General features: G+C 41.2%; 2 protein-coding genes and 1 long non-coding RNA gene across 14 annotated transcripts; 2 read left to right on the forward strand and 1 right to left on the reverse strand.

Annotated features, from left to right (window-relative positions):
* Positions 1–10,709: 10,709 nt before the first annotated feature.
* LOC120398708 (putative uncharacterized protein DDB_G0271606) lies at positions 10,710–96,301 on the reverse strand. Of its 10 annotated transcripts, none has more exons than XM_039526281.1 (8): positions 96,184–96,301; positions 75,655–75,735; positions 73,176–73,564; positions 72,495–73,073; positions 57,602–57,738; positions 51,085–51,242; positions 44,322–44,434; positions 35,989–39,385 (listed from the first exon to the last, which is right to left on the reverse strand). In XM_039526281.1, the coding sequence occupies exons 1-8, from the start codon at positions 96,278–96,280 to the stop codon at positions 38,822–38,824; spliced, it is 2,118 nt and encodes a 705-aa protein (XP_039382215.1). In that variant the 5' UTR covers positions 96,281–96,301; the 3' UTR covers positions 35,989–38,821. The 10 variants fall into 10 exon arrangements, with proteins under 10 accessions (XP_039382221.1, XP_039382215.1, XP_039382217.1 ...); XM_039526286.1 differs by adding an exon at positions 44,126–44,198 and having other exon boundaries at positions 39,234–39,385; positions 72,495–73,564; XM_039526287.1 differs by lacking the exon at positions 35,989–39,385 and adding an exon at positions 10,710–12,233 and having other exon boundaries at positions 72,495–73,564.
* Positions 15,571–21,516, forward strand: TMEM200C (transmembrane protein 200C). Its single transcript, XM_039526289.1, is given in 4 exon segments — positions 15,571–16,025; positions 18,035–18,139; positions 18,825–19,675; positions 19,678–21,516. Coding segments are annotated over 2 exon segments (1,575 nt in total). The 5' UTR covers positions 15,571–16,025; positions 18,035–18,139; positions 18,825–18,867; the 3' UTR covers positions 20,445–21,516.
* Positions 96,302–96,744: 443 nt separating the features above from the next.
* On the forward strand, positions 96,745–117,163 carry LOC120398711. 3 transcript variants are annotated; one of them, XR_005594648.1, is made up of 4 exons: positions 96,745–96,872; positions 97,696–97,780; positions 99,744–99,892; positions 116,927–117,163. It is a non-coding gene; the product is annotated as an uncharacterized LOC120398711 (long non-coding RNA). The 3 variants fall into 3 exon arrangements; XR_005594647.1 differs by lacking the exon at positions 97,696–97,780 and having other exon boundaries at positions 96,749–96,872; XR_005594646.1 differs by lacking the exons at positions 96,745–96,872; positions 97,696–97,780 and adding an exon at positions 98,812–98,902.
* The last annotated feature ends 4,733 nt before the right edge of the window (positions 117,164–121,896 follow it).

A 121,896-nucleotide genomic window follows, 5' to 3' on the forward strand; every position in this document is an offset into this window, starting at 1 on the left:
AATGACTTGCCCCAGGTCAGAGAGGAAATCTGTGGCAAAGCCAGGACTTGAACCCAAATCTCCTGAATCTCCTATCCATAAGATTTTCAATGCCATTTGTCCTGTAAACTAACAATGTAGGCTGAAGTCACTGTAAAAAACACGCGGCAAAACCAGTTTCTGTAAAGAGGCTCCACACATCTCTGAATTCAAAAATGGATTATTTCCTCTATAGCTACACAGCCTGTGACAAATGACCAGACTGACTGATTGCTCATTTTGAGTCAAGCATAAAATCTGAGCCCTATTTTGTTACATAGGAACAGTTTAATGAAACATACAGAGCATTCAGCAGCTAAAAAATAGGATTGTCAATGTTAGAATCACCAACCAATAGTAAAGAAACTGAGAGGCAGAGATGCAAACTACCACATTGCCCCTTTATCCAGTCTTGTGCACATATTTCAACCACTAGCCCATTTGTAGATCGATAGGAGGTTAACTGTGGGCCAGATGTCAATTAATTTCCAAAAGTAAGATCATACTCTATTAAAAGAGCAGTGTCAAACTTGTTATGATTTTTTAAAAGTGGCCTACCTTGGCAGTGTACCCCTTATTCAAGATCTGACCTTCAGGATTTGTTCCATGTCATGTATTTTTTCAGATAGATCCATCTAGCCTCTGAAAGTATGTTTAGCTCCCTGGTGAGCAATATTATGTTAGACTCACAATTTTAAAATAAATGAGTGCACTAATTACTACTGTAGTGTGTTTATTGTGCATCATCTCAAGTAAACACCCACAAGGAGGGCAAAAGTTCAAGAGATAATTCCACAGCCAAGACAGCAGTTACGTTCCAATCACCCTTTTGGGATGGGTGAGTTTTGGACTCCCATCACAGACAAACAAATCATGTGAACTGTGTAAGGGAAATCATCCTTCTAACTTGCAGATGGTCCACGGTCAGCAAGGAAATCTCATGTATTTAGGGCAATCTGTGGGGGATGGTACATCTGTTCAAAGGCCCATTGGCTCTATGCTACTCCTCAGGCCATTTCTCCCCCCTCATAGCAATGCAGTTCCCTAACCCTAACCGGATACACAGACAGGTCTTTTTCCACCCTCCCCGCTTTCCAGCCCTTGCATTTGAAAGCCTGCAGTAAAACTCCATTTACATAACACTGCCAGGGTCAGCACTTACACAAGGAATTCCACAGATCTGGAGAAATTTCTGTACCCAGGCCACTCCTTTTCCTTCCTGCCATGGGCCCTAAAATTGTAGAGCCCCAGAACTATAGTCAAGACTTCAGCAAGAACATAAGAACGGCCGTACTGGGTCAGACTAAAGGCCCATCTAGCCCAGTATCCTGTCTACCGACAGTGGCCAATGCCAGGTGCCCCAGAGGGAGTGAACCTAACAGGTAATGATCAAGTGATCTCTCTCCTGCCATCCATCTCCACTCTCTGACAAACAGAAGCTAGGGACACCATTCCTTACCCATCCAAGCTTGCAGGGAGGGGAGATGCAATGCTTAGATTCAATCCCTCTTCTGCAATACATTGGACCATTTTTGTGAGTTTCCTGCTATCTCCTATGTTTTTGAAAAGTAAGTAGCAAATGTGGTTGTAGATACATATGCAGAAAATGGAAGGCTTATAATGAAGAAGGGTAAGGGGCTGCAGGAAGAGAATGAATAATAATATATATAAAAATAATAATTGGAGATACACCTATCTCCTAGAACTGGAAGGGACCTTGAAAGGTCATTGAGTCCAGCCCCCTGCCTTCATTAGCAGGACCAAGCACTGATTTTTGCCCCAGATCCCTAAGTGGCCCCCTCAAGGATTAAATTTACAACCCTGGGTTTAGCAGGCCAATGCTCAAACCACTGAACTATCCCTCCCCCAATAGATTATCTTGTGATCAAGGCAAGTGAATGTCACCCAACTGGATTCTGTTATAATGCACATACACAAGGGGACCAAATTAAGGTTGCATGAGCAACCTTAATTCTGGCATTTCCTAATTTTTGAGTGCTTGATTTTGCAACCTTAATGCTCTTTTAACAGAGGTTTTTGGATGTAATAGATAATATATTCTTCCTCAGCAGCCCTCGATCTCCCACCAAGCCAATGACTCATAGTCTCTTTAAATCTCACCTTAAAACCTTCCTTTTCTCTTTACCTAGTGATTGACAATCTCTCTCTCTCTCAAGCATTCTGTGACACTGTGTATTAAAGATGCCATATAATGACAATTATTTTATTGTACTGGGAAATTAAACACCCAGGGAGCACTATTAGAAGAATTCTAGGTGAACTCCCTGATGTTTTAAGAAGGAGCTCTGATACCTCTCATGGTGGATGGCCAGACTAAATGCAACTGCCCAAATCCCAGTTCTAGCAGCTGAATTCCAGTTATGGGTAACTTGGTTAACAATTTTCAGCTACATTCCGTAGCAAATGTGAATTGAAGTTATTAGGACCTGTAATGTATCTTTCTATGCTTTTTTTTTAACCATTCTTTGTAATTTGCAGAATACAAAAATTGCTAGACATTATGCTGAAAAACTAAGCAGGTTTCTGCTCCGCGCTTAACAATTTTTTACTACCAATGTATATAAGATGCTGTGCCCCATGGTCTCCTGTTCTCAGAGTGGAAGGAGCTAAAAGCAGCAGAGCTAGATTGGCTTGAGGGTGGAAGTTGGGAAGTGCCAGCTCCATGACATGCTTCTCCAGTCCCCTGAGTGAGATTCTTCGCTGATGCTCTGAAGAGATCAGGTAGGTTGGGAAAGGGCAGGCTGTGGAGACAGTCACTCCCCACTGAACCCCCCACAACCCCACTGCTAACATCCAAATAAATTAATGCTGACCTAGTTAGCATTAATTTACACAGATTCCTCCATGTGGTGGAGGATTTAGGGCCAACAGATTGACATGCAGCCTTTTGAGCTATACTATGTGTCCTCTAGGTAAAATAAAAGAGTGAAGCAGCTGTTGCAAGGAGTAAAACTAATGGCATCACAGTTTGAGACTCACTCATCTTAAACACAAACTGCCAGATTCTGCTCTCAGTTACACCAGTTGCATGCATCCATTGAAAATGATGAAGTCCCTCCAGATTTACACAGGTGTAACCAAGAGCAAAATTTGCCCAATTTTTTCCCCACACAAACTAGCCAAGAGTTAAAATAAGAAATTCTAAGTGTTTCATTATATATTCCACCAACTCCTAAATCACCATTCTGTGAATGCGAGACACTTCATTTTTATCAGAAACAATAAAATATTTACACAAAGCACAAAAGGTCTGACATCCATCATAGTATCTTGTCACCATAATGCTATGCTGTATGTTTTGTTTGTTCAAATAACGTCTTTGCTTCCTGTTTTTTCTCAGAATAGACATTCACAAGAAAGATATTAGTCATGGCCACTCAAGGTTGGTAAATAAAGCACCCACACAGCTGCTCTTTGCTTTTAATGAATCTGTGTAATGTTTAATGAACTGTTACATGTATTACATTCCCATTTCTGGAACCTTGCCATAGAATTTGTCCTATGTAGCCCTGTTTCATTATTTTATGACCAATTAAATGGGAACTGCAGCTAGTCCACAGATCAGTGGGATCTGGAACAGACCCTGCCCCTCCCATGTGTGAAGACAAGAGGGCAGCTCAACTTGTACTCCATGTTAAAGAGCCCTGTCAAAATACCCCCTACGTATCCTTACCTCAGTCTTTCCCAGACCTGTGCATCGGAGTGGGATAAGCAGTGGCACTGATTATTAAAGTAGTGGTTCATTGACTGTAGCTGATCAGGAATATTTTGATAAACATTTTTTGTTAGAAAACACCAATTTGTTGAAACTGAACGTGTTCACAAGAGATAATTATTTTACACAAATTTCTTGTTTTGAAAAGTTGTGGGGGAAAAGTTTCAAAATTTTCAACTTCTCATTTCCTAACAAAACAATCTTTTTTTTTTACAACTTTTTGTTTTGAAATGTAAGCTTCAAATCATTAAAAAAAGGGAAGAAACATTTCAAAATTATCAAAACCAAATGTTTTCATTTGACCGACATTTAATATTTTTTTCAGATGGTTGGTTTGCAAAAATATTTTGCAATTACATCTTTTCATCCTAATTTGGGATGGAAAAATGTTCCAAATCTCAAAAATTGTCCCAGGATGGGAAAACCATTTCCTGCCCAGCCCTAGCATAGACTTCTATCAAAGTACAGCACATTCAGGAGAAAGCATAAAGAAATCCACAACTATTTCATTGCTGCTCTTCAATTACTGACAAAATTCCTCCCAGCCCAAAAAATGGCTCAGCAGAAAGGTTGTAATGGCATAAAGCTAATGAAACTACAATTTTGTGGAAAGCAGAATGCCCTCACAGCCCACACTGGGGTAGTTTTGTGGGGGGGAGTTCCCTTATAACTAGTGGGCAGGTGGTGAGACTGAAACCTACAACTAGGGCCAGATAAAAATCATGCCAGGCAATTGTCTGTCAAAAACACTGCCCACATGCAATGAGCATAGGGTAGCAATGTTTCCTCCTCCTGCAGGGATGAAAGGGAGCTAACCCCATTATTATAGAGGCAGATGGTCTATGCCAGGAGTCGACAACCTTTCAGAAGCGGTATGCCAAATTCACTGTAATTTAAGGTTTCCCGAGGCTTAACATTTGTAGAAGGTCTCTCTCTGTCTATATTATATCAATAAACTATTTTTGTGTTTAAAGTAAATAAGGTTATATAAATATTTAACAAGCTTCATTTAAAATAAAATTAAAATGCAGATCTTATCAATTTACTGTGATCCCTCCTGGGATTGTTGTCTCGGGTTCCAACCACCAACCCTGCTCAGCCCGCTGCCGGCCTGAGGTCCATCCACTGGTCCTGCTCAGCCCGCTGCCGATCTGGAGTTCCATTTACTCAGCCGGCAGTGGGCTGAGTGGGCCGGTGGCAGGCTGAATAGGGCTGGCGGGGGGGGGCTGAGTGGCTCAGTCCACTGCCAGTCTGGGGTGCCAGTAGCACTCAGCCTGCTGCCAGCCTGGGGTTCCGGCTGCCGGCCCCTTGCCAGTTGGGGTCCCAGCAGCCAGCCCTGCTCAGCCTCCTGCCAGCCTCAATGAGCAGAACCCCAGGCTGGTAGCGGGCAGAGGGGGGGCCGGCGGCCGGGACCCCAGCTGGCAATGGGGCAGCAGCCGGAACCCCAGAGCAGTGCGTGCCATCAAAAATCGGCTTGCGTGCCACCTTTGGTACATGTGCCATAGGTTGCCGACTCCTGGTCTATGCCAAGAGCCCCATCACACTGTGAATTGTATTTATTTTTTCTGCAGTCCTTACACATGCAATATTCCCGCTGACCTCAATGGAAGTTACATCCTTACAAAGACTGTAGGATCAGGAGCCAATCTTGAAATCCTCATTCAACCTTTATTCAGACAAAACTCCCATTGGTGTCAAGATTCAAAAAGGGACTGGACATTTATATGGATAACCATAAGACTATATATAGGAGAGCTATCATAATTAATGGTAAACTTTTTGAAAGGGACTATAAACCCCACGCTTCAGGATTTCTAATTATGAGAGATCACAATGAGACCTGGTGTGTGTGGGGACAGAGAGGGGGGTAGATTATCCCACATCTGCCAACTGTGAGATTCTTGCACCATCTTCTCTAGCACCTGGTACTGGTCACTGTTGGAGACAGGATACTTAACTAGATGGACCTCAGGTGTGATCCAATATGGCAATTCCTATGTTCCTAATGGGAGTTTTCCCCCAGATGAGAACTGAGAGTCTCTCCACTTTGAGAGCTCCTCCCCTCCTATATGTCTGGGCCACAACAGGAAAGGGAAATGCTCCCCACTTCCCTTGGCCATACAAATGTTCAGGGATGTCCTTCTTCAGGGATTTGGCTCAATGGGTTTTGTGTATATGTGTAGAGGGGGGAATATATGGGAGTCTCAGGGCTGCTTTCCATTGTAAGCTTCTCCCAAGTTCCTGGGGTAAACCAGAGGTATTTGCAGTCTGTAGGTTCCCGCTCTGTGCTATGGAATACCCCTGAGGAAGGTTCTGAGACAGTAGTAGTAATCATGGGAGCCTCTGGAGCCTCACTGTCAAGAGGCTGTGGGAGCCAGGTGGCTGTGCAGAGGCACTGGGCTTTTGTACAGATCACCATTACTCCCATCAGTCCCTCAAATCCTGTGACATGGAGAGCTGAACCCCTGCCGCTTCCACTGGGAGGCAAACCCCACCCACTTGGCAGATGAATGAGAGGAAAACATCTTGGGTTTCATTCTCTTATGTGAGGATGATCCAAGTAGGGGACTTGGGGCTCTGAGTAAGGACTGTATAAAGATACTGAATTAGTGGGGATTTTTCCTTATGCTCTGCTTGGCTGATTGTCTTTTAAGTTAAACAGACAGTTCTTAGTGCCTCTGTCATCTTTACATTCCTGGTTATGCATGAGTAATAAATATTCACTGAGAAATGGACTTGTAATAAATGGGGGAGGGAGGGAAGAGAGACCCTTTTTAACCAGGGTAAATGACAAGCTTCATTGCACTCCCAAAGTGTCCAAACAAAAGGAGTATCAAACAGCAGGAAAGGTCCTCACCTCCCTCCATTGAGCAGGGCAATCTATTCACAGATAAATGACAGAAATACAAAACTGATGCTATGTTTGTTTTCTGAGCATGCCCTCCAGCATACTTACTCTCTTTCAACACACAATAAAACTAAATGAAGTAACTGTTTAAAAAATATGGATATAAAACTGACTGAAAATCAAGTAAGCTCTGCATAATGCTATGCAATATGCATTCTCCTTCCACTCACAGAAAATAGTCCTCCTCCTTAGGAACCTGCAAGTCTAAAGGGCCTTCTCAAAACACCTAGATTGTTTTATGAACAGTACGAGGTATGTTTTACATTTGGGGCCAAATCCTGGTTCCTTTATACAAGCAAATATTGCCAGGCAGTCAAAGGGCCAGATGTTGCTCGCAGTATCACTGACAAAACTCTAGAGTAAATTAATTGACTTCAATATAGATATACTGATGCAACTGGGTCATGATCTTCCCCACTGGACTAGTCAGATGATTAGAGCAAGCTGGGTTTGGACCTTAAGTATAAATCATTTTAGTCTGCACAATTTAAAGTCTCTCTTGTTTTTCTCTCCTTAAATTTTAAGGAAGGAAAATAGAAGGAGGAACAGAAGGGATATGCAATGTTTCTACGAATCCCTTTTTAATTATTCTGTTTTTCTCTTTTGTGATAATGTTTCTACATTAGTGAAATAACTACTCCTGGTGATTTCCTGCTGTGAATGTGCCCTAACTTGGGCAAAGATAGTGTTTACTGTATGTCTGTAGAGTTCCATAAATCCCATTCAGATGTATCTATACAGATTAGAAATACAGAGAGCTGTATTTATTTAAATCAAGGTCAGCCATACAACTTGATATCTACAAAGGCTGGGAATTATAAGAATTATACAATACTGGTCATTTGACTAATGCTTCACTAGAAAGGAATTACTCACTGCAGTCGTATTAAAAAACAAATTACAGTCACATGTGTGTATATCGTGAATTCCAAAGAAATAATGGTCACCCCCTTGATATGACGTGTTGTAGAACATCTTCATTGTTTTTAATTAAGTGGCATATAGCTTAATTACAATATTCACTACCTGATTCTGAAAATGATTTCATTATTTATTCATTTTAGCATTTACCAGCTATAGACCATTATTTGGTAAGTATACAAGTTTGATTGTTTGCTATTAGGTTATGAGAAGAACTTTTGTTTATGTTTGTTAGAATTTGGTCACTTAAGATACAGTTTTACACTCCCGCTCAGCCATGCCCTAGGCTACGTCTACACTACCCGCCGTATCGGCGGGTAGCGATCGATTTTTCAGGGATCGATATATCGCGTCTCATCTAGACGCGATATATCGATCCCCGAACGCGCTTCTATCGATTCCGTAACTCCACCGCCCCGAACGGCGGTGGCGTCGTCGACATGGAGAGCCCCGGACATCGATCCCGCGCCGTGAGGACGGGTAAGTTATCGATATAAGATACTTCGACTTCAGCTACGTTATTCACGTAGCTGAAGTTGTGTATCTTATATCGATTTTTCCCCTTAGTGTAGACCAGCCCCTAGATGCACCTGCAACATTCCCCCTATACTGAGGAGGCTGTGAAGGGGTGGCATAGAGCTCTACAAGTCCAGTGATTCCTTAGCTGCCCCAGGAAGGCATATTCCCAGCTCCTTTATGGTGCTGAAATTGGATCATGGATCTGGCCCTGTATTTTGAGCAGCCCTTTGCATGTCTTAAATATCTGGTAATGAAATATGGAGCCTTTGAGCAGTAGGGTGGAATTTATTATCTATCAGTAAACAGAATTAGTATTTACTAAAAAATGTTGCCATGTAATTACTGTTATGTGAGTTTGTGGTCTTGATCCAGTTTCTAGTGGGCGGGTAGGTGCCCACATCACAAAAAAACAACAAAATCAGCACAATAACTGGCAGCCTCAGTAGAATGACTGAGATTCTGAAAAAAAACAAAAATAAAGATCAAAATATTGGGCTGACCAATCTTAATAGCACATGAGTATCATATTTAAACAGTATCCATTTTTATAATGCTAATTTACTCTTTTAAAAACTTAAGAGCACAAACACCTATATAAAAATGCACAAGAACACAACGAACGCTGATCTGACAACACACTTCTTTTAGAGATAAGGAATAAGACAACAGATGCATTGTTAAGCTGATAAGAGCGTACAGTCTACACAGTCTATGCTCTCTGCACAACATGCTTTTATATTGGTTGCACAGATCACCTTTCATTGGTCATTATAATTATTACTATAATTTATTGTATTCTGGTAGTACCTAGACACCCCACTCACGAACTGAGGCCCCACTGTGGTAGGGTGTAAAAGTTCGCAGTTCACCATCTGAGGAACCCCACATTGCCTCATGATGGCCCTACAAGCTGCCCTGCCTCCGCTTCCCTCTTCTAGGGTCCCCAGTAACTCCTCGCAAACTTTCCAAATATAAATAACCTTTTACATGGTTAATTTATTATAGGAGTCCCACAATCATAATCCAGAATTCTCAGCACAGTCCAAACAGTACATTCAGTCCTTCAAGTCCCAATAGTCCATCAGCACACCAAATACAACTCCAGACTCTCACCCCACTTTGACTCTCCAGCATCTCTCACCATGCCTCCCCTAGTCCCTCTAGCCAGGATGCTTCTCTGCCCTGTTTCTTTCTCAGATATAATTCTATCTCTGTCCCAGAGACATCAGCGGGCTCACTCCTCCACTGTTCCCCAGCCTTCAGCCCTCTCTGGCCTTCCAGCTCAGAAAGCCAGCAAGCATCTCCCTCCGTGGATCTTAGCCTTCAGTCCTCTCCAGTCATGGCTGTCTGGCCTGGGGAAGTTTGTAGGTGACCCCTGGCTGCCTTCAGCTTTTGCCCACCTGCTATAGTTCCACTGCTCAACTAGGGGACTCTCACTGCTCCTTCCTTCAGGGGCATCCACTCCCTGAAGTTTTCAGCCAAGCTCAGCTTCTGTTTTGAGTTCTCTCTCTACTTCTCTAAACACCCTCAGCTCTTCTCCCCCCATCTCTGGATTCTACACTCTCCCTTACCTTTGGGCCCGCTCTCATTTATAGATCCCAGGGGCAGCCCTGCCTTCCTCATTACCTCAAACTAGGGCACACCTGGGCCCATTGTCGGTTAAGGGGCCAGCTACCCTGTTACACAAGCACTGATCACAGCCTTTGTCCCACATAGTTTACAATCTAAGTATATGATGAGAGACAATAGGTGCTAGCAATAAACAGGGGAATCATACGGTAACAGTAAAATAATTAAGATTAGTGTAATAAACAATGGTCATAGCACATCAGCCGCCTAGCCAGCCTTTCCCAGCTACACTGCCTTGTGACTACTAACTTGACCAAATTCTTTCACAACTTTACATACAGTTTGTTAAGGAAGATCGCCTCAAGATACAACATTTAGCACTTCATGATTAAGCAGTGTTCTCATTTGCTCATCAAAACCCTTTTGATGTCAGTAGTTATGCTGAGCGATGTGAATAAGGGTCATACACCTCTCCTTGTTGAAAAATTCATGTACGGTGCTCTTAGTGACAGATATTTTTTTATCTAGATCAATAGAATTCTGCAAAGCTGCATTAAATTATCAAACGCAAAAAAATTTCTAGCATCTGTTCTGCTAGGAAAAAAGAGAGCATGTGACATATATGTTACTGTGGCACTCTAATATTCTCCTTCTATGGCAAGAGCTTGGACATCCATGTTAGTTATTTTAACATCTCTTCCATTTTCCAAAACTCAACTGAACATAGTTTGGCATCACCACTTTCATAAGCAAGCACAATCCCACAGACTTCAAAAGATTATTTGTGAGTTTGAAAGATAAAACCAGCTATCCATAATTTATTGATTTTATGAAACACATGTTCATTATAATTTGTTTACATACTGAAGAGTCCCAACCATCCAAATTTGGGCCACAAAAATTATGTTTGGGTAATAATGAATCATTAAACCTAAAGTTAATAAAACAAGAGCACACACAAGCATTCATTAAAAGGGAGCTTTCAATAGTTATTCATTATTATATTTACTTAGATAATGGTATTGGGCCCCAGTTAGAATTGGGGCCCAATCAGAATTGGGCTAGGGGAGGGCATACAAAAAGAAGGGATAAGAATAGTGTTTGGCTAATGTCATTTTAGTTCCAGATTTTGGGGGTGGGGGGTTGTGAGTGTTCAAATAGTCAGGATTATACTGTGTGTGTGTGTGTGCAATGAGTTAATGAGTTAAAATGCACTGAAAAGGGAATTTGCAGTTCTGTTGTTTAGGGCCAACAGATCAAAATGATTAACGTGGCTGGAAAAGTCCCTCCAGCTTTCTATACAAGCTGAGAAGTCAAGTGTAGGACACTTAAAAGAAACTGAATGACACATGCCCTGAATGCTGTTTATAATCCCAGGATGTGACCTTCCTGCTCTATCTGACAACTGACCCAGGAGCTTTTAACAGTCAGTCCTTTTGCTTAAAGCTTTCAGCAGAATGTCAATTTCAGAAATATACAAATTGTGCTAGGTGTCACTACATGCCTCAAAAAATCAGCATCTATTTACAGTGAATTTCAATGAAAACCAAGGGGAGTTAGATCCGTAGCTCCTTCACTCTTATTGCAAAAGCCTGTCCATCTTAAAATGTTAAGTGACTTTACTTTTCAACAGCCAGATTTCATGGCTGTGTGTTTCTTTCATCCTGCTGAGCATTACCAGCAGTATGCATCTGAGCCATAATTTATTTTGAAAGAACAGACATGTAAATTGCCATTAGCTCTCAGTGAATTATACTAAGACTTCCTAGACAATGAAAAGTAAAGTTACTTCTGATTCTAAATACTTCGGATAAGTACTATGAGGGTATAATGTACAAGGAGGGCTTTCACATATATCTTCTGTGAGGATGAACGTATATAACTCACCGATGGTTCTGGTTTGCTCCTTTTGTATTTGAGCTACCAGATCATCATTAGTTTGTGATAATATTCATCATACCACACTCCCCGCCATTATGCACTCTCTGTCTCCCCATTTATCTTAGGCCTTGTCTACATAGGAAGCTTTTTTCAATATATCTTAAGGTGTGAATTTAAACCAGTATAACTCCCATGTCCACACTCTTATTCTGGTAGGGGTACCTCTTTTTTCTTTGTTCTTGTTGTTCATCTTATGTAATTTGGTAAGTGGTTTAAGATAAAGCAAAAAAGCCACTTTTATACTAGAATTAGAGTGTGCACATTGGGTAGGGGGTTATACCATTATAACTATACTGGTATAGCTATGTAACTATAACTGTGAAAACTTTCCAGTGTAGATAAGTCCTTAGATTCCAACAATAATACTCTGAGCTGTTAGTTTATATATCTTTAAAGTGTGTGGACAGAATGGATACAGTCTTATTTTACAGTGCATGTAACAAATATACTATAGATTAAATTTAAAATTAAAGTGAGAATGAGCAATATGACTAGAAGCAACCCAGAGTTTCATCCCAGATAAGTGGCCATCCTTCCTGTACAGCTGGCACTCTGCTAGGGTGGCAGGCCAGGGTTTGCGTTGGGAATGACCCTCCAACAGTCAGGAGGTCCACTCTTAATCTGTGTCGAGAGATTGTAAGGATGAGTTACTATGGGGAAAGCTGAAGCCTGTTCAAAGATTATCTCTTCATTCTATCTTTTTATTTAAACATTCATCTCATACTTAGATTGTAAAGCACTTTAAGGCAGGTACCAACTCTTTAGTATGTCTTTGTACGGTGCCTGGCACAACGAGAGCTTGATCCATGATTGGAGCCCATGTGTGTTACCTCAAAACAAATAAATATACATACACATCTGCGTTAAGTTAAAGGGACACAAAGAAATATAAGGGATATATGAAACATTTCAAAGAGTGAATATCTTTACACATTTCCTGTGCAAAAATTACATGAAAAATGCAATTGCCCTTTGAAGAATTATTGTGCCAAATATCAAGAGAATTACAGTTATTAAAGTATAAATCAGAAGGTCTGCTTTATGTGCAAATTCCAATGCAATCTTAACCATGGAGTCACTGTCAATGCCTCCACACAGTTAGATTATCTGAAATAGTGGGCTTTAGATATCTGAATTAATCCAAATATATTTGATAACCAACCATGTAGTCCCAAGAGCTGTTTTTTTCTTAGATAGGTAAGGTTACAGAATATTTTTTGCTATTTTTTTCTTTATGCTTCTATTTTAGCTATACCTTAGGGGTTTTATTTATTTAGACTTGTACAATAAAATATACCCATACTAAAGGCTCCAGATTTCTTGACAATTAATTAGTCTCACAACATAACAACAACCACCCAGAAGCATTACATAATCATATATGGATAACACATAAATGAGGCCTGCTAGCAGCATTAAGCAATCAGTATAAACATTACACAGACAATTACAAAGTCACTCAGCCAAATAGTAAACCAAATCAATAGAAAAGCTCCCTTCCACCTCCACCCATCACCTCTGGGAGTATAAAAGCAACCTTCCCCAAAGCTCCCTATCAAATAAGAAAATGGAATAGTAAATGTTTGATTAGTTTGCAATAAGTTTCTTAGTAAACAAGAAGGCACAGTAGTTTTACGATATACATCTCAGCATTATAACTTGCTATAAGGAGTCAGGTTTGTGATTATAGGGATGATCTTAATATAATGTGAGATCAAAGTCCAAGTCTTGTGATTATACAGCTAGTCTCTGTCTTTATATTATTGTATCACTTTATCATCTGTATTATATTATTGTTGTTGTTGTCATCATCGTCAAGAGCTTAGCTGCCTTTCTTTTCGCAATGCCTGGACTGGACTACAATGCCCTTTGTTTTGTATGTTTTGAAACCCCTGAGTATCAAGGAGATGGCCTAGTGACTCAAAACTTTTGAAGCTATTTGAGGAAGGTATAAATAAAATGGTTTGTCTTAACAGATATAGAACAAATGACTCAGGTAAGGAAAGGGTCTCTTTTCCCTGTAAAACCTCTGTCTTTCTCTCTCTGTATCTCAGGGGCTCTTCAGGGAGAGTCTGGTGATACTGCATTATTGATGTGATACAGGTCTCCAGTGGAAACAGATGTGATATGTTTGGTTTCCTCTGATATCCTGGGTCGAACACAAAGCAAATTACTGAACGTCAGAAGACTCAGGTTCAATTAAACAGTTCAAAGCGCAGTTTGAAAAGCAGTCCTTGAATACTAAATCTTAGATTTAGGCCCTGTTTCAGAAGGAAAAGTTTGATGTGTACGAGAGAAACTGTGCTCCAAGCCATTTTGACAATACAGCTTTCAGCAGAGATTAAAATGCATATAGGAAATATGCCCCTTCGGGATTTGTTTGTTCTCAGATCAAGCAATGATAGCTGGGGTCAAAGGCATTGAATAGCAAAAACCTGATGAAATGTATATTTAACCTCTCCCTGCAATTCTTCCATTCTGTGTAGAGCCCTATATTTTTAAAATCTCAGTTTCAGATTCAAAACTTTCCTTTTATTGTCCCTTGGAGACTTGTAGTTAGTTGAACACGGGATATTCATGCCTCTCAATAGATCAAGCAGAGGTGGAGGAGAAAGGACTGTTTGATCAAAGGCCAGAATCCTCTTTAGCTTGAATAGGAGTCCAAGGCTACTTTTACAAACAGGCAAGTGCAGTCTCTCCATTCCAGAAACCCTGCAATATAAAACAGCAGTGAAATCCCAATTAGACATCGAGACTTCCACATTCACTAGGCTGTTTTGTTTAACCTGCCTTTCTGGCTAGCGGTAGCCACCAAATAAAGACCAAGTTCTCCTCTGATTTACACCCAATGCAATCACCCATGGGTCTGTTACCTCAACATGGTAGGTGTAAGAGAAACACTTCAGTAAGACACTGTGGGCTGTATTCGGTGGCCTTAAATCACACAGTTTTGTATATCTTCAGTTTAAGAAGTATCTTCCCAAAGACGCTCAAAGCTGAATTTTGTTTCCTGGTATCTATAAAGGCCAGATCTCATATCTTGGCCATCAGTTTGTCGGTTTCTTCCTTTTTTGCATTCTCCCTCTTTTCATCTGTTCCTTGGATCACTCCTTGGATTAAAAAAAGAAATCCTCTTGATCTCCCTGCCTCTGGTGTTTCCCCTTTTCAAACAGAATCATTTCATCTTGAAAACACCATCTCTCTCCTGTTTTGCATGCACTAGGTGAGAGCACAGGAAGGGAGAACGTTACTTGGAGATTATTTCTAGTGAACATAGACAGAAAACCTCCCACTTTTCCCCCTGTTTTCTGCTCAGGGAGGAAGCCCAAAGAATTGAGATGTATCAGGAGTAAGGCGACAAAATCAGCCAGGGTCTCACTCAGCCGGAGACTGAACAAGGGATAGCAGTTGACAAGAGATTGACAGATCAGTAGGGAGAAGAGACTACAGCTCAAACCAGCTGTGCTCAGCCACACTTCAGATTCCCCTCCCCCCCCCAAAATGTTCACAAATCGAGGGAAGCACTTTTTAAAAAATGATGCATTTGGTGCTTCCCTGATTTCTCTCAAAGAGCCAGTGAAATATTTGATGGGAAGAAAGAGAAGGAACTAATGTCTGACTGTATTTAATCTCCCCTGCGACCTCGTGGATCAGACAGGTAGTTCTGCAAAGAAAGCGCAGGAGGCAGAGAGAGATCCAGCTGGGACCCTCCACGGGGCTGGCTGCAGACAATGCCATGGCACCATCCGCTTTGCTTCTGGAGGCCAGGGGAAGGGATCGGGGCAGGCAAGCTCACCTTGTTACTTGCAGGTGGGCATGGAGGAACAGGCGGCAGCCATGGGAGGCCGGGGGAGGGAGGAGAGAGGAGGAGGGAAGGGTGGATGGGGGGACGGTTCCTAAAGAGGCGAGTTAGGAGGGTAATGATTGCCATCCTGCAGCAATTTCCCTGTGTCATGGCTCCTGTTTCCTAGCAACAGCACCGAGTCCGGCCAGCACAGCAGCAGCTGCTGCCTGAGCACCATTCAAGAGCAGCAGAAGCAGGAAGCAGCAACTCCGCCAGGCTGGCAAATCAACTAGCAACAACCGCCACCACAGACAGGAGGAGGAGGAGGCTGCATCTGGCAGGGGGAAACAATAAAACAAGCAGGGAAGGATGAAGGATGGAGAAAGCACAACACTTCTAGGAAACTCCTTGGAATGGCTCTGTCCGGGGGCTCCGAGGGGGCTGACAAGATCCGGTCGATCCCTCCCGCTTTCTCTGCTGGGATTATGAGCAAGGGCGAGATTACGGATCTGGAAGGGTTGTGTCTGCGCTGAGATGTCCACTTGGGCTGGAAAGTTTCTCCATGGTTTCTTGATGGTGCCTGAGCTCCTCGCTGCCAGCTGTGATTCCCCCCGCCCCAGTCTTCCTGGGTAAGTGAGGTTAGACTTGCTGCCATTTTGAGCAATAATTTCGCCCACGATCCCGAGGGGTTTTTTCACCCTAGTCTGGTCGGAGGTGGGGGTGGAGTGGGACGCGGGGAGGTCGATTTTCTCTGCCTTGGAGAAATTCAGAGGCAGCAGTTCAGCATTGAATGGCCCCATTACTTTCCTGGAGGCGACAAAATTAGTCCATCGCGTTGATGTGGTTATAAAACCGGGGGCAGGGTGGGACATTTACAACGGGCTGTTGGCTGGTTGCCAAATCAATTCAAGTCTTTGGTCCTGGTTTCGGTGCCCAGCCGGGTTAGGGACCCTTGCTGGATTTTGCACACGCTCTGAGCCTTCATTAGTAGAAGCAACCAAAAGTTCAAAGTCCTGGCAGACCGCCTGGCGAGCGGTACTCAATCAATAGCTACAGACCTACCTCATTAACAGGCAGCTTCATTGTTAGACATTCTGCCAGCCATGTATATACTGGAAACTGCATCGAAACTACACCCCATGTAAACTGGCAACTTTGCTAACTCCCTTATGTATAAAGAAATACTGCAAAGCATGTCAGCCACAACATTTTAGTCCCTGGTAAACGTTGCAAAACCTATTGCAGCATACTAGAAAGTGTCCTAAGTGATGTCGAGCAAATTATCAATCGCTGCAAATTAACATCCTTCCAAATAATTCATTTCCCCCAGAACTGAGAGTATTCTTCCATTTTCTGCACATACAAATAGATGAAGCAACACAAAATCCTGTATTGGTCAATAACAGATAAACGAGCATCTTAATCTGTTATTAGTGTCCAGGAAACAAAGTGTTAATCCAGCCCCCACCGTGTACGTTTTAAAACCTGTGACTGAGTGAGATTAACAATTCTATTCCGTTTTTGCAGAGCATCCTTAAAATAGTCATGGAGATCCGGGTTAAAACATGACATATCCTCTGGGGATTATTTAAATAGTGCTCACTATGACATAAGTATCAGTTTGTTAATGATTACAGACCACATCCAGTTTATATGGAATGTGATTGTATACCGTGTCTTTCGTCTGTTTGACTTTCGCTGTTTTCTAATAATACAATAATTAATAATGGTTGGTGGTTTAAAAAAACCCACCCTCCCACGCATCCACCCTTGTTTCTGCGTATTGAAAACGAAGTGTCAAGGCAATATTGATTGCAAACGTTGTTCAGGTCTGATTGCCATCTGTTTTTCCATCTTAACTGAGACAGCATCTTGTCTAGTGGTGTAGTGGGGAGTATCAGATCACAAACTAAGCCACCACTTAAAAAGAAATCATGCTCGGATAATTACACTTGTGTACCAAACCATTCTAAAAAAAGCAAATACATGGTCTGACAATAGGAAAGAGGAGGCAAGACTCCATTCATTGTTAAATTACTCTCAGATATATTGTAGATTCTCTCAAAACAGTGCCCTCAGCGATAACACCATTATTTTATGGAAAAATACATTCAGAACAAATGGAACGCAAAACTGTCGACTCTGGGGCTATTTGGGAAAAGGATAGAAACGAAATTTAGAAGCTGGGTGGGGGGAGGGATCACTTTAGATGCTGTTAACCAGCTTTCAAGGCAAGGAATGTAAATTTATGAAGCATGTTGTATTGATAACCGTCATGTTTCCTTCCTGGACATTAGTGTAGACGCTCCCCCAAAATGAGAGAAAAGCCCCTTCTTTAGCTTATCAAAGCTTCCCTGAACGGTTTGCAATATCGTGTGAACTGTTCATACTTAGTTGTCTCCCAGCTATTTGAATACTCAGATGATGAATCCCGACGATCCCATAAATAAAGTAACAATGTTATTTCATATGCCAGTTTCCCGACGCATTCTCTGTTTTTTCATGGTGATTCACTCTTTAATAAGATTTGACATACTATCTTTATATACCAGCTACATTTTAACATGGAGGGGGGGAGGGGCAATCATTGCTGTTACATAACCAGTTACTTTGAACATCATACATGTTTCCAAATCAGGCAGCTGTCCAGATGATGTACCCATACCGTAAGCAGAAGAGGATGGGTTTCTAGATCACTGCAGCTAAAATATGAAGGAAATGATCTGGAAGAAGCTTCCAAAAGGTACTATTATCTGGGTATTCAAATGCTTCCCTTCTGTATTTCCAGTAATTAATTTCCCATTCACTGACACAAAAAGTACATAATCGGTTAAAATCCCTCAGCTATGTTTAAGCAGTGTAATAAAATCAATGACATCCATAAAACAATTCTTATTGCCCGTCTGGTTTTATTTCCAACATATCCAGATCACTAAAAGGCACTGGTTTCTGCGTGATACTTCTGCTAACACCAACCCCCCACACTGTGCAGTGCAACCCTGTGACCCCATTAGAGGAACAGGGCCCAGGAAAGAGCTCAGCAGGTTCTTTAACGACAGGAGCAGGCTGCCCTGCAGACTCATTCTCTACCCAGCACGGATGATCTTCTGTTTGTTTGCACTGGTGACACGACTCTTTCCTTAACTCGTTTGGAATCTACAGAAATCAATTAGCTGTTTGCAAAGAGTGAACTGAGCAACGTCATGGGAGGGACACATGGCTGCTTCTCTTCCCAGGTTACCTAACGTTGCTATCTTGGCTGTCTGGATGCGTAAGAGGGCCCAGCTTGTTAGACTGAGACCCTGCTTGTCAGGACTTTAGCTAAGAATGGATTTCCCTGGCTGTGTTAAAGCCCGGGCATTTTGTGAGGTATCTGCTCCTCCAGCTCTGTCCCCGGCCCTTACCCTCTTCTCTCCCTTTTGCTGCAGGAGCTGGAGCCGCTCTAGGGAGCAGTGCCCTGGGTAGCCAGCCATGATCGCCACTGGAGGCCTCCTGAGGATCTCGGCCAGGAAACAGGACCCCCTGCGACCCCAAAGCCAGCCCCCGCAACGCAAACGCAAAGCCAAAAAGAAGCGCAAGAACGACGTGGTGGTGGTGAAGGGGAAGCTGAAGTTGTGTTCCGTCTCGGGGCTCATCGCCCTCTGCGGCATCCTGGTACTGCTGGTGGGCATCGCCTTGGCCGTGGTGGGCTATTGGCCCAAACCCAGCCCCGTCTACCGGGAGGGCAGCTTCGGGGGGAGCAAACAACTGCCCGCGCAGGGCGGCGCCACCAAAAACCGCTCCAGCCGGGGCCAGCCGGGGGCGCAAGGGGGATCCCACCCGGACACCCCTAGAGCCAACTCCTCCTCCTCCAGCAGCAGCAGCAGCCGAGGGTCCCCCCGCGCCGCGCCGGCCCCTTCCTCGGTGGGTTTCCTCTTCCAGCTCTTCTCGGGCTACCTGCACTCGGACAAGCTCAAGGTGCTGGGCCCCCTCATCATGGGCATCGGCATCTTCCTCTTCATCTGCGCCAACGCGGTGCTGCACGAGAACCGCGACCGCAAGACCAAGATCATCAACCTGCGGGACCTCTACTCCACCGTCATCGACGCGCACAGCCTGCGGGCCAAGGAGGGCGGGGGCCCGGCCGCCGCCCCGCTCAATGGCTTCGTCAGTTACGTGCAGCAGGCCCGGGGGCTGGGCGGCGGCGGGGGGGAAGCCTTGGGCGCCGCGGCCAGGCTGGCCCAGGGCACCTGGCCCCCGGCCCTGGGCGCCCCGCGCCCCGCTGCTCCTCCTTCTCCGCCTCCCCGCCCAGCCTGGCCGAGGCCGTCTACAGCATCTACCGGGAGCGAGCCGCCCTGGCCGGCCGCCCGCTGGGCGCCGCCACCCCTCCCTGCAGCCCCGCCAGCTCCCTGGTGGGCTCCTCGCTCAGCGCCTTCACGCTGCTGCCCCTGGGCCAGGCCGGCGGCGAGAGCTGCGGCTGGCGGCGGCCGCCGGGAGAACTCGGGGCCCGGGCGAGCCCGCGGGGCGAGTTCGAGCTGAGCCGGAGCGAGCTTGGCAGCCCCCTAGGGCCGGGGCGCAGGCACAAGCGGGTACTGCGGCGCCAGAGCACAAGCTGCCTGCCTGACGCCAGGCGGCCCCTCTCCCCTGGCCCCCCTCAGACTCGGGCTAGCAGCAGGGAGCTGGACTCCACCAGCCTTTTAGCCAAGGCTGCTTCTTCCCCCTACTCCAGATCTCTGGATCTGGGCGGCTCGCCTCCCTGCACTCCGCCTGGGGGCAGGAGGGGCTCCCCGGCAGACCCAGCCAGCAGCAATAAGGGCTACACGCACCTGGAGGAGGCAGGCACCTCCTTGGAGTCTATTGCCAACACTCCAGCCCGGAAAACCCAGGACTGTGAGGAGGACCCAAAAGGGGAGCTCGGCCCCCTAGCGGGAGCCAGCGAACAACAAACAGCGCAGCAACCTCAGCAAATTCAGAGACAATATACAAATAAAGAGAAGCTCTTCATGATTTCCAGGTCGCACGCCACGGCAGGGGTGGAGGATGGGGAACTGGAAAGCACGGGCGTTTGAACAAACAGAAAAAGCACCAGGACAACTTGCAAGCCCTCTTCCTCCTTGAGGACGGAACCCGGTCAATATCCAAAGAGCTGCAGTATGTTATCCTGGAATTGCATTCAATAATTGCCCCTAGATGACACCAGGAAACAAACAAACAAAATCTTTCTGTCCGATTGTGATTGTATGTTCCATGCAAACCAAATTGTATTACACACCAGTAGTGCAGCAAGTTCTTCGAAGCAAAAGAATACAATTTTGGACAACATAACTGCGCACTTTATAGTTTTAATTTCTAAGTGCCCCACCCCCTTCCTTGGGTATTCTGATGCTGGTTTGTCACTAACTGTTTCTAAACCACCACCTCCTGTTCTAGCTCCAGAGCAAAGTGGTTTTCCTTCAGCAAAACTGAGCTCTCCCCTTTTGTTTTGGTTAAATCAATTAAGTTGGCAGGGCCTTATGGATGAAGTATCTTCACAAAGAACACCTACAGGCATTTGTTTAAATTCTGGAGAGGTGACAAGGGAGGAGAGTGTGGAGCGGGACAGAGCTCTGATAAGTTAATTGGAACTGTTACAGTCTTAAATTAGAGACCTAAGAAGAGATGATACTTTTATTAAGTATTATCACACATGTACCAATAGCATTAATAAAAGTTTTTTAAAAAAATGTTTAATCATATTAAAACAGTTCTCCCCCCTACAGCGCTTACAGATCAAAGAAAACGTTTGTATCAAACTATTCAGTATTAGAGACAAGGTAGAAAGGAAGAAGGTTTGTTTATGTTGCTTTTCACATGGTAATAGTAATTTAGTAATATTTTCTAAACAAAGATATTCGGGTTCAATCGCTGAGCACACTGCACTTTAGTACAAGCAGCAGATTCTGCCTCTACTTCTAACCCTTGTTTAACTGGAATTTTAGATGGTAAGGAATCAGAGATTTCAAGATTCTAAAGAGAAAAATTGATTAAGGTTTTACCTTCCATTAAAACTAGATTTTTCATGACTAATACATTAATCTCAGAAACAATGACCCATATTTCATAGATCTTTTACTTCCCCAAGAACAGTCACTCTAAGATTAAGGTTTTTTGTTTTTTGTTTTTTTTTTTTACAATTAAGGCTCCAATCTTGCAAACACTTATGCACATGCTTACCTTTAATGGTGCGAATTGTCCTATACTCTGAGGGTCAAATTCTGACCCCATTGAATTATATAGGAGTTTTACCATTGACTTCAATGGAGGCAGGATTTCACCTTGAGAGTGAAATAGCATGTTTCCTGATGGTTGGACTATATATATATAATATATGAATCAAACAACTATTTGGTAACTGGGAATTATTTAACTTTAATGATTATAAGAAGACTGGCATTTGCTTAATTTACTAGAAAAATCTCTTTCAAATCCTAATTTCAGATACCAACAACATTTTCTATTTCAAATATATATTTAATATGCATATGATGTTTCATTATGTTAACTACAGAGTTATTGAAGTTAAACAATATATGTAAGTAGTGCATTGGTTTTCTCTCTCAATTAAAGTTTCCGTAATAGATTAGTATTTAGTACATATCTAATAATTAAATATAGGTACAATATAATAAATATACTGATCAGTACATTTAATTGTGAACAGCAACAATAATTATTAAATATAAGAATGAATAATTTAAAACATATCAGATAAGAGACTGCCATCTTGAGGCTCTACAATTTTCCAATGAGGAAATGAAGTTCCCTTTGGCAACAGAAAGGCACAAGCATCACAACCTCACGTATTGTCAATGGCAACTGAGTAAAGTAAGCATATAAACTTTGTTGAAGCACTGTTCTTGTTAAACTGCTATCTAATGTTGTTTAGCCAGCCAGTGTGGAAGTGACCAAAATATGTTTTAAAACTATGTGCGTAGGCTGGAACACTAATTTGCTTTACAAAAAGATAAACAAACAAACAAACATGACTAGGCCCTGCATAAAGTGGGCAGCTTAATGGTGTTAGAAGGCAATTTAATCCGAATTGATTTCAACATGATTACTTCTGGCTCAACATTAGTCCTAACAGCTAGAAGGAAACTGCTGTTCTGTGCTTTTCCCATGATTTCCAGCAGACATCTATTGAAATATCAGAAGAGAGTCATCAGGCACTGAGACAAGGATGCTAGTTATACACAGTTATGGAGATTTGCCTTGATCCTGTCTGGGAAGGTGCCTATTCAAATCCACATGGGTGCAGAGCAGGAGTCTACCCACCAAACCTCATTGCAGGGTTGGGACCATAGTGGAAAAATGACAGATTTTTTTTTAAATAAACCTGAAAAAATCATATCATATATACTGTTTCTATTCTCATTCAGTAAAAGTTTATCCAGCCATCTAAGCAATATCAATCACTTTTATTTAAAGATAACACAAGATGCGACCCAAACCTTTTATTTGATTAGAAGAAAAGTACTTTTAAATTGCTGGGCTAGAGTTCGGGGGCTTTTTTTCTTTTTGTAGGACAGTGAGAGAGTATTTTATTTCATTGAGATTATTACAAAATTTGTTATCTGTATTTCAGAATCCATTAAATGAGTCAAAATACAGTCAGGAAGCCTTTTTAAATAGCACAACTCAATTTCAAGTATCATACTTTTCAATAAGTACTGTTTTAGACTTCTCCTAGATTGCTGAACATATTGAATAACAGAATGTTTGTATACAGAACTGAGCTTGACCAATGAAATTCCACTTCAGTGGCTAGTAGAGCCGAGTGAATAATTTGTAGCAATTAATCTAATAAACAGATGAAGCCTTTTTTCCAATTTGCAAATTGTCCATGAATCCCTATATTTTTGCAAATTTATTTGCTAATTACAGTTTTTCACAGAATAATTTGTGTAAAGACTTTGCATTCTGTATGTTCAAAACTCAAGCTGAGTGAGTTACTTTTGTATGGAAATGTTGGTCAAAGGTTAGTGTTTCTGTTTTCTGGTTGGATAAGCTTAACTCCTATCAGCAGCAGGTTTCTTGTGTGAATGTTCATACTGTTAATATTAAAGTATCCCTAATGCTGTCAAATTGAGATTGGTTGACAGAGAAGGATAACCTAATCCATTTTAATGGCATTAGACCTGGTGACATAACTCTTTGAGTACCGCCTCTTTTGGACATTCATCTTTCCCTGTTCCTGCCCCATCTGGCACGTAGCTTTTCCCCTTGCCTCCTGGACCTGCCCCTACCCCTATCACTTCTATGAATCAACCTTCACTTGCCCACTCTTTCCCCCCTCAGTTTCTCTTCTCTCTCTTCCCTTTCCCAACCCTCTCCTCTCCTGTCCCCTCCTGGGCACTGAGTTCCTCCTTCCAACCTCTTCCCCACAACCTGCCCCCAACTGGTTCCTCCACATGCCTTTTGGAGGCTTAGGATCTGTACCCATAACACTATCTGTATCTCTTGCAAATACATTTTGAATATAACAAACATAAATTATCAGATGTGTGCACTGAGCTAACATATAAAAGCAAAAGACCTGCAGAGACCAACTATTCCACCAAGGTCCTAAGAAAAATTCCTTGAGAAAAAGTTGGGTTTCTGCTTGAATTCCTCAGGGCAGTTGTATGACTGGCCATAAAGTTGCCACTATCCTTTTGTAACACAGATACTTATTTTAAACTAGTCTATAAGACAAAGGGGGGAAACAGATGTGAAGCCTAGAGGCTCGGTAAGGACCAGACCCAGGAGAGGAAACAAGGAGGTGGGGAATAGAAATAATGTCACTGAAAATGATGTTGATGGAGAGTGTGTGACTATCCTTTTTTTTGCATCACTCAGTTCCTTGTTTTATCTATCAGTCTTGCTTTGACAGTTGCTCGGGCACTACTTATATATACATTTCAAATTCAATTTCTGTTAATAGTCTCTTAAAATTCACTATTTCTGCAAAGATTCTGGCCAGTAAACTCATTCAATAGAGTAGTTCCAGAAAGCAAACACCAAAGGGGGTACAAATATCACTGAAGTGAATTCAATATTTTATTCAAGTAAATCTTAATAGAAAAGTATTTGAGGATTTTATATTTATATAAAATTATATATTTATATCTATCTTAGGGGTTCCTTTTTATTATTGAAATTGTGCCCATCACTAGTTTCTCAGTGCTTCTCAAGTAAATAAGTCTGCATGGCCAGGTGCTTTATAGGCTTCAAGGCCAAGATTCTCAAAGGGTGCCTCACATCTTGGGTGCCCAAGTAGAGATATTTAAAAGTGGCCAGATATTCAGGGAATGGGCACCCCAAAATGAAGACACCTAAAATCACTAATCACTGTTGAGAATCTAGGCCCATGAACTTTCTGCTCTTTTTCCTTCTTTGGTATCGAGAAGGCTCTGTCTTAGATATACTTACTTGCAGGGCCGGCTCCAGACCCCAGCGCGGCAAGCACGCGCGTGGGGCGGCCCTTTCCCGGGGGGGCGGCAGATTGGGCCGGCGGACCTGCCGCAGGCATGACTGCGGAGGGGACGTTCGTCCCGCGGCTCGGCTGGACCTCCCGCAGGCATGACTGCGGCAGCTCAAGCGGAGCCGCCATACCTGCAGCTGCGGTGAGCCCCGCGACCAGCGGACCCTCTGCAGTCATGCCCGCGGGAGGTCCGCTGCTCTCGCGGCTCCGGGGCGCCTCCCGCGCATGACTGCTTGGGGCGGCCAAAAAGGTAGAGCCGCCCCTGCTTACTTGTGGGGTTTTCTTCTTTTATCCTCTTCCCACTCTCCCCCTCTTCATTCTGGTGAGAATGAACCTCAAATCCAACCAGCCCTTCCTGAACTTTGAGAAAATTTGAGTCCAATTCCACACTAAACTTTGCAGTCAAAGCTCAATACAATAAGAAAGAAAGAATGTACTAGGATTATTTAGATGATATTTTGGGCATTCAATCTTTTACTATCTACCCCCTGGGCTAAATAAACTCAGATGCTGAAGGGAACAGAATCTATTAGTCCAGGATGTGTTTATTACCAAGTAAAAGGAGAAACTATCGAGTTATTTTACTGAAATGTCTAAGTACATAAAAGACAATTAAGCTGGGGCAGGTTAGTTTTTGATTTTTTTTAAATGTCAGCTAGAAAAAATAGGAACTTGAGGTAGCCATGTTTATTGTAGGGGTATGGATAGGGAGTTTGCATGACAGTAGAGAAAACAAAGCATGGGGACTTGCATCCTCTATGCCTATTGAAACCAGTGTTTTCAAGTGTACAGTGGGTTCAATACCTGTACAAAGCCACTGATGGCAGCTGACATTTTGCTGATACTTCATTAAACTAGACCTCCTGCTGGGAAGAAGATGGAGACACAGGAAATGCAACTCACCTTTCAAAACCATGGAAAAGGCACAGTCTTTCAAAGCGGATATTAGCTGTTTTAAAGGAACAGAGTTTAATAGCTTAGCTAAACCTTTTAAAAATTATAATTTACAACAACTTTGGCAGCATCTTCTCTGGGCTAAGAATGGCCAATAACTCCCGAGGGCTCCCTCTGGATGGCTCCGCAGCTCAGAAGCATGGTAGCAGCGCACCCTACAGGGACTTCTCTCTTGCTCCTAAGAGGCTCCCAATGATACTGGCATGCCCCTTTCATCAGGACTTGTGAAGAGTCTTGTGTAAGGATCCCAGACCAAGACTCCACAGTGCCTGCACCAAGGGAAATCCTCTCTGGCCAACTACAAGGTTTGTGTGGCCCACTTACCACAGTGTGATGCCCTACGGGAGCTGTAGGAGAGATGGGGGCCTTATTCTTGAAATGTATTTTAATACTATTAGGGTTGTATAAAGTATAGCATGTCTTCTACTTCAGCAGATTTACACCACCAATGCATTTTAAAATAAGACATTTTGATCTCAGCTGTTAATATCCAAGATACTTCTATGGCTCCGATTATTGCAGTACCCAAGCATCTCACAGTTTTTAATGTACTTATCCCCAAAACATCCCTGTGAGGTAGGAAAGTGCTGTAAAGTGGGGAACAGAGAGACTAAGAAACAGAGAGAACCATGCCAGAAAGATGCTAAGACCCAGAGCCTCAAAGGTGCCTAACTCCCAGTGAAATCGCTGGTACAGAATTGTTTGGTACATTAAGTGGGGGAGGAATAGCTCAGTGGTTTGACCATTAGCCTGTTAAACCCAGGATTGTGAGCTCAATCCTTGAGGAGGCCATTTAAGGATTTGGGGATTGGTCCTGCTTTGAGGTCCCTTCCAACCCTGATATTCCATGATTTGAAAGTGTACCAGAGAATTTATACATTCGTTTTGGTTTAACTCCAAAATTTTAATTGGGAGAGGGAGGGATGTACTTTCCTTTGTAGTCTAAACCTGACACAGGTTATTAATTTACTGTGGTAATAATACAGCAAGCAAAAAAATATTTGTCAAATGACTAAATCTTGGACACTTTACGAGGACAAAGTACCGGTAGCTGTGGCTTGTAGTGAAGAAAAATAGAATGCTTCAAGAAAAGCAATAGAGTTCTAAAGGCTCATTGAGTGACCTAAATACTAATCCCTCCTCTGTTTATGTAACCACACAAGTCTCAGAACTAGAATGGTTTGGAGAACTAAATCTAATGTCTATGCTGAGGATACTTGCACAATTCTTTACATTTCTATTGCTAGTTTAATTCAATTTGTACTGGAGAAAATCACCTGATTTATTGACACTGCTGATTAATGATCATTTAGGGATATCATGTGTTGATAAGAAAAATGTAAGATATTTAAAGAAAAAAGAATCCTTTGAGTGTTTCGCTAACAATGTGATAACTATGTACTTCTGATTTTTTATTATGTGCCAGAAGAGAATGTTGGTTGAGTGGTTCCACTGTGGAAAAAAAATAGGGAGAGGAAATCTAATTCAAGCACACGTTTAGAAATGCTTCAGTCTGCAGAGAGCATGGATACTAGAGTGAAGAAGCATTTAAACTGGCAGCAGCATTCCATTTTTACAGTTCACCTAGTGCTGAACACAGCAAAGTACTGACAAATGTATTCATTTTACAGCAAAACACAGACTGGAAAGGGTAAAAGTGGATTTAAACAATATCAACCATGCCTCAATGGCAAAATGCCAGTTGTAATCTCAAACTGACTCAAATCTCAGAACCCCCTACCATCCCAAATGAGCTCATACTGGGTTCAAAGCAGAGTCCAGGACTCTCTTCTCAAGTAGGCCTTCCCTTAGTAATGTAGGTTTCTAAACAGCCAAGCAAATCTCTACATAATCCAAAATCAGTTCTCAGGAAGGTAGCACATTCTTAGGGAAATGGGTAGTGTGGGATGAGAGAGGAGACTGAAAATGAGCCTATTTAGACTGCAGTCATTTTGGGGCGGGGGGTTGAGTAGTTTTGTATTGGATGCCTAGATACCCTAGTGATGGGTGCATTTGAAATCCACAAATGACACTACATAGGTTAAATATTACATTAGCAGCAGTAAAGATAATTCTAAAAGGATAACAAGAACTAATGAATGAAAAGCTTGAAAGAGTGAAAGCTTGAATTAAAATTATGGTGCTCTATCATGGGCTTTCTGGAGAAAGACAGATGGAAACAACTCATGCTACAAGATACCAATTCCCTTTATGACATCATTTTGGAGAGGTGGGGTAAATTAGCCAACTCAACCTCATATGGTATCATTGCATACATGTTGCCATATGGCCACAGTTCCCTGCATGGCCCCAGAAGCAGTGGCTTGTGGAACACTTCAAAGGGCCTTATAGGAGCCACAGCTCCCATGGTTCTCTAGGAAACTCCCAGTTTATTGCTGTCCATATATGGACTGAAGCAGGTCTCAGAAAGTTCCAAATAAACTTCCACTTATGGCTAACCCATTTCACTTCTTACTCCCTGAGCAGAACCCTCAACTATGATTCTCTAAAACAATTATTCTAAAGCACAGACATGCTAAACAAGTTATACTTTAAATGACCATCTCCTACACACTTCACCTACATAAATTCTACCAACCTCTTGTCTAGTTCTTCAATTGCAACCTAAAAGCAATTTCCTCCAGCTCCAGCATGAACATTTTTCTTCCGACTCATTACTAAAGCCTCCCAACTGCTGCTGTCCTAGACTCCAAAGCAAACCACAAATTAACTTTAACAGCATCCCACTGGTAGCTCTGCTCTCCCAGAACCAGAGTAATCTTGCACTGGCACTGAATCCAACAGCATCTCCTCTCTGCCCCAACATTGGGAACACCAGTAGCAGTTGAGAGGCGCTAACAGGGAGCAGACTATCAAAATCCCAGACACTCGGGGCTCCTTCCTCAAACTACCTGGCCTCAGCTTCAGCTTCCATTCTTTGTGTGTGTATGGGAGGAGAGGGTAAGTCAGGGCCTTTCCACCACCCTTCCTATTATCCAACTGGGCCCAAAGCAATCTGCTCAAAATACTTGTCCCACCCCTGCCGCCCATGGGGAAAAGCAGCAGCAGCCAGGAGAGGCCTCCACAGCCTTCTGATTTTCATTCAGCTCTGAAATTTGGACTCTGCTTTATGTTTCTGTTTTGCTCTATAGCTATCAGTTGTCAGTCCCCCTTTAGCCCACCCCTGCCTTACCTCTGCAACCCTTCAGCAGCCCAACCTCAATCTCTCTCCCCATTATGCATCTCTCCCTCCTTCGTTCCCCTTTCCTTCTCTCCTCCGCTCCCCCTTCTGGCTCCCTTTCCCCACTGCCTTCACTTACCCCAACCATCCCTTCCTCTTTACCACTTCAACCCCCAAGTATCTCACTCATCCTCCTTTCAAAACAAAATGTTTGTAATATAAAAACTACATTACAGTGATGTGATATTAAATATGGCATGACTGACAACATGACACCATCCCTAACCCTAATCTTTGTTTGTATGTAGTACCTCTTTCCCCACCCTTTGTCTTTGTTTAGATTGTAAACTCTCATCACAAGTAAATTATGCTTTCATATCTACAATCAACCTACTGTACTCTAATCAGCTGTCATTTGGGACTAGCAGGTGCCAGAAGATACTCAGAAGGTGATAAAAGCCAGCAGAGTGGGAGAGAAGTAGCATAGCTGTCCTGACACAGCGCTTAAAAGAGCGAGAGACAGTGTTCAGAACAACTGAAGGTAGGAGGAGGCACAAATAAGTTAAAGAGGTTTGACAGTAACCTCTGCAACCCAGTCACAGATTTCATTGTATCCACCGGTCATCACACACAGCCAGGAAGTGCAAACAGGAGACTGAGAAGAAAGGACAGGTATTTGGAATGGCAGAGAGTGATGCTATGTACTTGCTGTGGATACTTAGCAAGCAGTTCTGTGTCGGGGGTAGTAGAGCCCCTCTTTGCTTCCTTTATCATTGAAGATTGATGCATTTCCTGGCCCGTTGCCTAACACTGTCTCCATTGTCACAGTGCATTGTCTTTGCAGTGTGCTTTCTGCACAGCCATTGTGAGAATACTATTTCAGGTAGATAGGCTTTTTTCTGCTCGTTTTGATTGGTGAATCTAGTGCAGAGGATGAGATGCACGACCCCACCTAGCTTTTGCATAATTTTACATGTGCACACCCCTTCGCTGAGAGAACTATGACCAAGTCATCATGCCTCATGTGCTGGAACACTTTCTTCTGGATTATTACTAGGGTTTCAGGGCTAACTTTCTTCTGTTTTGCTTATTTTTAATTGTGGATGCAAAGGGACAATGTGGCCCAAAGTCAAAAGTATTCAATGCATTTTAATTCATTACAGTTGAAGAGATATATTAAGATAAAATGCTTGCTGTATTTTTTCATTCCACTACTGAATTAGTTTAGTCTCTGTTCAAATAAGCATCGTATACAGCGTAATGATTCACCAGCCAGTTCTGTTAATTCTCATATAGGCAACATTGAAAGAAATTCCTCAATGGCAAGTTTTTCTGACAAACTACTCTAGCTATGTATCCAACTCTTCAGTGGAATGTTCTGTTTAACATAGATAAAAATCACGCTGGCATTTTAGCCAAATATGTGTTTTAAATAATTCAGCAACCAGGAATAAGGGCTGTACTATCTTTTTTGCCAATTTTCTGTGGGCGTAGTAAGAAGACAATGTGCAGTTTCTCACAGGGCAGTCTCCATCCTGAACTACAGGACATACCCAAGCAAACTTGGAGAGGCTTCTGCAGGCTCTAGAAGATGGGATGGTGGAGATGGCTGAGCACACTTCTCCACTGAAAGGTGGGGAATCATGACAAGAGGATGTCATGTTAATTGACCCTTCATGCCCAGGGGTCAATTAAAGCTATAAACCCTTCTGTACAGAGGTTTATACACCTCCAAAACTGAAATGATACAAAATTGACACTAATGTAAGGGTTTGTTTTTTGTTTTGCGTCAGCAAAGTAATGAAGGAAACCAGTACATTTAGTATTTCTGAAATTCTAATCTTCAGAGTTTTCTTAAACTTTGCTGCCACTGTAAAAATGAAAAAAAAAATTAAGTAATAATATTTAAGGTTGTATTTAAATTATTGAGTTATCATTTGCCCGGTGAAGCTGTATCATGGAGTTGGGTTTGTTGCATGTGATCATTTTTGGGGGGGATAGGTAGGGGGAAAGATGTTATAAAAATTCTCTCACAGAGATGCATAGAGGTGACATCCAGGCCATCTGATAAATACATTCATCTCACACCTTTGACTGCCCCTAATGCATCTCAAGACTTATTCTAATGCTAAAACCCCCTGAACAGTTTCAAACAGCTGCCATTCAAAAAAAAAACAAAAAACCTGCTAGAAAAACATTTCCTCTTTCTCCCTCACAACTACCCCTACCTAAAGCATAGGATGGGTAAGATTCAGACCTGACTTTGCTAAATAATATTTCTCTAAAAGTGTAATTGTTTTAATGTCCAATATCCCTCATTCTTGCAGGGACTAGAAGATTTACCCTACTGGGATTTGCGATTACCAGATTGCTTTGGAAAGAGTTGAGATTTCAGACTTAAAAGCATGATGAATTTAAGGTATAGAAAAGCAATTTTAAGAGTTTTTTTTATGGCTCCATCTGAGCTCTATGCAGTTGGAATCTTGGTAATTAAGACATCTTGCTTTGCAGGAGAAGGAGGGAAACAAAGGTATTGCATGTGACGAACTGAGAAATAGGTATATTATTTTTCTGAATGTGTGTTTGTTTATGGTGGGTTAATTGCTCTGAATTTTATCAAAAGGGATTGTTAAAGAAATCAAGCAGGAATGGTAAAACAAGAGCCCAGGTAAGGAGCATCTCTGCAAACACTCAGATACAAGAGCCAGGTGTATAGCTGTGATGGGAGAGGGGGAGATCAAACAGAACAATAAACCATTACAGGACTGGGCTCAGAAAAATAAGTGGGGATTGAAAAAATTGGGAGAAGCTTCCCAGGCGAGACAGTGAAAAGCTGACAGGTGGGGACTGACTGGGAGACGCAGAGGAAGGTCTGCTGCCAGCATGCAGTCTTCCTTCTAAGTTTGGGGTGAAAGTTATGCATTTAGGTTTGCTTTATCTTCCTCTGGCAATGCATGTATAATTATATTTAATCCAGTGTTCCTAAATACTGTACTCCTGTTTTCTAATAAATAAGGTCTTGTCCTGGGTCACTGCAAAAAGCTGTTGGCTGCATAGCTCCAAAAGGGTAAGTCTCCCACAGGAGTCCAAACTCATTTGGACCTGATGAGCCACTGTGGGAAATAGGTACTGAAGCCAGGGACCCACTCATGAAGTAGCAGAGCCATATGGCTCCCCTTTGAGAAAAGTGAAGGCCCAGGACCTATCTAAGAGGGATACGTTCCACGAAAGCCTGTATAAAGATTAGAGGCAGATAGCGCTTCATGGCAGCACACAAAAAGGGTGTTTTTACACATTCTTAAAATAGTTCTATAATATAGGTAGCAAACAGTATTCATGATTGTGCAGTCAAAAGCTTTCATCAGCATGCGTTTGGAATGCCCGGTGCAACTCATTCAGGACTTTAACATTAGTGATAATGCACCTGTGTCTCACTCATGCTGGCAAAATCTCTGTGCTACACCACTTCATCATTTATTCCATGTTTACTCACATGCATATTTATATAACATATATTTTGCTAGTCAGGTAATCAAATCCTGTTCCTGTCTGATTTAAAAATAAGCAGGGCAGACTGCCTGTTCTACAGTAAAGGCTTCAAATTTGTATGTTTTGCAAAATATATAAATATGATTCATTTTTACAATTTCAAACTAAGCCTCTCAGCAGGTAGATTATTTTCACCCTCTTAAAAACCCCACACACTTCTAGCAATGCATGTATAATTATATTTGTAAATGTTCTCAATGAAAGAAGCTACTTAGAATTGTTTGATTGAAATACCCTTTGGATTCAAAGTGCCTGATCACCGCCCCTAGTAGTGCTTTAAATGGCCTTAGCACTTGATCTTACATGATTAGTAGCAGCATTAGAGTAGTGTCCAAAGACCTCAATGAAGCGTGGGACCCCATTGTGCCAAGAGATGTACACACACACAGGGAATTCAAGGCCTGCTCAGAAAACATCAGTGGCCAACTTTTCAGAGAGATCACAACCTCTGCATGTGCCGAGGTGTGATTTAAATAGCGTGGGAAAATGTGTACACAGTTATTTAGTTTACAAGTGAAAAAACAATTTGTGCAGAAATTTGCATGCTAAAGGGAGATCGTGTGTGTGTGTAAATCATCATGTTTACGCATAAGTGATATATACAGTTTTTGCACACAGCCAGTAACTGAGCCAAATCCTGAGAACTCTTTGGAACTGTGGCATAACATATGGTGCAACATATGCATAAGAATTTAAAACAGGTGTCCTAGAATATGTAATGAGGCAATGGCTGCTCCCATCATAGCAATGTTTTAAAGGCATAAGCATGGCAATTAGGAAGTTGGCCAGAAATGGTGGCATAGTGCGAACTTGCCAAGAATTACAGAAAAAGCGGTAACACCAACAAAGTCAAAATAAAGAGTGCCCACACATCCAGAACTCATGAAAGCCGTGGGAGTGCCTCAGAAGAAGGGAGACCCAAAACACCTGGAGTAAAAGTCTGTCACAAAGTACCAAGGCCCCTGCACTGAGGTAATGCACGAATGATTGCCAATCAATGTACACAATATGGGCAATAGGATGCTGGCACTAAGTCTCAACTTTTAAACAGCATGCAAGGTGCAGCTTGTGCTCCTTTCCCCAGTTGTGTTGGCAGTACCGCACTATACAAATTGCCCTTTGCTTCTAAGGAGCATGTGCCTGTCACCTTCAAGTAACAAGTATGTTGCAGAATTATCAGCTGCTCGTGTTCTGTGTCTGTCACACTCACTAAATTCTTACCAGCCATTCCATCTGTCATGTCTGTGTTATCAGGGTCAGACTGGAGTATAAGGGTAGAACATAACACTATGTCCTCTCTTGCTGCTGCTTCTGTGTAATCTGCATAGGTGCTGCCACTGTGGATACCTGTGCCCTTTTTGTCTGATGTTACATTGCCCTTTTATTCTTGCCACGTGTTATATGCTTAGGAGCGACTGGGCTGCATAGTGAGAGTTTCCTTACTGCACCAGCCTTCATAATGTTAGCCCTGGTCTGAGACACTGGATGCATGCTTAGCAACATATTTTGTCACACCCCCATTTTGTGCAGGCTCTCTTACTCCCTCAAACAACAACAGTGATACATTCATGTCAGCTCCCTAGGCACGGCCTTGAATACCCAGCCACTGCTGCCTACTCTCTGCAGTGCATAAATCAAATGATCACCTGATAGTTCTCAATGCTGATTCTTCTAATAGTGTAACCAACCCCTCTAGAGGTATGAATGTTATGGTACACTGGTATCTTAGATGCTTAGTAGCATACTGTGTGTATCACCAGCTCACAGGTTAGCAACACAGGTCCACCACAGGCTCACAGGTGCTCCAGGCACTAGAATCTTATATTAGGTGAGAATTGCAGATTTTTTTGGTTTGTTTGTTTTTAAATAAAGTTTCTAGCTCTCATGGCCGCAGAGAAAAACCTTAAAATGTGAACCATAACGGCTCAAAAGTCAGAAGGAAAATAAAAAGCCCATGCAAAGGTATTCATTTTAAATGATTTTGAAGGCAATCTCATAATTTTTGGAGGTTTGCCTAATTTTTCAGCTCTGCGGACTGGCAGTTCTATAACGCACTTCAAGTAAGAGAGAACTGCTTAACTAGAGCTGCCAGAAATAACCAGAAATAGGCCTGCAGCTACTCTTGCCAGAATCTTATTGCATATTTATGGTCTCCAAATGACCTTCAGTTGAACTTTGGTCAGTTTACAAGTGGAATATTTTTAATTTAATTTATTTAATAGATCTACTTTTTAACTAGCAGTCCTGCCCATTCAGGCTGAATTGTTTTAGGCTCCTATATCACCAGCAGTAATAAATATTTTACAGTAGAGCTGGTAAAAAAATCTTTTTTCCCCCCCTCCATGAAAAAGTTTAGATTTCTGGCAGAAAGTATTGGAAATACTTTGATTTGAAATGCTGCTATGGTGTCTCATGGGAATTATAGTTTGGGTCCCTCAAGCTCCTATTTTCCCCTCTATAGGCCAAGCTCCTTAGTCAGATTACTACTCTCATGATGCACCATGGTCTTGTCTCTTGGAAGAGGGGAAGTGGTGCATCATGGGAGATGTAGGAGCTGCCCACACAGCAAGTAACCACCAGCAGCAGGCAAGGGTCAGTTGACTCGGGCTTGCAGGGCTGTAAAATTGCTGTGTAGATGTTCAGGCTCCGGCCACCATGATGGGGGAGTGTCCCCGAGCTCAGTCTTCAGCCCGAGCCTGATTGTCTATGCAGCCCAAGACTCATGAGCCCAAGTCAACTGATCTGGGCCACTGTGGCCGTGCCATGGGTCTTTTATTTCAGTGTAGATGTACCCTCTGTCTGTCCCGGGAGCCCAGGGACTAACCTTTTAGGACAATTTCACGAATAGTTTTGTGTAAACACTAATATCATTGTGAGGATTCCAAGTTATTTCAGTCAGGCTTTCTGGATGAATAATTATGGATGTATGCTATTTTAGCTAGAATTCTGATCTACTCCCCAGCAAGGGTGTGGTGGCTAGTCTCTGCTCCCTTTGCAGTACCTGACTGGCATGAAGAGTGTGGAGGCAGAGAATCTCTCCCTTACGACCATCGTGGATTCCTCACACTACCAAAGATATTCTCAATTATGATTCTTCATTTAAACCCAGAGTTACAAGGGCTTTGAATTCTTTTCTTTTCTTGACTCTTCCCCTCCATCTTTTTGTCTTTGTTAAAAGAACCGTTAGTTGAACTTACTAACATGAGAAAGCTGAGCAAGTCTGGCTCAAACACCATGAAAGGGAAGATATAACAACCACTGTGATAGAAGCTGCCTCCTAACCTGTCAGTTCATCAGGGGGATTGCTTATAGTTTTAGCATAATTCAGCATATAAATTTTTCCCTAAACAGAAAACAAAGCCAATGGACAATATTTCACACAAGACTTCTTCTTCCCTTAGGTCATACTAAATTCAATTAAAACAAATTAGAGGATTGTATTTATTCTCCATATAACCGCCAGTACTTATAAAGAAAATTGTTCACAAAGGGAAAACATAGGTGATCAGACACCTTAAAGGGAACATCGTAGGTATTATGGATACTGATAGAAGAGTAAATACATGAATCATAAAGAATGCATCAAATCAAGACCTAGATTTAACAATGTAATTTTCATACAATTGCCACAATGCACGGTAATTCATCAGTTTCTGCAGTACATAATTACTTTCATTTTAGAAGCTGTCTCCCACCTGCCTTGCCCAATCATAAGTGTATAATAATCAAATGTGTTTCCAATTAATTTGGATAGAAAACACAGGGGTGGGAACAAGATCATGGATCACCACAGCTAAAACAAAAAACATGAAGCCACGCCAACATTTGTAATAGCATGTTTTCACCACAGGTTGTAGAATTGGAGGAAACTTGAACAGCATTACATAAACTTGTTTTGACATGATTGCCAAGACAAAAAGTTGAAAATTGTACATGCTAAACATTTTATACTTTAAAAACTGCTCTGAATTGTCAAGAATAGCGGTAGCTGTACAACATAATAAATAGTATTTAACAATTTCCTCGAAATAAGTGCACAGTATTTCTAAGAGATAAGGTAATCTACTTCCACAAATGTCTCAATAAACCAAAAGCAGCATTAAAACTTAAATCTAAATATGTACAATGCAATTAGAAAAGCAAATATTTCAAAAGGATAACAGGTTCAGCACACATTTGCTATGTTCTAGTGCCATCTTCTAGAAAAAGATAATTAGAATTTTCTGTAGTAAAAAAATAGTTTGGACTGGGGAATTTGTGTAATCCACTTAATTTCATAAGAAGATGTGTGATTATACTATTTCTCTTTTCAGTTATGAATCATTAAGAATCTCATTGTTTCTCAATGCCAGCTTCATATTTAGTGCAAATACTTCTGAAAAGGATTTTCCAAGACAAACTATGTATTGGCTTTAATATATAATTAAGAGTTTAAGATATCCAGAACTTAAAACCCATGAAAATAATAATCCTTTTCTTACACTTACTTTTACTTAAAAAAAAAAAACCCCTTTTCAACTGCATCCTTACTAGAAGCGTACACTATAATCACACTTCCAAAACACCTAATGGAAGAAGCTGTGAATGAAATAGCTAGAAATTCCTAAAGCTTGGACCAAATTCATCCTGGATATTACTCCACTAGCTGCAGTGGAATTACACAAGGGATGAGATTGGTCCCTTCTGCCTCAAGATACTGCACCTGTGCTTTACTCAGCACAGTGCATGAAATAGTGCAAAATGGCTATTTTTAACACTAAACTTATCTTTTCCTACAAACCTCCTCTTACAGGAAATGTTAGAGAGTGATCAGTATGCAAGTCTGGTTTAAGTTTAACAGACTTTCAAACATCATAGTATTAATTAGATGTATCAATTCAGAAGCACTGAATTGCCTCAAGATTAGTATTTCTATATCATGTGTGGAATTCCCAGCACCATATGCTTGAAACTATTTTTTCAGAAACTATGTGTGCTCTTCATTTACTTGAAATAGCATGAATTTACTGGTAAAAAATAGAGCTTTTAATATACCAACATGACTATTTAATGACCATTCAAAGCAGGTTACTGAAGTATGGTATTTTATAAATGTTTCAACTGTCCTTCCTCTCAACATTTACTTCTGCCCTTTGTGGATTTTTAGTCTTCGGGTAAGTACAAAAGAAAGATCTTCAGGGTAGCACTTCTCCACTTGCAAATTCTGCAACCTTTCATTTTTATGGTGTTTCAGCAGTTACATCTGTTTTTCCATTAGTGCCATCTACTGGTGTAACATTGCCACTGGGTTCTAAATCCTCTATGCTCATGTAAGCTAACAAACACACTTTCTATGAGCAAAATGGTGATTACCTTATTCATGCAGGTTATCTCGTTGATTTTAATAGGACAGCTTGCATGAGTAAGACAAGCAGGATTTGGCCCAATAACTTTTTGTAACATTGAAAAACAAAAAATACTTCATCTCTACAAAGAAGAAAGTAATTCTCTATTAATTCTTTTACTGCATTCTTTATTCCTATATATTTCAGTTCAGTCTCAAATAACCCCATATTCTTGATTGAAAGGCTGTTGTGCCCCATCTCCTCCTTAAATTAGACATCTCACAAAAACATACTATATGTTATGGATTTTTGTTGTTGTTGTTTATGCATTACTCCTTTGTGTAATACTATATTAGTTTAAAGCCAAAAACCAAGGACTCGATTTCTGTGTAGATTTTAAGTGAGCTATTTCTATTATTCAAACACAATATTTTCTCATTGAATAGCTATCATTCAAAAGAAATTTCAAACTTTATAAACTAACATCATCCACCAAGTATGGGCATGAAAGCAAAGGTTGTTTGTGTATGGTTCTTTTGGAGTAATGAATTCACTACTTTTAAGGATCCATTCCCACAGATACATGCTCATGAGTATTCATAATATCATTAGTCTCTGAAAGTGCACATTTAGAGAGCTTAAATATTTGCAGGACTGAGCTCTAGGTTTACACCCAAATCTGCTTCATTTACTCAATTTTCCCATGTAGAAATCTTTGTCCCACTTCTGATTTTTGTTGGCTACTTTGGAAAAGAGCTTCAATTTCTGCTGAAAAGTAATTAATCATCCTAATAGCATTCAGAATAAGTAACATTTCTCTGTCTTTGTACAGTATCTAAATCTAATTGGATTGTACCCTACTGGCTTTCCTTCATTGATTGGCATCAGCGATAATGGTTACATCTACATTTGCTGAGGACTGGAACAGTTTGTCCTTTATGCTGTAATGTTTAGCTGATGGGATGCCACTTCTGTTGCCTCAACTCTTTGCAAATTACCATCTGCAAGCTTTGCTTTTTCTTGTCTCTCATCCACACCCTTTAACGTGTCTGGGCTTACTGGCAAGAGATCAGGTGCTGACTGTGAGCAGACCTCTCCATCTGCAGTGAAAGTCTCATCCTTAGCTTCAGGCTGTACATCCTTCTCATTGATTTCTGTCTCTTTATTTGTGACTGACGCATCAGCAATATTTTCAGATGGTTTGTCATCATCTTTTGCTACACAATTACAGCCTGCAGTAATGTCTCCAGTTTCCACCTCTGCAGCACCATTTGGAGGAACCTCAGTGGCCATCCCACCCAAGTATTCTGTCTTCACCGTTTGCTCCTTATTCTCTTCTGCACTGCCAGAGCCTACATTAATTGAACACTCACAGTGATAGTAACCAGATTCCTGCTTCTTCTTATGCATGGCACAAAGATCAATTTGACTGAAGACCTCTGTGCCAAAAGGGCTGTCTTCATATTCCTTATATAGATCCGAACTAATCTTTCTGAAGCCCTAAACATTAAGGAAGCATTTTAGCATTACATACTTAGGAAAGATTTTAGTCTTTAAATAAACTTTTTAAGTTTCATAAAAACATTTAAAACTTTAATACACTATAAAAATCAAGAAATTTCCTCCTCCCTCCAGTGCAGCCATGTTTATACAATACTAAATTAAGGGTGGGGGGGAGTTGATCTACTCTGTTTTTCAGTTTCAAGGTGTAAAGAGATGGATGCCATGAGTAAAATAAGGTATAGCGATATTTTTGGCTAAGCAAAAGATGTGTAACTTTTTTTCAAACAAGATATTATGGGGTCATTTTCATTAGGACAATCAAAAAGAGCAGAGAAGCTAGATCAAATCCAACATCCCAATAAGTTTTAAATGCCCTGCTCACTTTAGTTTTAAATATTTATCAAATGATGTTGTATCCACCACATCCACTGGGAGACTTTCACAATCTCCTTCATCACATTCAGGAAGGTTTCTCTATTATTCCACATAAAGTTTCATCCCATTACCACCTTGTACATACTGAATAATTCATCTCCCTCCTTGGTGTTTACACCTTACAATGGAAAGTAAATTGTACACTAGAGACAGATTACAAATAGAGCTCATACAGTTTCTTTCCCCTTTATCCAGAAGCAAGAAGTGCTAAAAAGATTCAACTTGGTGGCCTATTGTGAAAGCAAGCTTATTTCAGCAAACTGAAAGAAAGGAAAACACACACACCAGAAGCCCAAGCTCTTAGAGAACTACTTATCGCTGTTGATATCTTGGCAGCTGAATACTATAGTAGTCACAATGTATAAATGGAAATGTCAGCATATGAAAACACTTCAAAGAATAAATATGTTCTCTTCATACACATACTAATAACTGCCATTCCATCATGATCTAGGAGTATGTTCAATGATCTTTGTAAATTAAGTGTTGTCAAAATTAAAAAAAAAAACATTTTCACTAAAAGCTCCCATAACTCCTCTGGTAAAAATATGGTCTGAGTAATTTATTTGCAATTCTCCTTATTAGTGGATTCAAGTATTATGAAGCTAGCTGCCCTTTACAGAAACTAATTAAGTATGTTTGAATAATTTTACAGTTAAGCTATCCCTAAAGGCTCTAATTCACTCAGTAATATGCTGCCAATATTTTAACAAGGATTTCCCACAAAACTTTTTGCCCCTTAGCCTATAACAAACCATATGTGTCAAAGGTCCATGTGCTTACACAGAAGAGGAGTGAAGGCTAGATGAACTAGTAAAAAGCAGAGAAACATCCCAAATTTCCCCTCAACCTAATGGGAAAGCTTTAACAGGGCTCCTGGGAGCTCTTTGCAGAACACCAGTGAATTCCCCTGTACCAATTTTGTTCAGCCCAGCAGTCTGAAAATACTTAAGATTAAGAGAGTGCAACATATATGAAAATAAAGAATTCTTCACAGTTTACTTTCTAAGTCTACAGCTAATGGTGCCTACAGTGCAGAAAATTTGCATAGTCTGCAGCATGGAAGTGTCATGAGAATTGTAAAAACAGTCACAAAGTCACTTTGATGCTGGAGTAGGAATCAGAAAGAGAGCTTCAAAATTCAATGTTCTGTTAAAATATTAGACGTTACAGGCTAGCCATTTAAAAATAAGGACAGATGTATGTAAACCTGTGTGAATAGTTACCATGATGAGTAAAGTTGTGAGACTTTTCCTCTGTGCATTCAGTTACCAAAAATACATGTGCAATCTATATTTGCAAGCAGAATTTGTGTTTTTGTGTGCACAGTAGCATGGGCAGACTTCTAAGTGTCTGTATTAGAAATAATGTTGTGATGTTGTGTAACCCCACAAAAAAATCTGTCCCTCTATAGTGCCACCTGGCCCAAGTAGAGATTGATGAGTCCACTACAGCCTTGGCTAAGAGCCATTAATGTTCTCTTATCACTTTTTATCAAATTCAGGCTCAGTCTACACAAGGAACTTATGCCAGTATAACTATGTTGCTCAGGGGCATGGAAAACCCACACCTAGGAGCAACGTAGTTTTACTGACCTAGCCGCTGGTGTAGATAGTGCTATGTTGACAGGAGAGCTTCTCACAGAGGTGTAGTACCTGTGCCAATGGGAGAAGCTCTCCTGTCAGCATAGGTAGCATCTTCACTAAGCACTACAGCAGCACCACTGCAGCACTGTCAGTGTAGACAAGCCCGGAGATATATTGGGACATATTCCTCACTGCTCTTCCTGGGAGAGTGATGGGGGCTCTCTCGAGGTTGTTCAATATGTGCTGGATGATGTTCTAAATCAATAGCAAGACTCATTGACTTCAATAGAAATAACATCAGGCTTTAACATATGAGGTGTCCCATTTGACTCATTTCCCATCTATGGTTAAAAGGACTGTGGTGAGAAAATGAGCTCTATCCCTGTAACTTACATTAGCACAAAGATGCTGCCAGCCAAACTTGCCCAGTTGACAGTTGCTCATTTGGTAGTAGCTGAGTTGAATAGCATGCAGCCAACACACCCAGCCTGCACCTACAAGTCTTTTGTTACATGATAACATACTATTTCCATGAAGACAAAGGCTAGTGCTTGCAAAAGTGTTTCATTGAAAGAGGATCAAAAGTTAATCTTTTCTAAGTGACAAGACCTTTGACAACTATCCATGCCACACATCTTACTAGCCACTGGTAATATAAAATATTCTCAATATATGACCAGGTTATAATTATTTTTCCAACTTCACATAAGAAGCACTCAAGATGCATTTGGTATAATGGTGAAGTGGTAGTTTATTATATGAAAAATGTAATTATAACCAGTAGATGGCATCATAATAGCTAAAACAAAATTTTGTCCTTTATTTCTTGATTTTTATAAAGATTCATTTCTTTCCTTTAGTCACTAGTAATGGATCAATTCAAGATAGTCCATTCTCTGTCCCTTCTTTACCATTACATTTTCATTCAAAACGGTTCTAAAATCAAGTTAATTCTTAACACACACTTTCTCAGTTCTCATGTCAGATCTTTCACATATATACACCCTGATCCTCCAGTTTGATCTGCCTGAGCAAATCCTATGCCCTTGCCACACCTTATTGACTTAATTGGGACTATGTTTAGGCATAAAGAAGACGGTGATCCGTTGACCTTCATGTCCACTGAAGTAGGACAAAAAGTAATGGGCTTAATCTGCAGCAAGGAAAATTTAGGTTAGATATTAGGAAAACCTCTCTAACTATCAGGGTAGTTAAGCACTGGAATAGGCTTCCAAGGGAGATTGGATGTTATTTAGGACAGGTTGGACAAATACCTGTCAGGGATGGTCTAGATTTACTTGGTCCAGCCTCAGTGCAGGGGGCTGGACTTGATTGCTCCAAGTTCCTTCCAGCCCTACATTGCTAGCATTCTATAACAGCAGGACTGAACTGAGGCAATCATAGGTCCTAAGGACACCCTACATGGCCAGATCCTGGTGGCATGGTTTCAGAGTTATGGTGAATGGGGCAGTTCACACCTCTTGGAGCTATTGTGTTTAAGGCTGTTTGCAGATTCAGATGGGCAGCAGTTATCAAATATTTTTATAAATGAAATCTGAAATTCTGATCTCAGCTCCTCACAGGCTATGACCTTAAAGCACAGACATATTGTGACTATGTCTTAATCAGACCCTGAACAAGGGACCATCCAGATAGATCAGATTATAGGATCAGAACCTTAGACATGACCTACGCAATATGCTGAACACCTTCAACTCTTCTCAGAAAGTTCTCAGCACTTCAGGGGATTAGACCCTTAATTGGCTTTCAAAACATTCATCCTACAATAATCTTGCAGACAGAAAAAATAATGCATTATTACAGGAATGCCAGCATTGATCTTTAAAACACAGATGGATGCTCTACTGTTCACAACTGCCAAATTAAAAGTTCTATTTCCAGTAGACTTTAAAAAAATCTTGAGAAATTCCTGCTCAAAAGATGACAATTATCTAGAAAATAATACTGTATGCTGTGTTAAATTACTGAACACTATCCGTTTACAATGACACATATATTCATTAAAATCCATTTATTTATTTTAAAGCTAAAGGTGCTGCTAAGCAAATTTCATAGTTTTGAGACAGAAGTCAATTACAGTGACTACACATTAATACAAAAGAAAAATAGAATGTGACATCGATAGTGCCTGTATTTGTATAATCCCCCAAAGACAATTAAAAAACCAAGATTTCCAGCACAGAACCATCAGCTCTAACTTCTGATATTTTCTATCTAGCCTGGATTATATTTCATACACTAAAGGCAAACATCAAGTCAATCTGACACACCTGATGCACACAAATACAAGGTCACTTTCTTCTGCTATTATAGTTTTTTTCTGTTTTCTTTGTGCATGTACTTTCAGTGTATTAGTTTGGGATTATATTGACCTCATAAATATGAGAACTATTCTTGGGAACTAACAGGAGAATATTCCACTGGGGAAAGAATAAACTAATCACAGAGTTATTTTTCACTTTAATTGTAAGTGATAAAAACAGCCAAATCCCATGCCATGTTGCAGTAAAGGTTAGATCAGCACATCATATATTTATATTGTAAAAGAAACCAGCAGTTTGGCTTCAGTGTGACATTACTCTTGTTCCAGACAAATGTTTTTCAAAAGCCATCCTGTTGGTGTGGATGCAGTTAAACAGTGATATCGGCCATGGCAACAAAAGCAAACTATACCTTCTACAAACTACAAGCTTACACAATGAAGGAAGGACACACACTGTCTCTCTCAGTTGGGTATGAACATAAATGCATCCTCCATTTTGGCCAGTCTGCAAAACAGCATAGTCAGAGCTAGGAAATTATGTATTTCATGAATTACAATGAAGACTATTTTTTGCAGAGGAGTCTTTAAAACAAAGCCTAATGGGAAGAATTTAAATCAACTTAATTACCTTCCTTCTCAATGCAGGTGCTTTGGATAGCTTCAGAAATGTAAGGTGTGGTTTGAAGTCCTTACTCCCCGTAATATCGAGACCCATTTCACTGAAAGATCCCTCCACAGCTTCTGGTAAACAAGTGAGTGAGAAGAGACAGTTATCTACAGGAGAGATCGTCAAAGACTATCGTTTTCTTATACGAAACACTACATATGGCCATGGCTAGCCAAACTGCCATGGTTTACATTTCTTCATTCGTCTCAACATTCAAAATAAAAGTGAAATGTAAAACTAGAAATGGGCCTGAGATACAAAGCTTGGCTCTGGAGTCAAACTTCTCCTAAGTTCAAGAGACTGGAAACAAGACACTTCTCTCCTTGCATGGCCTTCCCATAATCAGAGTTCAAGGATGTGGGTGCATATGTCAACCCCACAAGAAACAGTATGCAATACCAGCAGCTTCAAGTGGAGGAAACAATGAAGTGGAAGGTTACCCACACTCCCATGCAGAGCAGGAAGATGAAATAGAAGCTTGAAATGTGGGGGGAGAGAATTGGCAGATTACCCACAATGGCAAAAAAGGGTTGTGAATCAAAAGTAAGTATTACAGTTAGAACAGTACAATAAAGGAAAGTCAATTCCTTTATACCCTTAAACTCTACATATACACTCTTTTCTCATTAATGAATACTCAGTGATATGAAATGCTCATGTTTCCTACTGTTTGGTTCTGAACTGCTTTGCTAATGAGAAAAAGTGTCTATTTCCACTGAAAGGTGATTTTGCTGTTGGCTACATGTCTTCTCAGAACTCAAAGAAAACCTTTTGGAGAAGGCAGTGTCACAATTGCTTTGATACCTTTTTTTTTTAAAACAGGTTATTTACAAAGGAAAGGACAAATAGGTGCCCTTGGGGCATTTAAAAATTGGGGCATTTAATTAAAAACAATGTTTTATTCTCAAATTAAATAGATTGAATGGGGCTCCATCATTTACTTTCTTTCAGACCTGTCAATTAAACAATGTCAATTAAACAGATTTGGCAGAGAGCACACACTCTTCCTTGGCAAAAAAAATAAGCAAAACTGCTAGGGAATTATGTGGAATCTAGTGTGGTTTTATTAAAAAAATTCCAAAGTAACACTAAATAAACTCCAGCCTCAGCCTCTTTCTCAGGCTGAGTTGATTTTAAGGTTTCTTTCCCTCGGGATCACTCTGTCCCAGATCACATCACCTGCCAGAGATATCAGAGGGGTAGCTGTGTTAGTCTGTATCCACAAAAACAACGAGGCGTCCGGTGGCACCTTAAAGACTAACAGATTTATTTGGACATAAGCTTTCATGGGTAAAAAATATGCCCAAACAAATCTGTTAGTCTTTAAGGTGCCACCAGACTCCTTGTTGTTCCTGCCATAGAATTATTCCCACTTTCTTTATATTCAGGGTGTACTCTGAAGAACCACACCTGCCCAATAAATCAGCAGAAGCAACATGCAACTCCCTCCAACACCTAACAACAGTGGTGTAGCAGGAGCCCCTACCTTATCCTTATATTTTTCTCTCATTAATTGCTTCAGTGCTAGGGCTCTGGCTAAGTGCAGAATGTGGACCTTTAAGTATTATGTGCTATATAACAGGACTTCACATGTCTGACAAGTGTATTCATTGCATTCACCCATCTCCCATTGTCCATCTCCATCTTTGTAAGCCACAGTCCCCAAACAGTTTAGCAGCCATCTGTGTCCCAGATACTGCTTGCAAAAAGGAGCTGCCCCATGCCATTCTGCATCTCATTTGATTAAATGTTAGCATCAAGTCTCTGGCTTTGGGTTTAGAAAAGTGATATGTTAAAGTGTCCCATCCTACATAAGGCATTTGTTCTCTAGTTACTGCTCCCTTACCTCAACATCTGGCCACTCTGCAAACATAATATCTCCATGTGCTGGAGTTAGAACAATCCTCAAGTGTCTCCAGTCAAAGGACTGCTCTTTGTGCTACATCTCAAGCATTCCCCGTTAATACTCTTTCCTCCCCTCCTCCTCACTAGTGCTGATCAGTACTTAATTTTATTCTTATAAAAACACATTTTTCTCATTGCTTAGTCTCCCTTTGTTTCTTAACACTCTTACTCACAAAACCATAAAACTAATACATAAGGAGTGGCCGGACAAGCACTTCCAGTGTGAACACACACTAGTGCAGGAGAATATGCAAGATCATGCTCACTGAAGCCCCTCTCCAAACATTCATAAGAACAAAACCTGTTCTCAAGATGGAAGTGAACATGAGAACCTGAAACATGCCCAAACTGAAATGTAAGTTGTGAACATGTCTGTAAATAGTTTCCTCCGCTATTCAACCAAAACCAGTCCTTTCACCTCTGCATTGCTACTGAACTGAAAGTCAAGACTTTGGCAATTTGGTGGCTTATGGATTGGGTTGCGTGTGTCTACATCACAAAGGGCTCATCATGACTGATCAACCTGTTGCTAGTTTCATCATAAAGGTCAATGACTGAATGACTAGGTATTGAGACTGAGTCCTGGACTATGCTGAAGAGTTAGGTCAATGTAAGCTGCCTTACGTTGATCTAACTCTGTAAGCATCTATTCTACAATGTTACTCCCACTGATGTAAGCCACCGACCTAATACCTCCTCCTCTGCAAGAGGTGTAGTGCATAGGTCGACGTACTTCATTTACACTGACACTGAGTCAACCTCTCTATTGACTGTTCCGACTGTCAGTGCCTAGCAGCTAACAGCCCAGAGCCCTGCCGCCCAGGGATAACAGAAATCGTCTGGCCTGATCTATAACCTGTAAGTCACTCTAATGCTGAATTTCACCAGGATTAGATTCAATTTAAAAGTGTGACTTAAAGCACCTGTGGATTCCACTTCTGGGGAATACTCTAAAGAAGGTTTCTGGCAAATTTAGGCAACTCCGCTTAACCTACTTTGAAGGAGTCAGTAATTACAGAACCTTAGCGCCGCTCAATTTTATATTCATTTGATGCATGGAAGAAAATTATAACTTGTTTAAGTAGTGCCTTATTCTTGACAAAAATGAGCACTTTCTAATGTATTGCCAATTAATCGTGAGAGTTTCACTCTTAAATATTTCAAATTACTTGTATAGAGTGGACAGAACAAGTACCTATGATTAAAATGTCCTTAACAGAGCCAGAGGTCTATGACTACTGATTTTTAGGGCATCACATTTCATGTCAGGAGACAGTAACACCTCCCTAGAGACCAACTCCGGCATATTAGAATGAGAGCAGGTTAAAGCAAATAGGAAAAAGATTTGTGACATTTTATTCCCATATGTTGGAATTCCAATTAAAGTTGCATTGAAAGTTCAAATTTCAAAAACATTGACCAACTCCAATGAAAACCTTCTTGACAAAAACATGCAGAGTCAATAAGGGCACATTGAAGCAGATGAAGCTGGTAATAAGTTGTTTGAATTTTGCTTGTATAATCATTCCCACAGAGCGGGTTTTCCCTCATGCAGCCTGACCACATCCAAAGGCAATGTATTTTTTTAAGCAAGCGTGACCATGCAGTGAAGGAAGGATATTGTTTTTCGTCTCTACAGCAAATTCACCAATTGTTCAATGTCAGAATCATCTAACAAACTTGGAAGGCATTTATTCAGATATTTTTGAAAGAGGATATTTTGATGCATATTTTCAAGGCTCATATGCAAGAAGATGATCAAAATTGTGGATAAAGGAGAATAAAAATATGGAATATTCAATTTCTTGAGTATTTTCTCAGTAGCAAGAGCTGGTAACTGAGTGAACAGTACAAAAAACTGGCAGGTTGTCTCATGGTCGGACAATTTTGAAGTAGTTCAGGCAATCAATGTGCAATCAGATATTAAAAAAATCAAGCACTGAAAGCACATGCCTGGGGTTTGCAATCAAAATTATTCTCTTCTTAAGGGGGTAGAGGGAGGGGTCATATTGCTGGGACGAGGTGCCAAGTTTCCAGAATCTCTGAAAATACTAGGTTACCCATGCAGGGAGCACAAATGGGAATCTGTAAGCCCAATATTTTAGTAATTCTAAAAGTCATGACAATCTTACTATCATTAAAAGGGGGAAGGTACACAAAACATTCACGTGTGGAGCTGACAAAATTTAGCACATTTTTGCCTGTGCTAGAGTTATATGCTGAAGGTTGGTGTTGTATAGCAGTACTGATTGGCACTAAAAATAATACTGACTGCAAAAAAAAAACCTTTAGGGTTGTTGAGGGAGGACCAGGAACAGCATCTGGACAAGGAAAAGGCAGTCAAAGGACTGACTGCCCTTCTGGACAACTGATGGAAGAGGGAGAAGACCATTTTTGGAATACTTATTTTTGGTTTTGAATTTTGAAGTACTCAGGATCAGAGAGTTAGTCATTTCTTTGGGGGAAAAAAAAGAGGAGAAAGAACAGACTGGTACACAGGATCTCACCACAGGTAATCCTCTCCCTGATACCTTATAGACTAACAGAAGTTTTGGAGCATGAGCTTTCGTGGGTGAATACCCACTTCGTCGGATGCATTCACCCACGAAAGCTCATGCTCCAAAACTTCTGTTAGTCTATAAGGTGCCACCAAGGGTGGCTCTAGACATTTCGCCGCCCCAAGCAAGGCGGCGTGCCGCAGGAGGCGCTGTGCCAGTCGCCGGTCCCGCGGCTCCAGTGGGCCTCCCACAGGCGTGCCTGCGGACGCTCCACCGAATCCGCGGCACCAGCGGACCCTCTGCAGGCACGCCTGCGGGAGGTCCACCGGAGCCGCCTGCCACCCTCCCGGTGACCGGCAGAGCACACCCCCCCCCCCGTGGCATGCCGACCCAAGCACGAGCTTGGCGTGCTGGGGTCTGGAGCCACCCCTGGGTGCCACCCCTGGGTGCCACAGGACTCTTTGCTGCTTTTACAGATCCAGACTAACATGGCTACCCCTCTGATACTCTCCCTGATACACATGTATTAATCTAAAACAGACCAGAAGGGCATGCAAGTTAGGAGGATGTTGCACAGAACAATATACGCAGTCCCTTTTTCGGTAGGTTTTCAAGCATATGCTGTGTGCTCCGAGGAAGTAAAGGAGCATTAATTTAGATGGTATCCAGATTGGTGGATGATTAAGTAAAAGGGGCACATGATGAGGATTCACTTAACCCCAATCAGAATAATTTTGTCACAGACAAAATGTGCCAGAAGCACATCAAAAAAGAAACAGTTTGGATATGGTGAAATTTGCTGAAGATCTAATCCAAATGAGTGAGGACAGTGTTAGAATATTTTTAACAAAAGCACAGCTGGTTTGGTCCAAAATTATCCTCTGCTATGGATGGAGATAATCAAGGAAAATGAAGACTACAGAGTCAGGCAAAAGGTAATGGAAAGTAAAGTGGCTAATTTCATTCAGCAGAGCTGCATAGAGATAGAGAAGCAGACAGGTCTGCTTAAGAGATACAGGCATCTCCCATGTGGATGCAATACTATCTGCTTACTTCATACAGAAGAGAAAAATAATTAAAAAGGGAAAAGCAAAATTGCTATAAGCCAAGATTTCAGAATTCAAAAGGAGTAAGGGTTTTGCCCTGAAGGAAATATAATAATGAATATACTTTGTAGCTAACTTCATTGCCTCAGCAACATAAAACCAAGCAGAACTTTGCAAAGGATAGACAACTGACATCTAGGTTAGTGGACTTACACAGCATCCTCTTATTCTTCACTAACTGTGGACATTTACTCCCCTCCTAACGGGGGAATATTTTGACAGAAATTATATATGAGCACATGGATTAATTCTGTGTTGGAAGAAGCTTTTTTTTTTTTTTTGCTAAGTATGAATTTAGCCAAGAAAAAAAAGATCATGTTGATTATTTCTGTTCTGCTAGAACTGGGAACCCAGGATACTTAGACTAGGCTCTGAATTGCAGGCTAAAATAGCTCTTGGAAAGTTAAGCAAAGAATGAAAAGCCATTCTGAATTTAGCAAATGACACTGTTTAAATGGATCATATTCCAACCCTGAAAATAAAGATTTCATTCATTTTAATTACTAGTTCTTCATAAATCAATTTCTAGCCAATTTCTTTAGAAAGAAAAATGTATTAAAATGTGTACATCATAAACAAATTATTATTATGAATATTATATTATACTTCTAAAGCACCTATATCCTAAAGGATCCTAAAGTGCTTTACAAACTCCACCCATACACAACCACTGAAATACAGCCACCTAATGGATGGTAGCAGACAGGTTAACAACTGTTACAAGCAAGTTGCACAACTTGGAAAGGAAATGTTCGTTAACACCACTGGGGCAAATATCCACTCTCAAAAAGAAAATGTCATGCGATGTTTATGGTCTATTAGAGTGGATAGGACCCCTGTTCTTAAGGTCATATCTTAAAGACCCACACATAAAAGAGCAGAGTGAGCCAAAAGTCACAATAGTCAGGAGAACTGTCTTCTGTTCCCTGCTCTGCAACCTTCAAAAGTTAACATTTCTGTGACTCAGTTTTCCCATATTTTTGAACTGCATAGAAATTAGTCTATCCATCCATCAGTTTCTATGCAGTCTGGTTATTCTAAATTTTATGCTTTGACTACTAAAAATGCCTCTCCAGGGTACATTTCTCCACCCACCTTCTAAAGAAACACGAAGCACAGAAGTCACAACCACCCCGATCATTTAAAAACCAGCCTAAAAAACCATCTCAAACAAGAGTTATTTTACACAAATGGTAAATCTGTTTAGATACTCACCTGCAATTTTGCTTAACATTTGCTGTTCATCGTCTGACATTTTCACATATATCACTTGGTTGTTAAATTGCCCAATCCCATGAAATGTCATGTTAAAGAGTTTACCCTGCAAAATGGCTTCCACTTTAGCTTTGCTCTGCTCCAGTGCCACAACAGCCCTTAAAATAAATAAATAAAATTCACACTCAAAAAGGGAGATCACATGACAGCTAAATAATCATCTGGAGGGTATGACATTGGAGATATGATGGATTGTTATGATCCATTGATTTTCAGCAGGAAGGTCATTCCACAGTATTGCACAAGACATGAAAGCACAGTGTATTTTCACTATAAGTTTGGATATAATCACTTTGATTACAACTAGAAGATGTGCAAGTGGTTTATGTACCCCATGATACATTAGAGAATTAATAACTTTAAGTATGTACTGACTGAGCCCTTTAAAAAAATTGCCTGACATTGTTGCTAGTGCTTCATAGTGATCAAGTCATTAATATGCAAAACCTCTAATAAACTGCTGCTCAAGAACTGAAAAAATCCCAAAAGAATGAACTTGGACTTTGTGGTGTGAAGGTTGAGCCATACTGTTACACAGTTTTGAATTAGTCTGTTTTCTTTCTTTATTTCCCACAGTATTCTTGCCAGCAAGTTAAAGTATGGGCTGGGTGAATGGACTATAAGGTGAACAGAAAGCTGGCTAGATCGTCGGGCTCAACAGGTAGTGATCAATGGCTCCATGTCTAATTGGCAGCTGGTATCAAGCAGAGTGCCTCAAGGGTCGGTCCTGGGGCCAGTTTTGTTCAATATCTTCATCAATGATCTGGAGGATGGCACCCTCAGCAAGTTTGCAAATGACACTAAAGAGGGAGGAGTGGTAGATATGATGGAGGGTAGGGATAGGATACAGAAGGACCTAGACAAATTAGAGGATTGGGCCAAAAGAAATCTGATGAGGTTCAACAAGGACTAATGCAGAGTCCTGCACTTAGGACGGAAGAATCCTATGCACTGCTACATACTAGGGACCAAATGGCTAGGCAGCAGTTCTGTAGAAAAGGACCTAGGGGTTACAGTGGATGAGAAGCTGGATATGAGACAACAGTGTGCCCTTGTTGCCAAGAAGGCTAATGGCATTTTGGGCTGTATAGTAGGGACATTGCCAGCAGATTGAGGGACACGATCATTCCCCTCTATTCGACATTGGTGAGGCCTCATCTGGAGTACTGTGTTCAGTTTTGGGCCCCACACTACAAGAAGGATGTGGAAAAATTGGAAAGGGTCCAGCAGAGGGCAGGGCCGGCTCCAGACCCCAGCACGCCAAGCATGCGCTTGGGGTGGCATGCCGCGGGGGGCGCTCTGCCTGTCGCCGGGAGGGCGGCAGGCAGCTCCGGTGGACCTCCCGTAGGCGTGCTTGCGGAGGGTCCGCTGGTCCGCAGCTCCGGTGGACCTCCCACAGGCATGCCTGCGGATGCTCCACCGGAGCCGCAGGACCAGCGGACCCTCCGCAGGCACGTCTGCAGGAGGTCCACTGGAGCCGCTGGATCAGCAACCGCCAGAGCGCCCCCTGCGGCGTGCCGCCGTGCTTGGGGCAGCAAAATTACTAGAGCTGCCCTTGGCAGAGGGCAACAAAAATTATTAGGGGGCTGGAGCGCATGACTTATGAGGAGAGGCTGAGGTAACTGGGCTTATTTAGTCTGCAGAAGAGAAGAATGAGGGGGATTTAATAGCTGCTTTCAACTACCTGAAAGGGGGTTCCAAAGAGGATGGATCTAGACTGTTCTCAGTGGTACCAGATGACAGAACAAGGAGCAATAGTCTCAAGCTGCAGTGGGGGAGGTTTGGGTTGGATAGTAGGAAAAACTTTTTCACTAGGAGGATGATGAAGCACTGGAATGGATTACCTAGGGAGATGGGGGAATCTCCTTCCTTAGAGGTTTTTAAGGTCAGGCTTGACAAAGCCCTGGCTGGGATGATTTAGTTGAGGATTGGTCCTGCTTTGTGCAGGGGGTTGGACTAGATGACCTCTTGAGGTCCCTTCCAACCCTGATATTCTGTTATTTTATGATTTTATTTGTTAAATCAAAACAAATCCATTATCTCAAATGAAGTACATTTATTGGATCATTGACCCAATACATTACAAATCCAGGAAAGCATTCTTAAAGTTGCTACAATGTCAGGTCAGTGCAAATGTGGGAGCTTTATGCCTTTACTGATTCAGCAAGGTATTAAAGCACATACCTAACTAAGCACTAGCAGCTCCATCAAAATTAGATTACTCACATGCTTAAAGTTTGGCACATGCCTAAAAGTAACTTGCTAAATCAGGGCCTTAATGCACTGAGAAACTAATACACTGTCTAGATGATGCATCTTTTAAAATAATAGGTGTTTTATGTTATTTTGGGGGGATTGACATAAGCTAGATGTAAACCACTGGATCACTGTGTGTTAAAAATTCCTTTCTCTGTGCAGATGTGATTCTGTAGAGCCCCCAGCTATAAAGCCTGGCTTGAACTCAAGCTGTAGAAAATCATGCTTTTAGCTCTGGCGGTCTTTGGTTCAATCCCTGGTGTGTCAGCCAAGATAAAGCATTATGTACTTACATCACAGCAGTTTAGGGACATTTAACTATTGTTTACTTTGACTTATTATAGCCCCATTTAACGTTATGGAACACTACACCATATGCAAATTACATGCCAACAAATTTGATTTTGTTGCATAAAAATTAGTAAAGTAATGTTATAGAAAGCTAGGACAGGCTGTGAAATCCACTGTATGTTGTGCATAGGAGTTGTCCACACTAATCCCATTAGGAAAGCATTTTCTGTGCCTATATAAAAGCCACTTTTATGAATCCCAATAGCTACTAATCCATATTATGGACAAACAGTCTTCAATATTATATGAATCTTATTTTTCCAATTATAATAGCATAATTATTGGCTCATTAGGACTTGTAATTGTCTGATTCATATTTTACAGGGGAGCAGCAAGAGCCCTTTGAAGAAGATTCTGCATGCTCATCATCAACTACCAGCACTGCAGTGACCCATCCTTCAGATCAGTTGATACTGTCCTCCAAACTAGCGATACAATGGGATTTGCTAGAGAGATTTTTGCAACAGGGCAAGACATTTCCTCTCTCGAAGGCTGGGTTTGCTTCTTCAAATATATTGTTGGCATGAGGAGTGAAATAGTAAACCTACCAAGTAAGAACATAAGAACGTCCATACTAGGTCAGACCAAAGGTCCATCTAGCCCAATATCCTATCTTCTGACAGTGGCCAATGCCAGGTGCTTCAGAGGGAATTAACAGAACAGGTAATCATTAGTGATCCATTCTCTGTCACCCATTCCTAGCTTCTGGTAAACAGAGGCTAAGGACACCATCCCTACCTATCCTGGCTAATAGCCCATGATGGACCTATCCTCCATGAATTTATTTAGTTCTTTTTTGAACCCTGTTATAGTCTTGGCAAAGAGTTCCACAGGTTGACTTGTGAGTTGTGTGAAGAAATACTTCCTTTTGTTTGTTTTAAACCTGCTGCCTATTACTTTCATTGGGGGACCACTAGTTCTTGCGTTATGAGGAGGAGTAAATAACATTTCCTTATTTACTTTCTACACACCAGCCCTGATTTTATAGACCTCTGTTAATTAAGACCAAATGAAATGGTCTTTCATGTGACTAGTACAGAATACCTGCTGTAGGAACTGGACCTATTTAGTACATCTTTATAAGCAAACAGAAGATAAAGGATGGAGAGAACTTGACAAGACAGATATGCTTTTCAATAGCTACTCCTGTTATTTTTGTATTACAGGCACATGTCCATTCTTTTCTAAAGTTCATTAGTACTACTTAGCTCCAATCACTTCTGTAATTGTCTGATTCATATTTTGATTGCCTCTTTCCACCACCCTCTTATCCTCTTGGAGAACAGCCTTCCCTGCCAACAGCAAGGGCAGGAATTTATTACTGAAATGCACTACATAATCTATTCCCTTGCAGAATGAACTCTCAGAAGAGCATTCACATCTCTTCTCCCAGCCCCACAAAAAAGCTATACCAGTAGAAATGCCCATTTCAGCCAAATAGATGTATGATGTCCTTTTGGGTCTGATGGGTGTGACACAGAAATGCATTTGTGATTCATTGCTGTGTGTCAGCAGCTCATCAGGCCTGACAGACTACACTTAACACACTGTTGTCATTATCTGTATCTAAAAGATGACACGTAAGATCTCATTAGAAAACTAATAAGTCATTCATAATTAACATTCTTGCATGATGTATGGATGGGTACAAAAGGTGGGTACAAACAGTTATGAATAAGTGCTAGAATTATGTTCTCAAAATGTCCTTGGCAAGCAATGCAGTAAGCACCGTCTGCCCTAGACAAAGGAATGTGTACTAGTTTGTTTGTCATCAGGCAGTGACAACAATGGATGGTAAACAAAGCTATTAAGTTGGGCAAAGGCAGCCTAGCATCTACTTCCCAGCAGGACAGAGAAACATTGTCTGGGCTATAAAGACAGGGGGACTGAACCTTAAATGATAAGCAATTGAATCAACTGATTGTATAAAAATATTTCTGTATAATAAAAATGGAACAAGTAAGGTCTTTTCTGAAAGCTAATGACACACTGGTGATTAACATAATTGTGAAATGCATATGTGAACACTGTATGTGGAAATATGAACACTTCATGATATTATGCTTTAACGTCTGTGACCAAACACAGGGAAAAACAGGTTTTCTCCAAGACAGGAGGGAAGGCAGCTATCTACCTGTTTTCAATGAAATTAAGCAAGGTGTGACCAAAACCAGTGGAAGACCCATTTACATACAAATTAACAGGGAAGACCACAGGAAGAGGAGAACAGCATGAAGTCATAGTGTTTTGTCCTCAGACTCATGAGGCTTAGGAAGATATAAGGGGAGAGAGAGAGAGAGAGAGGAGCCGCCAGCTTGGCATCCATTACTAGATAGACAGAAGCCAGAGCTGTTCCAAGCTGAGAAAGATGCATCCTTCAAACAAGGGGGTTGAAGTATCTCAGAACCAAAGACTGATAAGGAAACAACAAGCTACAGCATTTGTTCAAGGTAAAGTTACGTCTTAGACTCTAGAAAGCATATTTCACTTTTGTTTGTTTGTAACCCTTTCTAGCTTTATTCCTTGTGCTTGGTATCATTTAACCCATGTCTTCTTGTTAATAAACTTGTTATATTTTTACAATATACCAGTTCAATGTTGTACTTGAAGGGAAAGGTGTATTTACCTCAGTTACGTTAATAAGCTGTGATGAGCTTTTGTCTCTTTAAAGGAGAAAACAATCCTCATTATTCCTCTGAGTGCTCCAAGAGAAGGCTATTCACTCCAGGACAGATGATTGGTGGGGAGGGAATTCAGGACTGGACGTATGTTGGGGTTACCCCTGCATAAGTTTACTGGATAATAGAGATTAGAGAGGCTGTTGAGTTGTAGGCAGGCTGCTGTGGTCAGGGAGATAAACCAGGGCTGCACAGCACACAGCCACTCAGGATACTGCCTGTGTCCAGAGAAGAGAATCACAGCAGCAGAGCATTTTGAGGTACTCAGGATTACAGAGTGGCAGTGATACAATGTGTCACTGGTCTGGATTGCACCCCAGAACATGATAACAGGTTTTCAGGCACAAGAGACAGGTTTTCTTCCAATAAAGTTAGTTCAACTGAGTTTGCTTAACTAGACTGAAAATCCCCCTTTATATCAATGTAGACCCTGTTTAACACCTTCAAGTTCATATGAGCTAGTCATGTCAAAGTCCTAATGCTCAGGTTGGAGTAATTAACCTTGGCTTCCTTCAGCAGGCACACAGGAAAGGATGCCCTTTTAGTCCAGTTCCTACTTCCACTATGCTGGAGTCTGTCAGCTAGGCCGTAGAATCTGGGAGCCTTCCCCCACAGCTTTTAACCTACAATTAGTTAGGCTCCCCAACAATGCATATTCAAAGCGGTCTTACAGCTAGTCAATATATAGCTCCCTATCAAGCTGTACCAACCACGTTTCAATTTTTTTTCCTCCTCTCTTTTCAATGTTTTATAGAATACTAAGCTATCCCAGTTGCTAAGGCTTTCCAGATACCACAAGAAGGCACCCCTTTTCAAAAGTCTGTGGTTGCCAAATAACTTCCATGAGCTTTTCTGTACAGATACATTTACATTCTTCCTTCATTTAACTCTATAGGAAAGGATCATAAAGCAACAATACAGTTAATACACATGCTGCTCACTTTCCACCACTTAATGAATGAATTAATTAAAAAAATTCAAACTCCAAAGTCACTGTACCTAGAGTTCATGTAAGAAGCTCTTGGCTATGCATTCAATAAGCTAGCAAGCCAGATACTGTTTCAAAAAAGCAGAAAAGGAAACCTTTATCTAGGCCCTGGTAAAAGTAGTTATTCAGTGCTGTATATGTCATCTTAAAAGTTAGCCTTGCATTTATTTTAAAGAATTCTTACTTTTTCACATCTTCTTCTGTTCTCAGATGGGCTACAATGATGGTGAGATGCATTGTTTGAACAGGAATTAGAGCTCTCAACAAGTCGGGTTCTTTAGTGAATATTAGCTCCTGGACATCTTCAATTTTGTCCAAAATCTGCAATGCAATAAATAAAAAGGAGAAACCATCATTGTACATTTTAAAAAGGCTTAGGGCTTGCTGTAAGAATTTCCATAAAACTGTAGCCTGCAGTTTAATGCAGATTAATGCGGAAGTTGGCAGCCAGGTTTCTCCAGTTTTAGAAAACTGGAACTTACAGCTCAAAATCTCAAGTAAATACATCATGTCACTCAAAGGGCAAAATTTTGTCTTCAAATATATTTGTCCAGCCCATTAACCTCAAGGGAGTTGCACAGGTGTAACAGTAGAATTTGTACCAAAGATTTTTATATCAAAATCATTTCAAAAGGTCAAACTACTTTCCTTTAAAATCCAAGGGGTAAATTCAGAACTGGGGTAAGCAGGTGCTAATTCCATGGACTTTACAACAGCTCTGAATTTGTCCTTAAGTGTGCTGGAATAAAGTCACAAATTCTGTGCAAATATTAATGTGATCATCATGCAGTTGTCAGTTGTTAATAGTGTGTGGAAATTGAATAGCATTTCCATAATTAATTTTATGCCATTTTCTGATTACAAGTTTGATCACAGATGAAATTGATGTCTCTTCCCAAAAGGGAACTGTAACGGCAAACAAAATAGTTCATCTGACTAAATGCATTGTTCCTTGAGATAGCATTTCATAGAGCTGCATGGGCAATCTCTAGCTCTTCTGGGTCTATTTGTATATTAATGTAATCGACTCAATGAAAAGTGAAGGAATTCTTTTGAAATAATTTTGATATGGGTTAGGAATGAAAAAAGGAATAAGAAAAAAGAAAAGGGAATTCTAGTACACAGGAAATTTAGCACATAATGGAATTGTATAATAACGAAACTCTTTGTAAATATTTAAATTTCCATATGGGTCCAATTTGTAATTCATGTGTGCATGTGTGTGTGAGAGAGAATTTGTAAGGATTCCACTTTACTCTTCGATAGTAGAAAAGCTTGGCATACTTATTGTACAGTTTAGTTACTGGCCAAAATGCTGATTTTGGTATTGGGTGTAATGGGCATTTACTGAACATCTTGAGATACAACTAAAGACAACTTAGTTTGAAAGTATGAAAAAATATTGAACCACTTGAATTACAATGTTATGGCCACCTTTTGCCACCCTTTCAATGACACCTATGGAACCATTCCTACAGTCAGGTACCTCTTGTTATGACTAAAGGTATCTTAAACTGGCCCATTACCTGTGGCACATTTGCAAAAATATCAAGAAAAAAAAATCAAAATATTTACAAGAGAATGGTTTTTCTTCAAAGAGAGCTTCAGTGGTGTGCAGAGTGTCAAACAGCCCTGGATACCAAAGCCCTCACCCCACATAAGAGGACAAGTGTAGGTGGGAGCCATGTAAGATTCCTTCCCATCATCCAAACAATGTGTTTCAAGAATATTCTTGAGATGAGAGAGTAGATCAATCTTTCCGCCCATTCAATTCCAGTCTCTAGGAGACTGACAAAGAAGCTAATTATGATGCCACTTTCTGGTGCAGATCCCTGTGCATTATGAAATGGACTTCAAACCTCTCCCCACTGCCAGAACAATGTGGGGAAGCACCATCAAAAATTTCAGGGCTTTCTTCCTCAATGAGAGTGTACAGTCTCACTCAATTACAATATCTACCCAACATCATCAGCAACCTTTCCAACGCAAGCTCATACTGAAAGCTGATTTTTATTAACCTATTCTTGTTTTTTAAATCAAAAGTAATGACAAACTGCAAGGCTCAACTAGTCTAATTTGGGTTGGTAGAGACATAATTGCCTCCCATTGATAGAATGCCTCCTGGCGCTTCCCTTCACACTGCAGTATGAGATAACTTCTGTGCTTATCTGGTCCAGAAGGAGGGAGGATGGTAGGTTGGCCCCAGGTCCTTATGGCTGGATATCTCCCTAAGGATACTAGCAAGGAGAACTTCTGTTCAGGAGACAGTAATTGTGCAATTATACAGATGGATAGGGAGAAAGGAAGTTCATTATGTCCCTTCTGCACTTTTGTTTACCCATTCAAGGGCCACACATGACCAGTAAGTTTTAGGGGGCCAAAGAAAGTTATATGGAGACCTCTCTCCTGCCTCATGGTTGCCTCCAGAGATTACGCCAATCAAACTCAGTTAAAAAACAACACTCCAGTAAGAACAAGGTCAAATGATGTGTTTCAAAAAAAGCAGTAATATAAATGAGTCAAATAAAATAGCATGAAAATAAAGTGCAAGAGGGGTGCATTTTCATATAGACACCTAAAAAAGCACACAGGCTGGTAACTGTATGCATTACACCAAAGCTGAATTCACGTATTGCTTTGTAGAAGAGGATACCAGATTGTATATGCTCACGCACAAATGATGTGCACAACTTTGGCCTGTCTTGTGATACAGCAAGGCCAGAGAGCAGTGGGAGAGAGGAGATATACAAGCTAAGGCTGTCAAGTGATTAAAAAAATTAATCACGATCAATCACACTGTTAAACAATAATATAATACCATTTATTTAAATATTTTTGGATGTTCTCTACATTTTCAAATATATTGATTTCAATTAGAAGGCAGAATATAAGCGTACAGAGCTCATTTTATATTTATTTTTTATTACAAGTACTGTAGTGCAATCTCTTTGTAATGAAAGTTGAACTTACAAATGTAGAATTATGTACAAAAAATAACTGCATTCAAAAATAAAACAATGTAAAACTTTAGAACCTACAAGTCCACTCAGTCCTACTTCTCGTTCAGCCAAATCACTCAAACAAACAAGTTTGGTTGCAATTTGCAGGAGATAATGCTGCCCACGTCTTGTTTAAAATGTCACCTGAAAGCGAGAACAGGCATTCACACGGCACTGTTGTAGCCGGCATTGCAAGGTATTTACATGGCGGATGCGCTAAAGATTCATATGTCCCTCCATGCTTCAACCACCATTCCAGAAGATGTGTCCATGCTGATGATGGGTTCTGCTTGATAACGATCCAAAGCAGAGTGGACCGATGCATGTTCATTTTCATCATCTGAGTCAGATGCCACCAGCAGAAAGTTGATTTTCTTTTTTTTGGTGGTTTGGGTTCTGTAGTTTTTGCATCGGAGTGTTGCTCTGTTAAGACATCTGAAAGCATGCTCCACACCTCGTCCCTCTCAGATTTTGGAAGGCAATTCAGATTCTTAAACCTTGGTTTAAGTGCTGGAGCTCTCTTTAGAAATCTCACATTAGTACCTTCTTTGCATTTTGTCAACTCTGCCATGAAAAAGTGTTCTTAAAACGAACATGTGCTTGGTCATCATCTGAGACTGCTATAACATGAAATACATGGCAGAATGTGAGTAAAACAGAAGAGGAAACATACAATTCTCCCCCAAGGAGTTCAGTTGCTAATTTAATTAACACTTTTTTTTTTAAACGAGCATCATCAGCTTGGAAACATGTTTTCTGGAATGGTGGCTGAAGCATGAAGGGGCATATGAATGTTTAGCATATCTGGCATGTAAATACCTTGCAATGCCAGCTACAAAAGTGCCATGGGAATGCATGTTCTCACTTTCTGGAGACATTGTAAATAAGAAGTGAACAGCATTATCTCCTGTAAATGTAAACAAACTTGTTAGTGTTCGCAATTGGCTGAACAAGAAGCAGGACTGAGTGGACTTGTAGGCTCTAAAGTTTTACATTGTTTTGTTTTTGATTGCAGTTATGTAACAAAAAAAACCCTACATTTGTAAGTTGCACTTTCACGATAAAGAGATTGAACTACAGTACTTGCATGAGGTGAATTGAAAAATAGTATCTCTTTTGTTTACCATTTTACAGTGCAAATATTTGTAATAAAAAATAATATAAAGTGAGCATATTCTGTGTTGTAATAGAAATAAATATATTTGAAAATGTAGAAAAACATCCAAAAATATTAATACATTTCAATTGGTATTCTATTGTTTAACAGTATGATTAATCACAATTAATTTTTTTTAATCACAGTTAATTTTTTTGAGTTAATTACATGAGTTAACTGCTATCGGGGCAGCTCCAGGCCCCAGCACGCCAAGCGCATGCTTGGGGCGGCATGCTGCGGGGGGTGCTCTGCCTGTCGCTGGGAGGGCGGCAGGCAGGGCTCCGGTGGACGTCCCGCAGGCGTGCCTGCGGAGGGTCCACTGGTCCCGCGGCTTCAGTGGAGCCGCGGGACCGGCAATCGGCATAGCGCCCCCCCGCGGCATGCTGCCGTGCTTGGGGCAGCGAAATGTCTAGAGCCGCCCCAGACTGCAATTAATCAACAGTCCTAATATAAGTGCTAGGCTAATTAAGGCATGGTTTCATGTAGACTAGGGAAGGTTACTACAGGTTAATTGGAGCACCTGTAGCCAATTAAGGCGGTCAGGAACCTAATTAAAAAAAAACCCTGCTTCAGGCAGACAATGTGGAGCAAGGAAGGAGAGAGGACTGGAGTTTGGAAGTGTGTTGCTGAGAACTGAAAGACCTGAGAACCATAGGAAGGGAGACCCTGGCTCAGCAGAGCAGGGAGACTCCCCCTCCCACAGCATCAAGGACCAAGGGTAACCCTACCCAGGGGGAAGAGGGTAAGTGAGGCAAGACCAACTGAGCCGGGCCAAGAGCACTGGAGTGACGTGTGTCCAATATGGATTGAGATACAGGGGAACACTACCAAGATGACTGCAGAGGTGGTCCCCAAGCTCCCCTATGCAGCCTTAATTGGCAGGGACATCCCTGGGTTTTGAGAGCTTACTTCCCCTCCCCCATTGAGTTAGGGGATGGCAGTAAGCTCCAGGCAGAGATCGAGGCACCTATGGATGGCCCCACCCCAATTTTGCTGGGTTTTCCCGAGTAATTTTCACCCCCAGAAAGTGCCCAGAAGGAAGGCAGATAAAAGATTAGGAACCAGGATTTTGGTGGCAAACCAGAGAGCTGCCCTGGTTGGTAGGCAGCCCCATCAGGGAAACCTCAAGGAAGCACAGACCAGTGGAGACCCAGAGACAGCCCCCGCAGCATGAGCGGAAGCACCCCAAGGGATGGAGGGGAGACCAATCCAATAGAATCAGGCCAGATCGGTCCCACGCCAAGTTTTTTGGGCAGGATGAAGCCTATGACCCGCTGTATGTGAATGTGAGGGAAGAGGTAGTAGAGGTAAACAGCATGCCAGTAGAAGGGAAAACCAAACGTCCAGGGCCATACTATAAAATCAAGCAGGATCTGTTGTACTGGGTAGTGCCAATCCAGGAGGAAGTAGCAGAACAGCTCTAGGTTCCACGGAAGCACACAAGGGCTGTATTAGAGTTAGCTCACAGTCATCTGTTTGGGGGACATTTAGGAGCAGACAAGACCCTGGATAGAGTCCTAAGGAGGTTCTACTGGCTGGGTGTACGAGCAGAAGTCCAGCACTATTGCACCTCATGCCCAGAGTGCCAGCTTCATAGCCCCCAACCTCAGTTAAGGGCCCTCAGCCTCAGTCATGGGCCCCATTGGTACCCTTGCCTGTAACTGAAGTCCCTTTTGAAAGGATAGCCATAGATCTAGTGGGCCCACTAGAAAGATCAGCCTGGGGCCACCAAAGCATACTCATCAACCTGGACTACACTACACGGTACCCCGAAGCCATTCCTTTAAGAAACCCCATGTCCAAGGTGATCACAAAAGAACTGGTCAAGGTTTTTGCTAAGGTAAGCATCCCTAAGGCAATCCTGACAGACCAAGAGACTCCCTTCATGTCGAGAGTTAAGAAAGATTTATGTACCCTGCTCCATATCCAAGCCTTGCACACCTCAGCCTATCATCCCCAAACAGATGGTCTGGTCGAGTGATTTAACTGCACTCTCAAGAGTATGATCGAAAGGTGGTGGCCCAAGATGGAAAAGACCCTTCTACCATACCTGATGTTTGCAATACGAGAAGTTCCCCAGACATCTACTGTATGCTCCCCCTTGGAGCTACTGTATGGACACCACTCATGTGACATATTAAACATTGCAAAGGGGGAATGGGAGGAACAACCCCACCTAGGAAAGAATGTCATTCCACACATGGCCCAGATGAGAGAATGAATAGCCCAAATGACCCCTATAGTATGAGAGCATTTGGAGAAAGCACAAGAGGCCCAGAAAACCTACAACAACTGTCGGGCAAAAACATGGAAATTCAATCAGGAGAATGGGTCCTGGTATCAACAACAGAAAGCAAGCTCCTGGCCAGCTGGTGTGGACCCTATAAGATTGTGGAAGCCATTGGGGAGGTGAATTATAAGGAGAAGCAGCCAGACTGCCAAAGGCCAGAGCAGATCTACAATGTCAATTTACTGAAACCCTGGCTCAACTGGGAGATGTGCCTGGCCATCCTGCCTCAACTGTTCCACCCCAGGCAGATGGCACACAAGGGCAGGTAAGGATATCCCTCAAATTAGCCCCAGAACAACAAACAGAGGTCATCAAGATGATTCAGTGGAACCAAAACATGTTCTCCACGCAACCAGGCCGTATGACGCTGATCCAACACCACATTGAAATCTGTCCCAGAGCAAGGGTGACGATAACACCATATCACATACCAGGAGCAAAAAGAGAAGAAATTAGGGTGGAAGTAAGGAAGAAGATGGAACTTGGGGTGACTGAGGAATCACACAGCCAGTAGTCAAACCCTATTGTCTTGGTCCCCAAGCCTGAGAGTACCCTGAGGTTTTGTCATGACTTCCAGAATTTAACAAGGTATCCCAATTTGATTCCTACCCGACACCACGTATCAATGAGCCAGTGGATAAGTTAGGCAAGGTCCCATACTTGACAAAAGGCTACTGGCAGATCCCCCTGGCTGAAGACGCCAAGGAGGTGATACAGCAGGGCCAGGGAGCAGTGGGAGACTGGTAGAGGGGAGATATATAAGCTCTAAGCTAATTAAGGCATGGTTCTCTGTAGCCTAGGGACCATTAATACAGTTAATTGGCACACCTGTAGCCAATTAAGGCCCTGTCAGGAACCTAATTAAAAAACCTCTGCTTCAGGGAGTGTGGAGTGAGGAAGGAGAGAGGACTGGAGTTTGGAGATGTGTTGCTGAGAATTGAAAGACCCAAGAACTGGAGGAAGGGAGACCCTGCCTCAACAGAGCAGGGAGACTCCCTTCCCCCAGCATAAAGGACCGACAGTAACCCTACCAGGAGGAAGAGGGTAAGAAACCCACAGGGGTTGAGAGGGGCTGGGGCTCAGAATGAGGAGCAAACCCAAACCCCCCTTCCCCACTTCCCTCCTCTATCACCTTATTGGGCCACTATCAGGGCCCTTGGTGCCCCAAGAGCAGGTGCAAGGGGTAGCGTCCTACCTAACCCCACCACCACCACCACGAAAAGTGTGGGACACCCCCCATACCAACACTGGCCATTTTGTCAGTCTTTACAAATGATCACCCTGCTATCTGGAAGATCTCAGCTGGGAACAGTTGAGGCATTTTTCCACAATATTGCCCACCCCCCTGCACCCTCCACAAACAGCCACCCTCCCTTTAGTATGTGGAGATTAATTTTTATCTCTTTCCCTCTGAACTACGCTGAGGTTTTCAGGGTTCCCAGGACAAAATCAGAAACTGGGGTCTTCCAACCCTTCCCAAAAATTACCATGGAGATGAAAGAGTTCAAGAAGAATACTACTGAAAACTTTAAAGCTGGTTTATTATCACAAAAGACACATCACATCATTGTTGCCTGAACTGAATGGTACCACTCTATGGGCTAGACCAAAAGTGAAGTGGAAAGCTACTACCTATGAAACTATAGTGCTGATGCAGCAGCAGTCGTTTCACCATAAGAAATGGAACTGTACTCTGGACTGTGAAACCAGTTCTAACTAAAATATGTAATTTGCTTTTTTGCTGTAGTTACAAGACATAATTGGATAAGGTGTGTTGTGCGACTAAAAAACTAATAGAAGACAAAGCATATTATATATTACTAAAATGCTTTGTATTTATGCTGAATTGTAGAACTAAGAATTGTTCTCATACTTAAATTTTATGGAAAAGTACTAGTAACTGAACTGTTGCAATCTCTGTTTTTTGTATATGTAGCTCTTTTCTTTGTATGTGTACAATCTGTCAGAAACTAAGATGTATGTTCTGGTGAGGCTTGTGAGATATGCACCATCTGCCAGGAATGGATAATTATCTGTATTGGTTTAGGATGGTACAGACACCTCTGTGTCTTGTAAACCATGTATGGAACCAGATAAGAAAAAGGATGAAATTGTTGTGCTAATACAGTGGAATTTGGGGATCTTCCATCTGTTATAAACAAGCAGAGTGTAAAACAGACAGGCCTGGTCTACACTGGGGGGGATCAATCTAAGATACGCAACTTCAGCTACGAAAATAGCGTAGCTGAAATCGATGCATCTTAGATCGAATTAAAATTACTTACTTCATGTCCTCGTGGTGCTGGATCGACGGCGGCAGCGCCCCCATCGACTTTGCTTCTGCCTCTCACAGTGCTGGAGTTCAGCAGTCGACGGGAGAGCAATCGGGGATCAATATATCATGTCTACACTACAGGCGATAAATCGATCCCCAATAGATCGATCACTACCCACCGATCCAGCAGGTAGTGTAGACATACCCACAGTTTCTGTAATCATTTTGAGACAGACTAGATGCTGCAGGACTGTTTCCCTCTCTGTATTGTGCTGATTTATCTTTGATTAATAAATAGATAACCAGGCTCACAAATGAACCCATTCATATAAATATCATGATTATAGCCAAAAACTCCAAAGATAATAACAAAATGTTTTTAAAGTACATCAGAAGCAGGAAGCCTGCTAAACAACCAGCGGGGCCCCTTGATGATCAAAATACAAAAGGAGCGCTTAAAGACGATAAAGTCATTGCGGAGAAACTAAATGGATTCTTTGCTTCAGTCTTCACGGCTGAGGATGTTCGGGAGATTCCCAAACCTGAGCTGGCTTTTGTAGGTGACAAATCTGAGGAACTGTCACAGATTGAAGTGTCACTAGAGGAGGTTTTGGAATTAATTGATAAACTCAACATTAACAAGTCACCAGGACCAGATGGCATTCACCCAAGAGTTCTGAAAGAACTCAAATGTGAAGTTGCGGAACTATTAACTAAGGTATGTAACCTATCCTTTAAATCGGCTTCGGTACCCAATGACTGGAAGTTAGCTAATGTAACGCCAATATTTAAAAAGGGCTCTAGGGGTGATCCCGGCAATTACAGACCGGTAAGTCTAATGTCGGTACCGGGCAAATTAGTTGAAACAATAGTAAAGAATAAAATTGTCAGACACATAGAAAAACATAAATTATTGAGCAGTAGTCAACATGGTTTCTGTAAAGGGAAATCGTGTCTTACTAATCTATTAGAGTTCTTTGAAGGGGTCAACAAACATGTGGACAAGGGGGATCCGGTGGACATAGTGTACTTGGATTTCCAGAAAGCCTTTGACAAGGTCCCTCACCAAAGGCTCTTGCGTAAATTAAGCTGTCATGGGATAAAAGGAAAGGTCCTTTCATGGATTGAGAACTGGTTAAAGGACAGGGAACAAAGGGTACGAATTAATGGTAAATTCTCAGAATGGAGAGGGGTAACTAGTGGTGTTCCCCAAGGGTCAGTCCTCGGACCAATCCTATTCAATTTATTCATAAATGATCTGGAGAAAGGGGTAAACAGTGAGGTGGCCAAGTTTGCAGATGATACTAAACTTCTCAAGATAGTTAAGACCAAAGCAGATTGTGAAGAACTTCAAAAAGATCTCACAAAACTAAGTGATTGGGCAACAAAATGGCAAATGAAATTTAATGTGGATAAATGTAAAGTAATGCACATTGGAAAAAATAACCCAAACTATACATACAACATGATGGGAGCTAATTTAGCTACAACGAGTCAGGAAAAAGATCTTGGCGTCATCGTGGATAGTTCTCTGAAGATGTCCACGCAGTGTGCAGAGGCGGTCAAAAAAGCAAACAGGATGTTAGGAATCATTAGAAAGGGGATAGAGAATAAGACTGAAAATATATTATTGCCCTTATATAAATCCATGGTACGCCCACATCTCGAATACTGTGTACAGATGTGGTCTCCTCACCTCAAAAAAGATATTCTAGCACTAGAAAAGGTTCAGAAAAGGGCAACTAAAATGATTAGGGGTTTAGAGAGGGTCCCATACGAGGAAAGATTAAAGAGGCTAGGACTCTTCAGCTTGGAAAAGAGAAGACTAAGGGAGGACATGATAGAGGTATATAAAATCATGAGTGATGTTGAGAAAGTGGATAAGGAAAAGTTATTTACTTATTCCCATAATACAAGAACTAGGGGTCACCAAATGAAATTAATAGGCAGCAGGTTTAAAACAAATAAAAGGAAGTTCTTCTTCACGCAGCGCACAGTCAACTTGTGGAACTCCTTACCTGAGGAGGTTGTGAAGGCTAGGACTATAACAGCGTTTAAAAGAGAACTGGGTAAATTCATGGTGGCTAAGTCCATAAAAGGCTATTAGCCAGAATGGGTAAGAATGGTGTCCCTAGCCTCTGTTTGTCAGAGGATGGAGATGGATGGCAGGAGAGAGATCACTTGATCATTGCCTGTTAGGTTCACTCCCTCTGGGGCACCTGGCATTGGCCACTGTCGGTAGACAGATACTGGGCTAGATGGACCTTTGGTCTGACCTGGTACGGCCTTTCTTGTGTTCTTATGTTCTTATCTTTTTTTAAAGCAAACATATTTATGACACTACCATAATTTAGGCTCCTTGCAAGACTGCACAGTGTTGATAGCATTGCTAAGGTCAACATTCAATCTTTGCCCATAGTAGATCAGAGGCAGTTTTATTTTTTAAAATCAGGGCTAACCTGCTAAAGGAGTGTTCTACGTCAGAAACTGAAATCAGTGTTGGGATAAAAATCCTTAGAGCGATGCAAGTATGCCTAAAAACACTACACAGTCCTTTTTCGTAAATCTTGTTTGACAACTTAATTGAAGCCACTTTCAAAATAATGTGTCTCTCAGCTTGTTTAAAAGGTGAGATTCTTCAACAAAATCCCTATGAAACATTGATAGGATGAGCATTCTTCAGGGGATCCCATGGTCCCATACCCACTGCATGTGGTACAGTGGAGCGGTGCCATCCCTGTCACTGCAGTGTATACTACCTCCACCCAAGTTGGAACCCTGCTAATGCTAAAGCCACAAAGGGACAATGGAGCTGTACACCCAGGAGGATTCCCCAGCTGAACCGGAGACAGCCCTGCCCATCACCAGAATAATAGCTCTTTTTAATCCTAGATCTCAAAGTACTTTACAAAGCAAATTCATCCCCATTTTGCAGATGGGGAAACTGAAGCACTGAGAATGAATTGATTTGGATTTGGTCATTCAGCAGGATAGTGGCACAGCTGGGGAAAGAAACCCAGACTCCTGAGTCTGAGTGAAAAGTGATGACTCAAACCTCTTCTGAAGGAGAGACCAGCAAACCAGCCATTGGTAACTGAAAGTTCCCTCAATTTTGCACCACCTCATCTCCTCTTTACCACATGGGAAGTCCTTGACTGACTTCAAATTATATGACATTACACCATTCCCCCTCATATGGAATTTTAAACCATCTTATTTTACCCATGAGGAAGCTTGGCCAATGAAGCTAGTGACCGCGACCTCTGCTCAATGGGTTACTCTTCCTTCAATTCCAACATCAATGTGACAAGGGTGTGTGGAAAAGGAATTCTGTCGGCAAAATGGGATCCTAAGTCAGCCTGCAGATTCCTACTAACTAATTTGAGGGCCAATTTTAATTCAACAGAGCTACGTCAATGGGAGGCTTCATCTTCTCTTTGGCCTTTGAAAAGTTTAGTTCCACATTTAGTGGTCAGGGAATCAGGACATAGGCAGGTTGAGCATTATGTTCATGATTTTCTTTTTGTAGGGAAAGTAGGGACTGTATCTGTTGAAAACATTTCAGGCACTGGACAGGCTATGTGGAGTACCAACAGCAAGAGAAAAAGAGAAGGCTCTGACCTTGTTTCCCAATTGGTATATCTGAGGGATAAAATTACACACAGCAGTGAGTGTTTCTTGTCTCTTCTTTTTAAAAACTGCTCCTGTAACACATGCCTAGTGGTGGCTACAATGGGAATTACCAGGCCTCATCATTATATTAAAGTAACCCAGGAGATGTAATAAGACTTAAAGGTTTGAGACAGGGTTGTTGGTTTTTTTTAGAACACACAATAGGGTATCCTTCTGGTGTGAGGAGTGGCTGCTGCCTTCAGGTCCACTCAGATGCTGCAGGAGGCACAGGTGGCAAAGTGTACTTCCAAGGGACTGGTATGGTCAAAGAATCAAATCATGAAGGACATAATATTTCTGCTATTTTTTTCCTCTCTAACCCTACTAGCCATCACTCTGTGGGACTTCAGGTTCCAAAACAAGCAGGTTTATTTCTATAGTCATTTAAATGAATCATTCGGTAGATTGCAGAAAACCAGTTACTATTTTTATTAAAGGATTTAAACTGTGGGCGTAGTAGAGTCCATTGGGCCAGCAAAGGAGCATCTGTCTCGCGTGCAGGCTGCCAGCTAGGTTCCCCCATTTGACTGTCTGTCTCAGGTGGCAGGGAAGGAGGGGCATGTGGGGGAGGGGGACCAGCTAGTGCCCCTCTGCCATTCTATGGCAGACTGTTTTCATTCCCTGTAGGTGATAGTTATTCACCTGAGGTAGAATGATTTAGGCCTAGCAAAAGGGGTTGATTTGATAATTGTAATAAAGAGGAATACTAGCCCTATCGAGATCTCATTTCCCTGGAGTGATCTTGACCAGGTCAGAGATATTTCTACATCAGGTTTTATGAGGGCAACCCGACTTGCCAAAGATTGATCAGGCCAGAAAAATAATTAACTGGAAAGTTGGTATGTATACTAAAATGACAGGGGGCGGGGAGAGTGATTTCCTACGTGGGAATTAAGTATGCCTCCCCAGCACAGTTTTGAAAGGATGGAGTACATTTATGTGGGGTCAGACAATTTGTGGGAGGACCTCAATGCTACATGGATTCCTTTCTAGTTGGCCAGCAGGGTAGAGAAGGACCTCTAAAGTGAATGCTATCATCTGCTGTGGTGGTTTTCACTGTGGTTGGTGAGTTAGAAGGAGTCTGATTAAAATATCTATAACCTAGTGGGCTGCTTGGAAATTGGTTCTGAGCACAACACTGCATGGTGAGGGTGTCTATCCAGTTTGTGGCTTCCCCCCTCATTTCTGCTACCTCTGGTGTTGAGGAGGGGAAAAGGTCAGGATCCAATGACAGGCGTGAGATTGGAGAGGGGACATGGTCTCCACACTCACCCTCAGGTTCAGAGTACATGGGGGCCATTGGTGCTTCCTATTGGAATAACCCTGCCAGGTAGTTTGGGTGATTTACACTAGTGTAGTGGCATGGCTCAAGCAGCTCCCCCGATGGATCTTCCAGGTGCCCCAGCACAACTACGGGTCTCCCAATAGGAAGAAGTCTCTGTCTCCAGTGTCCACTGAGGTAGAACGTGGCCCACCGGCTAATTGTCCATTCAGTCCTATCCCTTTCTGGGTGGCTGGAGGGGCTGAGCGAAATGAAAAGGCAATGCAATACTGGGGTGGCCACCTGTCTTTGCATAGGGTGTCCCTGCCCTTTACTGCAGGCTTGGTTCCCAAACAGTCTTTACTCATGTATCACTCACTCCTTGGGATCTAACTGTTCCTTCCAAGTGGCTTCTCAGACTATCAAGCCCATCTTTCCTTAACCCTGAAGGTTGAGCTCCCTTTAGGCAGAGAGGCAGAACTCCATCCCAGCCAGTCAGCCCAGAACTGAGCCAGGTTCTCTCCTTTTATTCCCTCTCCAGGCTTGGCTGCAGGTATAGCAGGGTAGGACTAGCTGAGCCCAGAGGCTCTTCTTAAAGCCTTCTCTCCTGGTGTGGGGCCTCTCTGCCCCATCACACTCAGTTATGTAATAGTTTTAATAAAGTTGTGGCCTCCACATTGAATCCTATTATATAGTGTCTGTATCTGTGTTTCCATGCCCACCGTTTAGCATAGAAGATACAAACTGCTATTAAATCTTGTTTTTAAAAAAGCAGAACTGGGCCAACTATCTCTGAGAAAAAAATATAGTAATTGAGAACAGCACAGGCTTTTGCTAATCCTGATCAGTTGATAACGCTGTGCAAATAATTCCTCCACCACAGGCAGTTGAAATAAATCTTGTTCTTGACACATTTCAAGAGGATTCATAGTAAAAATTCCTACCACTTTCCTTAAAACAGGAAGGAATTTCAGGTAATAGAGTTTTCTTAACCTTACAGCCAGGCTCTTGACCAACCTTGAAATTATTACAAAGTTATCTATGATAGCCTCCTTAAAGAAATTAAATCTCAGCTCTGGTGCATACTGTGTTTTCCAAACCACTTTTTAGTACAAACACACACACACAGGTTGAGCAAGCCACCTCTTCCTCTTCAAATGCTACAACTAGTTAACTAGCAAATACTATTGCCAGAGATGCAAACACTCACTGACATCACCCCAATGAAAGGGAACAACAGAAGTTAAAAAGAAAACCCATTAAATAAAATCTGCATATTTACCAATGCAGAAAAATAAAATCAGGGTCTTGAAAAAAAACCTGAACATGATGCAAACAACAGGCATAAGTTTAACAATATTTTAGAATTGCCAGGTATGCATATATAACACGTTTACTTAATTAAGTCAGCTACTTGAAAATACCTGATCATTTGTTATTGGGATAGAGACAAAATAATTTGGCCTCTCTCTCAGGTGTTTCTTATACAATGTTTGTTTATCTTGCCCCTGGTCCTGCTGCTCCTCCATCTCCATAGTCTTAAGCCCTTCCTCTTCTTGGCTTGGTTTTTGTAGATCCACTGCCTTTGACCCTTCCTCATCTTGGCTGTTGTCCTGCTGCTGCTCCAACACTTCTGTCCCTTTCTTGTTTTGGCCGTGCTTCCCTTCCAGCTCCAGCTCCTTTGGCTCTCTCTCATCTTCGACCCTCACTTTGGACTCTCTCCCATCCAAGTTCAGCTGCTGTTCCATGGCCTTTGACCTTTCCTTATCTTGGCTCTGGTCCTGCTGCTGCTCAATTGCTTCTGTCCCTTCCTTGTCTTGGCCCTGGTTCCCTTCCAGCTCCAGCTCCTTTGGCTCTCTCTCATCTTTGGCCATCACCTGTGATTCTCTCTCATCTTGGTTCAGCTGCTGTTCCATGGTCTTTGACCCTTCCTCATCTTGGCCCTGGTGCTGGGTCTGTGTTACCCGGGACCCTTCCCTGTCATGGCCCCTCTGCGGCTGCACCTCCAGTGTCACCTGCAAGGATGCTCCTCCTTGGCCCTGCTGCTGCACCTGCACAGTGACCCCTGGGGCTTCCCATCCTGGGCCCATCTGCTGCGGCTGCACCTCCACAGTCACCTGCAAGGATGCTCCTCCTTGGCCCTGCTGCTGCACCTGCACAGTGACCCCTGGGGCTTCCCATCCTGGGCCCATCTGCTGCGGCTGCACCTGCACAGTTACCTGAGGTGCCTCCCATCCTTGGCCCTGTTGCTGCACCTGCACCGTCACCTGTGGGACCACCCCTCCTTGGCCCTGTGGCTGCACCTGCACAATCACCTTTGGACCTTTATTAGCAGGGTTCTGCTCCTGGGTTACGTCTTGACTCTCTTCTCTGCCCTGTTGCTGCTGCTCCATCACTTTTGGCCTCCGGCACCAGAGTTTTCTCCTCCAAAGTTGGCTCCTCCTCCAAAATTGCCGCCTCCTTTTTCGGGGCTTGAAATCATTTTTTAAAGGAACTGAAACAGATGGCAGAACACTTCCATCATTTGCAAGATAGAGATAATTACATGCCAGTAATGCATTATGGACCCAGTTCTACAACCCTAACTCACGCTGAGCAGAACTCACCAATAGTCCCAGGGGTGACAATGGGATGACTCCCACCCCACCCAACATAAGGATGGCAGAAACAGGTCCTCTAGAAAAAGCCATGGATGAAGTTGTCCAGCATCCCAGGAGAGTGGACAAAAACAAAAGGCCGAGTTCACCACTGGTGTAATTCCACTTCTGCCAGGGATGAATTTTATCCTTTATCTTATTTACCTGGAGATGTAATGTTTGATGTCACATATACAAGGAGGAGCTTGGTCTAGTGGGAAGGGTATTGGACTGGAAGGCAGGAGATGCAAATTCTGTGTCCAGCTCTGCCACTGACCTGATGTGTGGCCTTGGGCAAGTCATTTACTCTTGCTGCCTATTACTCCTCCCATCCTTTGCCTGTCTTGTCTGTTTGGCTTGCAACCTTCGCAGGACAGGGGCCGTCTCTTACAGTACATTTGTACAGTGCTGTGGCAGCCCAATCTCATCTGGGGCCTCTAGACACCACAGTAATATAAAATAACTATGTAGAAACAAACTTAAAAGAAGATTAAGGTTGTAAATTCAAGCACGGAAATATTAGAATTATGGTTGTCTGTGCAGCCTTAATTCTGCCCCCTTGTGTGCATGATGATACAGTCTTTAATATTTTTCCTACAGCCTTTTTCATTCGGTGTCCTCTCTATCCCCATTCTCTATATTGCCCTACTTTATCCTGTTCCCTATTCCCCTCTGCTGGCACATCCCTCTCTTCTTTTGTCCCATCTTCATCTTACCTACCCCTCTTTCACCCTCCCTCTGCATTCCTTCCCCTCCACTCTGCCTGGGCACCAGAATGTTCAGAATTGACAGCACAAGAGTGAGAGTCTCCCTGCTCTTAGTTTCAGTGACAACCACAGCAGCCACTAGGAGCAATTCCAGGAAAAGTCCAGTTCAGTAACCGCAGGAGCATGCTGAGTGCAGATGGAATGTTCTGAAGAGCGAGCTACCAGTCTCTAACAATCTGCTTCTGACCAAACAGTAATTTGCAGAGGCTTATATCTTGGCTACATTTGAGTGTATTTTCATGGGGCCTCTGTCACTCTGACCTTTTCCCTTTGATCTTGCCAAACTTCAAGTCTCTGCTTCAGAATGTCAAGATGCTAGAGCTTCTCAATGGAATGATAAAAAAAAAAAAACCCTGGCAGAACAATGTCTTTTTTAACTCTTTCTCAAGAACAGCTGATTTTGTTGATGTTTTAAAAAATATATAAAACAAATCAGCCTGAGATAGACACCCAGAATAGAAAATTTCAACCTGAATGGTTAAAGTTTGGCAACCTTTTAAGCAGCTGAAAACAGCATCTTAATGTGCATGTTAGGCAACCTGAATTATATGCAGTTCTGGCTAGTTCCTGCTATAAATAAGACAACCGCGACATTTACTAGTATTATTCTGTGGTCATCTGTGTGTTACACTGCTCAGCAAGTGAAACATTAAATTTGCTCTGGTTAGGATGAAAATATTATCCTAATTTCCAAGAGTTCAAAAGGTGAAGGAGTTGTTCCATAGAATGGATTCATTCCTTTACAGGAGAGAATTGAGAGGTCATAGACCACAACTACTCTGATTTATTTGCAATAGGCACATCATTCAAGGTGAAAAGAAACTAAGATAGATAAAAGATCAAAAGCTTTTACAGGTAATTATACTTTTCCAGAAGCGTGTTTATATATTTCAAAACCAATGGCCTGAGAAAAACATTTTCTTAACACTTCTACAACCTCTTTAAAAATGCAAGAAAACACATTCTTACAGGAAAAAAAGAATAATGGTGCCTCCAGATAGAGGACGTATTGTGATCATAAACTAATTACAAGTCAGATATTACCCTAGGTCTTTATCCAAAGATAAGGCTTTCTAGAAGAGTATTACATCAAAGCTGTGATAGATTGGCTAGTAGATTGCCTATAATGAAAGGCAGAGAACTAGCATGGTATCGCAGAGCTAAAGTAGCCCAATACTCACTTTCAAATATTTCTCTGATGTCAGCTTTAAGAAAGGGAAGCTCTGCCATTAGAATACATTCCTCACTTCTTAAGTGATTAACTGGAAGAGACACAAAACAATATTATAGCCTACAAATCAAGAAAGCTGTTAGTTACATGCACACAACTGCTGAATAATAGATTTATGCCTACATGTGACAGGGTAAGCGGATGGTGACATGATATTATGTATAACTACACACTCTTTCTTCCTGTAACTCAGCTCAACATTTTGCTGAAGCACAGGCCACAGTTCTGTCTTAAGACAACAGAGTTTAGCCCTAAGGTTTTTCTATAAGTCAGCTTCAGGGAGAGTAAACAAACATTTAATACATACAAAAAATTGTAAATATTCCAAATTCTGTTATGAATAACTTCTTAAATAAAAGCTACTAGGTAGTAGATTTACTACACCAGTAGAAACACCTTCTTATTAGTGCTGCCAAGCAATTAAAAATCATGATTAATCACAAGATTCAAAAAATTAGTAGTGATTAATGGCACTGTTAAAACAATAGAATGCCATTTATTTAAATATTTTGGATGTTTTCTACATTTTCAAATATATTGATTTCAATTACAATACAGAATACAAAGTGTACAGTGCTCATTTTATATTTATTTTTTATTACAAGTATTTGCACTGTAAGAAAACAAAAGAAATGGTATTTTTCAATTCACCTAATATAAGTACTGTAGTGCAATGTCTGTCATCAAAGTGCAACTTACAAATGTAGAATTATGTACCAAAAAATGCATTAAAAATAAACATCTAAAATTTTAGAGCCTGCAAGTCCATTCTCTCCTACTTCTTGTTCAGCCCATTGCTCAGACAAATACGTTTGTTTACATTTGCAGGAGATAATGCTGCCTGCTTCTTGTTTACAATGTCACCTGAAAGTTCTCATGGCACTGTTGTAGCTGGTGTCACAAGATATTTTACATGTCAGATGTGCTAAAGATTAATATGTCCCTTCATGCTTCAACCACCATTCAACAGGATATGCATCCATGCTGCTAATGGGTTCTGCTCGATAACAATCCAAAGCAGTGCGGACTGACTCATGTTCATTTTCATAATCTGAGTCAGATGCCACCAGCAGAAGATTGATTTTCTTTTTTGGTGGTTTGGGTTCTGTAGTTTCCGTATCAGAGTGTTGCTCTTTCAAAACTTCTGAAAGCATGCTCCACACCTCGTCCATCTCAGATTTTGGAAGGCACTTCAGATTCTTAAATCTTGGGTCAAGTGCTGTAGCTAGCTTTAGAAATCTCACATTGGTACCTTCTTTGCATTTTGTCAAATCTGCAGGGAAAAAGTGTTCTTAAAATGAACAACGTTCACCAAGTCACCATCTGAGACTACTATAGCATGAAATATATGGCAGAATGTGGGTAAAATAGAGCCAGACACTAACAATTCTCCCCCCAAGGAGTTCAGTCAGAAATTTAATAAACGCATTATTTTTTTAATGAGTATCAGCAGCATGGAAGCATGTCTTCTGTAATGGTGGCCAAAGCATGGAGGGGCATACGAATGTTTAGCATATCTGGCATGTAAATATCTTGTAATACCGGCTACAAAAGTCCCATGAGAACACTTGTTCTCACTTTCTGGTGACATTGTACATAAGAAATGGGCAGCATTATCTCCCGTAAATGTAAACAAACTTGCTAGTCTTAGTGATTGTCTGAATGAGAAGTAGGACTAAGTGGACTTGTAGGCTCTAAAGTTTTGTATTGTTTTGTTTTTGATTGCAGTTATGTAACAAAAAAATCTACATTTGTAAATTGCACTTTCACAATAAAGAGATTGCACTACAGTACTTGTATGAAGTGAATTGAAAAATGCTATTTCTTTTATCATTTTTACAGAGCAAATATTTGTAATAAAAATAATATACACTTTGATTTCAATTACTACACAGAATACAATATATATGACAATGTAGAAAAACATCCAAAATATTTAATACATTTCAATTGGTATTCTATTGTTTAACAGAGCGATTAAAACTGCAATTAAATCGCAATTACGTTTTTTAATCATTAATTTTTTTTAATCGCATGAGTTAACTGTGATTAATTGACAGCCCTACTTCTTATACAGACTTTCCCATTTTGTTGCTGTTTTACATACATATATTAGTTCCAATATAACATTTACCATTCTGTACTTTAGCACATACATCTGAACACATTTCCCTGTGATCTTCTTTCAGAGATCATTTCTCAGTCTTTATAGCATGACCGTAATACATAGTGTCCTGTGGCACCTTATAGACTAACAGACGTATTGGAGCATGAGCTTTCGTGGGTGAATATGCATCTGACGAAGTGGGTATTCACCCACGAAAGCTCATGCTCCAATACGTCTGTTAGTCTATAAGGTGCCACAGGACTCTTTGCTGCTTTTACAGATCCAGACTAACACGGCTACCCCTCTGATACACAATACATAGTGGGCATCATCTGGACTCTTCAGTGCTTGAGAAGAAAGGCAGCATCTCAATTCTATTCTGAACACTTCAGAACCCTGTCAGCTAACCAAGTTCTATAGGCTCTGTAGCCTTTAGGGATAACAAATGCTCCTGTCCCAGATATTCCTCTAGGTCCATCAAATTCACCACAGCAGATCAAACATTATCCTAATGGATAAAGTAAGTAAAGTTGGAATAGCACTCACCTGTATCCAAAAGGCTACAGGTATTGGGACCCAGCCTTCACAACAATCCAACTGCTCAGTCCATTAGGTTGTCTAACTCCTATATTTATAACCTCCCTCACCCCTATCTGAGCTTCGATTGGCTCCCCTCTCAGATAGTGAATGTGTGGCACTGCTTGCCCTCAATGTAATCCCTTGCATAGCTTCAGAAACAGCTACTGAATTTGTCATACTTCTGGATATTTCTGGGCTCTTCTAGCCAAGTTGTCATGCTCTGCACTCTGTGTGTGTGTGTGTGTGTGTGTGTGTGTGTGTGCGCGCGCGCGCACACACGCACACACACACACTATTAAATCAAAAAATGTCTGTTTCCTCCCTACTGCTGCTCTCCCTTTCTTTGCACTTAAAAATAATCCAATGCTACAGAATAAGGCATGTAGTTACATACATAATTAAACTTTATTACTCTAAACTTAGGTTTGTTTAGTGTGAAATTCATCCCTACACTTTTGGTTGACAAACTGCACCAGCTGTGCCAGTATGAAACCATTGCACGTTGGAGAGAAATCCATCACCAGGAGTGGGTAGGCAATGTTTACACTGACACCCTCTCTAGAGGTTCAGCCAGTGGTCAATCGATTTATACTGTTGTCGGGACTCCAGGCACCCTGCAAGTGGAAGCTGTCTAGGGAAGGTACTGAACTAGCCTATCCCTATGAGGCCTTCGCCACCCTTGAGCCCCAGCCAATCCCAGCTAGTATCAACTGCCTTCCTGGGCAGACTAAGCCAAAATAGCAGCTTTTATGTGGCTACTCTACGTCAGGTCAGACAGAATGCTCAAAGCTGTTTGGGTTACTGGTGAGACAGCCGTTTGCCTGGCCTAGTGCCTGGGGATTTAAAGAGCTCTACTTAGCAGGCCTAGAAAGGTGCCTACACTATGCCTTTTTGCCAAGGGTTTCCTATTGTTTCTACCACAGTCTCAGCTCCACCAATGGTAGCAACAGTGGGGCAGCTAGAATAGGAAGGGTTCCAGGTGACTGTTGGCGTTTTAAGTATCATGTCAACTAACCCTGTTCAGGACATGCCTCAATGACATGGGGAGATTTTCCAGGATACAAATAGGAGTTAGGCACCTAACTGCTCTTTGTGTTTTTGAATTTCTTCCCTCATGGCTGCCTGGAGTCCTGTCTATACTAGTATCCCCCGCACTTTGGGGAAACTAGGAACTAGGTCATGCCTCACCTCCCTGCCATATGGCCTTGGGAAAAGATTGTAGAGAGGAACCAGCCAGAGACTGGCAACCTTTGGCATGCGGCCCGCCAGGGTAAGCACCCTGGTGGGCCTGACTGATTTGTTTACCTGCCGCGTCTGCAGGTTTGGCCGATCACGGCTCCTACTGGCCGCAGTTTGCCCCTCCAGGCCAATGGGGGCTGCAGAAAGCAGCGTGGGCCGAGGGATGCGCTGGCTGATGCTTCCCGCAGCCCCCATTGGCCTGGAGCAGCGAACCGCGGCCATTGGGAGCCGCGATTGGCCGAACCTGCGGACGCAGCAGGTAAACAAACCGGCCCAGCCCGCCAGGATGCTTACCCTGGAGGGCCGCATGCCAAAGGTTGCCGATCCATGGTCTAGCCCATAGCAGTAGCTGCAAAAACAGCCAAAGCAGGGATTGCTGCTCTTGGGGGAGGGGTAAAATAGGGCCACCTCCTAAGACTCCAAGCTGTGCAGGAGAAACAGCCGCCGCGCCCCCCCCCCCCACCACCACTTGGGAGAAGCTAAGACCCAGGTGGTGACGCCCCTTGGTACCTTTTTAAATCTCAATTACATATTATGTGGCATAGGGGAATGGTGCCACACCCCCAGCCATGTGGCCTGCAGAGACACTAGCAGTAGAAACAAAGCAGGGGCCTTTGGACATATGGAGACATTTCTACAGTTTTAACTGGACTTTCTCTGCCCTGTGCTGATTGGCTGTTTGCGCCAACCCTCCCACTCCTCTTCCCCTCAGCTTTATTCCATACTGGATCTTTTTACCCTCTTCTCCCTGCTGTCTCCCCTCACCCTCTTTCTCATCAATGTCCCCTCTCCCCTCATTTTTCTTTCCATTTACATATCACATAACTAAACCTCTTCCCCATAAAAAAAAAGTTGTGGCACCAACATGATGTTTGCCACCATCGCATTGTTCTCTCTGCTTGTGTATTATGCCCCTTTCCCCACTCCACATCTCTATTGTCTATTTAGAATGTAAATAGAGGTAGGGGCTGTGCCCTAACACAATGGGACCCCATTTTGTACTAAACATAATTAACAATAGTCATCACTAGTGGAGCTGAAATGGTGAAAACAATGTTGAGGAATCTTAGCAAAGCCAAAGGTAGGAAATAACCGAGTCAGGAAAATAAGCCATTTTCTGAAACACTTGGCCTCTGTCAGTCCCTTGTGGATGGTCCAAATCATGCAGTATTTGTATGACTCATATGGGAGATTAACATATATTTTAGTTTACACTCTAGGGAGATACTTTTTTTCTGTATTTGTATAGATAGGGTCCTAGTTTTTTCAAGGAATTTTTACAGTGTTACATTAGATTGGAAGTCTAGTAGGCACACACATAATATGTAATTGATTTGTCAAGATATTACAATTTTGATAGTCATATCCTCCCCTATCAAAAAAAGGTGAGGTGGGGGTTAGGGAACTAATTGTTAATGGTCTTTTAAATTGCATGTTTTCAGTACTGAGTTCTGTAGTCCTCTCTAATTCACCACAGTAGGTCACAAAACATCTTCCATTTGGTTTCCATTTAAACTTAAATAGAAGGCATGTCAGCTGATGTGAATGCAGAATATTTGTGACAGAGCTGTTAATATTTGCTAGTTTATTCCATCCTGAGAAGAGCGAAAATTTGTCACTGATAGACAAGAGCTGGTATAGGAGAGAGGAACTGGGGAATTAAGCTTAACAAAATAAGCCAGCACTTATCTATACATAATGGAAATTTAGAATTTGTTTTACCACTCATAATACCTTCTAGACCTTTGCCATTTCTTCCTGAGTTGTCAGGGGATCCAATATCCAAGTAAAAAAGAGTGGTAAGAAGAATCTGGTGTCCCTGACAAGTAACCACAATGAGAGAATCCAACTCAGTCTATGTAAAACTCAAGCTCCCAAATTTGTATGTAATACAGAAATTTATTCAAGGTCTAAGCCAAACCATTTCAGGATGAAGACATTCCATCAAATGTCTTCTGTTATATGGTAATCGAGAGTTACTGAAAAGAGGTTCTTGATGTTCCCATTTTAAGTTTAGTTCCATTCCACTCATATAAAAGTAGTAATGTATACCATCTTATACCTCTTATTTTCAAATCTATATTGTACTGGAGTACATCTATATTTGCCAGATTGTTAGTCCAAGTAACAAATGCATAATGTGTTCTAAGTTTCTATTTAATATAAGGCCACCAATTCATTACAGTGACAGCCAATTTATAATGTTTGTTACCTGCTGTTTAATAGAAGTGGAGCCTTGAAGAAAATGGGGTTTTTGAATATAAAGAAATAGAAGCTATAAAGAATGAAGATTCTGCCCAGTAATTAATTATGGTTGGTCAAAAAGTGTTGAAATCAGATACAATTGGCCCACTGCAAAGGCAACAAGTACTTTATGAAGCCAGTTTTTCCTCCGTGACATATTATAATGCAATGCATTATTAGACCACACTGAATGAGCTGATCATAGAGTACCTTTTAAAGACATATAAAGCTTGACTTGTATTTAATAATGAACCATGTAACATATTGATATCTGAGCAGAACTTTAGCTGTTTTATATTGATACAATAAACATATAATGATGATGATTGTTTTTAACAAAGCAGAACAGTTTAGGACATGATGTGAAGAATACCCATATCCTCTTAAAATTGGACGGGCAATTCAGTTATTAGCTTTTAAGAGATGGCAAGTAATTTGATTTGTCAGCAATTGTTTCAATACAAGTATTGAGAGATGTCAGATATGCAAGACAACCCATCTTCATTCAGTTCACATATACTCCTTTGAGTTACAGTAAGATTAATTAGTGTTAGTATAGATGTTTTTTGTCAGATTTCGTTCCACAAATTAAAACATGTAACCATGATGCCTGTGGTATTTCTATTTTAGTAAAAGCAATACCCCCTTTCCATTGAAACAGGTACTGCAGGCACTACCTACCTTCGCACAGGCCACTGAACAGCTATTACATAGCAATTATCTTTGGAACTACGCTGGGCTTTAAGTCATGACAGAGGCAAAGGCTCTATATTTCATCACTGATCCTATGAACCATCTATGCCTTTGTTATTGCATTTTTTAAATAAAGTTACACCTCTTGGTCACAGCTGTAACTGATATAATATTGCTCATCTGAGGTTTAGCAATATCGTTCGACTTGCTCCAAGATGAGAGTCTTAGCCCAAGAGAAATTTAAGACTATTTGCATAAGAAAGTCAGTTAGCACACACTTGAGATTATGCTAATATTCTATATTTAAGACACTTGTATAACTCAATATCATTCCTTGAGAGAGAGATTAAAACACTTCTGGTATTTTAAGGAATTAAAACAATAACTGCCCTTTGGAGATTTAAAAATCAGCTACTTATCTCATATGATTAGAGCTCAACAGAACAGCATGCTGTTTCCTCAGAGCCAAAATGTTTTGCAGAGTTGTACTGGTTTCCAGAAAACTTTCATCAAGAAGATTTTTGGGCCCGGAGAGGGGAGTGGGGGAAGGAGGGAAACAAAGACACACACACGATAATTGGATGGTTAGGGTACTTGCCTGAAATGTGGAAGACTCAGATCTAAGGTCCTGCTCTATCTGATTTGGAGCCATCAAAGATGAAAAACTGCTCTAAATAAGGCAGTAGAGCAGGGGTCGGCAACCTCTGGCATGTGGCTCGCCAGGGTAAGCACCTGGCAGGCTGGGCCAGTTTGTTTACCTGCCGTGTCCGTTGGTTCGGCCAATTGCAGCTCCCACTGGCTGCAGTTCACCGCTCCAGGCCAACTGGGGCGGCGGGAAGCGGCGCGGGCCAAGGGATGTGCTGGCTGCCACTTCCCACACCCCTCATTGGCCTGGAGCAGTGAACCATAGCCAGTGGGAGCCATGATCGGCTGAACCTGCAGACACGGCAGGTAAACAAACCAGCCTGGCCCGCCAGGGTGCTTACCCTGGCGATCCGCGTGCCAAAGGTTGCTGACCCCTGCAGTAGAGACTTGAACCTGAGTCTGCCACATCCCAGGCCAGTGCTCTAATCCCAGGCTATATAGACAGACTGACAGACACACACCCCTATCTCTCTCACTTGACAATTCCCTGTTTTCACAGGATTGGCTTTTGTTCTAATACAGAATAAAAACACATCCAAAACCTCAGAAGTTGCCACAAAATGGAATTGTCATCCTCTGGTCAGCTCTATATACAATACATTTTTCAGAGGATTTCTGCCTTTGTTTTATACTTTAAGATAAAACAAAGTGCAGCACCCTTTGTTCCACACCATAGAAAGCCTGCCTTTTTTAAGCAGGCAGAGGTATAATCCAGATAACATCTGCTAGATGCTCTATTTCAGACAGATATTCTTACAATTTTAAGGATTCCATTATGTTCGTAGTTTTTCACAAACCAATAGTGTTACTGTTATAGGTGCTTCATTTCAAGCTGTCTTTTAAAGACATGACCTTCAAGCAGAAATAAGGCATGAGCAGTAGCTGAAGTGACACAGTTTTATAGTCTTCATTGGAACTGGCTGCAACAGTAATCTGCAATCTAAAGGATTTACTCTAATGGTTCCTCATAAGTACCAAATATCCCCTGTGCAAAGAGCATCTAAAACGTGGATTACATATTCATTTTATATATTTAATTCTTCAAATGCATAGAAATGTCTAAGCACCCCTCGTTTTATCTGGGAGCATATAGCCACATGTTAGAACACAATACAGCTAAGGAGTCACTACAACTTGTCAGTAAATATGCATTTCCAAAGCTAGCTTAAATACTAAGGTCCATATACTGCAAGGCACTCCACAGACTGTGCCTGCATGGAACATCATTAGTTTCATTTGGGGTCCACCCACACAAATCTCATTGAAGGATTTGGAATTAAGCTTAAAGGAATTCAGGAGCCAAAGTGCTCAAGTCACTTGTGATATAGGACATGGGCACTTTTGAAAATTTTACTCTAAATGTGTACTTAACTGGTTAAAGAATATAATTATCAGCTGCCGAGAGAAAAAAGGCCAATGAAGTTTTCCTGGGATAGTCTTCCTAGATATTTACATACCCAAGAGTCAACAGAAAGGCTACAAAGCAGGAGAATTTACAGATGGAAAAGATTTATTAAGCAAAATTTCCTAAGTGGCCCTCAACCTGGCCTCCAGTTCTAGCTGGTATAAACATTAAAATGTAGTAGCTTAACTCTTGATTCACAAGAATGAACAGGTAGAATTCTAAATTCTAGCACTGGTGCCTCGCTGATTCATATAGTCCATTAACCTATTGCAGAGATGGGCAACTTTAAGGTAGCAGAGGCCATAAGATCCACTAAAACCCTTCGGTGAGCTGTCATGACTGAGGAAGAAGTGGCCCTGGCTATCCCGGGGCAGCTTGCCTGGCTGCTACTGTGAGAACGTACACCAGAGCAGTGAGTCCCACACCAATACCAACATGCTGCACTGTGTCACATATACCTGCCCACCCACGTTCACCCCTATGGTCTCCAGGTCAGCAAATGAGCCTGCACCCCTAAATACTGCCCCTGCCCTGGTCCCTACTGCTAGTGTCACATTGCCCCATTGGTAGTCAATGGGTGCTGTCCACCAGGGCCATTACAGAGCAAATCTGCTGCAGTCAGGGAGCTGTCACCTCCTGCCCTTACTCCATGAGGTGCCAAGTAGCAGCCTCCTCTTCTCCTCCAGGCAGTAGGAAGAGCAGCCTCTTGCCCTCATTTGCCATCCTCTGCACTGGCAGAGCTTCTCTCCCCTGCCCTCATTCCAAGGGCTTGCAGAGCTGCCTCCTCGCCTCAGTCTCCTCTTGTTGGTGCGCCAGATAAAATGATCTGGCATGCCAGCTGCCCGTCCCTGACCTTCTATATGCTTGGTGTAAACCCAGAACCATCAAAATCTGAGATCCCCAGGCCATATGCTGTTAATTCATCTACCTAACATGGTAAACTAAGAACAGAGTAGGAGGCAAAAGATAAATTATCAGCCTTCACCTTGAATTTCCCAATTTGGATACAATGTTCAACCTTGTTTTAGGGAGAGAGGGCTAAAATTTGAAACATTTCTCTAGACTAATATCTGCCCCTTTTAAAAAAAATATGCAAGTGAGCATTTCAAATCTTATTCTCTGACAAATGAGAGAAAGTGAGGATCTTGTGAGCAAAGAAAATACCTTGTAAATTGAGATCTGTGGGCAAACTTAAAAGGAGTGAAAGGTGAACAGAATAGAAGGTGGAGTCTTGCCCAAAGCTCAATGACTAGCAAGTAATTTTGCCAGAGGGAAGATTTTTACTTATTTTGTTACTTATTATTTGTATTAAAGTAGCACACAGAAACGATGTGGCTTTGGGACCCCAGCGTGCGGGGTGTTATACAAACACAACAGAAGTCAATCCTTACGCTAAAATGTTTAGAGTGTTATGTCCTAATCTTGCAAAGATTTACACACATGCTTAACTTTCCACATGTGAATAAGAAGGAATTTGCTCCAGTATTTATTTTTTTAAAACATATTGTTCAGCCAGTCCCAAGAGCTTTAAAGATAACAGTGAAACTTCATGGAGTCTGGCTGATCCTCAGTGCACAAGGGGTTCACTGCAGCTTCACTTTCATCTCCCTTTGTACATGTACTCAGGGGAAGAGTTCTGAGGAAGGCAGCTGGAGAGACAGAAAAGGGAAAACTCCTGATGTGGTAGAAAGCTGTGCTCCAAAAACAGGTGCAGAATGAATCTTAGGATGGGGCAATTCCTTGATCAGCTTGTTTGTCTTTATTTATGCTGATAACTGCAGTTTTATTTCTGCAGAATTATCCCCACTATTTTACAAATACTTAAAAATAATTATTTATCCCTTTGGCCAACGCAAGTCCAATTTCGAAACCTGTAAGTCCCTTAAATAAATCCTGCATAGTAAGAGTTGTTTTAGATATTATGCATTTTTTTCATTGTATAAATCAGGTGTGGGCAAACTTTTTGGCCCGAGGGCCACATCCAGGAATAGAAATTGTACGGCGGGCCATGAATGCTCACAAAATTGGGGTTGGGGTACAGGAGGGGGTGAGGGCTCTGGTTGGGAGTGTGGGCTCAGGGGTGGGGCTGGGGATGAGGAGTTTGGGGTGTAGGAAGGTGCTCTGGGCTGGGATCAAGGGGTTTGAAGGGCAGGAGGGGGAGCAGGGCTGGGGTAGTGGTGTGGGAAGGGGTGCAGGCTCTGGCTGGGGATGCAGGCTCTGGGGTGGGGCTGGGGATGAGAGGTTTGGGGTGCAGGAGGGTGCTCCGAGCTGTGACTGAGGGGTTTGGAGAGCGGAAGGGGGGGATCAAGGCTGGGGTTAGGGTGTGGGGAGAGGCTCGGGGTGCAGGCTCCAAGCGGTGCTTACCTCAAGCGGCTCCCGGAATCAGCAGCATGTCCCTTCTCCAGCTCCTATGTGTAGGTGCAGCTAGGTGGCTCTGCACGCTGCCCCATCTGCAGACACTGCCCCTGCAGCTCACATTGGAGTGCCAGAGGGGATCACTGGAGCGCATAGGAGCCAGAGTGGGACAATGTCACAGCTTCTGGAAGCAGCATGGTGCTGGCCCCCAACCCAGCGCCCCGGCCAGAGCGATGCCAAGCCACGTGGTGCAGCCCTGACCCTGCACCCTGGCAGAGCACCAGACCGGGCTGAGCCGTGTGGTGCAGCACCCCGGCTGGAGTGCCGGAGAAGAGCCAAGCCACGTGGTGTGGCCCCCGACCCCACTCCCCAGAGCTCACGGGCCAGATTAAAACGGCTCATGGACCGGATTCAGACCGCGGGCCGTAGTTTGCCCACCCTGGTATAAATCAAAGATGTGTTAATTATTCATCTAACCCGAAATAAAAATAATCCCAAATAAAATGTAAACATGCTGAATTTAAGGAGTTAGATTAGAAATTAGATATAAAAGATAGCCAAGGTCTAACATCTTTATAAAAAAAATTGTCAATGCCTCAAAGATTTTTCTGCAAAGAGAGCACAAAGGAAGATGAAATATACAATGGATGTAACCCCTTTGAAACTTTGCCTTCCACATCAGTAATTTAAACCAGGGCAGAATATGCATCAACTAAAACAAACATTCAGAAAGATGTATTCCATCAACATTGCGTATGCATTACACACACATTTACTTGTGAATGTTTTAGAGGTGTACGGAGAGATTATGGAGAGATGCATAGCATGCATACACAAATTTAAACCACTACTTGGACATTTTTTTCAGCATATAAACAAAAGCTTCCGCAGTGCCATACTCCTGCTGCAATTCATCCTGAACAAGCCAATGTCTCCCCCGTGGCAATTATGCAATTTACTGCTTTTCTACAGAAACCGAGCACGGCTCCCCTCCCCACACTGCCATCACCCATGCCCTGTGCTGCTCATAGAAGAGACTAGAAAAATCAGTGTAAAGGTTTCTTATTCAAATTTATGATGCAAGTAATTGCTTCTGGTTAAAGAAACAGGAATACTGTAGATACTGCTCGGAGTGCATGGTTTTTGTCATTATTAAAGGAACAGAGCTCCTTTTTCCAAATAAAAATATCTGCACTCTGAGCAGAGAGTGATGGAAATGTGATGTAAAAGACAAATGCAGGTGAGGAAACAAAAGCAATGGGCCTCTAAATGTCAACAAAAGCAACTGGCAAACCTTGCTTTGTTCAATTTCACATTAATATGTTCAATATATCAGGACACAAAGACTCCATCTAAAATTAAACACCAAAAGCTGCTATTTTATTCTCCTCTACAAAGTGATGCTATTACAGTAGTATCTTTTAAAGACTGTGCAGCACAATAAACGATTTTCTTTAGTAAACTAAACATAAGCCTTTCCATTTTTGGTGCAAAGCCAAAACAAGTGACAAAAGACTCCAGACTGCAATGAAAGTACATGATTATGTAGTACAATTGTATAACACTGCAAGTGTAAATTAGAAGCTTTGATTTTCAATTTAAATGTAGTCTTTGTGCCCTGTGAATATCTAAATGGGGATCTGAACAAAGGAGTGTGTTGTGTGACAATGGTTAAAAAAATAAAGTGAGGTTCTCCTGACACTGAACAAGCAATGTTAGCAGAAATAAGGAAAACAGCATTATCCCTAAGGCTACTTTCTCTCTTTGCTTAACTGTGGAAAGCTGCTGCTTAGAACGTTTGTCAGACCTTCCTGTGTGATTTCCTGCTATAGATTTAAAGAGTATTTACACATGAAGTTTGCCAATAACTCTGGCTGAAAAGGTTAAGATTCATTGATCTTATTTCCCCACTGATTGTGTGCACCTCATGTTTCCATCACACCCTGTTTGTTAGGTGGTTTTTATGTCCTTTTATTTGGAAAAAATGGAACTATATTACTTTAATGATGACAAAAGACATAAAAACTATCTACTCATGTTTATCAGTACTGAAGCAGTTACACTTTGATAATAAATCTGAATAAGAAAACTTTCTATTGATTTTTCTCATTGCTCCTGTGAGCAGCACAAGATTGGGGGAAGGAAGAGAGCGTGTGGGCTCACCTATTGAAAAGTAGTAACCCTCACAATCTGCACAGGTGATGTTGACCTGTTTAGGATGATCTGCACTGGTTGTGTAGCAAAGCAGAGTTGCATTTGCTTACATGATGGAAAATTGTCCATATATCACTTAAAATTTGCATATTTTTTATTCAGATACAAATAGTTTTACTGCACAACCAATATATGGAAATAGAGAGACGTGTGTATGTGTGTACTCTGCAGATAGTCTTCAGAAAAAATGAGAAACCTTTTACTGCACCTCACACATTCCAGGGGGGGGATCACCTCAAATGAGAAATCATCACAGGCTCCCACATGCTGGAAGTAAAAATGCATAGAAAGTTAGCTGGAAAACATCCAAGAAATCCAAAACAGCAATAAAAAAAAGACCCTCATGGCATTCATCCAGCTATGACTACTCCACAAGGCACAGAACACCACCTCCAAGAGAAACCGTAGCACCAGTACCCACCACAGACACACTACATGACACCCCATCATCAACAATTTATCATGACACCCCTAACTAGAGCTGAATTATCCACACTCTCTAAGGGACTGAACTTCTGCTCCACCACAGAACCTGAAACTCTACTAATATGGAGAGCTAGAAGAATTCTTCCGCCGACCCCACCTCAGAGAATACTTTCACAATGACACCACCACTCCCAGTTATAACAGAACTTGGTCCAATAAAAGACATCATCTCACCCACCTAGTCTGCCTAAGAATGTCAGATTCAGTCAGCAGCTTCTAGGGGTCCCGCCACGGATTCTAGCCTCTGACAGTTGTCAAAAGGACTTCACCATAACCAGGATCAAAGCAGTTGCCCTGGGGTGCCACATCACTTGGCCAAGCAATATTTTTTTTTCCTCCACAGCTGAGGATGGGGGTCATAGCACTGAAAACATTTTCCACGCATGATAACTGTGACCATGACAAAATTAGTTCAATGCAGTTCAGTTCTGTTCAGATCAATTTCAGCTACTGGAAAAAAGTTCTTTGGCATCTATTTAAACAAGCAGTTCATACTTGCTGTGGTTTAGTGTACATCCAGAATGCTCAGATACACTGGCCTGGATAAGCATGGATAATAAAAGATAGCACATACATCATATTTCTTTTCCATTTACTATGCCCCAAATCCTCCTATGCAATTGTAGAAGCAAATCAGAGAGCTACACTAGAAAAGTCCACTTGCACCTCAGCCAGCTGCACCTCATCATATATGAACCTCCATATACACACCTCAAGGTACAACAATGAGCATAGTATATCAGAAGGAAGATATGGGAAGATCCACAGTACCTGCAGAAGTGATTGCAGTGTAGGGATATCCAGTGGGCTATGTACGTAATCCATTTTGGATGTTATGACCTGTCCCTTTGGATGTGCGCTTGAGAGTGGTCTAGACCTTTGAACTGGGAAGCCAGTTTCTATTACAAATTTTAGCAATGAATTTAAGAACATAAGAACATAATCATTTACTGACAGGAATGCCCACAGGAACTGCAAGATGTTAACTAACGTTGGATAAGCTGTTACTAAATGTTTGTGCAATACCCATTCTGAATTCCTAGGGACTAGTAGTCTCACTGGCCACAGATGCTAAGAGTTGTGCCCATCCAGTGAAGAACTACAAAATCCACCACACACAATACTTCCTAAGTGTCCAATCAAAACAAATGAAGTTTTGAATATAAATATTCTCTATGAGTCACTCAAAGGCATGACAAAAAAACAATTATTTACAAAAATTATTCAGCCTTAGAGATTTTTTAAAAGGCAGTACATACTAACATATGATGGATGTAATTCAGCTTTCTACAAGAAATTATCTGGGACACGATAGCGTAGTCACATAAAGTTATATTTGCACTATTAATTGCAGAGTATAGGATTAAAAGGAATGACTCTGTCCTATCTCCTTTTGTTCTACTGGTTTCTGACAAGTAAATTGATTAAGAGGTAGGAAAATTAAACCTTTCTATCAACATCCTAGCCTGGATTTGATCTGAGCTCTAAATAAACCTCCATTGATTTTTGATGCAACTGTAGCAAGAATTGAATAGATTTATGGGCATGGAATAATCACACAATCCCAGATGAAGGACGTATAAATACATATGATCAGCAATTTCAGTAGCACCCCGAAGAGATCTATGACAGAGGCATTCATCACCTGGAGTTGAATTTTAACATGTGTGATAGGACTGGGAGACATGGAAAACTACAAATACAAGAATACAAATTTGTTAGGCAAAAAAGCTGGGTGAGTCTTCTGTAGCCTTTGTTCCGTATTCAACATTTCAAGGCAACATTTTGATACCACTGCGTACAATGGATCAGTCCAATGCAAAGACATAATAATGATTTCATGAATCTAACATTTAATAAGGAAACCTTAAGTAATTTGTGGGAGAATAGTGAAAACGGCATTTCAACTAACAGATACTAAAATAAAGATAATTTGCTTAGTAATAAGAATATGGTTCAAAAATTATCAGTGCAGCCCCCAAAAGAGATGCATAGTAAATATTATTTACACCAATCAACTGATGTGGATCAAATATTTCCATAGTATAGTGAATCCACTGGTTCCAATAACGATTGGAGAATTCTTCGCACATCCTTTCCTACATGCCTTTTAATGGTAGCCTGTTTGTGCAGTTTCTAACAGGGAAAAAGTTTTGAATCATACAAAAAGACTAATAAACTTTTCCATTTGTAAGATGTATAGTACAAGGGAAGAGCAGCTGGCAGTTTTAAGAAAAATGAAGCACCCTATCACAAATAAAGAAATTATAATTGCTTTTGCTACTGCTGTAGGAAAAGTGACTGAAGGAAAGTCATTGGCAATTGACTAGGATTTTGTTCTAGAACTGGCTGAATATGATCTGCAAAAAAGATCAGATGAAGAATAGTCATGGAGATGGGGGGAAAACTAAGGCTAGAGGAGAGGTTTTATTTGCAATAACTTTGGGAGAGCAGAACACTCGTATTAAAGCTAACAAAGGGCATGGAAGTGAGGCAGACCTATTTAAAGCTTTCTACTAGCATTAGGGTAGCAACTTATTAACAGTCAAAACTATCAGCAACAAAGCACTGGCATAAATCTCACAATCACTATATTCCTAAACATTCAAAGAACAGCCAAAGGAACAAAGAGACTCAGTGCATTAGTCTTTCAACTCTGTAAAACTAGCAGGTTGACTACATTGGGATACTCAGAAAAATGAATGAGTTAAAACAAGATGTGAATTCAAAGTGGATTAGTTAAACCACAATAAACCCTTGTGTGGACAGTCACATTCAGAATTACAGTGGACTTACTTCAATTTCATTTTAGAATTAATTAGCCACTTAAATTCCTGTGTAGATGTTCTCCTTCAGAATTCAATGCCATTTAACTAATCCACTTTAAATTCACCCCTTTATTTAATTTGGATGAACATTGAGTGTAAACCCTAGATGAAAGCAAGCTACTAGACAATATTACAACACAATTATATGTGCACATCACAAAACTCTCCAATAGTTTTGGACAACGCAGCATAAGTGGTGGCCTCTGCTCAATTTTTTCCAATTGGATTTAAGGAACTCTGTATTTCTTGTCTTCTCTTTCTGTTATGGATTTATTATTTCCCCACAGTTCCCCAAAATGCCCACAATTCAGTCTAGCAAAATATATTATTTATATAAAAGCCAGTGGCTGCTTGACTACAGGTACCAGAGACCATTCCCAACCCGCCCACACACTGCCTCTTAACCTCACTACTTTAGCATGACCAAACAGAGAGTAGATACATTTTAGGCTCAGTCTAGAGATTGTCCCTCCAGATCTGGATTGTGGTATGTTGGCAGGGCAATTTGGGGAGGTCTGCACCACTGCTGCTCATTCTGCACTTGTTCTGTGAATAAAGTAAGGACTTTAGACTTCAGGGCTACCAACCCTGCATTTTTCATGAGTAGTTCAACAACAATTATAAAAACGAGGACACATTTGGATAACATAACTCTCTTTTTCCTCGGGGTTAGCACCTTTATTTCAGAAAACCCGGCAATAGCTAAGGCTCAATCACAAAAGACTGTTGAGAATAAAGCAATCTATCAGAATTTCACAACAGTGAAAAGCTGAGGGTGTAGTACAGTGGAGATGGGTGAAAGAAAGGAGGAAATTTAAAGATTTGGCTGCTTTGGACTCATTTTGAATACCCCATCAAGTCAGTGTCTACTACCCACAAGGTCTGTGCACCCAGTATTGTGCTGGGATACAAGGGGACACTATCTATCCAAAGGCAGAATTGGATCCTATTTGCAGATAATGCATTCAAATTATCAGTAAATTTAATCTAAGGAAATGGCATGTTTTTCAAATGTAGTTTCAAATGACTCATTTATTGGTCTCTGACTTGTGACTCTTAAAAACAAGCTGGTTTTTTTTTTTCAAAACCTACTAAAACTAAATGCACAGTAGCCCAGTATACTAAACATTTACTTTTTAATGGGTCAGCTTTCTGTTTTTATTTGTCCCAGTTTTAGTCTCCATCAGGTTTTTAAGCTCACAATAATCAACTTCTAGGTGTACGCTGTATGGCTGTGGTCTCTCAGTGACAAGAACAGTTGTCTTAGATGGTGGGGGGAAATGAGAACAGAACAAATTTGTTCTTTTCATCATTGGTCTAGAACACGCTATTGATTAGAAGCAAATATTAGCTAGAAAGTAGTCTAAGGGAATCCATAATTGCTTCAACCCTGTTCCTCCCAGAACATGCCAGCACCGTTTGGGAGACAGAGTTAGGAATTAATTTGGCAGGGGGGGGGGGAGGTGGGAATTAGCCAGAACCACTTTAAAATATCCATTTGAATGACTGACATATGTCCTTGACACACCTTTATACCATGTGGTGACAACCACAAAGTTACTCTTAACAATGGCATATCACCATTAACAGTCTTTGAACACTCAACACAGAACATCTCCTGGTATCCAGCTTGCTCCACGGGTAGGGCAGAACAAGGCAAAGGTGGCTTAAAACTATCCTTGCATATTTCCAATTACAGATCTGTACTGTAATTTGATATACTACCATTCTGATAGTTTTGTACTGTATGAAACACCCTCTTTTCCCAGTTTGCTGTATCATTGACAGTTTCTTAAAATAAAAGTTACAATAAAAATTGTGCTAGAAACCATTATAGCAGAGACTTCAAATAGATTGTTGCCCAGGGAAGGTAGATTCCTTTCTGGGGTTTCCCACTCATTCCTGTAGTTTTGTATCTTGGTTTGCAATCTGCTCAATGCTGACTTCATTGACTAACATACAGCAGGGACTAGAGTTTACTTAGTCTTGAATATATCAGAGTGATAAATATTAGGGAGGGAGAGGAATTATTTAAGCTTAGCACCAATGTGGACACAAGAACAAATGGATATAAACTGGACACTAGGAAGTTTAGACTTGAAATTAGATGAAGGTTTCTAACCATTAGAGGAGTGAAGTTCTGGAACAGCCTTCCAAGGAGAGTAGTGGGGGCAAAAGACATATCTGGCTTCAAGAAGAAGCTTGATAAATTTATGGAGGGGATGGTATGATGAGATAGCCTAATTTTGGCAATTAATTTGGCAATTGATCTTTGATTATCAGCAGGTAAGTATGCCCAGTGGTCTGTAATGGCATGTTAGATGGGGTGGGATCTGAGTTACTACAGAGAATTCTTTCCTGGGTGCTGGCTGGTGAGTCTTGCCCACATGCTCAGGGTTTAACTGATCACCATATTTGGGGTTGGGAAGGAATTTTCCTCCAGGGCAGATTGGAGGGCATGAGGCACAGGTCACTTGCTGGAGGATTCTCTGCAGCTTGAGGTCTTCAAATCACAATTTGAGGACTTCAATAACTCAGGCATAGGTTAGGGGTTTGTTACAGGAGTGAGTGGGTGAGATTTTGTGGCCTGCATTGTGCAGGAGGTCAGACTAGATGATCATATAATGGTCCCTTCTGACCTTAAAGTCTATGAATAATTTATTGTAAAGTGCTTCTAATTGTCAGATCACTCTTGCTTTCTCCTGGACTGTCCTTAGCAGGAAATGTGTTCAAACTTAGTGCAGGGCCCACAAGTGGCATAGCAGGCCATGATTTGAAAAAAAGGCTTATTTATCATGTGGCGTGTCCCAGAACAAACTGCACCTTCATCTATATTATCTGGAGCTCTGCACAAAGTGTCCTCCTGAACGACTCACTTTCAGTGTGTTCTGATACATTAGAGTACAAGATTTGTATTAGAGCTGGTCAAAAAATGAAGGAAAAAACAGTAACACCACCATTGACTTTTGTTGTTGTTCAGTGAGAATTTCAAAATTCAAGAACATTGACTAATCTCTCTTTACTAGCATACACCCAGGAGCTACCCCACTTTGCAGCCAAGCTATGCCACATTCTCAACTCATATAAACAGTGTCAGCTTTCCTGTTTGCTGAGGGACAGTTACTATTTAAGAAAAGCATCTATTTCTACATCATAGCCCTCTTTAAAGAGAGAGAAAGACACCCTTAGTACTGTGTATTTCAGTTAAACTAAATGTAAAGTGCTTAGCCTCAGCAGAATTAAGCCCCATAAAATCTACATTTATAATACAAACACTGCTTATTCCACTACTAATGGCCAGCATTACAATACACTTCACATCTCAAGGAAGACACTCCCAGGGGATCCCCCCTTGCAAAGGAAAGCAGCATACCACACCACTTAGTATCACATCACACATTGCTGAATGCAGAAACCAACCACTGACCAAATGATAGATTTTTCCAGGTTTAAAAGGTCCATTCAGTTCTAGATAGTATCAAGTCATTTGTTAGGCCACAACATTTTTCAGTGAAATCCTACTAGTCTTAGCCATTTCCCAAATAATGAAAAAAGTAACTCTTGTTGTGAGTTGCAGTTTTTTGTATGGAATATGTTTGTATAACCACATAAAGTTCCTCTAGAGACAAGGGCAGCACAAAGAGGAAATTATAAAGCTACCTAAGTGCTTGCTTAACTACCTACCTGCTGGTAATGGTGCTGTGTTTTCACTGTATGAAGTCTTTGCACTGATATGAACATTTCTGTCCATAACCTCAGATGGGCACACAAACATTGCCATGAATTGTTAATTAAATCTGATAGCACCTAATAGAAAGGGTTGTTTCCCTGAGGTGGATTTTTATACCAAGCACCCCCTACATGCTCTAATCCTGCTCATAATCATGACCTACCTGCACCTGTGAGGGGTGACCCAGTCAATCAGGAAAAGAACCTATAACTGAGCAGGCTACTGTCTATTTGGTTTCTGAGGGAGCGCACACATCTGGATCACATCAAAGGATACAGCATTCAGAACTCACAGTACATCAGTTTATATGCAAACATTCATTACAAGTCAGTTCCTATTCTGATCTGTTTTCTTGGTTAGATCTTGCAGACCCTACCATGTATCATCAGATAACAGTCACGGAATTGGTGTTTTGGCTGAAGACCCTATCAGGTGTTGTCAGATAAATGTTAATGCACCGATGCTTTAGGCTGGTTGTGATCCACTTTCATAAAAACCTCTCCCAGAGCCTGTTCTTTTTTTTCACTCACCACTCATTTGTTTGATATTCAAGAAAAGGCTCATATTGCACTTGGATGTGAAATAGAACTGAGCAAAGAGATGTCAGGAGAAAACAGATGCTGTAGAAAAATACGGAGAAAAGGTTAGGGTTTTTTTTGTGTGGTTGGCTGGGTTTTTTTTTCAAAGGGGGAAAATTATCACAGCTAATCAGAGTAGTTTATGAGATTTCTCCAACAGTCTGAGATATTAGCAGATTGGCAGTAAAATGTGTTTCCCTCAGCCAGCAATATGAGTGGCCAAAGCAAAGAGGGTCTGGACAACAATTACTACACAACTAGGTTGACCTTTTGGGTGGGAAAGCAGCCTAGTAAAGATGATGCAATGTATTATGACATTTCACAGTCTGCTGGTGCTAGTAGATTGTGTTCTCTCTGTAAATATATCACAAGAGAAGGAATATAAATTACTAGTCCCAGAAAAATCAAACATTATATCAATCTGCTATTGCCACTTTTTTCCAGTGTATCAAGAGTGTTACAATATTTTTTGCCATGATGGTGCACAAGCACATTTTAATGTAATAGGGTTTCTATGCAATACCACCAGGAGCCATTGCATCAGAAACACATCAAAATCATCATTACAGGCAGTCTTGATCAAAGGATTGTCCTATAATACTGGGAAGATCTTGAAATCCTCTCACGCAATGTATGAAAATAGTTACCGATGCTAGGGGCATGGTACCGATCTCCGTTACACTGGTATAAATCAAAAGTAATTTCAGTGAAGTCCAAAGGCCTGAATCTCTCTTCTATTACACCATTTTTACACTAGTGTGACTCCACTGACTTATACAGAGTTACGCTAACAAAAAATTGGTGCAACAGTGTGGAGAGTTGGGCCCAAACTCAAGGAAATCAGGATGAGACTAGAGCACATCCTGTGTCATTATGGTTTCTTCCTAGGCCCCACCTTTCAAACATCATTCTTTGCACTCAAAGTGATATCAATGGAAAGTCTCAGAAAGCAATAGCCCAGAACTTTCACAAGGTAGGAAAAACAACATTCCTTAGAAGTGTTGAGTTGATTGTGTCTTCTTTTGTCTTGTCCTGTAATAGGAACAATATTCGTGCTTTGGGATAGCCTCAATAAATTACTTTTGTGGCTATCCAAATGCATTGCTCCAGAATTTAATCACCCACTAAACCCTCATCTGTTCTTCCATCTTTAACGCTGTCATTTAAACAGCTGACTCAATGACATTTGCAAGTATGTAGGTTTAAAAAACAAAATCTATGTATGAGTGTTTGAATAAATGCTGCTACTTCTTCCTCTGTCTTAAACTTTAGTTGTTTGTGCAGAATTTGTGCTTGAGGCCTAAAATTAGCATTTGTGCAGCATGGTCCATGTCCCAAGTGTGGTGTGAATGATCCTCACCTCAGTGAGATGTTTTTGGAGCATTTCTGGGGGTTTATGTTCTTCTTATATATGTGATACACCCATTTAGAAACACTATCACGGACATTCAGTCTCAGGCATATTAACCTTTTAAATACATGCAATTTTATTAAAAGTTTAAGAGGTAAACAATTTTCTTTTAAAAATATCTGTGCTGTTCTTTAGATGGGAGTTAAAATATAATGGCCCAACCTCCCCAAAGGGGCTTAAGTATTGAATCACTGAGAGTCACAGTGCCTTACTTTTAGGTGCCTAGAAAATCATAGGGAGAACACTGCAATCCACAAAGCCTGAGTTAGGTGCCTAGACTCCTATGCAATTAATGGGAAATGAGAGGTGCCTTAGACTATGATCCATAAAGCCAGCACACTAGGTGAGGAGCTGCCTAAAGTAGCTAGTGGGAGATGCCAGCGAAAGGAGTGCATGCTAAGCCCTACCCCTCTCTTGGAGTACAGTGACTAAGTCTGGTCTGCAGGGATGAGCCATCTCTGCTTGTAATTCACAAACTGGGAAGAGAGGCATTTGACTGCCTAAGTTATGTGTGGGGCCTGATCAGAGGCCACCTAACTCCACACAAAACAGCTGGGGGTGAAGGATGAGCCCATCTTCCTTTATAGCCTGTAGCCCAGTGGTTAAAGTACTCGCCCAATGTATGAGAGACCCCCAGTTCTGCCTGACAAAAAGGGACTGGAACAGGGATCTGCCAACTCTTAGGTGAGTGACTCTGTAGGCTAGAGCATTCTAATATGCACCGGACCAATTAATTATTATTCAGTTAATGTGGAAGAGGTTAAAGGAGCCCTACATCAGAATATACCATAGCCTAAGGGTTAGGGTATTAACCTGAGATGCAGTGGACTCCTGTTCAAATCTCTCCTCCTCAACATGTGGGGGTGGGGCTTGAACTGAAGCCGGTCACCCACATCTTAGATGAATACCTTCGCCATTGGGCTAAAGGTTACTAGGGAGGTGATTTTTTCCTAGCTAGGTGTGTGTGTGGAGTTAGGCAGGCTCTGTGCATACCTCTATTGGATCATGTGGAACTTGGTGGCTGAACAGTTTGTTTTCTCCTGGTTCACAAATTGCTCTAGGACTTAGGCAGGAAATAGGCACCTGGGTGCCTAGAACAAGGCAGCAGTGCACATGCCAGAGACAGAAACATGGAGAGTTAGGAAACTTTTACTGCAAAAACTTGGGCACAGAATGAGATTTGGCACATGCAGGGTTAGGCAACAAAGAGGGAGCTTTGTGGATCACAGGGGGTGCTTAAGTACCTTTATGGATCTGACCCAAAGTAACTAGTTTAGTGATTGGTGCTTCTATGCAAAACACACAAGTAATTCTAAGAGTCAAATCTTCTACTTCTACTCAGCTGGCAGGATAGCAGCAAATGTGTGGGGCCTAGAAAGGGGTTGGTCAAATCTTCAGGGCTAGGTCACTGCTTTTAAGTTTAAAAAGGTTCAGAAACTCATGACTTAACCAGAAGGCCCAACAACTGATCCATTTTTGAGCTGAAATCTCCACTCACTGATATTATTTCTATGGTTCTCTTAAGTTCCCAGATAATCACTTGGCTGTTGTGCAAGCTAGAGCCAGGAGAGATTCCACAGCTGCAGAACCCCACTGATATTTAGTGGCAAGCAAAGAACTGCATTTTTTTCCCAGAGCTCAGCTGTTTGAAATACACTGAATGCAAAATCATGGGTAAGTTACAATGTGTTAATTACACTAAATGCTTCTGTAGTATGACACAGTTCATGATATTCCTTTGAAAATTATAGCTCATGCACCTACTGTAGTGAGTAGGCATAATTTCTTCATCTTTTTATGCAGAAATTAAGAAGAATGGAAAGAATCAAACCTTTCAAGTTAATTGCATCCCAGTCAGGCTTTTATTATCTGAAATATTTTGATAATCTTTGAGCACCTCTAAAATCTGACAAAGAGGTAAATGGCTGGCATGAATGGCTTTCTCTGACTGACATCAGGAACTGACCTGTCAGTCAATGGGAGCTTTTGGCTGCTCCTAGTGTTATGTAAGGGTTTGGTTGGAAAATACAAATGGTCACACTTCACATTGCAGTGAATGGCTTGATGAATGCTGTTCAGAACAGAGAGCTGCTTGCTGCAGCTAGGAGCAGGCTAGTTGTGGGGTCTGAGGTAGAGGTAAAGATAAATAATGCATTTGTTTAACACATTTTCTTTGTGTTAATGGGAAAAAAACACAGTGGTCCCTGTGAAGATCTTCCTCTGATGATAGGAAATGGCACAGAAAATCTGTGGGGCTCCCTGTTATGTTCAGTGGGGTTCCTCTCAAAAGTTTGATTTTTATATCATATTGGATGAATGAGATGGGTAGAGTCCTGGATTCTGCTCTCGTGAAGAATCACAATTGGCATCCATGACTGGAGAATTGCAACTGGTCTCTGTCACTGTGGAGCTTCCAGGGATTAGCAGTCTGACCAGTCTACACTTGGATTTTACACAGTATTTACCCCCTTCTTATATGTAATTCAAATGTGACAGCAGAAGATTTGATAGAATGTAAAACAAAATAGATGTAGAACTCTCTGGTTAAGGAATATGAATTGATTGTTTTATAGTACTTCTGTGTCATACTATATTTACGCATAGGAACCAAATCCTGGTCACAGTGTAGCGAATGAGAGTTTTGCCATTGATTTAAATGAGACCAGGTGTTAAGAATACTTAAGACTTTCTAAATCTATCCGGCAAGAACACTAAAGAAAGGAAGATCCACTGAATATATACTAAGAATTGATGTTACAACATGAAGTCCTGTGTCTTTTCCCTAAAATGCTTTCATTTGACTGCAAAAATACATATTTACAATTTTTGCATAAAATTTGTTTAAGAATGGATTGCTTTTAAAAATAAGTCAACATGCTTCAATACCAAACTGAATATTTTACGTGTTTTCCTTTAGTTACACAGGTGCAGTATAATGGAGTCTCTCTCTCTCTCACACACACACACACACACTTTTTTGTTTTGAAATAAATCACACAGTCTGCCCTTCATGGGTAACTTACTTGCAGCAGAAGGAAATGAAGAAATAATCTTCATAGTTCTTATTGATCTCACATTGCATTATCACAAGCTGGGAAGTCAAGCTATTTATTGACTGAACTCTGGATAGCCACCTCTAATTAGCTCAGCTTTTGCAAGCAAACGTTACAGTGCAGTGAAAATACGGCAGGCTGTCAAAGTGTAGGAAGATGTGATATTACAAAACAGCTGTCATTTTATTCTTTACTAAATAAATTTAAAATAAATCACAGTTAACCTGACTATATTTGATGCCTAATCAGAAGGTGTTGGCTAACATGTTCAAGATGACACTTTTCTCATTCTTAGTGGTAAAAATATCTAACAAATTTTCAAAAATTCTTCAGTATATTTCATCTTGAAAAAATATGGCAGAAATCAAGGAACTGGAGACACTGAAAATTTGCTTAATTAATCTGGATGAAATCCTGCCTCCACAGACTTCAACAGGGCCAGGATTCCACCCTCTAAGTTAATATTTAATGCAAGCAAACATAACCATGCAGAATAAAGTCACTAAAGCCTACCCTGCATTCCTTGTGCACCCAAGTCTCACACTGAATCCAAGCATTGGGTGTGCAAGGCGTACAAGATTGGGTCTTGCACTGGTAAATATAACAATGTAAGGCCCCCAAATCCTCTAAGCTCTTCTGCTCTGGCCATTGCAGAGCAGAGTCACATAGACATCCCTGGAGAACTCCAATTAGGATTGAGGCCTAATATTAGGCCTCCTTTTTTCTCTCTCTCTCAAGTTTCTCTTAAGTGTCTGGGTTCTCTCTCATTCTGTTTCAATGGGACATCTGTAAGAGCATGCATATTTTCAACCATAAGTCCTTCCTTCCTAAATAAATTCATTTCCTTTTTTCATATCACATTAGTTGCACTGCTAGAAACTTGGTGGACTTTTGGTGGCATTTTTCTAAGCTTCTTAAATTCACTACAGCTTAAGTTTATTAGATAAATATTCACAGGATTTTCTGTTTAAAACTGCAGCTTTCTTTGGGTTTTTTTATGAGAAAACCTACAAGAGTTCAGCCTGGATTGAAATGCCAAGTAACAACATCTGGGATTAACAAACATCAATTTTAAAAATAGCTCCTTTCAATTACTGAGCTGGAAATTGGAAAGTCAGTACAACATCAAGAGGCTGTTGTTGTTTTTTCCTATTGAATGTGAATAATTTTTACAAGTGAGATGTGCTCTAACCTTTTAATTTACACCTTCAAGACATTTTACCGAATCGCTTACAATTCTAACTTCTTCCTGTTTATTGTATATGGTTTGCAAACCAAATTTTAAAGCCCAGAATAAACTTTGAGGCCTGATCCAAAATTCCTTGGCAACTCAAATGCTCATTGAAAGGAGCTGTAGTTGCCAAGGCCCTGATACTGAATTCCTTAGGACCAGATTTTCTTTAGCTGCCTAAATAACTTTGTAAATCTGGCCCTTAGTTAATACTAACCAGCTGGATGAACTGTGCCACAGTCACATTTTCTGATGATTTGTTCTCCCCCTCTATTAACCTAGCTCTTTCAGAAAGTAAAGAGAGGTGTTATTCTCCATATGGCTTTACCAGTACATGTATTTAAAACTCATATGGAAAAAAATGAGGTGCCTGTAGGAAAATTCCACAATGTAAACTTTGGTTTCCTTCCAAGATACAAATTCTAGCTTTATCTAATTAAAATATGGCAACCTAAGAATGATACAGTAACATCATTGTAACCACCCATCTCATTCTAAATAGCAAGTTTCTGTTTAATTAAACTGCATCCTATTGAGAGCTCCTCATTTTCAGCAGGTTACATTATTTTAACAATAAAGAAAAATTAATGCCCATCCCAGTCTTAATGAAGTACATTGGCAACTCATGCATAAAGCTGGATTTGTTTGAGGTGATGACCTGCCTCTTTGAAGTACCCCCTTCCAAATAAGCCTTAACTTGACTATTCATTGTACGACACCCAGCCAGAATAGTTTCCACTGTTGAATAAGCAATGTTAACTTGACCAAAGCTTGACTTTGAAATTTGCTGTCTATTGAGAACATAATCATTAAAACATGAAAGTATAGTCACTTAGTTTTACGAGAAATTCCAACAGAATAGTCTATATTCTCTTTATTTGGTCAATTTTCTATTGCATGGTTCTTTTACAGAGTTCTGAGAAGTTTGTTGTCTTTTTTAATTAGTATATTTCTTAAGTGTATTTTATCAGCCCTATGTGCCCACCTTCATTTTGTGAAGAAATCACTTTGAAGACATCAAGGTAGAATAAATATCCGCTCGCTAAGGAAACAGCACTCTTTAGGACAAATTCTGGTCTTTGTTACACCAATGTATATTTGGAGTGACTCCACTGGCTTGACCACATCATCTGAGACAGATGAGATGGAGACACAAAGCTTGTCCCTAACTCCAACTACATGTTGGACAAGAGTGTTGATAAGATAGAACCAAGCAATAGAGTGTCTTGGGCAGAGGGTTAAACGTCTTACAAAAGTGATGACTAAGTGGACATATGATAGAGGTCTATCAATCATGAATGGTGTGGCGAAAGTGAATAAGGAAATATTATTTACCCCTTCACGTAACACAAGAACCAGGGTCACCCAATGAAATTAATAGGCAGCACATTTGAAACAGACAAAAGGAAGTACTTCTTCACACAATGCAGTCAACGCGTGGAACTTGTTGCAGGGGATGCCGTGAAGACCAAAAGTATAACTGGGTTCAAAAAAGAGTGAGAGAAGTTCAGGGAGGATATATCCCTCAATGGCTATTAGCTGAGATGGTCAGGGACACAACCCCATGCTCTAGGTGTCCCTAGACCTTTGACTGCTAGAAGCTAGGCTTGGATGACAGGGGATGGATCACTCCATAATTTTCCTGTTCTGTTAATTCCCTCTGAAGTATCTGGCATTGGCCACTGTGAGAAGACAAGGCTCTGGGCTAGATGTACCATTAGTCTGACCCAGGATGGCCATTCTTATGTTCTTAAATTCTTAATCCTGCAGGATCTTTCAGAAAGAAAAAAAAGAGCTACTCCAAGGCAGTTTCAGAGTATTGGATATTGTAAGTGCTCCAATGTTTTCCTGGCCTGGAGCCCTATTACCCCATTCATAACAAAATTGAGGAAAGTGAGGATTATGACACATTCTTCAAAAGTTACCTCAGGCCAGATTTTGCATTACCACACATGTAGGAAGGAGTAAGATTGCATTAGGGCATCCCATACTGCAGCTCTAGGTATTTAGGGGAGCTGAAGGGCTATACCTGAGCTGCTTCTTCCTCCCCAAATCACTGATGGTGAGTGGACAGAGCCATGACCTGCCTTTTCTATGTACCAGGCAGCAGAGTTGGCTGGATGCATGGTGGGGAGCACAAAGGAGTGTCATAAGACCAGCCATATGGGCGCAGACCAATGGCCCATCTAGCCCAGTAGCCTTCTCTGACATCTGGCACTGGCTGCTGCTTCAGAGAGAATCAACAGAACAGGGCAGTTTCGAGTGATCCATCCCCTGTCACCTTTGTCTAGTCCCAGTTTCTGGCAGTTGGAGGTTTAAATTATTCTCCGACTCCTTCCTATTTTTCCTCTTTAACCAACTGGAAGTCCTAGAGGGCCTTAGAGAGGCTTTCCTTGGGCCTGGCCTGATGTGCCTGTTGGATGCACTTTAGGCTTGTCTAGACTAAGACGAAAGATGCGGTGTTGGAGCATATCTGCTAACACGTTTTAATTAGGGTGTTTGAAAAGTCAATTGTAGAAAAGGCATGCTGCCTTTAACATGAGCTAAAATGGTTGAATTAAAGCTTCACCACAAATTTTATTTTTGACAAACACCTATCTTTCCAAATGGAGAATATGTTTATGGTGGTCTGTAACTGCAATGTTTAACTGCAGTAATGTCATTTAATCTTATGTTTGAAAAGCACCATGCAAATGATGTATAAACGATTTTTAAAGTTAGTGATAGTAAATTACCCCAGCCAAAATCTTCCCCATCTAATACAGGTATTTATCTCAGCAAGTAGAATTTGTTAGGTTAGATGTGAATTAGAAATTATTTAATGTAGGTAGCACATTTCTAAAAGTAGATTGAATTTTCAATGAAGCTTTAACATTCTCTTGCCAAACTTCACACATCTCATTTGATTTCAGAAGAGAAAAAGCAAATGCTGAAATTTCCCTCACCACTTTCCATGGAGTACTCACAACAATAAAATAGAAGTATGTCTAACAATGCCAGCATGCATTTTAAGTAGAGAACAAATGCCCATTTCCTTTACAGGCGAGGAAGTCAAATTCCATACTGAATTTCGTGCTATTTTTTTCTCTTTATTGGGAGAAATGTAAATTCTCGGTGCAAATTGAACTACTGCAGTAGTTCAGATAAACAGTGAAAAAGAACTGAGAAGGATGGAACTAAATTACTTCTGTCCATCTTAACATGGCTTTTTAATGAATTTTACTTATACAACCCTGAATCTTGCCACATTAAATTATCACTTCAGCCATGTCCACATACTTGTTAAAGTAGTTTAACCAAGGTACAGCAGGTTATGGTAATGAGGATCGTTGAAAGCAGAATGGCCACAGCAAGACTCAATAGCTCCCTGAATTTAAATAATTTTTCTTCTAAAGTGACAGCCCATTAAATCCCTAAATTGTTTTATTTGCCACTTATAAGAGTCTTTGCTTAGTCTTTGAGGCTGACAGACTAATAAAACAGGCTTTGGAAAATGTTCAGCTTCTATAAAAATAGGGCTAATGTGACACGCACAGCTTGTGCAATGTGATTTTTTTTTAATTTAGCTTAGTAGAAAGTGAGACTGTAGATCATGCAGTGTTTTATTTCTCTGAGAAGAAATAACATTTATTACTACATTTATAAAACGGTTGAAAAATGTAGCCATAGCAAAATGTTCTAGACAGTCTTAAAAAAACCAAACCTTTTCATCAAGAAAATTTCAGTATATTAATTTTATTTCATAACTGACTGCTGCTTGAACTTTTGAAAATGTAACCCATTTTAGTAGTTCACCAACTTTCTTTTAATTCCTGTCAGAGTTCAGTACAAAGAATATTTTGAAATATCTAGTTGACAAAATTGAAATGGCTCTTATTTTAAATTAAATTGTGGGTTATCTTCCTCCCCCCTTCCCCCTTCAGATATCTTTTGAGTTGAATTTCACTCCCGTGAAAGCTCCAGCCCTCATAGGCTATGTCTTCTGACCTACTGAGAGTATAATCATGGAGATCTTTCATATTCTTCTATAACATACCAATTTAAAGGAGTTTATAGCATGTGGTAATGTTAATTTGGTAACGTATCAAAATGACAAATGTACCATTTCACTTGCTGCAGAATTAGAAATATTTTTCCAATTTCCCTTCTCCATATCAAGCTCTAACTCCCATGTCTTATCCTAAGTATTCATTACTAACACCAGTAGGAAAGGCTATGGAGATTGCTGAAATTATTCAATAAAAGTGCTTTTCCAATTCTATTTCACCAAGAGGGTAAATCATCTACTTCTTTGAACAATCACTAGTTAATCTTCCTCTGCATCCTATATTCTTTTGTTTTTATACAGGCCAGAGGGTAGCTTTCAACAGCAGGACTTACTTATAATCTGCAGTGAGATGAGCCAAGATTTTCAAAAGTAATGAGGTTTTGGATACCCCACTGGAGATTTACCATGAAGGGGGCCTGGTTTTCAGAAAGTGCTAAGTAACCACCCTCAGAAAATCAAGTCCGTTAAGGTGTCTCAAGTTGGCCACCTAAAAACTGAAGCACCTACAACCACTAGTCACTTTTGAGTAGCAGCCATGTTAGTCTGTATCCGCAAAAAGAACAGGAGTACTTGTGGCACCTTAGAGACTAACAAATTTGTTAGTCTCTAAGGTTTCACAAGTACTCCTGTTCTTTTAGTCACTTTTGAAAAGCTTGACCCAACCTTTTAAAAATTCTATGAATGCAGATAGCCCTGACATATACTGTGTGTAACCAAATTGTTTTCACTAGGGTTGTATGAGACTTACATTGGGGAAGAAAATGGCCCATAGGGCCAGATCCTCAAGAGATTTTATGGAAGTTAAGACCCTAAATACCTTTAGGGATCTGAGCCTCAGTGACTACGAGAGGCATTGAAACAACAAGGGCCATCCATTTTTAAGCACAGCTCCTCGTTGACTTCAAGATGAGATGCAATGCAAAAATGAATCAGCCAGTAACTCTGCTAGTAAATGTTTTTGTTTTTTTGCTAGTGATATAGAAACAGTAGGATTTACTCATACCCTGCTGTGGATAAATGGGCCTGTTTTTATTTAAAAAAACCAACAAAAAATAGTATTAAAATTTCCTTTAGAGGCTAGATAGGGGACATTTCACTTATTCTGCAAATTATAATAAAGTTTAAGAAACTTTCTTTTTGTGGGAGTGAGAAAGCTTTTGCATTGTCCACAAATCCAAGGAATGTTTCAGTAAAATTTACAAGTGAAGCATTTAGTTTTATTTTTAAACATAGCTCATTTTTAAGAGTCACAAGTCAGAGACCAATAAATGAGTTATTTGAAATGACATTTGAAAAACATACCATTGCAATTTCCTTAGATTAAATTTAATGCTCATTTGAATACATTATCTGTAAATAGGGTCCAATTCTGCCATTGGATACAAGGTGTCCCCTTGCATCTGAGTGCAGTACTGGGTGCACAAAATGTAAAAGCTTGTGAGTAGTACACACTGGCTTGATTAGGTAGTCAATATTAGTCCAAAATCTTTCCATTTCCTCCTTTCCTTCACCCATCCCCACTGTATCCCAGCCTCAGCTTTTCACTGTCATGAAAATCAGATTGATTGCTTTATGCTAGACTTAACTTCCCCGGTGACATTTTAGCTAAACATTCTAATGAGAGAAGATAGCAATTTCTAACAGTTTCTCTGAAATGCCTGCTGCAAGGGGTGGAAATATGATTTCTGCCTGAGACTGGGCTTATTCCAGGTAATAAATAGTATTATGAAATGTATAGTTTATTTGATCTGATGTCATGTCATCTGAGGCTGTGACTATTATTTTATGAGGCATCCCAAGTCAAAAGACTGGATGGATGTAAAGTATATTTTGGTATGACTGTGCTGTATCTCCATAGGAGCTATAGCAATTAAAGCAATCATTCATGAAAGGATATGAACTCTTTGCTGTACCTAAACCCAGCCTGAATGCTGATCTAGACAGACCTTACTTTTCTGCAACTCTATTTTGGTGCTTCAGTTTCGTATCAGTATTCAGTCAGCAAGCACCTAAGCAACCAGTAAAAACAAAAACAACTTCTTGACTAGCATAGGTGTTTTTAAGTTGCAGGACAAACAAAATTTGTCTGGAAACCTGGAGTATAATTCAAAGATAGGTGTTGCCTCAGTGTAGTGGGCTTTAGTGCAGATTTCATTTACAGATTAAAACCCTTTGTTAGACAGCTACTATGATGCAATCTTTACTCTAGACAGAAAGTTAAGATGCCACCACTGATATCAGCACAAATACTACTACACCAATTGTCCAACCTAAAGAAAAGGGAGGAATTCATGATGTTGTATGTTTGCTGCGGCAATGACACCTGTGACATAAACCATCATATCTAGTTTGTGGTGGTAGTGGTGTTTTGGGGTGTTTTTTTTGTTTTTTTTAATAAAAACTTATTTTTGTCACTCTTGACAGCCTGCTATAGAGAAGGGTTCTCAGTGCATTTTTATAACTTTGGTTATCTGTACGTACATTGTAGTGGAGTCTGAATTATTATTTGATGTTTTTCCTCATAACTGATTACAATATTATGTGCTATTAACTTTTCCTTTCTTAAAATTAAAATGACTTTTTTCCATTTTTTTTGCTATACCGGACAACCAGCTTTATGCATTATGGATCCAGTTCAACAGAGTAATTAAGCATGTACTTAAGTCCATCTCTATTCAGCAACACAATGGTACTTAAGCTCCTGCTTAAGTGCTTTGCTGAATCAGGATTGACAGTCCACAGAATCTAAACACATTACCTTCTGCCAGAAAATCTATGGCCGATAGATCCTCAGTTGGTATAAATTGTCCTAGTTCTATTTCCACAAGTTGACCATCTGCCCCTAGTGTCCACTTACAGGCTGCTTCTGTCATGCTGTCTCTAAGCCATTAAATTGAAACTGGTCCATAATGAGAGATCCTGGAAATCTAGTGCAATTCTTCCAGCTTTGGGTAAATTCTCCCTCAGATTCTACGGAAGATTTTGGAAAATCCTTAGATTTTTGTTAGGAGAAAATCACTCAAAGCACATATGAAAGCAATTGTTTAATGTAATTGTATCTTTGTGGAGTAGCTTTAAATAAAATTCATGAACTTCATCTAAGCCTAATTCTTTTTCTTTTAATATAATCATCTCTAGAACTACAGCAGTCTCCCAATCCTGCTAAACTTATTTTCTCTCATCCCATCTTTGAAGAAAAAAAAATTATTTGCATCTTTAAAATTTGCCACCTTATTCCAGTAGAATGTAATTTTAAATTAATCCAGCTGTTATGCACAGAGCACCCCTTCAGTTGTACGGAAGAATGAAAGGGGGGAGAAGGCAGCTGGGATGGGGGGGGCAGTTGTTAGTGGGTTATAGATAGTTGTAGTAAGCCATAAATGCAGAGTCTCTATTCAGTCCATGATTTTTAGTGTCTAGCAAAGTTATGATTTAAGCTCCGAGGCTCATCTTTTGAAAGAGTTCTGCAGATTTCCTTTGAGGATGAGAACTGATTGGTCTGAATTACAGCAACTGCTTTGTGAAAAGTGTTCACCCACAGGTGAAATGGAGTTTTTGTCTTTTGTCATTTTCCTGTGTGAGTTCACTCGAGAGCTTAGTGATTGTCTGGATTCATCCACATAGCTGTTATTGAGTTATTTAGTGTTCTAGATGAGGTACATAACATGTTGTGTTAGGCATGTGTATGGATCTTGAAAAGTGTGGCGTAAAGGGTGTTGACTATTCTACCAGTGGAGATGTGTGGGGTGTTAATGGGCTGCCTCACCTTGAAATGTCCCTTGAAACACATGTTAACTACTTATGCTAAACAATCTGTTCCACCTTGTATTTAGCTGTGACACTCTGAGTATATTTCCCAGACCTGAAGAAGAGCTCTGTGTAAGCTGGAAAGCTTGTCTTCCTCACCAACAGAAGTTGGTCCAATAAAAGATATTACCTCACCCACCTTGTCTCAGCAGTGACATAGTTAATATTGACATTTAAATTGCTGCTATTCAGCTTTAATGTCAACATCCCACTGAGACAAACAGGGAAGGTGGCACCTCCCCGTTATTTCATTGTGCATGCATGCTCAGAAAGATACCACACCCCTGCTTTATATTCAGAAGGGTAGCTACACAATAAGAAGGGTTTTTTTTATTGAAGAAAAATCGATATACGTTTGGCAGACAACAATGGGGAGAGACCCTTAATCCATCCAGCTCAGTCCTGTGAAGTGTGGTGGACTATATGGCATGATCCAACAAAGTACATAATCATGTGCTTAACTTAAAGCATGTGAGTAGTTCTATTGAAGTCAATGGGGACTACTTGCGTTTAAAGCTAAGAAAATGCGTAAGTGGGTTGCTGAATCAGGTCGAGGTGCTTAGCACCTGGCAGGACCAAACTCATAGCGTGGAATTTCTGTAGCACATATTTCCTGTGGCTCTATCCAGAACTGCTCTTTGATATACTGTTTTCAGCTTCCTCCATTCCACATTTCTTATCTTCCTCATCCCATATACAGTAACAGTAGGGAGAGATTAGTATTGGAGAAATTAGCTTTAGGGTTTGTAATGATCCAACCACTCCCAGCCTTTATTCAGGCCTAATCTGATGGTATCCAGTTTGCAAATTAATTCCAGTTCTGAAGCTTCACGTTGGAGTTTATTTTTGAAGGTTGTTTTTTGTTGTTGTTGAAGAATTGCCACTTTTAGGTCTGTTATTGAGTGACCAGAGAGGTTGAAGTGTTCTCCTACTAGTTTTTGAATGTTATGATTCCTGATGTCAGGTTTGTGTCCATTTATTCTTTTGCGTCGAGACTATCCGGTTTGGCCAATGTACATGGCAGAGGGGCATTGCTGGCACATGATGGCATATGTCACATTGGTAGATGTGCAAGTAAATGAGCCCCTGATAGTGTGGCTGATGTGGTTAGGTCCTATGATGGTGTCCCTTGAATAGATATGTGGTCAGAGTTGGCACTGGGGTTTGTTGCAGGGATTGGTTCCTGGGTTAGTGTTTCTGTTGTGTGGTGTGTAGTTGCTGGTGAGTATTTGCTTCAGGTTGGGGGGCTGTCTGTAAGCAAGGACTGGCCTGTCTCCCAAGGTCTGTGAGAAGGAGGGATCGTCCATCAGGATAGGTTGTAGATCCTTGATGATGCGCTGGAGAGGTTTTAGTTGAGGGCTGTAGGTGATGGCTAGTGGTGTTCTGTTTCTTTCTTTGTTGGGTCTGTCTTGTAGTAGGTGACTTCTTGGTATCCTTCTGGCTCTGTCAATCTTTCTTCACTTCACCAGGTGGGTATTGTAGTTTTAAGAATGCTTGATAAAGATCCTGTAGGTGTTTGTCTCTGTCTGAGGGATCAGAGCAAATGCGGTTACTACTGTTTCTTTTGCTCTATCTGAGCATTTTGAAAAACTCCAGCATTTGCAACAGGTGTATTTTGCAGAGATTAGTTTCTGGGAGCCTTTTATGTTAGGAAGAATTCCTCTAAGCCATCAGGCCCTCTTCTTTCCCAGGCCTGCCTGACACAAAGCTAATTTAATGCAATTAATGTACTGATCCAGGAGGAGTAGAAGGCTTGCATGCATGTGTGCACCTACACACACACACTATTTGTTTTATTTAGCTGCTATGTTGCTCATTGCATTACTTTTAAGAGTTCCTAGCCTTTTCCAGCATGCACAACTTTGTACTGAGCAATCCCATATATTGGGAAAATAACATGAGGGGGAAAGGAGTCCAGGAGAGCTGGCTGTATTTTAAAGAATCCTTATTGAGGTTGCAGGAAAAACCATCCCGATGTGTAGGAAGAATAGTAAATATGGCAGGCAACCAGCTTGGCTGTTAAGTGAAATCCTTGCTGATCTTAAACGCAAAAAAGAAGCTTACAAGAAGTGGAAGCTTGGACAAATGACCAGGGAGGAGTATAAAAATATTGCTCAGGTATACAGGAGCGAAATCAGGAAGGCCAAATCACACTTGGAGTTGCAGCTAGCAAGAGATGTTAAGAGTAACAAGAAGGGTTTCTTCAGGTATGTTAGCAACAAGAAGAAAGTCAAGGAAAGCGTGGGCCCCTTACTGAATGAGGGAGGCAACCTAGTGACAGAGTATGTGGAAAAAGCTAATGTACTCAATTTTTTTGCCTCTGTCTTCACAAACAAGGTCAGCTCCCAGACTGCTGTACTGGGCAGCACAGTATGGGGAGAAGGTGACCAGCCCTCTGTGGAGAAAGAAGTGGTTCGGGACTATTTAGAAAAACTGGACGAGCACAAGTCCATGGGGCTGGATGCGCTGCATTCGAGGGTGCTAAAGGAGTTGGCAGATGTGATTGCAGAGCATTGGCCATTATCTTTGAAAATTCATGGCGAATGGGGGAGGTCCTGGATGACTGGAAAAAGGCAACTGTAGTGCCCATCTTTAAAAAAGGGAAGAAGGAGCCAGTCAGCCTCACCTCAGTCCCTGGAAAAATCATGGAAAAATCTCCCACAGTATTCTTGCCAGCAAGTTAAAGAAGTATGGGCTGGATGATTGGACTATAAGGTGGATAGAAAGCTGGCTAGATCGTCGGGCTCAACGGGTAGTGATCAACAGCTCCATGTCTAGTTGGCAGCCGGTTTCAAGTGGAGTGCCCCAAGGGTCGGTCCTGGGACCGGTTTTGTTCAATATCTTCATTAATGATCTGGAGGATGGCATGGACTGCACTCTCAGCAAGTTTGCAGATGACACTAAACTGGGAGGAGTGGTAGATATGCTGGAGGGTAGGGATAGGATACAGAGGGACCTGGACAAATTAGAGGACTGGGCCAAAAGAATCCTGCACTTAGGACGGAAGAATCCCATGCACTGTTACGACTAGAGACCGAATGGCTAGGAAGCAGTTCTGCAGAACCTAGGGGTTACAGTGGACAAGAAGCTGGATATGAGTCAACAGTGTGCCCTTGTTGCCAAGAAGGCTAACGGCATTTTGGGCTGTATAAGTAGGGGCATTGCCAGCAGATCGAGGGATGTGATCATTCCCCTCTATTCGACACTGGTGAGGCCTCATCTGGAGTACTGTGTCCAGTTTTGGGCCCCACACTTCAAGAAGGATGTGGAAAAATTGGAAAGAGTCCAGCGGAGGGCAACAAAAATGATTAGGGGGCTGGAGCACGTAACTTATGAGGTGAGGCTGAGGGAACTGGGATTGTTTAGTCTGCAGAAGAGAAGAATGAGGGGGGATTTGATAGCTGCTTTCAACTACCTGAAAGGGGGTTCCAAAGAGGATGGATCTAGACTGTTTTCAGTGGTACCAGATGACAGAACAAGGAGTAATGGTCTCAAGTTGCAGTAGGGGAGGTTTAGGTTGGATATAAGGAAAAACTTTTTCACTCAGAGAGTGGTGAAGTACTGGAATGGGTTACCTCGGGAGGTGGTGGAATCCCCTTCCTTAGAGATTTTTAAGGTCAGGCTTGACAAAGCCCTGGCTGAGATGATTTAGTTGGGAAATGGTCCTGCTTTGAGCAGGGGGTTGGACTAGATGACCTCCTGAGGTCCCTTCCAAACCTGATATTCTATGATTCTATGATATTGAAGTCCGACATTACGAGGCAAACAAAGCGTCCTTTCCCAGCTACTGAAAGTGGAGACTCACATGATGTATCAAGTCGAAACAGCAGGGATCCTTAGGCAGCTCTTTGAATTTTTCTTGCCGCACGTTCTGCTTCTCCTCTAGTCAAGCTATCCAACATGCCCAGCTAAAATATTGCTCCCTTCACTCCCCTCACCATTTCACACACTCTCTCCATATAAAAATCAAACTTCTCTTCCTTAATCTTGCAGCTCTGTGCCATCAACATCTCAATCTCCGTTTCCTCCCCCTTCTGTCATTCTGCTTTTTCTTATTATTTATTATTAGTTCTGTTATGGTAGCTCCTTAAATCCCAATCAAGGTTTAGGGCCCCATTGTTGCTAGGCATTGTACAAACAAGTCATAAAGAGAACTCGTTCGTCAGCCAGTTTGCAGTCCTGCCCCCACCTTCTGACAACACTTCTTGGTACCAATGCCACACCTTCAGCAGCACAGCTGTACCTATGCAGCTGCACCGCTGTAAGATCTCTTGTGTAGCTGCTCTATGCCAGTGGGAGAGAGTTCTCCGGTTGACATAGCACTGTGCATGCTGCCACTTATGCCAGTGAAACTTGTGTCGCTCAGGCAGGTGGTGTTTTTTTCCCTCACCCCCGAGCGACATAAATTTTGCCTACACAAGTGGTAGTGTAGACATGGCCTTACTCTCTGCATCATCCCATGTGATGGTGCATGCCTATTTTCATCCTGTAACTTCCCTTTCACAGTATCACTTCCTCTCTGATCCCACTTCTGTTTCTTTCCACTGCTGACATCCATGCATGCGCTAGCTTTTATCCACCCCCTCCCTCCGCCATTATCAATATTACGTTAAAAATAATAATCAGAAGTTTTATTACATCAGGTCTTAATACCGGGATTATCTTTTTCATTTCTATGTGTCATGCTAATTTTATGATTCCACATCAATGTTTAATGAAGTTGGTTGCAATATTTTGCATATTCTTTTCTTCTTAGAATTGAAATATTTTGACCAGCCCTAATATTGAAATCCAAGCTAAGTTGCTATTATTTAATAAGTGACCTACAGATTAAAGATTACATTGCCCGTTACCAGTGCCACACACTGAGTTATCACATGAGAAACTTGATTGGAGCTGCAAGGTTCCAGACAGCTTAAAGATGACAAGGGGAGTGTATACAGGGATAGACCCCTCCTCCCACAGATGCTCTGCTTCCCATTGGCCAGCTAGAGAGATGTAAGCTAATTAATTCTTGCTTCCCACATTTATTTAAACCCTGGTCTGGTGTTTCTTAGGCCTCTTGCCTCATTTTTAGTCGAGCTCACCATTCCCCACTAGGGACAAATTGCTGGGACCTAGTGGGTTGTTTTGTGGGTTGTTTTTTTTTTTTTGCCTTCCTTATAACATCCTGGAGACACACGTTAAGCAGTCATAGGATTTAGGAATTTAATATGAGGAATTGTATTAACTGTTTGTTCATCGCAACTTACAGCCAGCATCCAGCGCAGCTAAAAGGTCAAAGGACCAGCAACCAGAAAATAAGAGACATGGGATTTTCTTGGTGGACCATATGTCAATTGGAAAAAAGGAGACCTGAGGTTCTTGCAAACCAGGGTCCCTCTTTGGTACCTTCTTTACCTTTCACAGTGGGGAAGGTGAGAGGATTCAGCAGAGCCAGCTGAATCCTTGGGCTAGGCATTTGGAGTGTCTACCCTGAGTTACGAGCTATATGATTAGATGCCTGAAAACACCACACTGGACAATCAGCCACTTAAATGCCCAGTCTGGGGAGATGAGCAAATAGCACCCCTCTCCAATGTTACAATTTAATAAAATGGCATCTGCCATTTAAAATCCATTTCTGTGTCTGTCCTCATTCTCTTTCATGTCCAGATCAATGCTAGAAGCTATTGAACTCCATCAAGTGCCACCTGCTGCTTTTTTGTTGTTTGTTAAATGACTGCTGTGTGAGCCTGACAGTAGTATAATTCTGAAAATATTTTAACACTGAGATCAAGTCATAGCTTTGGAATTTTCTTCTGTGTGATTCTATAATGTGTGTTAAAGCAGATTAGTAAGAAAAACACTATATCATTTGCATTCCAAGCGCACTGGTAAGGTACTTGTGTCAGACTCCTGAGCCATATCTGCAAATGAAATAAAAATCTAATACCAAGCAAGTAAATATAATTGCACTTGCTTAATGGTAACCATCTCCTTGTAACCCACCATTTTCTTTTTCCTCTTTGTGACTTTAAGAAACATTTGGAAAATGTGTTTATGAATTACTTACCTGTGTTGAAGCTATTAAATTAGAGGCGCTTCTCTTCAGTATAAAAAGTAGATTAAAACTCAAGTCATTTCATGGTCTGAATCTGCAGAGAGTGTCAATAAAAGAGAAATAATGTTTGTACAGTTTAGTAAAGCATGCCAACCTTTCCTTTTTGTGAAAAGAATTTCATTCCTGAGTCCTCTTAGCTTCACAGCAGTACTTTTGTAATATATCATGAAAGAGGTGAAAATATCTGTATTGAGCTGCATGTATTCTTATCATTACCGCTTACTAGATTTACGAAACAGAGCAGTCAAAGAATCCAACAGAACTGTCTGAAAGATCAGTTATGTCAGTCCCAGCTTCTTTTTTGGAGGAATTTTTGTTTTCCTCTGCAGTACTATGATAGTCAGAATAGAGTAGCTTTAGAAGTTTTAGCTACTGTGTGTCTACTTTATATTATGCTGAGTTCACTGCTGGTTTTAAGTGTCAAATGCTGCTTGAGACATTTCTATAAGCCTATTTCCTTTCACAGATGATTCAAGACAAGACTATGGGAGAGTGAAGTTCTTCTGCAAGATTACATCCATTGCTATATTAAGTGGCACAAAATCTCCTAGTCATTCTAGCCTTTGAAAATGAGGATCTAAACTGAGTGATTGTGCTCATATTCTTTATTTGACTGGGTGGCTGCCACTCAGAATCTATCTTCATTGATACCAAATGACTGTGACGGTAAGAAATGAGGGGGGGGGGGAAAGAGCATACAAAAGAACCCTACAAGTGTGTATTTAAAACAGAAAAAGGTAGCGTATGTTATGCAGTGTGAAGCATTGTGTACAGTTCATCGTTTTCCTTCATACATTTGTTCTGTTACATGTAATAGCTTACTTGTAATCTAAAAATTAGCCAATTAAGAATGTGGTTTTCTCATTCTTTTAATTTTAGAGGGACTTTTAGAATTCTTAAACCAAACCCATTTACTGTGGAAAAAGCTGCTAATTAAAGATAACACATAAAACAATCACATGCTGTACTGAATATGGTTAAAGCCACCAATGTACTGAATAACCTCAGATAAATTCAGCTGCTGATGGGAAAATATCCTGCTGTCTCTTTCATATTGCAGATATTTCCCTGTCAGTTTCACATCTATCCATTATTTTAAAATACCATAGTCCCAATGGCTTAATACTTGGCAACCAGCCCAAACCAAAGCATATTCCTCTTCATATTTTGGCTGTGACTTCCCCTTATGATGCAGCACTTCATGTTGTGCATCATAACGTAAGCTGATGTGATACATAATGTAACAAAAACATTCACTCCACCAGTAAATGATGCGCAGCGACCACAACCCATATTTTTTTCCCTTTTCCTTTCCAGTTGATATTGTTAATTTAAACTGCTAGAGGCTGGTCTTTCAACAAACTGGGATAATAGGTAACCTACCACTCCAACCTATATATTTCAAATTACTATTCATTTTCTTCATGACTCTCCTCTTCAATTGTTTTCCTCATTAATGGATATAGCAGCCCAGGATGCAGTGAAGCCAGCTAATATGTCAGGCATAAAACCTGAAGAGCTCTGTGTAAGCTCAAAAACTTGTCTCTATCACCAACAGAAGTTGGTCCAAGAAAAGATATTACTTCACCCACCTTATTCCCCAGGCATAAAACACTAATCTATTTAATTTTTGAAACATACTAGATCAGCTGGCGAGAATTTCAGGATACTGAATTAACTGATTCAAATCCAAGCTTGTTTATATCTCCAAAAAGTCAGGCCAATCCAATTATGCTCAATTCCCCCATCTTGGTGTATGCAGAGAAACTTACTATCTTGGCATTAAATTACATGCCAATTTAGGGATGCTAGCTAAATCCAGTCTCATCTTCAAGAAAAATCTCTGACATGAACAGATGATTATGACAAAGGTTCAAGTTCATCCTTTGTATAACTCCATTAAAGTTGATTATGTTTGCCAGGGATTAATTTATTCCAGGGAGTTTATTGTTGACACCAAGGCAGGTATTGATGATGACTAATATACCATGTAATCTCAATGGAATCAACAGGGGTGCACAAGTAGTAAATTAAGCAATGAATCTGATCTAAAGAGTTGATTGGAATTAAAGAGGTGGTGGGTATACATAAACCAGTGTAACATGAACACCACACCAAGATATATTTAAAGGGATAACAGCCCTCCTACTTCAGGATGTGGTTACCAGCAGGGACTTCTTAGAATGAGAACAAGTACTATTAGTCCATTTCTTTCCTGGGTATATTAGGATTGCTTTGAAGTTGTTTTGGCCAGTGGCAGGATACTAAACGGATGAATGGTCTGGTCTACAGGTGGCTCTATTTACAGATGATATTTACACTTCTAATTTGTGGCAGATAGATTTCTCTGTGTTTTAAGTGTTATATTTGATGACAAAGACATTAGCATATGAAGAATATTTCCCTTCCCCTTTAAAAAGAAACATTGGGCCTTATTCTCATTTACACTACGGCATTGCTCTGGGAGCCTGTAACTGTTTCATTACACTCTAAGGCCCGTTTACACTGCCAGAGAGGTGAAGAGACTTTAGTGTTAAAAATAATGGACTTGATTCTCATTAATATCATTGGGAGAGTATTAGAAAGCTACTTGTAGATTAATAAATGAGATTGGTAAGAAAGTTAAATATAATTATGTTTGGAATATATCACATCTCCCAGATAAAGGATTTTATGATTAAAAGTTAACTAAAAACTAAATTTTCCCGAATATTAAATATTCCCCTGTCCGCCTCAGTTCTATTTTTGACTTTAATTATTCATCGCAATCTATGCCAATCTAAGAGTGCTCATCTTTTCAGTCCAAAGACTGCCAGTATATCCTCGTTAAAAATACGGAAGCAAAGGATAACTTGGCAGAAAACTGTTACAGCTTCCCCAGTTTATCCAACTACCATGATAACTAGATGGAAATGGAAAATGAAATTGCTCACCAGGCTGACCAATGGGGATGAGGGGGGAAGGTGAATCTGTATGTGGTGGGTCTCTGCTACATGTGGATACAGGAGGGTATAATCCAGTCCTCAGTAATTACTCTATTCTGATCTAATGGAGTGAACAGTAACTACATGCATCAGCCATTCTATTGCATCTGCTTTGCTCAAACAAGAACATGTAATTTATATGGACAGGTGAAGATAGAATATCTACTTAGCACATAACCTAAAATTCACAACAATAACAAAAGTTACTTGATTCAAAGGTTGTGTCTTAAAAGGCCTAGCAACATTTCCTCAAGACTTTCCAAGTCACGTCTATTTAAACAAAGCAATGAAATAGATGGAATTTTACTCAGTTTCTCAGAATGTGCGATTCCAAGAGAAGGGCATTCTGATTGAGGGTAGAAGGGAGGGAATCCCCTAGTGGTCAGAGCACTAGCTCACTATACCCCTTTTTCAGTCAAGTCCACAGGTTGGTGGTAGAGGAGCCCAGGCCCTCATGTTCCCACCCAGACCGCTGGGGCTAGCACTACAGGAGTGAATCCTGAGCAAGGATATCACCAAGCCTGTTCCCAGTCACTTCCTACTGCACCCCCTGCCTCTCCAGAGGCCCACAGGGGGGCTGATTGACTTGCAATGGAAGTGTTGTGCTGTTTCTCCGGCAGCATCCTGCAGCTTCCTACTGAGGCCAACTCTGGGAGGCATGAGACTCCTGCTATAGCCCTGCAGGAGCTACCAGTGCAGGTCTACTTCCTCACACTGACTGAGCTATGCTGCCTCCTTTTAAGCTTAAGCTCCATCTCCACTGGAAGCACTCCCAGCAGATGAGAATGGGCAGAGCCTCCTGGGCCCAGAGTTGCTCTGTAATGATCTTTTCCTCAATGTGGAGATTGTACATCTGACCACAGGAATAAGTAGAAAATGGCAACTTACATTGTTACTAAATCTAAGGAATAAGTTTGTGTCATGGAGTCAAAAACTGATGGATTCAAAAGCCAAAAGGGATCGTTGTGATCATTCAGTCTGACCTCCTTTATAACAAAGGCAATAGAACACCCCCAAAATAATTCCTAGAGCAGATCTCTTAGGAAAATATCCAATCTTGATTTTAAAATTGTCCATGATGGAGAATCAGTCACAACTGTTGGTAGGTTAGTTACTCTCACTGTTAAAAATTACACCTTCCAAATGTACAAATTCCAGTCTGAATTTGCCTAGCTTCAACTTCCAGCCATTGGATGATGATATACCTTTCTCTGCTAGAAGAGCCCATTATTAAATATTTGTTCCCAAAGTAGGTACTTACCGGGTATAGACTCATCAAGTCACCCTTTCACCTTCTCTTTGTTAAGCTAAATAGATTTATTAAAATATGCTTTATAGTGATAAACTAGAGGAGCTCATTCTCCTGGCTCCTTTCTGTTTACCAACCTCCTTCTTGAATATTGGATCACCAGAGCTGGACACAGTATTCCAGCCATGGCCACACTACTTTATACTCAAGAGTCTCCTGTTTTAAGTAACCCAGGATCACATTAGCCCTTCTTTTGGGCATAGCATCACACTAGGAACTCATGCTGATCTCATTATCCACCACAACCCCCAAATCTTTTTTTAGTCACTGCTTCACAAGAGAGACTTCCCCATCATGTAAGTGTGCCCTACATTCTTTGTTCCAGATGTATACATTTACCCATATTAAAATGCAGATTGTCTGCCTGTGCCTGGTTTACCACGCAATCTAGACCTGTCCTCTCCATTATTTATCACTCCCCCCAGCTTGCGTGTCATCTGCAAACTTTACCAAACACAATTTTAAATTTTCTTCCAGGTCATTAATAAAAATGTTGACTAGCATAGGGCCAAAATTTGATTCCCCCCAGAATTATACTAGTAACACACTCATTCAATGATGATTCCAACTTGTTAATTTTATATCTTTCTAGTTTTTTTAATCAAAATACGAGCAAGTCAAACAACTCAGAAGTTTATTATATCAACACTATAACCTTTGTCAAACAAATTTGTAATATCATAATAAAAGCTCTCTAGTTAGACAGGATCTATTTTCCATAAACCCAGGCTGATTGGTGTTAATTATATTGCCCTCCTTTAATGCTCCCATATCAGATTACTCCATTATCTTGCCCAGAATCGATGTCAGACTGACAAGCCTATAATTATTCAGATCGTCCCATTTACTCTTTTTAAATATTGGCACAGCTTTAACTCTCTTCCAGTCTTCTGGAACTTCCCCAATTTTCCAAGACTTTTTGAAAAAAACAAAACAAAAACAAAACACCAACATTAATGGTTCAGTGAGCTCCTCAGCCAGCTCTTTTAAACCTCTTGGATGCAAGTTACCTGGACCTGCTGATTTAAAAATGTCCAACTTTAGTAGCTTCTGTTTAACATCCTCTTGAGATAGTAGTAGAATGGAAAGAGTATCATATAATATGACATCATCATAGCTCCCCACCCCCACAAATACAGAAAA

The sequence above is a fragment of the Mauremys reevesii genome, linkage group 2 (assembly GCF_016161935.1).
Source record: "Mauremys reevesii isolate NIE-2019 linkage group 2, ASM1616193v1, whole genome shotgun sequence".
Lineage (NCBI taxonomy): Eukaryota > Metazoa > Chordata > Testudines > Geoemydidae > Mauremys > Mauremys reevesii.

Coding starts and splice junctions, on each gene's coding strand:
- LOC120398708 (XM_039526279.1), bottom strand. CDS start 96,280: ATGGCAATGTTTGTGTGCCCATCTGAGGTTATGGACAGAAATGTTCAT. Junction 57,739..72,494: donor TCCCAATAACAAATGATCAG/GTATTTTCAAGT, acceptor ATTGCATTGCAG/ATTTTGGACAAAATTGAAGA. Junction 51,243..57,601: donor ACAGAAGAAGATGTGAAAAA/GTAAGAATTCTT, acceptor ATTTATTTTAAG/GGCTGTTGTGGCACTGGAGC.